This window comes from Chenopodium album, chromosome 18 (genome assembly GCF_948465745.1).
Source record: "Chenopodium album chromosome 18, dcCheAlbu1.1, whole genome shotgun sequence".
NCBI lineage: Eukaryota > Viridiplantae > Streptophyta > Magnoliopsida > Caryophyllales > Amaranthaceae > Chenopodium > Chenopodium album.
Genome location: NC_137851.1, coordinates 7992595 through 8136773, shown reverse-complemented (window position 1 = coordinate 8136773; position 144179 = coordinate 7992595). Strand labels below are relative to the sequence as shown.

Below are 144179 nucleotides of genomic sequence, written 5' to 3'. Positions count from 1 at the left end.
TCTGATGAATAATCTCTATAAAAATGCGTAATATCCACAGAATGTCTAAATCATAAAGTAGAAATTTTTCAAAACCATATCACTTGTATATTGTCCATATTTTGCTTAGTTTAGAATAGTTTTATGCCATATATCTTTCTGATGAATAATCTCTATAAAAACGAGTAATATTTACAGAACGTCTGAATCATAAGTTAGAAATTTTTCAAAACCCATCACTTGTATATTGTCCATGATAACATATAGTCAATTTAATGTACACATATATTTTCACAATACAAAACAACAAGCACAAGAGGATTGAGGAGTTGAAAGAGAGTATTCATATTGAATAACAAAATAAAATGATTAATATAAAATTTACTCCGTCGAGTAAACTTTGCATCAAAGGCATTCACCAAGTAATAGTCAAAATTCGATCCATGGAAACCAACCAAAACTACTAAAACATCTAAATGAGTATGTATTGTAAATTAATCTTAATATTAAACCATACATTACCTTAATTTTAATTGAAATGAGGGATAAATAAGATTTAAACTCGCGTGTTTTTTTTTTTTTTTTTTTTTGAAACCTCGTGTGTTTTTTTTATTCACACTAACTCTTGATATCATATTGCTAACTAAAAATTTAAGCTGATGGTGAAATTCAAGATTAATTAATTATACTCTTATCACCATTGAATGCCAACATCAAAGCAACAAAATCACTATAACACCCACTAGTAGCTAATAAAAGAGACAAAAATGGAACACTGAATTACAGGAATATCTCTATTGCATTTGTATTATTACTTTTTTAGGATATTTCCTAAGCGTTACCCACGAGGGTCACGCGCTCAATTTAATGGTAAACAAAACCATTTTTTATTTTTTTATTTTTTTTGGAGGAAAAAAAAAATCTATATTTTAATTTTTGTTTAATGTAAATTATATTATTATTTAAAAGAGGTGGTAAAGTATTTGGCTATTGACTCAAACACTATGAAAACATTAAATCAACTAGCGTGTACAGCTTTTCAAACTCCATATGTTATAAAAAGTCACACACTCCAAATAATTTGTCGCAAATTTCTCATTTCCTAGAAGATCAAATCATATTGTATACCACAAAAATACTTCAGTTCACTATATATAAATAGAGGATTTTACAAATGGCTTTAGAAGAAAGCAGTGTAGAATTGACAGAAGAGAAGATGGAAAAAATGGCGATTTTACCTGATAATCATAATTCAGATCAGCATGAAACTACTCCTAAGTCTAAGAAAAAGGGTGGTATAATTACCATGCCTTTTATTATTGGTAAGTACATTCTAATGATTTCGTTGCCTTTTCATGTTGATATCTGAGATTGATCGATCTTAGCTCATACCAAGTGCTAGACTTTTCTATTTTAATATCCGAGATTGGTCAATCTTAGTTCATAGCAAGTGCTAGCTAGACCTGCTAGTACGTTCATGTGTGTCAGATTGCTCAATCTTTATATTAACATATACTCATACTTATTGCTTGTATATTTTTAGTTGTCGAATGCCTTTAATGAGCATGAATTATTTAAAAACTAGTTGTTATATGATAAAATCCTTTGATTTAACTTGTGTTATTTCATTTGGTGGGCAGTGAATGAGGCATTTGAGAAAGTAGCAAGTTATGGTTTGTTGCCAAACATGATATTTTACTTGATGAATGTTTATCACTTGGAAGCAGCAAAAGGTGTTATTGTATTATCATTATGGTCTGGAATTTCGAATGCGTTGGCCATTGTTGGAGGTTTTCTCTCTGATTCTTACTTTGGTCGTTTTCGAGTCATTGCTTTCGGGACCTTCTGCAGTCTTCTTGTAAGTTAACTTTTAGATCGAGTATTTTTTTTGTTAGCTTAACTTACTACATGCTTGGATCGGAGGTAATAAGAGAAAATAAAAGAGGAGAAAATAAAAGAGAATTCTGTTTTATTTTCTCTTATTACCCTGATATGTCGCTAATCATACATTACCCCCAATCCAAGCATGCCGTATTTAATTCCTAACAGCACGTAATAATAATCATGATCATTTTTATCAGGGAACAAGTTTACTATGGTTGACTTCCGTAGTCCCAGCACTAAAACCAGCACCTTGTGCAAGGTCAAGTTCTGAGAGTTGTTCATCAGCTACACCGATCCAATTCCTTGTCTTGTTCGGCTCTTTTGGCTTGATCTCAATCGGAGCCGGTTGCGTGAGGCCGTGTTCGTTAGCCTTCGGAGCTGATCAAGTGAGCAACAAAGACAATCCCAACAATGAAAGAGTTCTAGATAGTTTCTTCAACTGGTATTATGCCTCAACAGGGTTGGCAACTATCATTGCATTGACAGTTATTGTGTTCATTCAAGATAAATTCGGGTGGCCGATCGGATTCGGTGTGCCTGTTTGTCTTATGATCCTTTCTCTTGTAGCCTTCTTTTTCGGGTCACCGTTGTATGTTCATGTCAAGGTTAAGGACAGCTTGTTTATTGGTATGTTTCAAGTTCCGGTTGCCGCCTTTCGGAAAAGGAATGTTAGTCTTCCTCCTATTGATGCTGAAGAGCTTTACTTTAGTGGAAATAATGGTTCTGAGAAAAAAGTTCCTAGTGACAGTTTAAGGTACTCTTCTAATACTCTCATATCTTCTTCAGAACTCGAAATCGATACATATCCAACCTTATTGCATGATACATGTTCGTGTTCATGACTTGATTGTTTAGTAAGTGATGATATTTACCTATGTTAAGGCTAATTTTAAGTGCTAATGTTCATGCTTAAGTTTCAATGAGGTCTTGACCTAGTGGTTAATTAAGACTGTGAGCCTGATTATATTAGGTCATTGACTCAAATCCCCTACTCCAATTTGTATTGCTCTTGTGGCTCATTCAGACCATTCACGTTAAAGTGGCTACTTACTAGCCACTATTCGACATAGTTGTTGATAAAGTATATTACATATTCCTAAACCTCAATCATCAGCTTAAGCTTTTGGTTGAGTTGATTGAGGTCTAAGAATATGTTTTATACTCTATCAGTTGTAATAGGCGAAATCAGGAGTCTATGTTCATACTCAACTAGTCAACTTTGTATAGATCAACAAGTCTACTAATGCATAATGTAGCTATGTGTAGTTGATTGTGTTAGTATCTTTTGCATTTTGTAGGTGTTTGAACAAAGCTTGTGTAATCGTGAATCCCGAAAATGACTTGAAACCAGACGGATCTGCTTCGAAGCCATGGAGTCTATGCACAGTAGAGCGAGTAGAAAATCTGAAATCAATTCTAAGAATCATGCCAATGTGGACTACTGGAATCATGATGCTGGTAGCCATGAACAACAGCTACACAACCCTTCAAGCGAAATCCATGAATCGACATATTACTCCAAAATTCGAAATCCCTGCTGGTTCTTTCACTGTCTTTTCAGTTGTAACCATCACATTTTGGGTAGCATTCTATGACCGCGCTGTTGTGCCTTTGATGTCCAAGTTCTGTGGCATGCCGCGAGGGCTAACACCTAAGGTTCGTATGGGACTCGGGTTATTATTATCATGTGTGGCACTGATAGTTGCTGCTATTGTTGAATCAGTTAGACGAAAAGCTGCAATCAACCACGGCCTGCAAGATAATCCTAGGGGAGTACTCGACATGTCGGCTATGTGGTTAGTCCCACAGCTTGTGCTGCTAGGACTTGCTGAGGGGTTAAACGCTGTAGGGCAGATAGAGTTTTATTATTCTCATCTTTCTAAGAGTATGTCAAGTATTGCTATGGCTATATTTACACTAGGAATGGCGGTATCTAGTATCGTGGGCACGCTCTTGGTTGAGCTTGTTGATACTATCACTAGCACTGGAGGAAAGATCAGTTGGTTATCAAGCAACCTTAATAAGGGTCATGTAGACTACTATTATTGGTTGGTTGCACTTATATGTTTTATAAATTTTGTGTATTTTCTTGTGTGTTGTCGATTATTCGGATCCTCTGGGAGTCACACAAGTCACAAGAAGTCTGATGATGACATTGTAGAGCACGAATCGGTTTGATCATTATATGTTCTCTTTCTAGTTCTTTCAATTTTTGTAGTTGTTTTTTATACACCTTATGTTATACTAATATAATCTTATTGTAACATTATAGAGATATTGATATTACAGTTATATATTTATTATTTCTTTCCTTACAACCTCTTCGGATCAACAACAAAATTTGTGCTTATTTGTTTAGTTGTGTCGCGCTTCCGTTATTTGTTTACTTTGATTGAGTACTGATAATTTCAGAATGCTCTCTTGAAGAGTTGGTTTTTTAGGACATGTTGCAAATGTTCATTCTGATTTATCAAGCTTGATCTAACATTAGTATAATCTGCAATTCTAACAGCAACTTATATTCGTAGAACAAACCAAACCATCCAATGTACTAAATAATTTAGTACACTTATGCTGATTAGCTAGTGACAAATTCTGATAGAATATGTATGCATCAGGAATAATCAGCACTTGTACAATACGAGTAACTCGATCTTGGTAGATGAGAGCGCGGTCTAAATGTTTAGCTTGACAGCTAGTGCTCTTAAGCATGCATATGATTTAAGAAATGGTGGAGGAAAGTATAACCCTAGAGTCTGGATTTAGAATAATATAAATTCTTATAGATAGATGGCAAATTTGTTAAAGAAATAACTTGTCAGAAACCATGTAATTAACATGATATAATACATATTGCATTAATTTAGTCAGACTCTTTAATAAACTAAAATTCTGATTCAGGAAAAGGGAATAATAGCTTATCTGTCACAGTGTTTTTTTTTTAAAACCTATTGTCTGGATCTAAGCTGTAATATCTATGTGGAGATGAAGCTGACTTCAACCCTATGACTTCATCGACAATACGACGTACATTATACCTTTCACATGGAATGCTGCAGGGGATTTACAGCTCTGAACAGCACCAGCAAACTGATGTGTTCGGTCTTTGTTGTTCCCAGCACAGCAGAGCGATGAAGTTGGGTTTAACAGAAGATGCGAACTGCTGGAACGTTCAGTTCTATACTTCTTTAACTTGGTGTTAGATATTAAGAGACAACCCTCTGCTTCTACTCTTGCTTTGCTTCCATTGTAGATTCGATTAAAAATGTATTGAGATTTTTAATTACAACAAACTAGCGAAAAACAATGAATGTGATAAAGAGACTGAAAGAGTTCACCATATAACCAAAATGTTGACACTGGTGTTTATATACTACTAATCAGTATTCAGTACATAGTTACATATGCTGTAGTCGTCAGTTTCATATTCATTGTCAAATTGATAGTGGTGTCTTAACTTGTACTGTGACAACTAAATCTTAATGAAATGTAACGCATGTTTGACAACCATAGATTGATGGATCATCATGCATGGTAACTTGATAAATTTATCAAAGAAGCATGACAAAGATGACAAAGATGAGATAGATGAATCTTTATGTATAAACTTTAGGCGATATTAACTTGATTAATTAGCTCACTACATAATTTCAATAAGAAATAATGTAACAAACAAGAGTAAAGAATTTACTCCAGATTCATTTCTTCCTTCACTCTAAACTTCAAAAGTGAACAAAAACATGATAGTTTTCAATAAAAAAAAAAAAAAAAAAAAAAAAATTAAAGGAACAACAAATTCACGGCAAAAGACAAGTGCATAACTAGGTTTCACGTATATGGTTCTTTACTATTATTGTCTCTCCTCCATTTTATTTATCATAACAAAGGAACCGCAAAGAATGCTAAGAGCTTTGTCACACATGAACTAACATCAGTTCATGGAGAAAAATTTTCCATAAAAGAACTTGGTTCATGGAAATATTGAATTAAAACTATAATTTGAATGGTTCATGAAAAATTCCTAGCATAAATTGATTCACTTGCTTAGAAGTAGGCCCACGAGTTAAAGTGATTGAACGAAATGTTTTGGCGGACCGTCGGCCCATCAGCAAAATAAAATATACTACTCGTATTTAAGTTAAAATCTACAAGTGCCACTAATAAATAAAGTTTTAATTTTATTTGCAATTCTATACAATTCAAGAACATTATATTTTTAAGAAAATTCAAGCACATTATATGAAACATACTTTATCTCTCTATTTTGAAATGTACAGAAGTTATACCTTCTAATTTTTTCTATACATAAAGTCATAAAATTTATAAAGAGCAATAATGTAGATTATTTTTTTCCAATTCTTTATTCTATATTTAAATTTCCTTTTCACAAATTTTCATATATGGCTTGCCACATGAGATTACTCGGTCATAGTTTACTCAATCTGGTTTTATTCAATCAGGTAGATATTACTCAGTCAATACTTTGATGTGCATCATCTTATCATACGATGTGACTAGCCACACCAAAAAAACGTTTTTTTCCCTCTTAATTTAATATATACAAAGTGCAAGATGTAAGTTCAATAAAATTGATTAAAAATTGTTGTAGACTTGTAGGCATAACACGACAATTGGTCTGGCGAGCATGTGGTCATAGTCATCTAATCTAATGAAGTAACAGGAATAGATTTAAAGTCCTCTCTCATAGATTAACATAAAATTATAATATAATCTAGTAATCAACTACTTTTAGCATAATGGCCTTGTTTGGCAATTGACTGTTGGTTGTTGGTTGTTGGTTGTTGGTTGCTGGCTGTTTAACTTGGCTTGTTTGACTGGCTATTAGTATTGGCTGTTTGTTGTGGCTGTTTGACCATTTGTTATATGTAAATATGTTTGATAAAATCAGTTGTTAGCTGTTAGCTGTAACTATACAAAATAACCTTAAAAGACATTATTATGTGTTCTTATTCATTTATTATTAGTATTCTTAATTACAAATTACTAGTTACTAATTTTTAAGTATTAATTACTGATACAAAATACTAACTACTATTAATTATTAATTAATTAATTAATTAATTATTAATTATTACTAACTATTAGTAATTAAGTACAAAAAACTAATTATTAATTATATAATACTAATTACTAATTGTTAATTACTAACTATTAATTATTAGGTACTAATAATTACTAATCACTAATGTAAATATTAATTATTAAGTACTAATTATATCTAATTATTAAATATAAAATATTAATTAATTATTGACTATTAATTATTAATTATTAATTACTACTGGTAATTACTAATTAACAATTAATAGTTACTAATCACTACTCACTAATTAATAATTAATAGTTAATAATTACTAATTACTATTTACTTAATTACTAATTATCTAATTATTAAATATAAAATATTAATTAATTATTGACTATTAATTATTAATTATTAATTACTACTGGTAATTACTAATTAACAATTAATAGTTACTAATCACTACTCACTAATTAATAATTAATAGTTAATAATTACTAATTACTATTTACTTAATTACTAATTATTAATTAATAATTAATAGTTACTAATCATTAATCACTAATTACTAATTAATAATTAATAGTTACTAATCACTAATTACTAATTAATAATTATTAATTAATAGTTATTAATCACTAATCATCAATCACTAACCACTAATCACTAATTATTAATTATTTATCAAGGATAAAAAAACAATTTGTTTAATGAAAAGCCAAAAGCTAAAACCAAAAAGCTAGTAAGACTGGCTTTTTATTTTTGGTGGAAAAGCCGGCTTTTCAGCTAACTTAAAAGCCATTTACCAAACATGTATTTTGGCTATTTGACCAAAAGAAAAAGCCAAAAACCAATAGAAAAGTCCGCCAAAAACCATTTACCAAACAAGGCTAATAAGATATCAAATCAACTAATTTGGATTTTCTGAGAATTATTTTAAGCTTTTGGCGTTACTGTGCGTCCTCTTGGCGTTAGTACGTCTATGTATCATGCAAATCAGGCCCCACAATTTAAATAAATATATACTCAAACTGTAATCATGCTAATAATTGCGATTGCTTTAACCTTTATTCGTATTTATATATTAATCAACGTGTTTCATGACTTATAACTTGTCCCTTTTACCAACGAACGATAATGTCTTTGCATGTCATCAAATACGATCTAAAATGTCTCGTGATCACTACCTAATTATACGAAGAAAAAAAAAAGATTAATATGACTGATTGACTGGTGGACCGTGGACGTGGTATGGTGGTAATAATTATACTTAGTGCTTGGTTCGTCATATTTTTGTTTATCTGAACTTATCTGATCTGATCTAGTCTGATTTGATCTGATCTGATCTGATGTGGTCTAGACTGAACTGATTTGGTCTGATCTGTTCACATCTAATCTAAATGTCAAATTTGACCAAACTTTGACCTTAAACATATGATAATCTATACGGAAAAAACATATCAAGTGGGGTCTTGTTAAATTCGTAATAATGTGTATTTTATTAATATGTGATTTTCACAATTATTTTTATTACGAAAATAAAAATATTTAGCGATAAAAAAACTGCACATAAAATGATGATCTGATTTGAACTTATTTTTTCTGATCTGATTTGATTTGTTTTTATTTTTTCCGATCTTATTTGATCTAAACTTATTTTTTCCAATAAGTAAAAATAAGGTGAACTAAACAAGGCCTTACACAAACTTTGATTTAAAGGCTTATTACTTCTTCTTCTTTAAAGAGAATACTCCCCCTTTCCTATTTTTTTGCCCCACTATTAACAGTTGGGTTAAATTTTGAAAACTTTGACCATGAATTTTCGTTATTATATAAGAGGTAATATACTTATGTGAGATCTTGTTTGATTCATTTTATTGTATATTTTATTAATATCAACTTTTTATATTATGTAATTTTTACGTGAATGAAAATAAAGATATATATAAACGTTTTAACACGTGTCTAGAAGACCGTAAAAAGTCAAACAGGGCAAAAAAAAGAAAGGAATATAGAGATCGAGTACTAGCTAAACACTTGGCCAAGTATCTATGATAAATTGATAGCTTGACAACATACTTCGTACAAGTCATGCATGCATGAAATTAATAATGAACTTGCATTAACATAGATATACATTGATCAAGGATAATACTCGTATTTTTTTTTTTTCACAAATTTACGTATAGATTTTGATATTTCTATTATCATCGCTCTTTACTAACTTATAAAAAGCAATTACCATTCTTTCTACTCCGTACCAAATTATACAACATCGGTGGTTGAACAAATTAAAGTTTACTGATGATATGATACAAACTTTATAGTATAAACCATGTGACTAGCACTGTCGGTTTTGGTTCGGTTTGAAATCGGTTCGGTATTTAATCGGGTTGGTTTGGAATCGGTTTAATTGTCTCACGGGTCGGTTTTGGTTCGGTTTAAATAGTTATCGGTTCGATTCGGTTTCGGTTTATTCTTAAGCGGTTTTAATCCGGTTCGGGTTGTAAACAGTCCGGGTAGTAAACGGTTCGGTGCAGACGGGTTGCGGTTTGTTAACGGTACGGTGTAAACGGTTTTTATCCCGGTTCAAACAGTTTCGGGTTAGAAACAGTTCGGTTTTTTTTTGGTTCAGTTTATAACCGGTTCGGTTCTTTTTCAGTTCAGTTTTTAACTGGCTCGGTTATTTTTCGGTTCAGTTTATAACTGGTTCGGTTCTTCGATGGTTTAACCACTTTAACGTCATTCATATCGGTTCCGTTTCAAGTTTACTAAATTACGGTTCGGGTCGGTTTTCGGTTTCAAAAAATAAATTGTTTATCGAGTTGTTTGGATTCGGGCAGTTAAATGGTTTTGGTTTGAAATTTGATAGTACTTGCTAACCTTTTGCGTTCACAAGTTTTATATAAAGTCGCGAATCATTTCATATTTAGGCATTATATTATAAACAAATTCTCATTGATTTTATAAATACATATTATGTTCAGTTTCAAGTTTAGTCATACTGATTACTAGTTATATTCCCGTCAAAAAAAAAAGTTTGTAAACGGTTCGATTTAATTATATTCCCGTCAAAAAAAAAATCCATTTAATTATATAAAAAAGTTTGTAAACGGTTCGATTTAGAAGCGGTTTGGTTCATAAATGGTTCGGTTTATAACCAGTTCGGTTTACAATCAGTTCAGTTTTTAAATGGTTCGGTGCAAACGGGTAGCAATTTGCTAACAGTTCGGTGTAAGCGGTTTTTTTTCCAGTTTAAACGGTTTCGGGTTGGAACCGGTTTCGGGTTAGATACGGTTCGGTTCTTTTTCGGTTCGGTTTTCTTTCAGTTCGGTTTATATTTGGTTCGGTTTGTTAACGGGTTCGGTTCTTATACGGTTTAACATTATTCGGGTCGATTCGATTTCGGGTTTACTAAAATACGGTTCGGATCGGTTTCCGGTTTCAAAAAAACGGTTTTTAGTCGGTTCGGTTCTCATTTGGGTCGGTCGGTTCGGGCAGTTAAACGGTTTCGGTTTGAAATTTGACAGCACTACATGTGACTGATTGTGACACAAACAATTATTTTTTGAAAGCAATGGAGGAAGATAGGTCCTTTTATTTTAAGGAGAAGATAAGTGGTTCTCTCGAAAAAAAATAAAAATAAAAATAAAAAATAAAAAACAAAAAACAAACTGTTGGGGTGATTACCATATTCAACCCTCATATAAATTTTTGGACATTTTGTGAAAAACTACATTATAAAGATTTTTTTTGTGAGAAACTACCAAATAAAAAAAATATTGTAAGAAACTACCTTATAAAAGGATAAATGTTGTAAGAGACTACCCTTGGTCGAAAAGTTATCATTGATTTTTATTTTCCGATGTTGATCATGTCACGTGCCAATTGAGAAAAAAGGAGGGAAATGGTGAATTAAAAGTCACGTGATTGGCACGTGATGTAGTCAGCGGTGACTTTCCGACCAATGGTAGTCTCTTACGACATTTACCCTTTTATAAGGTAGTTTCTTACAACATTTTTTTGATTAAGTATTTTCTCACAAAAAAAATGTTTTATAAGGTAGTTTTTCACAAAAATGTCCTAAATTTTTAGTAATATAATGTCTACATATTTAGACGCAATGATAATGCACATACATAAAATCCTTACTTCTAAGATTCTAATACATCACACTCTATACTTGTATTATATTCATTTCCTCTTAAAAGCTATAAATCTTTGAGAATATTACTTGGTAAAATTAAAATTCAAGTATCATAACAAGAGGTCTTGGATTTCAATATTGGATCCATGGATTAGATAATTCAATTCAAACGTAACCAGACACGTACCTATTTATTTTCCGAGTCACTATGGCACGGACAAATTACAAGTCAATCATTAACGTAACATGTAACTAATCAAGTTGTGGATCTTTTACCATAATGACTAATTTTATAAATAAAGTATTTATCAAAACGGCTAATTATTAAATTTTTAATTCCAAAACTAGCTATATTATTGTTGACTTAAAAGGATATTGTCTATTTCTTATTTTACTTTGAACCGGCTACTTTTTTTTTTTAAAAAAAAAAATTTTAAAAGCCTTGCGCAAACAGTCACTCATAATAAAATCTAATTTCATTATAAAAAAAAAATTTAAAAAAAATGAAACCTAAATTTTTGTTTAGAATTTATCACAAAAAGGATTTATGAGTAGTATTGTTCTATCAAAACAATAACCACAAATTATACGATGATAAGGGATTTAAAAATGAAGATATTGTTCATTTTTTCATGTCTGCTAATTGTATGCTTTTGCGGCTAACGTCGGCTAATTTTGAATATTGTTGAGTTTAATGTGCATAAAAGATCAGGCGTACTCATACATATATTATATGTGATATATAATGACAGACAATGAATATGTTCGAAGAACTATTCTCAATTGCTTGATCTTATTCTTGCTCCTCTAATGTGAATATGGATCATCTTAGCTTATCTCGGATATAGTGGCTAATGAGGTTCCAATGCTCAAATGAGATGATAAAAAATGTTGATGAGAATAATAATTTTGAAGTTCTTGAATCTGACTTAGAAATTGAATATGAAGAGCCCTCACTTTCAGATTTTATTGATCCTGTTCACTTTGAATATGATAATAAATAATAATTACGAATTTAATTCTTCTCTAGATATTAGCCTTGATTATCAATTACACAAGGGTCAAGAGTTTGGTGACAAAGATAAATTTATTGATTATGTCACAAGATATGCTATATATGTGAACTTGGTTCATGGCAAGCTGCCAAGTAGTCGTGAAAAGGCATGATTATCAATTACTGGCCTTCAAATTTTCCAACAAATAAAAAACCAAAAAAAAAATTAAAAATAAACCCAAACAGACAAATTAAAATAAAAAATAACCTAAAAAAGTGAACCAAACCGGATCAAAGAAAATAAGAAATAAATAGTTTTTCTTCCAAATCAATAATTTAGATAGTTTTGAAATTAAAATTTATAATTAGCCGTTTAGGTAAATACTTTTGTAGAATTAACCATTTTGATAAAAGATCCTCAAATTGTCCCTATCTTTATTGTATCACTGTATCACCGAGTACAACATTATAATTTATTAGGTGAGTAATATCTACATTCTCTAGACACAAAAATGCATCGAACATCAACTTTATTGTCCTTTTCTAATGTTTCTTAGTTTTCTTTAAGTTCATTTTCAAAATCAAATCAATGCACCCAACATCATCTTATTCATAATTCAAATTTATTCCATAAATCCACTTAAGTACAACATTCTTACTTAAGTTTCATGCATAATTCATTGGACGTACATTTCAAAAAGAAGCTTTTGAAAGTGACAACTGCTTAATAAATTCAACAAGAACAAGAACAGAATTAGTTGCAGCAACCGGTAAGAAAGTATCAGCCTCATTAGACTCAGCAGAACCACCACCGGCTAAATCGGAGAGAGCGCGAATGGTGATGTGGGGAACCCTTTGCTGGTGGCATACGAGTGCTACACCGGCACTTTCCATCTCGACCGGACTTAGCTTGAATTTGTCAAAGAGAAAGCTTCTATAAGCTGCATTGTCTACGTAAATACTTGCACTTGCTCCTCTTAATACTGTGGTCACTTTGGGTGTTGTATCTAAGCATGTGGTTGCATTCACACATTTCTCCAATTCTAAAGTCTGACAATGTAATATTCGTAGAATTGAATTTTCAACATTAGAAATATAATATAATACAAGTATTTATTTATTTTTTTAATTCATAAGTGTATGGGATGATATCTGAGTATGACCGATATCTTGTGAAAACACGTGACCAGGTTCCAATAATTATAAGAGGATGCTGATATGTTCCAGAAAGAAGACATGTCGGCTTGCCGGAATTCAACACGTGGCAACAGAAGCTCGACACTTGGCACAAAAGGCTCTGCATGGATGAGAGCCACCTGTCAAGGTAAACTATTATAAATAGTAGGTAAGACCTCATTAATGAGGATATTAATTACACTTTCTCTCTCTCTCTCTACTTTCTCTCTCTTATTTATCTTCTTCTCTCTTAAACACCTTCTGACTTTATCATCGGAGTGGTTATCCCCGGACCACCCCGGGGTTAGCTAACTTCTTCTCATTGTGTAGGTTCTCAGCTTGCCGATAGGAGTATCAGGATCTCAGGTCCGAATTCTTGGGGAAGTCAGGATCAGACAGAAACAATTTGGCGCTAGAAGGAGGGGATAGTTGATCACTTCTATCGCCTAAGAACCTCACACAAAAACATTCATATAACAACGATAACCATGGCCGGAAACAATGGAATACCAGTAGAACAACCCCAGGTGGAAATAGTAGATGAAACCCATACCCTAGAGGGTAATCAATTCCATATGCCGATAACTCCCCCTGCAGGAGGAGGAGAGACAGAGGATCCTATGGCGGCATTCACTCCAGATGAGTTGGAAACAGCCGCAAGGGTGATGAGTGCAATGAGTAGGAAGAGAAAGGAGGCTGAGGCGGCACGGGCTGAAAGAGAAGCTGCCCAGGCCGATAGAGGAACATCGCACCGTCACCAGGAGGAACAACACAATCAGTTGGAGAACTCGTCGAGGAGACCCCGACATGAGTCGCCGATAAGATCGCATACAACATCACGGCGGGTTGAACAATCCTCAAGTCACGTTGTGAGTACTGGAACTCAGCAGCAGAGAAGTTCACAAGTAGAGGGTCAAGCAGTGCGCACAGTGGTGCAGTTAAGGGCATCTCCATTTGCCCAGCACGTCTTGGATCAGCCAATGGAAAAGGTGAAAATGACGACTTGTCGGTATGATGGAAGAGGGGATCCGGCAAGATTCATAACGTCCTATGAGGGACACATGATGCTATACACTAACTCGGATGCAGTCTGGTGTAAAGTCTTTCCGACAACTCTGATTGGGGCTGCAGCCGATTGGTTTAACAACCTTGAAGTCGGGTCAGTAGATAGCTTTGAAAGATTGACTGAGATGTTTGTAGGTCAGTATGTCAGTAACAGTGTGAGGCAGAGAACCTCTGGAGAATTGATGGCTGTGGAGCAGAAACCGGATGAATCTTTGAGGGATTATATCAGGCGATTTAATAATGAGGCAAACACCATTCCGAAATTGCAACAGGAAATAGCTGTGATGGCTTTAATGAATGGATTGATTGATTCGGATTTTAAGAGGTATCTTACAAGGAAAAACCTGCCGACACTGGCAGCGGCATTCAGCAAAGCTCATGATTATATAAAGAGTGAGGAATTAATGAAGACAAGTAGCAGACATGTCACTACCGGAAAGGGGCAAAGTCAGTATGAAGGGACCTCGTCTGGAGGAAGCAGGCCGAGAGCTCCTGCCCCAGGAAGGGGAGGAGGAAGTCGGCAAGATTCCAGACCGACAAGGCTGCCAATGAGATATAGCACCTACACTCCCTTGAATACACCAAGGGCGGCAATCTACTCAGTAAACCAGAACAGAGAAGATTGGTCGAGGCCGATTCCCATGAAGGCAAGGCCAAGGGATGTAAAGAAGTATTGTATGTTCCATAGGGATGTGGGGCATTATACGGAGGAGTGTACACAATTGAAGGACAACATTGAGGAATTGATCAGGAAAGGGCACTTAACACAATACCGGTTGAATGCCGGCAGAAATCAGCAACCGGCACAAGCTGTTGAGAGGCAACAGATGGAAGCAAGACCTGAAAGAACTCAAGGAAGAATAGTCCGACAAGGGGACGCAGGAGTACCACCGTTATCTACTGGAAGAGTAGATGTAATAACGGGAGGACCGATTCATGGAGGGACAATTAGTGGGGCAAAGAAGCATTTGGCGGAACACCGACATCTAGTTTGTGCTTTGGACGTAGACAACCGTCCTCGGCCGGCGTCAATACCACAAGTTGTGTTTACAGAGGAAGATGCACGAGGTGTAGTATTCCCGCATGACGATCCGTTAGTCTTGATAACCAAGATAAATGGGGCTGACATCAAAAGAGTACTGGTAGATGGGGGTAGTTCAGCAAATGTGTTGTTTGTGCAAGCTTTTAATGAGATGAATATAGGAAGGCAATATTTGAAGCCGGTATCGTATCCAGTGATTGGGTTTAATGGGTCGACTGTAAGGCCAGAAGGGAGCATTGTGTTGCCCGTAAGGATGGGTGATGGACCACAGGCAAGAGATGTGATGGCAGAGTTTCTGGTGGTGAATGTCAAGTCGGCTTACAACGCAATTATCGGCAGACCGATAATTCACGACATGCAGGCCGTTGTGTCAACTTACCATCTAGCAATAGCCTATGTGTCGAATTTAGGTGCTGTGGAGAAGGTGTATGGGGGACAGGTTATGTCAAAAGCCTGTTATGTTACAGCTTTGAAGAACCCAGTTGGTAGTGTTACGATACCATGTAACCCAATAAGGGAAGGTGAGCCGGCAGTTCAGGATTTAACCATGAAAAACTTTGATGCAAGACTTGAGGAACACACCAAGGCCGTTCCCGGGGGGAGAAACCATCCAAGTTGAACTGCAACCAGGCGACCCGAGTAGGACAGTGAAGGTTGGGGCTGATATGGATGTGGACACTAGGTGTAACCTGATAAGCTTGCTGCGTGAAAATGCCGACGTCTTTGCGTTCTCGGCCAGTGAGATGCCGGGAATACATCCAGAAGTAATGGAGCATAAGTTGAACGTTGACAGAAAGTTCAGGCCGGTAAGGCAAAAGAAGCGCAATTTCTCAACTGAGAAGATAGAAGCAATACAGGCTGAAGGTAAATAAACTCTTAGCAGCAGGGTTCATTGAGCCTTGCACATATCCAGAGTGGCTGGCGAATGTAGTAATGGTGAGAAAGCCAACAGGGAAGTGGCGAATGTGCGTGGATTTCACAGATCTGAATAAGGCTTGCCCTAAGGATTGCTACCCACTACCCCGGATAGACAGATTAGTAGACTCAACCTCTGGTCATGCCATGCTTAGTTTTCTGGATGCATTTTCAGGATATCATCAAGTCAGCATGCATAAGGCTGACAGGAATAAAACGGCTTTTATAACAGATGTTGGTGTATATTGTTATAAGGCAATGTCGTTTGGGTTGAAAAATGCAGGGGCAACCTACCAGAAATTGGTAGACAAGATTTTTGAGAAGCAGAAGGGACGGAATGTTGAGGTGTATGTGGATGATACGATAGTGAAGAGCAAGGAAAAAGGAAACCATATAGCAGATTTGAGAGAAACATTTGAGACTTTAAGGAAATATCAGATGAAGTTAAATCCGGAGAAGTGTGTTTTTGGAGTTAGATCAGGGAAGTTTTTAGGCTTCATGGTCAGTGAACGGGGGATAGATGCGAATCCAGATAAGGTGAATGCGGTACTTCAAATGAAACAACCAAAAACCATTCGTGATATACAGAGGTTAACTGGCAGGATGGCAGGGTTAACCAGGTTTATCAGCAAGTCAGCTGATAAGGCACTTCCGTTCTTTATGGTACTAAGAAAGAACAAGGCATTCGAGTGGGGAAAAGAACAAAGTGATGCCCTAGAAGTAGTAAGGAATCATCTTAGGTCTCTTCCCACGATTGCCAGGCCCGAGAGGGGAGAAGTGTTGCAATTATACATTTCGACGTCGCCAAAAACGGTAGCAGCCGTTTTGTTAGTAGAAAGGAAGAAACAACAACAGCCGATATACTTTGTCAGTCATGTTTTGAATGCGGCAGAGCGTAGATATCCAGTGATAGAAAAAATGGCGTTAGCGGTAATAGTGGCAGCCAGGAAGTTGAGGCCTTACTTTGATGCACATCCAATAGAGGTGCTTACTAATCATCCCTTAGAGAAATCGTTGCGTAAAATGGATACATCTGGCAGATTACTGGCATGGACAGTCGAGTTGTCGGAATATGAGATAGGCTACAAGCCAAGAACATCAATTAAGGCTCAAGCGTTGTCTGATTTTATTGTTGAAACCACATACACCGATGAAGAGGAAGAATTGGGAACATGGCAGGTATCAGTTGATGGATCGGCTACGGCAACGGGGGCAGGGGCAGGAATTGTGATAACGGCTCCAGATGGGAGAATGTTTGAATATGCCATGAAGTTTAAGTTCAAGGCAACAAATAATGAAGCCGAGTACGAAGCCGCGGTGGCCGGAATGCAATTGTCAATAGCAGCAGAAGCAAAACGGCTAGTTTTGACAACTGATTCTCAGCTGGTATCAAGTCAATTTAGTGGCGAGTATGAAACTCGAGAGCTGGCAATGGTGAAATATTTGGAGAAGATGAAGCAGTTAGCAGCTCAGCTGCAGTACTTTGAGATCAAATTAGTTCCGAGATTGAAAAATGCTCAAGCAGATGCGCTGGCAAGATTGGCAAGTTCAAGTTTTAATGACTTAGAAAGGACAGTTATGGTAGAGGTTTTAAAGCAGAGAAGCATAGATGAGATGTCGGCAGAGGTATTATGTGTTGATGTGGGGGATCAATGGTACGATAAAATACTGGCATACATCGTTCATGGTGTAGGGCCAACAGATAAAGGACAGCTGAAAAGATTGCGGAAGGATAGTGTATGGTTCGTTATGTACCAAGGCCAGTTATACAAAAGGGGGTTTTCACTACCATTGCAAAGGTGCATAACGGATTTTGAGTCAGCAAGATTGATAGAAGAATTGCATGAGGGAAGTTGTGGTAACCATCTCGGAGCAAGAGCCTTGTCAAGAGAAGCAATGAGAAGAGGTTACTACTGGCCGACAATGAATGCAGACGCAGTGGCTTACATTAAAAAATGCGAGAAGTGTCAAAAGTTTGCCCCAGTTATCAACTTACCCCCAAATGATCTAACTCCGATATTGAGTCCAATCCCTTTTGCCCAGTGGGGAATGGATATAGTAGGCCCGTTCCCATCGGCCACGGGTGGAAGAAAATTTCTGATAGTGGGAATTGATTACTTCACGAAATGGATAGAAGCAGAGCCAGTAACGAAGATAACGGCATCGGAAGTAAAAAAGTTTATATGGAAAAACATCTTCACAAGGTTTGGGTTGCCGATGGCGATGGTTTTTGATCATGGAACCCAATTTGGCTGTAAGTCAGTCAAAGATCTCTTAATGATGTATAAGGTGAAATTTGCTTACGCAGCAGTATGCCATCCACAGTCTAACGGCCAGGCAGAAGCAGCAAATAAGCAGATCATAACAGCAATTAAGAAGAAGATCGAAGATGCAAAGGGTTTGTGGGTAGATTTGATACCAGAGATATTATGGGCAAACAGGACAACAGTAAGAGAAGCCACGGATGAATCACCTTATACTCTAGTTTTTGGAACAGAGGCAGTCATACCAGCAGAAGTCGGGTTGCCGACATTCCGGATTCAGCATTACTGTGAAGACCAAAATGATTTACTCCTACGACAACAGTTAGATTTTTTGCCAGAACTGAGAGAAAAAGCAGCAGTTAAGTCAGCTGCCTTTAAAGAAAGAATGTCAAGAGCCTACAACAAAAGAGTATCCCATAGGCCGTTAAGTGTAGGAGATCTTGTACTACGAAGAACAGAAGGGACCGGTAAGGGAAATGAAGATGGGAAGCTGACTGCAAATTGGGAGGGGCCTTATCGGATTAGGGATGTCATCATCCAAGGATCGTTTTACCTAGAAACTTTGGATGGGACACCTCTAAAAAATGTATGGAACTCAGCTGTATTGAAGAAATACTATGTGTAATGAACAATTTTTATGTGAAGCTGATATTAAGAAAGACATCAATGATGAATGAAGAAGCATTCAGACAACATGTGTTGGAATAGGCATCCTCCATTTAACAGAACATCGTTAAATGGGACGGACAGCTCAAAACCGCTTCCGTGAAGTTAATAGATATACAACCTGATCAGTTGTATACGTTAACTCACGAGGTTGCTGGTTCAAAATATAATACCGGCCAAATCAATTCGAGTATACGCCGATATGAGGCATAGCTCAGAATGTGATCGCCGAGAGGGTACCTAACTGGCTGAAACAATAAAGCAGTAGGTGACCAATGTTATAATCTGAACCATCAACGACCGGTTACGGCTCAGTATACATAGCTCTAACACGAACTATGTACACTGGGGGGAGTAAGGAGTGGTATGGTATTTGTGATATCCATAGTACGCTGGTAATTTTTAATGCATGGTATTTGTGATACCCATAGTACGCTGGTAATTTTTAGTGCAATTTTTCGAGATTAATTACAATTTTTCAAGTGAGGTAAAAATCTGATATCTTCCAAAGCCGAGGTTTTGAAGTCTGATATCTTCAAAGCTGGCGTTTTTTAAGAGGTTTCCAATTGGAAGTTGTCGGATTTCAGATAAACTATCAGCTAAACTTATTTTTTGCAAATTGTCTTTTATATATGCTGAAATTGGCAGGGCAATATAGTTATCATAACGTTGTAAAAAACAAGCAGATTAGGAAATGATAAGCAGAGAACAACACAGTTACGATAAAGTGTAAAAATTAATAGACAGTTAGCAGACAACGAAAACAAAAATAAGTTTGCATAACAGATAAAATTGACAATCGACAGGCATCACCACAAAAAAGGGGTATATGCCGATAAAACAGCATTGCCAAAATAGATGTTCACGCATACAAAGGACAATAAAAAGAGAGTTACAGCTGGTAAGGCCCAATAATACAAGACCCACAAGAAGATGTCGGTGATGACTGCCCGCCCCTTCAAGATTGTGCATTCTCAGGCACTGGGGAGTCCAAGATGCTGGGATCTTTGGGGCCGTCATCAGCACTTGGCGCCAGATTGTACAAGTCCTCTTCAGAGAACTGCTGCGCCTCGAAGCCGGAAGGGATCTTGTAGGCTTCCTCGTCGAAAGCCTTCTCAACCTTGACCCAATCATCTTTTTTCCAACCGGCGGCGTGGGCAACACATCTCTGAGCAGCAGTCCAACCTCCATCGAAACGGTCCTGGAGCTTGGAGCAGAACTCATCTGAAGTCAAGTAACGGCCCACGGCTCTCTGGCGAATCCCAGGCTTATCGGCTTCCATCCGCATAACCTTCTCTTCGAGGTTTTTTACTTTAGCCCTGGCATCGCCGAGATCTTTCTCAACTGAAGAAAGACGCTCAATGGCTTTATCTTTCTCAGCAATCTGAGTCTTCAGACTCTGCAATTCCAACTCCAAGCCAGCAACTTTTCCAGCCTTAACCTTCAACTCCGACATCTCCTTGTCGTCTTTTTCTTTTATCTTCCTCAGGTCATCCAGGGCCTTTTCAGCGTTGTTAATGATTTCTTGCATGGCACTTTGACTGGAGGAGGCTTGATGGTGCTTCTCTTGATAATAGCGGTACATCTCCACCAGCTCCGTACCAGACATAACAGCCTGTAAACAGGAAAGTACTTCCGAATAAGAATTAACAAAAACCATGAAACAAGCAATAAGAGTGCGTAAGCCATAACGTAATATAAGAAATAGGTTAAGGCAAAGAAGTAAAGTAAACATACCTTCATCATGTTGTGCATATGAGCAGCAGCGAGGGGACCGATTGGACCAGCAGGTCTGTCCATCGGAAGAGTAAGGTTACTAAGAAGCCGGTAACCAAGGGTCCCACCCTGCGTTGGATCGTCGGTAATCATTGATTCATTTCGGCCAACATCTATGTCGGGCTTCCAACGATCCCCAGAATGGCCGGCAGGAACAGCAAAGCCTTTCAGGACTTCATCTGGAAACCGGCCGGAAACTCTTTCTATCCACTGGTTGGACCGGTATGTTAAAGCCGGAATGATGGAATCTGACCCAACCGTAGTAGGAGCAATTGTGGTGGTCGCCTGAGGTTGACGAGGGGATTCGGCAGAAGTGAGATCTTCGATCTCAACACCCTGAATAACCTTCTTCACAATAGCCTCAGGGCTCTTAGCTTTGTTGATGGGTGGAGTCTTCTCAGACTCCGATTGGTCCTTCTTCTTCCCACCACGCCCTTCAGGTTGTCTAGGGCTGGAGGTCACAATTCCACCTCGCCGATTGGCCAGGGATGTCGTCTTTCTCTTTTTGGCATTGTCATCAGCCATGATCTCAGCTCTTCTCTTGGCACTGACAGTTGGAGTGCGGCCGCAAACGGTAGCAAGAGTGTCGTAGGGGCTTGAAGCTTTAGGGCAACGTCTGACAACTCTTTTCCCGTCGGAAGATAAGCCGAGTTGCTTATTGTCCAACTTGTCAATACCTGAGAATAAGGAATGTAAGTACAATCAATTAGGTACATATAAAAAAAAAGAGAAAGAAAGAAAAAGAAGGAAGAGAAATTCAATAAAATAAACAGTACCATAACTGTCAGTCCAACAGAGACCGACACGAGATAACGGCGCGTTGCCCAGAATGTAACTTACATTCGGCACCCACACATTAGGAACTATACGAACCTTGCCGTCACCTTCATCAAATTCTGAGACGTCAAAATGATTGACGGCTCTCTCTTCGTGCTTACCAAGATCCCTCTCGGGGATTGAATCAAAACGAGGATGAGGCTGGTAAAAGGTTCTTCTTAGAGGAAATTCCTCAGGAACCGACATGAAAAAGAACCTCACTTGCCAGCCCTTACAGCTTGTCAATTTGGGGTGGACGGTATATTTGCGAGGTTGGGTATACAAGGACCACCACCCATCTGAATGACCATCTCTCTTCAAAGTAATCAGTCGTCTAAAAACGTTAAGGGTTAGGGGATAGTTTCGATATAGCATGACCCAGATGGTGGCAATAACGGCCCGTATGGTAGGGGGAGTAACCTGAACTAAACAGACATTCCAGGCTTTTAGGATTTTTGCCACAAAGGGGTGTAGGGGAAAGCGAAGGCCGAAGTCTAAATGCTTCATATAAATGGCCACGGAACCTGCTGGGCAATCTAATACTGAGGCTCCAGAAGGGGGAACTGACAGCTCATACCCGTCAGGTAAGTTGAAGAATCTCTTAGCACGACGGCAGTAATCTTTTTCAATTGTCGTTTTCCTAAAATCATCACTTATTTTCGCCTTGGCCACTTTTCCATCTCTGGCAAGGGTAATAGGTTGTCGGAATTCAGCTCCGTCAGTCTCGGAGTTATAGCCCTCGTCCAGATTCTCTTCCTGGATAACCTCTGCCGTCAAGTCGACAATGTCATCCCTGCTCTCATTGTTGATACTGTCTTCTTGAGTCTCGTCATCTCCTAAAACTGAGTTGACGGCTGAATCATGAACTGGGGATGACGGACCCTCTTGAGGGTTCGCAGGGATATCAGCCACTGGTCCTTCTTCAGAAGAACTTACAACCTGACCTTGCCCAGGTCTTTTGCTGGATTCTGCTGCCTTAGCGGCCTCAGCTGCCTTAGCTGCTTTGGCGGCCTCAGCAGCTTCACGGGCAGCAGCACGAGGCTGATAACTGGTTATCTTTACCCTTGGCATGGTGTTTATACCTATATTGCCAACGTTAGTGCCGTATTGATTAAAATAGCGTTTCCCAGCAAAGCTGCGTAAGTGATAACGAACACTAACAGGCTCAACGTTAAGAATTTCGGTATCGGCAGGGATATCAGGATTAGTAGGGTGGAAAGCACTTTCACGGTGAGCAATGGTCCTATGTATCATAAAAGCGCGTTTCTCTTCTTCAGAAGATAACGTCTCAAATGGATAATCAATATTATCAGAAAGGGAAGATGAATTACCCTGGTTACTACCGGTTTCTTTGCCTAAGGATTGCCTAATTAAACGACGCCTAGCAGTACTAAGGTTAGGGAAATTCTCTTCGACACTATCTTCAGACATTTAGTTCAAAAATGAGAAAATAAAACAGACATGCAAAATTAAGGGATTAAGGAACAGCAATACCTTCGACAAAAGTCGCTGATACGATGAACTTAAACTGACAAGTGATGAAGAAGAAAAGCACTCCGAGTAAACTAAGAACCGTAGACCGAAATCGGGAAGAATCAGAAAAGTAGACTCTTTGTTGAAAAAACAATTGAGACGGAGAAAAAACTTTGGAAAGATGAAAAGTGAAATGAAAAATGGTGGAATTTTTGATCTAAAAGGAAAAACTGAAAAGTCAGTTGAGGTGAAAGGCGGTTCAGAAATCCAACGGCCCTCAATCGACAATCAATTTCAAAAAATGACGGTAGGATTTACAACACGTGTATTAATTTTCCCGCTTTTTTTAAAAAAAAAAAAAAAAAAAAAAAAAAAAAAAAAAAAAAAACGGTTACACTACCATAACGTGCTCATTAAAACAAGTTGACCTTGTACGCTATCGGCATACAAGGTCACTTGGGAAGAAAAACGGAGTTTTTCGCTCCCAGATATTTTATAACAAGTTGACCTTGTACGCTATCCGCATACAAGGTCACTTGGGGAGGAAAACGGAGTTTTTCGCTCCCAGATATTTTATAACAAGTTGACCTTGTACGCTATCGGCATACAAGGTCACTTGGGGAGGAAAACGGAGTTTTTCGCTCCCACGTATTTTATAACAAGCTGACCTTGTAACCTATCGGCATACAAGGTCACTTCGGAAGGAAAATGGAGTTTTTCGCTCCCAGATATTTTATAACAAGTTGACCTTGTACGCTATCGGCATACAAGGTCACTTGGGGAGGAGAACGGTTGAAACCTAAAAGCAAATGGATACAGTACGCGATTATGGTATAAAAACTGTCCTCTTGCTAACTTCTCAGCAAAAGAATATAGAGCTTAAAATATATAGACGTATCGAAGCAAATCTGTCTGAATACAAGACAAGCAAGTGAAACGAATTGCTACAACGGCAAAGTCAGTAATAAGGTTTTGTTAGTAAACAATGCTTGACAAAGTACAAGAAACGTTGTCACAATAAAATTTCCAGCACAAGGAAAAATCTGAAGAGTAAGATGTGGAACCCAAAGTTTGTTTAGTTAGGTTCAGCTTGTTACCCATGTTAACTGAGAACGATGACGAATGATCATGCGTCCTCACTTGGGGGGGCTAATTGTATGGGATGATATCTGAGTATGACCGATATCTTGTGAAAACACGTGACCAGGTTCCAATAATTATAAGAGGATGCTGATATGTTCCAGAAAGAAGACATGTCGGCTTGCCGGAATTCAACACGTGGCAACAGAAGCTCGACACTTGGCACAAAAGGCTCTGCATGGATGAGAGCCACCTGTCAAGGTAAACTATTATAAATAGTAGGTAAGACCTCATTAATGAGGATATTAATTACACTTTCTCTCTCTCTCTACTTTCTCTCTCTTATTTATCTTCTTCTCTCTTAAACACCTTCTGACTTTATCATCGGAGTGGTTATCCCCGGACCACCCCGGGGTTAGCTAACTTCTTCTCATTGTGTAGGTTCTCAGCTTGCCGATAGGAGTATCAGGATCTCAGGTCCGAATTCTTGGGGAAGTCAGGATCAGACAGAAACAATAAGAATGCTGAAAGATGATAATGGAGGTTTGCATATGTATATGTATGTATAAGTTGAATGACTTTTATATGGTATCTGATTCACACATTGATTATTGATATCTTTCATATTTTATTATTTTATTACTAAGAACTTTGCATGTGAAATTTTATTAGATTCGACTGGGTAGTAATTTTGAGTTTTAACTTATACCATGTAATAAATACCACGTATAGGTCTTATACATAATTGAAAGTATGACATCTTTCAGAATATGATCAACGTTTTCTTATTTAATTTTGTAATCTTGAATAAAAGGATGGAGGGGTGGTTAACATTAACAAGAAATCAGCTATTATTAGTTTGTCAAAAAAGTGACCTAATTGATGTTCTATCATGTATAAATAATCATTTTAATTATTTTTTAACCTTTTGGGTGAATTTGATGAATAATTAATTTATCAAGGATATAGCTAAGCTAGGTCATGATTTTTGATCATGACTAATGACGAATGGACACATTATTATAATGAATGAACGATGATGTATAGCTTAAAAATGACCATTATATGTATTAATTCTTGTGGTTAGCCTTGGTCTCCAATTATTATGTTGATTCGATAATTTATTTTGTAGAATAGGAATAAGTCCAGCCCATAATTAAATAATAGTATGGTGCTCCAATGAAGTACGTTATTGTTAATTGTAGTATATTTTTTTTAAATAAATCTTATTAGATTAGATCCTTAGAGAAATCAGTTTAATTGTACTGAATTATTGTAAATATAGGTTATGACTTATCAGTCATTGGATCCATACAGGTAGGGCTACATTCAAAGATTATATTCGATTTCAAGTCAAGTTGAGTATTCAAGTCGATCTATTAATTAATTAGCTATTACCATGTAACGTGACATGGCAACAATGATTTTTAGGTCGGATTTATTTCAATCCAGGATTTGTAATTAAGTTTTTACATACATATTACGTATACAAGGCCTACATTGACTATTGCGACGAATAGGTTTTGTTAGTTACCTGAAGGTTCTTGGCAACGGCGAAGTAATGAGGATCAACGGGAACCCAAAAGGCATGTTGTCTTTCCTCAGGAACTCCATCAATTGGGAAAATCTCTTCAGCTTGATACCAAATTCTGTTCAAGAGATTGTCAGCCTCAGTAACGTTTGCTGTGTAATCAGCAAATCTTAAATTGCCATATTCCCTTGAGTAATCTCCTGCTGCTTCTAGGGCTAATTCATCTTCTGGTCCATGTCCAAATCTCTACACCCATCAAAACATTATTTTATAATAAAGATTATATGTAATATAATTTGTGATGACATTATATTAATAGTGACAATATATAAATAATATAAACAAATTCATATTTTCCAATTCGTACTTCATATAACAAGCGTCAAGTCAAGCTAAGATCAATTGTTTACCTTGTAGAGATTTTTTACTACTTTTTAAATTGATGTTAGTTTTTTGTCTTTTTATGTTTTGTAGTGAATGTATGACATACAGAGTATTATATTAAGAAAATATATCTTACATATATATACGCGACCTTTCACATGAAAATGATGATATGCAAAGTAAGTTTTTATTCCTACTTTATCATTTTTTGTACATGATCATATTGCGTAATATATAGTCTAAGTAATTTCGTGCAAAACATGAAATACTTAACCTGCCAATTCAAAAGACCAAGGTGAGCCCAATATTGAGGAATAGCAACATCTCCAATATGAAGAGAAGGATCAGCATTTCCAGCTATACCATAGTGTACAACTCCTTCTACTCTAAATAAATTTAGCAACAATTGAGTTGTTGTAGCTGCATTTACCTGTAAAAAATTTCTTCCTTTAAACATATAGTTTTACTTTTCTCTTTGAAATTTAAGAAATAATAATTCAACTTTGTTCTACGTACTTTTCATTTTTATAAAAATTTATAAAAATCTAAAGGTAGAGAATAAGAGAAGATGACTTTTATTTGTTACGTACGTACCATGCCAAGTCCTGTCATGACCAAGATCACTTTCTTATCAGCTATGGTTCCGAATCGAAATCTCCTACCTTAATTAAGAGTCCATCGATCAAATATATATATATATATATATATATATATATATATATATAACAGATTTAGAAAGAAAAAACGCGTAGTTATATATATAAATAAATTTTTAAAAAAAGGATAATGAGTACGTGTAATAATTAATAATTGGTTAATTAATTGGTAATGGACTAATTTAATTATACGAATAGAATTGGAATATTTGTATATATGTACCTGAAAAATCAATGATAAACTTGCTAGCAGAGAAGCTAGGAGATTGAAGAAGAGGGTTGAGCTCAAATAAGTTTGGTATTACAACACCAATATAAGGGCCATTTTTATTGGCTACTTTAATATGATGCATGATGTTTTTGGGTATTTCACCTTGTGCTCCATTTTGAGCATAAATCACAAGGAGGAAAAAAATTATAGTTGTTAGAGAACCCATTTTTTCTCTTACAAGATATTGATGATATGGAGGGTGTAAGTTTTAGGGTTGGAGAACACACATATATATAGAACTTTGCTAGGACATTTTGATTGAAGGTTGTATGCGGTTAACCTAAACATCGTAGGATTGTACCCATTGTAATTATTATCTTACAAGAAACAATCTTGTCCATTCATATTTTAAACTAGTTGAATACCAATATAAAATAAAATGTTAATAAGTAAGTTGTTGGTTGATTTATATTTACATAATAATTATATTGATAGTCAAAGTTGAAAAAAAAAAAAAAAAAAAAAAAAAAAAAAAAAAAAAAAAAAAGAAGAAGAAAAAAGTCAAGTGTGTCAATAATTATAAAATGGAGAGAGTATAGAAGAGGGGTTATTGGGATAAATTTTAAGTTGCCCTTTTTGCCTGACCATCACTTAAATTTAGATCAGAATTACTAATAAAAAAATTCTTCAAGATATATGTTAAAAAAAAAAAAAAAAAAAAAAAAAAAATTGACTGACTACATCCCCAAGCTTTTCCAAAAAGATAAAATAAACCTTCTACAATTATTTTTTAATTTACCAATATTCATCTTTTTTTGAAAACCTTGACAACAATCTTTAAAAACCTTTAATTGAAGGTTTTATGTAAAATGCCCTGATTAATATATTTGATTAGGTCAATGAAACTTTTAGTTTGTCTTCTATTTTTTACAAGTAATATAATTGGAGTGACAAATTGGCCTGTCATAATCCGCTAATACTATTTCCATTGCTTTGCCAGCCAACTATTGAACTTGTTTAGAGTCAAAATCTTTTTTCTTTTTTTTTTTTTTATTATTCTTTTTTGTATCTTTTATTTTTTATTTTTAAATTTTGCTTTTGCATCAACCTTTTTATTTTGAAATTCTCAATAATGGCCTTGTATTTGTGCTAACGTAACGGAGGGTGAGGGTTTCGAGGCTAGTGGAGGTGAAGGTGGGTGTTTCAGGGCTGGTGGAGGGTTAGGATGGGGGTTTTGGGGCTGGTGGAAGTGGTGGTGGTGGGTGATGATATGTCATCTTTTTCTATCATTTTACCAACTATATGGCTTAATATTTAACCAAATTAGAGTCATCAAGGTCATTTATGGAAATAAATTTTTAATTAAAGTCATTTTGTATAATAAAAATAAGGGCTGCTATTTCAGTGTAACACAAATACAGGTTCATCATTGAGAGCTAATTTTTTTTTTAACAATTCATTGAAAAGATAAATTTGATTGGTTTATACTTTGAATATATATACTTCCTTCATTTTTCTTTAATTGCACCATAAGGACTTTTACACTATTTACATAATCTTCTTTGATCATCTTTTGTGAATTATCCATAATGAAAAACATAGTCATGTGGGATCTAGTTAGATTCATCTAGAAATCTACTTTTCAAATATCAATTTTTTTTAATAATTTTTACAAAAGTATAATTAAAGATATTAGTAGCCAAAGGAAAGCATTGGCAAGTGTGAAATCACTCATGGTGCAATAAAAAAAGAACGGAGGAAGTATAAAAAAAAAAATAATAAATAAATAGAATAGTATGAATGGATGCATTTCCATTTTGTACATAATGATAAACCAGTCCAAATACGGAAAATTGATACAATTTCATGCTTGAAAGATCAATTATACTCCATATAAGCTTATATAAGTAAGTTTATCAAAAACTGTGTTTTTGACAACTCCTAGCGCGTCCTACACTACTCTCGTACTGAGTATATGTGATTTTCTTTTTTGGTGTTTCAATATAAAATCGATCGATCATTTTCCTTTTTAGGTGTTCAATAATAAAATCAAATTTATCTCAATTGTCGATAGGGCTAGCTTGATTCCCTTGAGATCCATATAGGCCGATCTTAAAGATAGAAGGACCTAATTCGCTAGGTCCCCAACAATTTTCCAGTTCTTAGCTTAAACAACGAACTCATATTTTCATTGGCGACATAATAAGAAATTGGAGTATAAATTTAAAGTCATTATTGTAATGGTAGAATCATTTAAGATTATTTAGGACCATCCCTTATTCCTTTGCATTATCACGGAGTTGTGAACGTTAAATTTTTTTCTGAAATGAAGGTAATTGGCAATTCAGTGACACTACTTTCCCTAGCAAGTACCTTTTGGCAATTTTGGTAAAAAAAAACAAGTAGATAATAAAAACCTACAGTTTTTCCTTTAAAGATATGAAAACTCTTTGGTACACATAGCCCAATTAAAGCTAACATGCATGACGGTGGAAGATTATGCACAATAATTCTTGCATTGTATTGTGTATCCGTTGAATATCAAGCCTAAAACTAAATAATTAACATGAAAATTAACTTTTACGAACATAAGAGCTATAACTTAGATGATGTTGCTTGATGTGTTCATCGGATGCACGCACAAAGTGCCCTTAACACACATTTCCATCATCCAATCAATATATTATTATAAGACTTACTCGTATAACTTATATGACGTGATAGTAAACTGATATTTTGTTGAATAGGGCTCTTCTAGGTTTAGAATTTTGGATCCACCTCTGCTACTACTCAAAATCTCCAATCCTTTTAATTTTTATGTTGTTTTCAGTCATCGTCGCTACACAAATCTTGTAATAGGTGTTAATAAGTCAACAAAAATGTCTGATCAGCATGGTATTTGTGTAATAAAATTAACAAGCATGGATCCTTTGATAAACTTGGATTCTCTCGATTCTATACAAGGATGCTTAAATTTTAGCTCTAAGTCTTAAGACTTGAATGTGGCATCATTTTTGTGGTCCCCATTGAAAATGATATCATTAAATTCTTGTCAAGATTCACTAACACTTGTCCAAATTTATCACTTTAGCCTTAAAACTCAAATATATGACTTTTTTTTTTTTTTTTTTTAATCTCTTTATATGTAGAAAAGTGTAAAAAAAAAAAAAGGATGATAAAAATAAAATTGAGGTGGATCCCAATCTCAACTCTTAAGTTGAATCTTGAAATTTCAAGACTCAATTTGAGACTTGCTTGAGATTTAAGAAGAAAAATAGGGGAAGTCTTAAATATAAGTCTTAAGACTCAAGATGATGATATCACCCCAAGTCTTAAGACTTGGGACTAAACTTGCTCGGTAAAAAAATCTCCTAACCAATAAGGTAATATACATAAGATTTTTTTTCCCCCAATAGATTAATTTAAACAAAAGTTAAGAAAAACTTTACAAAACAAATGGATTGGAGTAAATAATTTTGAATGCATTTCACTTGTACATACAACTAATACAAGTTTAATTTGGCTATAGTAATTTTAATCCACATGTGCAAAAATGTTGCACATTTTTTTCATGCAAAAATGTTGCACATAATACGTAGTACTAGTAAATTAAATATATTTTGTACTACCATATCATTTTGTTATACGTAAGTGAAATGACTTTCCTCAAAATAAATAAATAAATAAATAATTTTAAAAAAATGTAAGTGAGGTGACTGTTATTATTTATTTATTTTTTTTTTTTTTTTTTTTTTTTTTTTTGAAAAGTGTCTCATTGATTTGAGTAAATGAAACTTGGTTGATTAAAATGCTATAAATTCCTCAAAAAAAAAAAAGAAAAAAAAATGCTATAAATTCCAAAGTTGTGCCCAATTTCCTAATTTAGTACTCCCATTAAAAGTTTAAAACTATACACTACAATAACTCAATAAGCCATGCATGTGTTTGACGTTTCTGTGTTTGCTTAACCCTTCTATCCTAGGAATATTCTCCTTACTATATTTGACTCATTGATCATATCTAAACTTGTTTAATTATTCAAACTCCTGACAAAAAATAAAAAAAAAATAAAAAAAATAATTGTTTACTTTTCTCTCATAGAACGATTTCATGTTTTTTAACTACTTAATAATTCAATGTCTCGTGAACGTATATTCTTTAAGGTCAGATTAAAATATCTAGAGAATTGGTTCATATATGAACCAAACAGAGAAAAAAAAGATTAGATTTCACCCCCAAGTATCAGTAACCAAATCACTCCTTCTTATGGCTCGATTAAGAAAACTATACTCTTTTTATCTCAAATTATTTTCATTATGATATTTTTACTCAATCCACACACCTTGCTTTACTTTCAAAATTAAAACTTGTACATTAACATGTATTTCCATTAAAGTGACGTGACTCACGTGAGTAATCTAAGAGTAGCGTTACTTTTTAATTTTTATTATCTTTATTTGGACCGTTGGACGGTTAATCTTACATAAACCTCTCATAGTCTCATACTCTCATGTTAAAATTGGTACAATTTAAAATGTGTTACTATTTCTAAAATTGATTGCCAACTATTTTTGTACCAGCTACGTAGATAATATTGCCGACAGACGTGAAACTGAAAACGAAGTATGAGATATATTAAGTTATTAATGTGATGTCAAATAATTGGGATTAAGAGTTTAATACCATCCCTTGCATTATCACGGGGTAATGGACATCTTCGAGTATATTTATTTGTTTATTTTTTATGATTTTTATGTGTCTGATTAGATTGTTGATGATTATGATTTATTGTAAGAAACTAGCAAATCATTGACCAATTATTGAGGCAATTGAATTACCTATTTAGTAAACCCTTTTTCTAAATAATTTTTTTAATTAACAAGTGGCCATTGGAAACAATACTGTATACGAGTAAGATATAAGATGAGTATTGAAAGTTATACTTGTAATATATTTTATATTTTTGTGTGTAAAATATTACATGTCTATTAGAAACAAAGATGAAATAACATTTGTTAACAATAACAACTGAAGTCTTAATCTCAAATATGGAGTCAACTATATATTCTAAAAAATCTACTCCTTATTCGATTTTTATTTGCTTGACACCATATGTGGCATGAGTTCACTTATATACTTAACGAAATTGAACTAGCTAGGTGACAATTGAATTTAGATGAAGTTTTTAAATTTTACAACATATGCTTACTATGGAAAGTTCACGGATTGACAAGCTTACTTGTGTAACTAGCCCTACCAACTAACAAAAGTTGGTTCAAGCAGTAAGCAATTTGATGTCATTTAAGAAAGGTCTCGGCTTCGAGTCTTACCATATGCAAAAATTATTGTTGGGAGACTCACCCACTATAAGCTAGGTGTGCAACCTGGGTCAGTTCCAGTTGTAGTTGGAGCTGGACTCCGAAGAACCATGTGGGCATCCTAAAAAAAAAAAAAAAACTAGCCCTACCAATAACATATGGTTGTGTAGTTATGGAATCATCAAATTCTTCTATTGATATAATATAACGCCTATATGTATGTGGGTCATAATTCTAGTTAATGTTTAAAGAATAATAAAGGCATGTTCACATTTATTGAATTAAGCTGAGCTGAACTGAACTGATTAGAGCTGATTGGAGCTCAGCTGAACTGAACTGAGCTGAGCTAAAATGAATATTTTATGAGAAAGGGAAATTAGGAGCTGAGCTGAACTGAATTGAATTGATTGGAGCTGAACTGAACTGAACTGATTGGAGTTGAACTGAACTGATTGGAGCTGAGCTGAGCTGAACTGAAATTAAGTAAATGTGAACAGACCCTAAATGAATTGAAAATGAACATTTCGAGCAAACCCATAGTCATCCGCAATTAGATGGGTTGAAATGAACATTTCTACTGTAGCAAACCCTTATTCATCCGCAATTTTTAGGGTACACTTTGTTAAGACATTTTGTTAGATAATATGTTTATATTATCTTGTTAATATTCTGTAAAATATATCTTTGTGTAATTTAGGTTATCTCATGATTAGGTTGTAAATCCTATATATATTCAATTAATGAGAAAGCCTCCGCTAAGGAGAATTACACTTTTCTACATGGTATCAGATACCCTGAATCCCTAAGAGGAATCTGATACCATGTAGAAAAGTGTAATTCTCCTTAGCGGAGGCTTTCTCATTAATTGAATATATATAGGATTTACAACCTAATCATGAGATAACCTAAATTACACAAAGATATATTTTACAGAATATTAACAAGATAATATAAACATATTATCTAACACATTTTACACGTGCTCCTGAATTCCAGAAATAAATAGGATGACGAAGCATAGAAAATAACATTACATAAAAACCACATGATTTTGAAAATAAAACGACAGTGGATGAAAATTAATGCAAGACGTTTTCCAAAAAAATTAACATTGGTTTGAAAATACTGCTACTAAAATGCTTTCAAGAACAAAGTTAGTAAATTGATATCGCCTTTCTCAAAAAAAAAAAAAAAAAAAAAAAAAAAAAAAAAAAAAAAAAAAAGAAGAAGTAAATTGATATCGCCTTTTTTTTCTTTCAAATCTCAATCTCGCCTTTATTTATTTATTTATTAGAGTTTAAAATTTGAAGAATAATAACAAAGGAGTTACCTTGTGTGTACCTATACAAAAAGTCGGAAATCATACACTAATTCTCAAGACATTGTATAGATCAGCCACTGCACTAGACAGAACTAATGTCCTGTAGCTTCAAAGGCCAGGAGGTTTCAAAAATGGAACCCAACCAAAAACTGACTCCATATCTATCGGAACCCTGAGAGCAGCGCTTAGGATCTCCGGGGTTGTCGTTCTTCCTTTCCATGCCTCAAACCATGGTCCACCACCTACCTCCACAGCCGCCATGTTACTGGTAACCTCCAAGATAACCTTGAGCAATTAACCATTTTAGCAAATCAGAATTTCGCAATAAAAGCCCTTGCCCCCAAAAAGAGTAACATTAATAGCCCCATAGCTCCCATTCTTCATCCTCCAAGCATTCTTCGGAAGGAGAAGGGAAAGGGGGAAAAGAAGCCATGTTAGATTAACATCAATCAGTATAACAAATACTTGTTTTGTGATTGGCCTTGCTCACTTTCAGCACACTAATAAAATTCCAATAGAATCAGTGTCAAATAATTTGATCAATGATAAACAATTTTCTTAAATCAGCAAAACTTAGTTTTAGCAAGTAAAAATCAATTCAGTAATGCTAATTTATTTTGTAAAAAATTAGGCAAATAGAGCATGGCCTTACTGTCATATATGGATATTTTATAGTTATTACTTTTAAGTAATTATTCTGCTTGAATCAGAAACTCGCCAGCCTAGGTATGCACTGATGATCAAAACAATATTGAGAAAATGAACAAACTAAAGTGCCAGAAAAATGAGAACCTTTCCCTTGCTACCATCAGATCTTCGTTCCCACAGTTGCAATTTCAGTTGACCAAAACAGGTGTCTCTGCATGCAACAGCAAGGCCATTTTCTGGGGTAGGAGCACGCAAGGGCGTTCCTGGATCCTCTGCTCTTGCCTCTAATTCCACCTACAACGTGGCGAGGAAAAATATAAGTAGGTGATTTCCCGAAAACAAAAGAGATTTTACAACTTTTTCTTTTGTGTGGAATTTGCGTAAGAAAGGAACTCATCTTGAATTAAGAAGTTTGTTTGTTCTTGGTTCAACTTGAGGTATTGTTAAGAATTTTCTCAAAAAGAATATATAGATATATCAACTCTGGCAAAACATATAAGAATAGGTAATTCTCAGATGCTGGTATCCTTACCAGGTATGATCCATTATCAGCCGAAATTTTCCAGAAGCCCCATGGTGCAATCTCCCACTCAACAAACCCATTCCATGGTACGAATTCATAGAAAACTCCAGCATGGTGCACTCCAACCTGTAAAAGACTCTTGGGGTATTAACGAATTCTTGATAATTATGAAGTTAAATTTTGCAACATGATCCACAGAACAAAAATACCACAATATATGTTAGCCAATACTCCCCACTTCACCCCCTGTCGAAACTCTAATTTATTCACCTCCGGTCACATGAGCTTTTGAGAGCCCGGTCTGGTGCAGTTTCCTCAAAAGATATATTTTCCCAGGGAACAAAGATGGAATTATTATTTTTGCGATCTTATGTTCATTAAATGCAGTTTGTTAATGTGTATCCATCATTTACATCTATTCCACCTAGCTACTTGATCTTCTAAAATGGTGCACTGTTTTTTTTTTTTGGTTAACATGCACTGTTTTTATCTCTACAACTTAATAATGCCTTAGGTACTTTATTCCAATGTTTCATTTGTTAACCAGTTAAGCTTAATCATTTGTTAACCACTTAGCTATTGATCAATTAATTGCATATCTATCAACTAAGAAACCCTAACATGGAAGCATAAAAAAATGACTTCAAAGAGAGAAATGAAGAGTAGAGATTACAGAAGATATAATTGGAAAATCATACCAAAGCCGCATTCTCAATTCTTCCACCAGGAAGCTCTCTCAACCCTCCTGCAGAAGTCAAAGCAACTTCTCCTTTAGCACCCTCAAAGACATTACACTGGACCTGGAAAAGAAAGTGAACATATTTAGTGTTCACAGATTAAACAAAAACATAACATTCTGCATTGAGACTCCACTACTCCAGTAGCTAGTCACTAGACACTGTCAACACAGATAGAAAAAGCCTCAATCCAGGAAGCACCTTGAACAGCAAGGACAAGGCAACAACAAAAGTTTAGAAATTCCTACAATGCTAAATCATACAGCAAAATAATAATTATCTAATGCATCTATTCATAAATTCATAGTTCGTGAAATGGTGGATATCTTCAACAGCCTACCCAAGCCAAGTTGATAAGTCATATGGCTCAACTAAATAAACCAATAGCCATCCATTTTATAAATTCAGAGAAAGAGGCAAAATAAAATGACAAGCAGAAGATAGGAACATATGCCCACACAAAGGCAAAATTATTTAGTAAACAGCATATAGGCGAAGATTACATTTGCAAAATCAAATTTACTTCAAAAATTGTTGCCTTCTTGAAGGATTTTATAATTATGAGAAAGATAACCCCACCAATCTGTTTATAAGGAAAAAAAAAAAAAAAAAAAAAAAGGAATTTTTTCAAGCAGAAGATCTTGTTTATCAAAATGCTATATTGACCTTAAGTCCTTAAATCTTGTGTGAGAGTTTTTTAAAGTCAAGGCAATATGTAAGCTTGAATTTGGAATAGAAATTGTAGGCAAAGAGTCTATTCATCCTTAGAATATAGAAGAAGCAACTTAGCATTGCCAACTATCCCAAGAGGCCAAGAACTGCATGACCATCATATTTAGCACCCAGGAAAATACAGCCAACTCAGTGTTTCACATATAGCATAAAATTTCCAATTTTGAGGTGATCATTCAACAATGTTTCTTCTTGAATATGTGTCTAAGAGCTTACAACAATAAAAATAATTACACAAATCAGAGATGGGGAGTATTGCATTTACCCAAAACCATCTTTTGGGGAAACCTGCACCCCAGTTCTTTTCCGAATATGAAGGAGCATTTTCAAACTCAAATCTTTCACCATCCCACTCTATCCACCCTGAAATGAAGATCGTGATCAGGTGTAAATACAACAGAATAGAGTAAACCCCCAGCAAGATACTTCAGCTCTAAATATTATGTTTAAGTTCATAAGGTACAGAACTGCCTCCAAGAAATAATTTATTGCCATGTTCACAACAATCAGACCAGTTTTGAAAGCATGAGAATATGTTTCAACTTCAAATGTACAACCGAGACACAATAAGACTACTGATAGTCTAGTGAGTATAGCTTCTCGTGTTTTTTTTATTAATACTCTTAATAACATCATATTAAAATTCGTTTCATACTTTTGCAATGAATTTGTAATGAGCACAGGATGTAAAACCTAGATTCATAAAAGAGTACAAAAGAGAATTAAAATTAGTATAACGGTAACAACATAGTAATAAAAGGAAGAAAAAGATATAATACAATTTCTCACTATAATACATCTCAAGACTATCAAAGAAACCCTTACCAACACATTTTACGTAGGCGACATTTCATGCCTTTCGACTACACAAGTAACAATGAAACACTCATTAAGCCAGAGATCTATTGAGAACATAGAAGTGTACCTGTTGACAGTCCCCCTGCCATGCATACTTGCCAGTGAGGTTCAAAAACAGGAAAAGCAGCAAGCCAGCCCGCAGTGGATTTTTGTTTTGAACTGACATTGCCCCAGCCATATACAGGACGAGTACTATACTCCCAGCGAGCTGTTTTCACTGTTTCAACATAGTCTGACCTGTCAGCAAAAGACATAATGTGTAATGTGAGTCAACAAAAAGTATAATACCAAGTCCAAGAACACTAACTTGCACAGAAATAATAAGTACATATTTGATTTGAAATAAAGTTAAAAATCTCCCAAGAAAGCAAGCAAGCTATTAATGAGGGAAATATTAAGCCAAAGAAAGATGCTCTGAGTAAGAGCTTCAAACAGAAGACCCATAATGTAACTAATAATTCTTTCCATGTTCACAGTATTTGCCCATTGAAATTGGAGAAGGGTGCTTGATATAAAAACAGAGGGGGGAGTCAAACTGCAGATAGGTGACTTGCTAAAAAAGCCTAATATTACACATACTTTAAATAACCAGAAACATCAATGATGCAAGAGTAACCCCAAAATAAAATAAAATTATGCATATTAGAAGCACACAAGCAATCCTGAACACCATTAATAATCAAAATCAGCTATTGTAATAGTTTGAGGTTTTTAAGTCTTGAGAAGAAATGTCATAGCAAACTAGCTCTGAGCCATATAGTAACACATGCACAGAAATAAGTCATATAGTAACACATGCAAATAAAAAAATCAGGAATATAATATAACAATTACATGACAAAAGAGCCTCCAGAGGGGGACAATACTGAGAAATTGGAAAAGATTTCACCTGCCATCGTCACAGATGAACCCTTGATGCCAAAGTGGGGTCACTTGGAAACCCTCAGACACACTCCTATTGAATTCCTATCAAAGATTACCGTCAAAAATATCAGCAGCAATGGTACTAAAAGTCTTCTATTAACAATTGTGAAAACTGAAAACTCCATAATCCATATAGTATTTTAATATAGGATTAAAAAAGAAATCACCAGACAAGAATTATATAAAAGGTCACTCCAGAAAATATATACTAATACAAAATCAAGCAAATGTCAAAACAAGTAGCTTGCTATTTATAAATGCAAAGATATAAAATTATAAATACAAAATATAGTTGAAGTATATGGCACCTCTGGAGGAACCTCTTTGGTGGGAGGCTGTGAACTTCCACTAGATTTGAATGTATGTCCCAACATTAGCTCATGCCTGTCTATATGTAAAAAAAGATTTAATTTAGTGTTGGGGCACAAGAACTACTTTAAACGGTAATGATAGATAGAAAATAATGGCTTAACGTTTTTGCAATTTTTTGTAGTAAACTATATGGGCACAACTTACTGTGTGCTATGATATTAGGCCAAAAAATATTATAGGCCTATCTTAGAAAAAAGATCTAAAAGTACAAAGCTCACAAAGGAAAAGCCAAAGGGCCTTTCTTACAGTAACATACAAGTCTTTTTCATTTTCCATTTTTTTCCAATGGATTGAAGAATAATATTTTAAAATAAAATAACTCTAGGATAATAAATTAACATACTGAAAAACATTCAAAGAAAAAGGCAGCACCAGTCACTTGAATAACATATGTAAATCCACTAATCTTACCAACTATAAGCTCATCTGCAATGACATTGCAAAGGACACATGTATAAAATGGCATGATCCAGTAACTTACCACCCCAGAATTTCTGTGATTCTTCCGAATACTGGCAAATGTACTTGTCATCAGCACCAAGAATCTGAGCTCCAACTCCAGTAAATCGACGACCATATTTTGCTTCTTCTACAGGGGTCAATTTCTTGCGGAATGCAGGATTCTCAACAGAATACATGAAGCAGAAGCTTTGCCTCTTTTCTGGAATAGAGACCTTGAAATACCAGCCCTCAAAAAATTGTCTAGGACTTCCATCGAAATGATACCTTCCAAAGTAGAAAACAGAATAGACATCATTTAAAATTCAGTAGTCACTCAAATACAAAGGACACAAAAGAAACTAAGAATAAAATTTTACATTTTACAAATGTGCAGTCTCAACAGCAAACAACACACAAAATATTAAATTGTAAGAAAGCACGCCACAGGCTCGAATAGATTGATAAATTCACTCTTTTAAACAAGATGGGAGCTATCCTATGTTTTCAGAAAAGGTAATAGCATGTGAAACAAAAAACTTTCTGCTGGTAAACATTAAAAGATGAAAACATAATAGCTACTGGTATTTCCTTGGACAAGGCTTAGCACATCACACCTATCAACAACATCGACAATGCTTCACTAACGCGTTTTTATTCCCACTAGGTGTTCACATAATTACTCTTGATCAAGATGGATCAACGATACAATGTCATCAAAAAGCCCAATTCTTCTCTAATTGAAACTATATCCCAATAAGATATTATTGAATGAGCCATGTCATTAGTCATCAATGATTTCAGGATATCCAAAGGGGCAGTACAAGCGAATATTACAGATTCCACCCAATTGTAAATAAATCTCTATAATATTTTGTTTGAACTCAAGAAACATGTGCACAAACACCACTACTTAGCCACTCCTAAAGGAAAGTCAAAGTTAGACTAGCTAATACTTAAGTCAAATTGGGTCACATAACTTTGGTTGGTGGGGTATAAAAAATTATGTTGAGTTAAAAGGTTTAATCAATTGATTTCGAGTGCATTGTATACATCAAACTCCGTCATCCCAAATCAGTCAATTTTTACAACGGAGTGGCACTTGTATGATTCGGGGTGACTAAATATGTTGTATATTATACCCTCGTTGTATACAAGACCTATTCGGATTTGCAGTATAATGGCATTAAACAACGGCAAAACACACAAACATGGAGTATATAGACCAAAAGAAAACTGAATTAATCAAATTAATTTCTTATACTAACAATCCAAATTAAACGCATGCAAATTGAAATTGAAACCCAAAACAAAAAATGAAGAAAATTACCCACTATGAGGAGGCCGAAGCTCACGATTTGGGGGAGTAGGAACATAAACAGGATTAATGGCAACATTTTCTCTCTCCTCCGCCATTACAGAAGATTCTGGAGAAACCCCACTTTCTGCCATTGAAGAATGAAGGATTAAACTCCTTTTACTAGTAGTTTGAAGCCTTAAATTTGAGGGTAGTTGAAAATTGGAAAAGGGTAAATTGTCAAATGGGTTGGAAATTTTGTGGGGTTTGATTGATTGTAAAGTGATTGAAGATGATGATAGTCCAAAAGAAAGATCAGTTGCTGAAAACCTCATTCTTTGTTTTTTTTTTTTTTTTTTTTTTTCTGTTTTATGATACTTGAAATAAATTAATTCAATGCAATTGTATTGAGTATTGACTATTGAGAAAAGAAAAGTGTATAATATGAAATGTAGAGAGTGAAATTGTGTCAAATATGCAGCCAAGTTTTAGGGTGATTATGTGGAGGAACTGGGTTTAGGAAAAATGTTGTTAATGAATTGTTCAATTTCGATGGAATAGGCAATTTTGTAACTAGTGAGGATTGAATGGCCTGATTAGAGGCCAACGGCCAACGGAGAGTAGAGACCAATGGATTGTTTGGATTGTATTTGGGATAATTTATGCATAGTACCGAGTGAGATTAGTAATGTACGGAGTAATTTCTAATTACGTATTTCTTACACGAGTAAGACTGTACGGAGTATCATTTTGAGTAGCAATTTGCGCCAATTTTTGGTGAGAAAGCCCATGTCCCGCTTTATCAATTTGTTTTTCGATCAAATGATAAAAGTGTAAATAAATCAACAAAATATCCGGTCATCATGACATTTTCGCAAATATATCAATTGTGGGGTCTATAGGTAATTAAAAAATTATTGATTTATTTGTCGTTTTACTTTTACCCACTTGATCTCAAGGTTAACTTGTAATCATCCATTTTGGTTAGTGTAATATTGAATTATGTGAATTCCAATAGAGTTTGAATTCAAGTCGTCATGTTAGGTATGTTATTGATTAGCTTCACAATATAAAAAAATTTTAGTCCATTTGAACAACTGATTTAGACATCACTTTTTTTCCTAACTATGATCCGATCGATTCGAGAATAGATTGCTTTAACATCTAGAACTGCTCAAGACATTATTAGATATAATCTTTCTCAAATCTTTATTGGACACCTGTTTCAATTTGATTAAGATTATGGGCCATATCCATTTTAATTGAATTTAACAAAAGAAAATATCTTTATAGATTTATAAATAGAAGTATTAGGTGGAGAAAGATTAGAATCAAATTTGACTTTAATTTTTTTTTTTTTACATGGATCGAGTTTACAATAATCTCATTGTACATCTATCTATAAGCCATAAGCCACTGAAGATACCAACAGACAAGATATTATGTGTGGGACAACCGATGGAAGCAGCCTACTTGGGCATTGCAGACTGGTAGGCCATCGTCGAGCCTACCAAAGATAAAGTCCTATCTTGGTCTCACTAGCTAATAGCAAGGGTAAGAAAGGGTCGAACCCAAGAAAGGCGTTAAATCAACCACCGAGATGCTACCGTTTAACCAAGCTAAATGAAGTCGAAATTGGTTTGGTTTTTATGTAACATGTACTAGTTCAATCAACTAATACTAAGGGGTGATTAACAATAATTAGAGAGTTCTAGGGCTCGGGATATACCACTCAATTTCGTCACAAATCACAAATAGCATGTAGCAAACAATGATAAATTAAGGGGATAATATAGGGGAAGTCATCTAAAGCACCCAACTACTCTCTCAAGCTAGAGGGATTACTTGAATCATGAATACAACCTACTCTCGTGGTTACAAAGCATAAAACAAGTGTTAAAGCATAATCACGATGACAAAAACATTCCCTTGACTGGAAATTCCTATTCTCATGGCATTTCAAGTCAATTAAGCATAAGGGAGCTAACTCAAGTTCATCTCTCGATCCTTCGTAGAGAAAGCTTGGATAATAGTTCTAGCAATGGCCATATACAAGAACTAAGAAATTAAACCACTTAGGCTCAACTAATTAACACCCAACAATTACCAAATTAACACATGCAACAAGTAATTAGTGACTACATTGAGGGTTTTACCCAAACCCTAGAAAATTAGACTACTCACAATCCATGGAGATTAAAGCAATTAAAGATTTCAAGTAACTCATGAACAAGATTTAGCTAAAGATTAAGCTAAATAACAATCTAAGCATACAAGAATTAAGCAAGATAATTAACAATCAAAACAATTAAAATGGAAGAGAAGAGTGAGAAAAATATTACTAGAAGCTTGAACTTGAATAACAATGGTGGAACTTGTCTTCTACAATGATTGAGAATGAAATTTCCAAGCTATTAATTACAATCTAACTAATGATTTGAGAATATTTGTGTTTCTACAATTACAAACTAAGAGGAAGCACTAAAAACTTGGCTCCGTCAAAATGAGCTCAAGGGGCTATTTATAAAGAACCCCAAATAAAAAAGACGGAGAAAACAAGAGTCGGGCACGGCTACAGGTCAGCACGGACGTGCTGAGGTTGGCACGGACGTTCAGCCAAATCTGCACGAACGTGCTGAGGTAGGCACGGACGTGCAGAGCCAGAGGAAGAGAACCAGATTGCTACTGTTTTGGCCAGGGGATCCTGCACAGACGTGCCAAATATGGCACGGACGTGTAGGCCTTGAACTTAAGAATCAGTTTTGAAACTGATTCGAGCTGGGGCAAACCGCACGGACGTGCTGGAATCGGCACGGACGTGCTGAGTAACTTGCACGGACGTGCCTAATTCTGCACGGACGTGCGGGATCTGGAAAATGCAAGCTGAAGTTCGTGGTTGGTCTGATGCACTCCTGCACGGACGTGCAAGGCATGGCACGCCCGTGCAGGCCCTCTTAGGCCCTTTTCTTCACTTTTTCTTCGATTTTGCTCCATTGTCTCGGCTTCTAAATTTGGTTTATCATCCATATGCTTCAAATGGTCGTCTTTGAACCTAAAAACTCAACAAAAACACTAACAACCCGTGAAGCAAGGGATACACAAAAGTTGAACAAAAATAGAGTAGAAGTGAACCAAAATGCCAATATACCAAGTAAACAAGGTTCGAAATCACTCTAAAATCATATCAAATAACAAGTTATCACAGACCCCCTGACCCACATTCTGGAGGTACAAATCGAGACATGGATGGAGCCGATACCGAAGCCACTGGAACTGGTATTCACCTTCGTCTACCCAATGAAGTTAATCGTTTATTTCAATTATTAAGAGATGCTTATGTGAGTTCACTCCCTTCTATTCATGTTTCTATGGATGATGCAACCCCAAATTTAGCACCAAATTTACTGCCTATCTCTTGCATGGTTTGGAACGTGCAAGGTGCAGGGAGTCGTACTTTTATAATAGCTCTTAAAGATATTGTTAGAACTAATAACCCTTATGTCATCACCCTTGTTGAAACCCATATGGGTGGACAACAAGCAGAACATATAGCCACTGTAATTGGTTATACTGGTCATACAAGAGTAGACGCCCTGGAATTTAGTGGTGGCATCTAGGTCTATTGGAAACCAGAACTAGTCACGGTTGAGCCTATTCACAAACATGGCCAATTCATTACTATGGATATCAAAAGGGTAGGATGCGAACCTTGGTACTTCACTGCCATTTATGCAAGCCCTGACCCCATGAAGAGAGTTGACCTCTGGCGCGAATTAAAAGATTTTGTAGCATCACATAATAAACCTTAGATGTTAGCAGGGGACTTCAATGACACAAGATTTTCTCATGAGCGTAGTTCAAGTTGTCCAAAGACTTCAAGGAGAACTGCTAGATTCAATGAGTGGGTCGAGGATATGAGTTTACTGGAAGTTGAGTTTAGTGGCCCATGTCACACTTGGTCTCGAGGGAATACTGTTGATACTTGGACAAGTGCTAGATTGGACCGTGCCTTATGCAATAGTGAATGGAGTTTACGTTTTGCAAATGCGGAGTCAAAAAAATCTTCCTGCAATACAGTCGGATCACTTCCCTGTGTGGATCTCCCCTAATGGTTTTGCTCCTATAGCATCGATTAATAGACCATTTAAATTTCAGGTGGCGTGGCTAACTCATGAGAAATTTCGTGAGTTTATTGAGAGTAAGTGGGATAGACAAGCTCCTTTGGTTCCTCTCCTTGAAAAACTATCACAGGATCTTCAAGACTGGAATCTAAATATTTTTCATAATATTTAAAAAAACAAAAAAAAAAGGAACCTTAAGGCCTGAATTGAAGGGGTGCAAAAGTGCTTAGCACAACAAAAATCTCGTGACTTAATTAAATTGGAGGCAAAATTGCGTCATGAGCTTGATGATGTGCTTGAACAAAAGTCAAGAGTTGAATGGATTCGAGATGGAGAAAGGAACACCTCCTTTTTTCATCTAAGCACTATAGTTAGACAATGGCGCAATAAAATTACAGCAATCAAGGAATCGGGTGATGGAGATTGGATTTATGACAAGGACAAAGTGCAAGATACCATTGTGAGCTATTTCAAAAACTTATTCATTGATGAAGAGGAGCAAACGGATGTTAGCATCCCTTTTGGTATCTTTCCAGGTTTCACAAATAGAGATTATGATGCTTTTTCTCGACCTTTTGCTAAGTGTGAAGTAGAAAGAGTAGTGAACAAGATGGGTGCCCTTAAAGCACCCGGACCAGATAACTATCAAGCGCTTTTCTACCAAAAACACTGGGATATGGTAGTAGATAATGTCTACAAGGTGGTTCTTGATGTCCTTGCTGGTAAAGGCATACCTGATCGGTTGAATGAAACCTTTATTGTTCTTATTCCCAAGTTGGATGCTCTAGAGCTTGCCTCTCATTTTCGACCAATAAGCCTCTGTAATGTCGCCTATAAAATTATAACTAAGGCTATAGTCAACATAATCAAACCCATGATGCCGCATCTTACCTCATGTACCCAGACGAGTTTTGTTCCCGGGAGACAAATTACTGACAATATAGTCATAGTGCAAGAAGTAATTCACACAATGAAGAACAAGCAAGGCAACAAGGGTATGATGGCGATTAAAATCGACTTCGAGAAAGCCTATGATAGATTGAAGTGGGACTTTATTCGAGATACACTTCTTGAATGTCGGTTTCCTTGTCTTCTTGTGGAGGTTATAATGGAATGTATTACCACAACCTCTATGCGTGTCCTCTGGAACGGTGAACCTACCCAAGCTTTTAATCCGGGGAGAGGTATACGGCAAGGGGATCCCTTCTCTCCGTATATTTTTTTGCTATGTATGGAGCAGCTTAATCATATTATTGAAGAATCAATTATTGGCAACAATTGGAAGCCAATTCATGCGAGTAGACATGGACCAAAGCTCTCAAATTTCTGCTTTCCTGACGACATTATTTTATTTGCAGAAGCTAATGTAGAGCAAGCCATGAACATTAAGAGTTGCCTTGATAGATTTTGTGGTGCCTCAGGTCAGAGAGTCAGCTTCCCAAAATCGAGAGTATATTTCTCAAAAAACATGAAGGATGATGTTGCGCAAGACGTTAGTGAAGCTCTGAATATTGAAATTATAGAGGATTTGGGTACTTACCTTGGTATGCCAACCTTCACCAACAGAGTAACAAGAAGCACTTTTTGCTTATCTTTGCGAAAAAATGGACATAAAGTTGGCTGGTGGAAAACTAAGCATCTATCTCTTGCTGGTAGAATAACGTTAGCAAAATCCACCCTTAACACTATGAGTTCCTACGCTATGCAGACTGCCAAGCTCCCAAGAACCGTTTGTGATGACTTAGATAAAAAAAAAACTCGGAGGTTCATATGGGGAGGGAATGAAGAACATAGGAAAATTCATCTACTGTCGTGGGACTGCCTCCAGCTACCCAAGGAACAAGGTGGGATTGGCATCCGAAGTGCGAGGCATACAAATGATGCTTTTTTGGCAAAATTAGGATGGCACATGATGTTGGGACCCAATGCTCTTTGGTCGAGGGTACTTCGAGCTAAGTATTGTAAAGGACGATGTGACTTAAACATGTTCGAAGGAAAGGCAAGCATGTCAAATGTGTGGAAAAGGATTTCTGAAGCTGCAAAATTCATACATCAAGGTGCTCAAATTGCTGTAAATGATGGGAGCTCCACCCGTTTTTAGGACCATCAATGGGTTACTTCTACCCGCGTGACCAAGCCATTGCAGCAATACCTGAGAGTATAAATGGAGCTAAGGTTGAAGAGTTGTGGGACCAAAATGAAGGGTGGAAGTGGGACCTTTTTGCGGATTTACTTCCTGCAGCCACCCTTAAATTAATTGATGCCTATGTGTTAAGAGCTAACCCGAATGTAGGTGACTTGGTGTATTGGGGAGGTGGTTCGAATGGCAAGTTCACCATCAAATCTATCTTTAAGATCATTCATAGAGATCAACCTGAATTGAAAGATGGCAGTTGGGAGCTTGTTTGGAAACTAAGAGTCTAGCAAAGAGTACGAGTTTTCTTGTGGCTTGTACTTCATGACAGGATTTTAACAAATGCTAATAGGGTGAAGCGTAGCATTGCATCTGATCCTTGGTACAAAACTTGCGGCCAGGAGGAGACCATTCTTCATGTCTTGCGTGACTACAGGGCAGCAAGGGATGTTTGGAGGCATGTAAGGGGTCCAGCAAGCACGAGCAACTTTAGGCAAGGGTCTCTCAAACAGTGGATTGTGTGCAATATAAAGGTACAAGTTCGAAATGATCTTTCCCTTGAAATTTGGCCTACATATTTTGCTATTGTTGTGTGGTGGATATGGAAGTGGAGGAATAGTGTTGTCTTTGGCAGTACCAATGATATTCCTATAGAAGTTGGCAAATTTCTCTTGGCAAGATTTGAAGAAACCTGGAGAGTCCTTGGCGAGGATACAAGTGCTGCTACACTGAATGTGAGTGCAAGAAAGGAAGTATACATAAAGTGGCAGGCTCCTCCTAATGGTTGGTTAGCTCTTAACACAAATGGAGCGGCAAAAGGCGCCCCTGGGCACAGCATTCATGGAAGAGCTTCGAGCTATGGAGTATGGGATAGAATTAGCAGATTGTATGGGAGTTGTGATGTTACGAGTGCAGCTAGATAATCAAGCAGTGGTATTGGCTATGAATAACACTGATGCTGCTAATGAAGGGGAAGGAGTTCACATCATCAGACGCTACAAGAAGCTCCTAGAAGACCCTAAATGAAGAGTTGAAGTCCATCATATATACAGAGAAGCGAATCGAGCTGCAGATTGGCTTGCCAATCAAGGTGTTTCCCAGAATAACAAAATAGAGTTGATTCAATTCCCTCCTATAGCTTTAGGACGTATTTTACATGATGATATAGTAGAGGGGGCTTTGCCACGTTTAGTTCCACCTTAGTTTTTTTATGTTTGTTTTTATTTCCCGGGGCTTGGCCTCTCGTTTGCATCAAAAAAAAAAAAAAAAGCCTTAAGCCACAAGTTGTTGATGTAATTAGTTTCACCCTCTCTGTCTTTGACATACATGCTTTAATACAAGTATATGATAAAAAGTTATCCTTAAGTAAGATGATTAGCCTAAAACAAGCATTTCTTCATTCCCATCCCTTTTGTAGCACCATTTTTATTTTTGTTTTTCACACTTTGAGTTTGTGAACGACTACAAGGATATAAAATGAGGAACTATAACTTCAAGATCACATCCCTATATCCCACTAATCATGTCTCTTATCAAGTTCACCAAATCATAAATTAAAAAGGTTACAAAATTCCGACCAGACAAACAAAAAGAAACAAAGAATTTTACATGCCTCATAAAAAGTTCAATTTAAAGGTTCAATCCAGCAAGTTATTATACTAATATCTCTTTGCAACATGCAAGTACAAATCAACAATATTAAATCAACAAGGGACAAACTTATCTTCAATCAATTGCTTTAATTTTATTCATTAATGATCAATATATTTACAAATACAATGTATGTGTAATACAATGAAAGCAATTATTAGAGGTAAATCAAATTCACAAATCAATCATTTTTTATTCAAAGAAAGTTTTATAATGGCTACTAAAATGTTTTTTTTTGAGAGAGCCACAATGGCAAATGATGTAGACGAGATTTAATCTCAAGTCTTGAGTACCACCCCTCAAAACTTTAATCAACTAAGTTAGCCGATCATCTACTAAAATACAAATAATTGTGACCTTGAACTCAATGTATTGATTAGCATACTTACTATCAATAGGGTTAAAATATTTATTGCAAAAATGGTTAAAATGAAGTTGTAACCATCATAAATAAATTTCCAAAAATAACCTTTCTGTATACAATGGGGGTCATTGTCACCACCAAAAATGTGCAAAGTCGCCCATCGATCATCAATAAATCTAGAGACGAGTACTGAACATACAAAGCAATGTGCATCAGAATGAATGACAGCCTTTGTGACGAACCAATTTACGCAGAAGAAATACGCGTTGAACCCATGGCTTGAAGGACAAAGCAACACAAACTGCATGATGTAGTGCAGTATACAGTGCCAAAATTACGCCCAACATGAAATCAGCTCTTAGTGTTTCGAAAGAGGAGGATAACAGCAGGAAGGTTTCATAAACGTCTACAAGGGCGAGCAAGAAGAGAGAAATTAGAAACGCGAGTAAGAGGCAAAGTACGATGGCAAAGACAGCTAGAAGAATAGTACAAGAAAAGAAGGTACCATAAAGGAATGCGAGGAGGATGAGATCGATCATGGGCAAGAATTCAGAGCTATGGAGGAAAGAAGGAAACAGAAGAGAGGGTGTGATACAATTTATGAAGCAAAGAAGAAAGATGGAGTGAAATGCACTCATACCATTTCAAATAATGTGGCCCCATCACCATCTTTTGGATGGTTTTTTTTTACTAGGATGAGAGCATAAAGGAATTGCAGGTGTTAAGTTATTCTTACCTGCAAATCATCACTAATCAGCCCTTGTTGATTAATTAATGATTGTGATAGCACTTTCAACAATAATTTACCAGATCCTAAAGCTCGATTAGAATCCGCCTAAAAATGGAGTTTTGAACATAATTTATCCGTCAGAAAGGCAAAACAAACCGAGATAAGTAATTGAAAAATGGTTCGACACAAAAGAAAACCGAGCTGTCCCTGGTAGCCCAAATTATGACCAACCTCACTGACTGATGAGATTAGTTTGATTGCAGTATTAACAAGTTAAACATAACCAAATCTGACTCTTCTGAACTTTTACATTGCTTGCTATTCTCTTCATTTTGCTTTATAGAAAGGAACAAGTGGACCATAAATATAATAAGCTTACACATTATTATACTGACCTTCCAAGTTTGCTGTTTATTCTCAAACACTTCAAAAAGGAACAAAGAATTTCAAGAAATTACAGAATAATTTCATATCTACGGTATATATGAAAGATATAACTGATAAGCATAAAGCTTGTAGGCGCAGAGATGTATCAATGAACCTCCTCACAACCAACAACATGAGTTACAATTTTTCACGAGCCTGAGACTAGCAAAGAATAAATGCAAAAATGGGCATCAACTCCCTCGATCACTCAATCTAGTTTGAACAATTTTACCATCCTAGCATTAAAATTTCAACGCATTTTTGCATCTTTACAAAGGCAAAAATCAATATAAGGTAAGCCAGCCAACTCGAAGGGCAGAACATAACTGAAGATCTGTACAAAAACAATGCCTAACCTTACGGGGGAAATTTTAAAATCCTAGATACACTCCCTCTTCTTCTTGTGGGGGGCGTTAATCTTAGTATAACCTGCAGTTGGTGTCTTGATTTCATGATCGCAGCACAAGAATCCTTGATTCTGCTGCCAAAGGTAGACTGTGCAGTTGTTATATGCTTATAGCTACTTTTCTTTCTGCATTTCAAATGAACAAGATAATCAGTATAAAAGGAAATTAGATAGAAGTCAAATCATCAGAGCATCACTAGCTTTACAGCTACTTAGAAGGGGGATTGTGCCCAACACATTGAACAAATGCTTAAGATGCCACAGAATTCACAAATTATCGATATTTCAATTATTACCTATTTAGAATTATAGTTGAGGGTGAAGCATAAAGCGGTAAATTGTTATTAGAAAAAAATATATATACACGAAAATGGATAAGGAGAAAAATTCTATGAGAGGGGGAAGACATATATATGAACTACTATATATTAGTATCTCAAAAAACTATTTCTCTAAATAACTAGTCCATAAAGACATCACTTTAACTGTCATTAACTCATAATAATAAGGCTTCACATGATTAGGAAGTTGGCTTTTTCAGGCATTCTGGAAGAATAGTCACTCATGGTCTTTGACTGGGTAGAGCAATTAAGCATAGGAGCCGAAATCCTTAGGGATCATATGGTTTATAATGATTGTAAGGTGAGAATTTTAAAAGGTTAGAGATACCATGATGGTGGTTAATGCTAATTTTGGAGAAAATTCCTTGTAAAGCCCGTGGTCATCGAGGTTTCAGGTAAAGCCCGAGTAGCTAAAACATTGGCAATCTAATTGAAATATATGAGTATGGCATAGTTACTTAGGTCAACCAGACAGCAACGCATTCAGAAAGCCAATGTTTTTTTTTTAGAGCATTGTTAAACTAATTTAAAAAATAAATTGATAAACAGAGGAATTCCTATACCTTCTCACTTTAGATCAATCAGACTATTTAGATGTTAATTGCTGCTCCACATTCCTGCTTATGACCCACTGGTGAGGGTAAGATGAGGAAGATGATTCAAGTGGAAGGCGCCACACCATGATGCTCAAGCAATTCCCTAGCAACCCTTCCATTTGGCTTTCATCTTCGACAACTTGCTCAACAAATGTGCTCACCTGTAAGGCATAATAAATGGAAAATGCATTAGCTCATTAACACCAATATGAAGAGAGCACACAAAATTCCAAATGCATCTGTCATACACCAATATAATTGGCAAAAATATAATCTCAAGTTTTGTTTCTATAAGATGCTCATTTAAAACCAAATATAGTAAGACTGAGAAGTAAGGGATACATGGACCACATTTCTGTAATAGTTTTCTTTTCAAAGATAATTCCATTTGAGCAGAGACATGGATTAACGAAAATGGAGTTTCATTATCATTGAGAACAATGTTAAGTATCCTTGCAAGCACAAAACTGCACATAATTTGATAACCTAATTCTTCCAGCCAGAAGGATAGAAATTGCACTTTGCCAAGACAATATTGCACAAAAATTTAAGAAACCAACTTGGAATTTTTCTTCGACCGTGTCAAGCTGCCGTATAGGCTCAAGGATAGGACGATGCCATCTCTTTGGATCCCATAGTATGGTACTATTGAAAGCAAATCCGGAATTATCCGCATGAAATCTTCGAGTCATTTCATCAGTCTTCCAACCAATAATTTGACTCCCATTACATACAGGACCATCATGAAAAGTTGCACCACGAATCACTGAAAGTTTGGCCAATTTCCAAGTCCCAAATCTCCTGGAATCATATGCAAGGGAACCAGAAAGCATTAGAGGAAAGGCAATAGATAGTGACTGACAAGTTATAGATATTAAAAAGTACTATCTATTACACTCCTATTCTGTCTTAAAGAACCCCTTGTTAATGTGGGATCAACTATAAAGGGCTCTGGCAAAAAAAATTAAGCGAACCACTTCCACCATAAAACTAGTTGGCATAAATCTAATTGACAGAGAAATGCTTTCCAAGAGGATTCTCCAAAAAGCTATAATCATTGCTCATTTAGTAAATTACTAGGCCACTGCCAGAAGACAGACATTCATATATACCCAGAAGGGTAAAAGTTCAGAAGCCCAATATCCCCACATTCTTATGCGCTTCTCAAGAGGAAAAAATGCAGAGTTGAATCCTATACCTCCAAAGAAACATCGAAATTCTCACCAAAACCCAATTACTTGAACCATATGGAAGCACGTCATAGGGTCAAGTGGTCAACCAACTGAAACTAGTTTATTATGGAAAATAAATAAATAACTATATCTATCTTTCCAGTGCAGTGAAGAACGCTTAGCAAGTTAGATAGTGTAATAGCTCTTCTATTGTGAAACCACCAGTGGCAAACAGCATTTTATTGTGCTCAAACTCAAAGAAACTGATCACAGCATGACCCAACAATACATATAGACTTAACATGAAGATGAATGCATGTTGAGATGGTAGACATCAACTCAGTGGCAGAGCCACTAAGGTGCATGGGGTGTCAGCCAAAAGAAAAACTTATATATCAATCTCCTAAAAATATACTTATATGGAGTAATTTATAGCAGTTTTGACCTCCAAGGCAGGTGCATCAACTAAAATAGGATGTGATAAACAATTTCTGCTGAAGACAAGTCAGTTGTTTTCCCTTTGTAAATTTGTTAAAGCTACATGACCCAGGACACAAACACACATAGTAATAAAATGGGAGCTAAGGATAATTATGGTTTTATAATGAAGCCGTCAACATTCTACTTGATTTGACCAAGATCTCAAAATGAGAATTTCCATGGAATATCAAGAGAAAACTAGAAAATGAGTGAAAATATAATAGCCTAATGGTCATAAGTACTTTTGCCTACATTTGACTAACTCAAAATTAAACAAAAGTTAAGAAGAAAGAAACAGATACAAATCCATACGATCAACTTTACACTCCTAATTGGATATAAGAAATTGAACAACAGCCACAAAATACAGTACCTTATCTGCCTCAACTCTGCAAAAAGATCTAGAGAGTAGACATTGACGTCATCTGCAAAATAGACAATTCCATCAAGACGATGCGTTTCAATGTGTGCCAAAGCCACATTTCTCTGGTGAACATATCTGTCCCTCACATCTGTTATGTTCTTATTGCAAACCAGATGTCTGTACATAAGTCCAGTCTTCCTCAAAATCTGTGTTGTTTCTGCAGATTGAGAGTTCATCTCAATGACAATCCATACCAAAGGTGGTGGGACAAGTTTCAATGTTTGTGCCAACCGATTGAGATAGTAAGCTTGGAATGGCCGAGGATATGTAGGGGTGACAACTATCAAGAGTTTACGAACTTCCAACGGTGGATTCTCAATTTCTGGTTTAACAGTAAGTGTTTCACTTGCCATCCTTTCCATCTGCACTTTTGACTCTTGATGTTGTTCTTGCAAAGTAGCATTCTCAATATCCTGTGTCCCACCTATGGATGTATAATTTTCCAGTCGGGTCTCATCTATAGAAGAAACATTTCTTGCACTTACAGAATGATATCTAACTGCAGAAGGGATCATGTCAAAGAAGAGAGTCTGATGCTGGGGCATAATTCTTCCCGGAAAATTTGACGTACCAAAAGGAGTCAATCCAATGAAGACACCAACCAAAAAGAAGACTGAGAAATGCAGGATAGCCCTCTTCCATACATGCCCTTTTGATTTCGATCTATCTAGGGAACGCGATGATCTATGTGAGAACAAACCAAGAACAAAATTATGCACCCTATACAATGCATACTCCAACGAGTTATAAGACGAATACGATAATCCACTAGGCTGTAGAGGGCTCTTCTCAGCTGAGGATGATTTGGACAACGGAGAAGCCACCGCGCAGGCTTCACCGTTTGATCTCGAACCTGGTCGTGGAACCGGAGAAAGTGTTCTTCTAATCGAAGCCATTTAAACTAATCTAGTCACCCTCAATACACAGGCAGATACTTGTATTTATCCCTAAAAATCCAATTTTAGTAACACTTGATTTTTCAAAGGAAGACAATCAGATTCTCACTCCAAAACTTCTTCAAACAATATCAGTAAAACTACAACCCCAATGCAGAAATCAATCCACAATTCACATCAAACACTAACTTCTCGCATACTTTTCGAAACCACAGCAGCATAAACCATGCCCAAACCCCATTTCCAAACTTTTGGGAGCACAAATTTCCAATTTAACACTTCAAATTTGCCCAACTCATCGAATATCATACCACGAAGATCTAACCCAGATTACATGAAAAACTAAGCAATAGATCGAAATCAGACAGGAAAAATCTAAAACCAAATCAGCAGAAATTCATATCTATCGAAACCCACCAAAAATTAAGCAATACCCAGAATCTCAAATGAGCAGAAAATTCAAAGATTTCAACTTGGGAATGAAATTAAAGCAGAAATATGAATCAGAATTACCACAAAATGTGCTTGAAATCAGCTGCTTTCCACCAAAATACAATGAGCAGTGAGTAACCCCTTTGTTTTTTACTTCATTCAAGCGGTTTGAAGATGATTTTTGGAGGGGAAATGATTGTAAGTGGAAAGGTGAAAGTGTTGAAGATCTCTATTACCCTGTAAAGAGGAGAGAGAAAGCAGGAAATAATATCACATTCATGTTCATATGCCCAGGGAATCTTTAGAAATGCAATTTTCCAGCGAGGTACTGTGGGAGTAAATGAAGCATACCAAAATAGAGTAATTCGTTTTGGGTTTTTTTTTCATTTTTTAGCGCGGATAGATGTGCGCAATGATATAATTGGAATTCAATTTTGGATTTTGGACGGTATTGTGGTTTTTTTTTTTTTTTTGAGGAGAAGTTAGTGCTTTATTATTCATCACATTTAAGGATAATCTGTCTAACAGCACATACGGAGAAATCTCACAAGAACAGTGGTTTTCCCAAACTTTCTACACCAAAAGGCACTAACTTAAAGCTAAGTAGTCATCAGGTTATCGATTATAAATGATACTCCGTACAATACTACATAAATGAACTTAAGTGATATTTAACTAACATAGTTATTTCTTCAAAATAAAAAAAATAACTAGAAAACTATAGTTAGGTAAAATTTTGTTATATCTATCTCATTATATTAAGTAAATATAGACATTACTAGTCAAAATTGTATGTAAAACTAAGTGTCATATTTGTTAGTTTTATTAGGAAATCCTTTTGTAAAGCAAGTGGGGGAAACCCAAAAAAAAAAATAAGGATAAGACTTTTAAGAACGAGATTTATCCTATAATAATTTTACTATTTTAGTGATTATCCAGGAAACAAAGGTTTAGATCAAAAAATTCCCATTAAATGAAAAAGGTTATGGGTTGGAATATGGTGGATTTAGAGCCGTTGATTGTGATTAAAGAATGAAGAAATAAAGACTTGTTTGTGGGTGTGATGACATAAAATGGTCAACACAGTTTTGAAGAGATGTGCATGTTTTTTTATTTTTTTCAATGCCATGATTTCATAAGTATCTCTTCTGATATTGATTTCTATTAGTTGTATACTTGTATAAGAATATTACTCATATACGAAGTATACTTAGGCCCTGTTCTCATTAGATTATTTTCAGTCAATTCAGCTCCTAATTTTCTTCTCTCATAAAATATTCAGTTCACTTCAGTTCAGCTCCTAATTTCTTTCTCTCATAAAATATTCAGTTCATCTCTAATAAGTTCAATTCAGTTCAGCTGAAGTATACTTAATACGAGTACTTTACTATTCTCCTTTTGTTGAATTCTGATGATTTGTGGTTTCCAAATCTCCTTTAGACCTGTCTAAGAAAAATGAAATTTAAGTGGATTTGATTTAGTCACCTTTTGTGTCATGCTAGCTTCGATATCATGTTAAAGGACCAACTCAACCAAAAACTTAAATTGATGGTTGAGGCCTAGAAATATGCTTTATACTCTATTAATTTAATTTTGATAGATGTGGATACATGTTTATCGAGTAGTCTTCCTATTTTGACTTTAACTGCAAAAGGAATATCAGTAAAAAGAATATATTATATTTAGGACATTTTGTGAAAAACTACCTAATAAAACACTTTTTTTGCGAGAAACTACCTAATCAAAAAAATATTGTAAGAAAGTACCTTATAAAAGGGTAAATATTGTAAGAAACTACCATTGGTCAAAAAGTTACCGTGGACTTTCATTTTCCGGCGTTGACCACATCACGTGCCAATCACGTGACTTTTAATTCACCCTTTCCCTCCTTTTTTCTTAATTGGCACGTGACATGATCAACGCCGGAAAATAAAAGTCAACGGTGACTTTTCGACCAAGGGTAGTCTCTTACAACATTTAGATCCACCATGCAAAAGAAATGAGTATCATACATTAATTTTGCGAAAACTCATTGAGGAATTTAGATAGATTAAGGAATGAAGAGTTTTATCTGCTAAGCTCCAAAACAAAAATGTGATAGACTCGAAAGATATGCTTGAACACAATTAGTTTTGTAGCTCAATATAACATGTACCAAAATTTCAATTTTCACCTTGACTCGCCAACTTATGCTACATTACTCGAAACAGAAGTCTAATCCACATGTTTCAAACAAGGGAAATATGTTGCATCATTGCTATTTCACTGTAAATTAAGTGTATATTGTTTTCCTCAAAGTTTTATATAGAGGAATTTTATAATGGGATATTCAATAGTAATTGAATAAATTTTAATGATATATTGAATAATTCAAATTCAAATGTATGGAAGAGTGGTCATTGGCCATCAAATTTACTTTGATTATATCTAAGCAAACACTTATTAGACAATAGTCTTATTTTATTGAACTTACTTAAAGTTCAGTTCGGCACATGTAAGCTCAATTTAATTCAATTTAGCTTACATAAGTTAATTATTCTACTTTAATTCAGTGCAACTCAATTCAATTTAAAAGAACATGACCAAATTAAATCTCTCTTCTCAAGCTAGTTTGTGCAGATCAATTTCATTGAACATCTACTTTAACATGACTTTCATTGAACATCTACTTTGACATCAACTCTCTCATATATAAAATAAACAATTATCGATTAATAACAACAAAACCTATAAAAAACTTAATCGGGGAACCATACCTATGGGCATATAGAGTCTTTGTTTTTGTAAATTTAAAGTAGAGACATGGCGAATACGAAAACTAAGAATAATGAAGGAAAAGGAAAAGTTAGTAGAATATAGAAAAATAAATTTAATACAAAGTACATAACGACATGGTATTAGAATTCGTATTTCCAATTATTATGAAATATGATATAGGAAAATAAATTTAACGTAAAATAGAGAATAACGAGGTTTATGGATCATGCCAACTAGCAGGGTACTTCGAACCGAAACTGGTAATTGATAGTTCAAAACTTCCAACTTTAATTTCGAATTTGGAACCAATCCAACTAATTTGAAGATCCCTGCCCTTTTTCTCGTAATTGAAAGAAAATATGACAACGGAGTTTTATGCCCACAACCTTCCACCACCTCCAACCTGCCTTATCCACCTTTTCTATCTAACAAACCTTTATTTGAAGAACATCGAATATTAAGAACTAAAGTACGAAATAGGTTGTCAAGATCGGGATCCTACTTTGGATCGGTGAGAGTAGTAGGATCGAATTGGTAAAATCGAATCGTAGAATCGTAAGATCCTGCAAAATTGATAAAAAGAGTAATGATAAAAGGAGTAATAAAAAAGTTGCTACATAACTAGATAACATTTATTAAGCAATAAAAATGGTAAAATTTATAGTTTTAGTAGTTGGATAGTAATTTACTTAGCTTAGAGAAAAGAATAATTGCTTAAGGCTCATTTTAATAAGTAAAAAGTAGGATCGTACGATATGATCTTGACCGATCCTGCACGATTCAGTCCGATCCTGACTGATCCTGAACAATCCAAAATAATTTAAGTGAAAAACAGGATCGTCCGATCCTACCCAATCTTGTACGATCCTACAACGATCCTGCTTGCTCTCTGATTCTGCATCTGATCCGAATCGTTTAGCTAAAATGGAATCATAGGATCCCACGTTCCTACGATCCGGATCGCGATTTTGACAACATAGAGTATGATAATAATAACTTTATACTTCTAAAACACAAAATATTGAGTAAGGCCCTGTTCTCTTCACCTTAAAAAAATAATATTAAGTAAAACTAATTTCAGTTAAGTAAAAATAATTTCAGTTCAATAAAAATAATTTCACTTCAGTAAAAATAAGTCCAGTTCAGTAAAATTCAGTTTTCTTAAAGAAGAATTATAATAGAAAATGAGTAAAAATAATTTCAGTTCAGCAAAAATAATTTCAGTTCAATAAAATTAATTTAAGTTCAGTAAAAATAATTTAAGTTCAGCAAATATAATTTTGTTTCAATAAAAATAATTTCACTTTAGCAAAAATAAGATGAAGAGAATGGGGCTTAAGTCGAACTTATTGTGAGTCAACCCACGGCTAAAAGCCTGTTTCACAAATGAATAACTTTTATATTCGAGATAGCTTGTCAAGTTAAACACAAGTATAATAGGATAATGCACCTTAATACTTGATGTATTGATGAATACTCATTACGTACTATACTATGTTAAATACTTCCTTTGTTTTTAAATACTTGTTCCACTTTTCTTTTTTGGTTGTTTTTAAATACTTGCTCCATTTTTTTATTTGGAAAACTTTTACAATATTTAATTCATTTCTCTCACCTAATGGAGCCAATATAAATCATACTTCCTCCGTTCTTTTTTACTTGACCGGTTTTGACTTTTACACTATTCACGCTCCCTCCTTTGACCGCCTTTTGTGAATAATATGTAGTGAAAAACATATTCATGTGAGATATTTTTGAATTCGTCCCAATAAGTACTATAATATATAACTTTTATAAATTTTACTTATGGAGAATTAAAGTTATTGATCGTTAAAGTTTTGTATTGACAAGCGTGATAAAAAAAACAGGTCAAGTAAAAAAGAACAGAGGAAGTATTTTATTAATTTCATATTATCTCTCCTCCAATTCTCTCAACTACTTTTGCTTTTTTTGTGTAAAAAAAAAAAAAAAAAAAAACCTACTTTTTCTTTTTACATTTTTTTATTCTTTTCCCCTATCCCACTACCTTTATATTTTATTACTCCCTCTATCTCTTTATTAGAGTTCCCTATTCCTTTTTTTTGGCAAATCAAAATTAAAGTCTCATTATAAGTATCTTTTCTTTTTTAGTAAGTGATTTTTTACAATTTTAACCTCATTCTCCTAATTTAATCCCCAAATTATCCTTAAATTTTTTTTTTTATGATTTTTTGTACCAAATGTTCCTGCCATTTATGACACACTATTTATTCTCTCTCTCTCTGTCTCTTTTTTTTTTCTTTTCTTCTCTCACTAGTTATTTAATGCAAGTAATGTATTTTAGTACTTGTTTAAGGAATCTACCAAAAACCTTAATTCCCGTGAAAAATGAGAAAGAGGACTCTAATAAAGAGACGGAGGGAGTACTTTCTCCAATTTTTTCTAAAATTTCGCATATAAAAAAATGGAGCAAATATTTAAAAACAGAGGGAGTAATTTATCAATTAATGCAGCTCGGGATAGCGGTCTCGACACTTTGGGAATCCGGCTCCTTTTTTTATCTCACGTGCATACGATAAAAATATCATAGTTTGATGCTCCGTATTAACCATACCAGCTGAAAAACAAGTCTCAAACATTTCTCCTTCAGAGTGTTGAACCCCAATCAGATCTCCACCTCTACTTTCTCTCTCCTTGAGAGCTTTCAACGCTCAGCTACTCGCCATGGCAATGGCGATTAGGGTTTCTCTTCTCTTCTTCCTCTTCCTTTCTTCTTCCTTCCTCGTTTTCTCTCTCTACGAAGATCAAGCAGGTCTCGCTGACTGGTAATTGTGATTTCTCTTTCCTATTTCAATTCATTCAACTCAGTTTTCATCTTGTTTCAATTTTGCTGAATTTCATGGTGTTTTTTTTGAATTGATCGCAGGCATCAGCAATACTTAGGGAAAGTTAAGCAAGCAGTTTTCCATACTCCGAAAGCGGGGAGGAAGAGGCTTGTGGTTTCCACTGAGGAGAGTGTTGTCGCATCTCTTGATCTTCGCCGCGGCGAGATTTGTAAGTTGTTTGATGGTTTGGAATTGATTGAATTGTGATTTTGTATTGAATGCTGGAAAATTAGATTTTGATTTTGATTGGTGATTTTGTGTAGTTTGGAGGCATGTGCTTGGGGAGAATGATCGAATTGATCACATTGATATTGCCCTTGGGAAATGTAAGTGTTTCGCCGTTGTATTCGATTTGGTTGAGCTTTTTTGTGATGCAATTTCTGGATTATTAGTTGTGGATAGGTTGATTGGAATTGCAATTCAATGGGAAAATTGTGCATTTTATGATTTTGACTATTGTATTTATAATATAGTATCTATGCATTGAGTTAACTAGAAGATATCTTAAATCCTGTAGTTGGTGGTTTTGTGATCGAACCATGAATTTATTGTGCTGTGGATGTTGACTTTGAACTTCCTGTCTTTTGGGCTGAATTTTAGGGTTTTATTATTTTAGAATCCTAGCTTGTTATTTGTAGTGGTCGGAATGTGCAATCTTTTTGATTATTCGAGAGATGATCGGCACATAGAGAGTAAACACAGAAGTCCACCTTTTATGGGTGCAAGAACTCTGGAAGGTGGACTCTCTCCATTCTCTGAAGTGGGTTGAGTGTTTACTATTTCTGGTGGGTGCCAGTGAATGTTCTTCTGGTAATACACTGTAAAAAATCAAAATACATAAAGCTAGGAAGATTGTATTATGTTGCTGATATCAAACAGGAACAACATTCGTTAACATATGTATTTCTGTTCCAGATGTGATTACACTCTCATCAAAGGGAAGTATCATTAGAGCATGGAATCTTCCCGATGGCCAGATGGTGTGGGAGTCATTCCTTGTTGGCAAGAAACCCTCAGAATCTTCATTGTTGACAGTGGTTGGTCATAACATTTCCTTATTAGATAATGTTGTAGATTTAACTTCTGCTGTCTGCTATAGCCACTGAATTGTGTCCATTGTGTTCTTGATTTCCTAGCTTAATGATCTTGGCTTAAATAAATATGAATTTCCGGTGTCATAGAAGTTTCTCCGTTTCGTGTAGCAATTCATTTGGTTTTGTTTATCTTAACTGCCCCAAACAATTTGGTATTTTTGTGCATGAACATATCATATAGCCATCTAATAGCATTTACTTGGTTCTGTCATGCAGACTGATTTGAAGGTGGAGCGTGATAATTTAATCCTTGTTTATAGTAATGATTGCCTTCATGCAATTTCAAGTGTAGATGGTGCAGCCCTCTGGAATATTGAACTTGAAAGGTTGAATTGTTTATCTAGTTTAGTTTCTATGCCTTAACTGTCCAAAAGCTTATGTCCTTAACTGTATATTTTATATGCCAATTTTTCTTGCCAGTGTGGAGCTTCAACAATTAATCAAGCCGGTTAGTGGTGATGTCATGTATGCTGTAGGAATTTCAGGCTCCTCTAAGCTACATGCCTATGGAATCAATATCAAGACTGGTGAGTTACTCAATCAAGATGTTGTAGACTTTCCTGGTGGACTCTCTGGTGAAATATCTCTCGTCTCTAGTGAAATCTTAGTAGCTCTGGATGCAAGTCGCACAGAACTGGTTCTAATAAGCTTAAAAGATGGGAAAATCAGTTTCCAGAAGACAAATATTCATGATCTTGTTCCTCAATTTTCTGGGGAAGCGGCTTTGTTACCCGTTAATCTGGAAGGGATATTTGCTGTAAAGTGCAATTCTTATATAGTATTCTTGAGAGTCAATGACCAAAGCAAGCTTGAGGTTGTGGACAAAATTGAGGATTCTTCTTCTGTTAGTGGTGCTCTTTCATTCAAAGAAGATCAGCTAGCTTTTGGAATTGTTCAACAAGGAGGTAGTCAAATTCATCTCACAGTGAAGCTTGGTAATGATTATAGTACCGATATTTTGAAAGAAAGCATCCAGATTGATCCTAATCGAGGGACTGTTCAGAAGGTTTTCATTAATAATTATATCCGTACCGACAGATCTTATGGGTTTAGGGCATTAGTTGTTATGGAAGATCACTCTGTATCATTATTGCAACAAGGTAATATTGTTTGGAGTAGGGAAGATGGGCTTGCTTCAATTGTAGATGTCACAACTTCAGAACTACCCCTAGAAAAGAAAGGTGTGTCAGTTGCCAAAGTCGAGCAGGGTCTTCTTGAGTGGCTGAAGGTATGCATTTCATTGTAGGTTTATTATTATAATTGAGAGCTAGGCGCAGCAGTAAATAAATAACTGTGTGATTTAATCTTGTAAATGTCATTGCATATAAAATCATTCCAGGGTTTAGTCTTTATTGCTTTTGCACTGCTGTTAATTCTGCAATACTACAAGTGTCTTGTGCTGCATGGTTGAATTACTTTGCTTTAAATGACTTATTTTTGACATTAATTCACTCAGTAATCAGATCACACTAGCTTTATTTCTGTTAGATGGTCTTCCTAATTCTTTTTTTTTTTTTTTTTTTTGGGGGGGGGGGGGGGGGTGTCTACATGAAAGGTGCTGGCTCTACAGACCTCTACTCTCGCTTTCTCTCTCTCTCTCTCTCTTTTTTCTTGGCACAGTTGTGGGATAAGGTTAAAAAAAAAACACAGGAACTCCCTTTTGTAATTCATAGGTATTTATTCAATGAAGCTATCCTATATAATTATGGGTTTAAGCCTTGTTCCTTGTTTGCCAGCTCTCTCTTACATGGTTCTAGTATCCACACCCTTGCCGACAATGACTCTCTTACATGGTTCTAGTATCCACACCCTTGCAGACAATGAAAGTGGGAAGGTTACAACTCTTCCATTTCAAAAAGTGACCCTCCCCTTATCTCCCCCTTCTTGGCAACCAAAAAACTGAATATATTATGAATAACGGTATTTTTGAGAAAATGATTGTCTGATATATCTTCTTCCTCTCCTAAAGAGAAGCCTTTGTGAATGAAAACCTTTTATCTTTGATTTGAAAGTGGACTTTAAGAAATAAGTATGCTATTTATTGGTTTCATCAACCAACTTGCCAGGAGACTACATTGGCTTTCTGTTGTTCCACAATTCTTGCGGCCGGCAAGTGTTATTTGGAATTTTCTACATTTGTGCTATTCAGCTGATTAACTTACATAACGCAGGGACACATGTTGAAGCTTAAAGGTACTCTGATGCTTGCAAGCCCTGAAGATATGGTTGCCATCCAGGCATTGAGGTTACAAAGTTCCGAGAAAAGCAAATTGACCCGAGATCATAATGGTTTCAGGAAGTTGCTTATAGTGCTAACTAAATCTGGGAAAGTTTATGCATTGCACACTGGAGATGGAAGAGTTGTTTGGTCTACTTTTCTGCCTAACATGCGCAAGTCTGATACATGTGAAAATCCTGTAGCACTTAATCTGTACCAGTGGCAGGTTCCTCATCATCATGCTATGGATGAGAATCCAGCTGTTCTTGTTGTTGGCCGCTGTGGGAATGGAATTGATGCACCGGGCATTCTTTCAATTGTTGATACCTACTCAGGGAAGGAGCTTAGCTCTTTGAGCTTGACTCATTCTGTTGTTGATGTCATTCCATTGCCATTTGCTGATTCAACAGAAAAGCGTCTTCATTTAATAGTAGATGTAGATAGAAATCTGCATTTATACCCTAAGACTCCTGAAGCTGCTGCCATATTTGAGCGTGAGTATATTAATGTGTACTGGTATTCTGTTGATGCTGAAAATAACATGTTGAGAGGACATGGATTAAAGAGCAAATGTATGAGCGAGATAGCTGATGAATTTTGCTTCAGCTCAAGGGATTTGTGGTCAATTGTATTCCCTTCGGACTCGGAAAAGATAATAGCTACCGTTGCTAGGAAAGCAAATGAGGTATGGTTTTCATATGCATATTATTATTATTTTTTTTCGATATGAAGGAGGGGGTTGAATGTTGGTTTGATTTTTGTAGGATTTTTTTTTTTTTTTTTTTTGGTAAATGTATAGTGTTGCTCGTCTGATATGGATTCTAAAAAATGTTTGCTCTTCTGTAGGCGGTACACACTCAAGCTAAAGTAATGGCAGATCGAAATGTGCTGTTCAAATATATTTCCAAAAATCTGTTATTTGTTGCTACTGTTGCACCCAAAGGTGCTGGTGAAATTGGATCAGTGACTCCAGATGAGTCATGGTTGGTTGTGTACCTTATAGATACCGTGACTGGGCGGATATTACACCGCGTGACGCATCATGGTTCACAGGGTCCTGTCCGTGCAGTAAGTTGTTTACATACCCCCCCCCCCCCCCCCCCCACATTAGTTCTCTTAGTAATTTTAAACCTCTGTTCTTATATGCCTTTTTTTTTGCTGTGTCCTCTTGAAGGTTTTTAGTGAGAACTGGGTTGTCTACCACTACTTTAATCTCAGGGCCAACCGATATGAAATGTCAGTGATTGAAATCTATGATCAATCCCGAGCGGTATTATTTCGAACTTTTTAAGTACTTATTTAATATGCAATTTCAATCGACTTATACGAGTGATACGACCCATTCATGTTTTCTGATATTCTTTGCATATTCAGGACATCAAGAATGTTTGGAAGCTCATTCTTGGGAAGCATAATCTTACCTCACCAGTTTCATCGTACTCTCGACCAGAAGTTATGACAAAATCGCAAACTTATTTTTTCACCCATTCTGTGAAGACAGTATCCGTAACATTGACTGCCAAAGGAATAACAGCAAAACAGCTTCTAATAGGAACTGTTGGCGATCAGGTTAGGCTCATTCTTATGTGTCATTAAGGCTTTGTCATCTGCTGTGTGGCTAATTATGTTAATTTTGTGCTATATCTTCAATAGGTTTTGGCTCTTGACAAGCGCTTTCTTGACCCTCGTCGATCTGTAAAACCAACCCCAACTGAATTGGAAGATGGAATTATACCTCTTACAGATGCGTTGCCAATCAATCCACAGGTATATCATAGGCAATTGGTTGATTGCTTTTTTTATTTTTGCATATAGTATATCACATTGATGAATGAAGCTCCAAATCCCCTATAGATGTGTGTTTGGATTGAGAATTTGGAGGGAAGGGGCTGGGGAAATAATGAAGGCAATAGACAAGGACTTCATTTTCCTTCTTTGGATACAGAAAAGGGGAAGAAAATTGAAGGGGGCCATATTCCTCCCATTTAATAAACCAAATACTCGAAAGATAATACAAGTCTATTCCTTCCCCTCCCTCACTTTGCTGATGCTCAAACTCGTATAACTATTAGGATTTAAATGCAGACATGCAGGACCTTTTGTACTGTATCTGTCCCATTTTTGCTAGTCATTTACTATGAAATATATATAGGGTTTTCTCATGTATTTTATAATGCTGTTTTGCAGTCTTATGTGACACATGCACTCAAAGTGGAAGGTCTTAGAGGCATAATTTCTGTACCTGCCAAGCTAGAGTCCACTACCCTCGTCTTTGCGTATGGAGCTGATTTGTATTTAACCCGACTTGCTCCCTCAAAAACTTACGACTCCCTGACAGACGAGTTCAGCTATGCATTACTTCTCTTAACCATAGTTGTGCTTGTGGCCGCAATCTTTGTTACCTGGATCATGTCTGAGCGAAAAGACTTGAGAGATAAGTGGAGGTGATTTACCCATGTCACACTTTTTACATTTTGCATTCTTTAAACAGCATTTTCTCTTGTAACTTTTAACAAATTTTGTAGCATTATCTTCTCGAGGTAGCCCATTGTCGTTGTAAATCTAGAAGCACTGGAGGGTATTTTCACATTATAAGATTTTACTCACACAGTTGAACCAAATTGTAGGTAGAATCACTATCTTGTTTTTGACATCAAAATTCATTAGTTGACACTAGCTAGAGATTATCCTATGTTTACAGTTTGCAATGATGAATGTGGAATGCTCTCGTTTTGGTTGCCATTATCTTGTTTGAGCAATTTGCTCAATAGCCGGCCAATCTTCTAGTTCAAGGCTGTCTAGTAATTATGATTCGGAGTACTTCGTACATGATTTTATTAGCTATTGAAGGATGACTTAATTGTGAATTTATTTGCTAATACAGAGTATATGATTTGTCCAGTCAATGTCATTCTATAAAATGTTTGTTTGGATTTGTTAATTGGCTGTAAAATGACATTTTATATTTTCATGACCTGATTTTTTGTGCGGAGTATCTTTATTTATTTTTGCAACTTTGACTAGTCTAATGCAAAGCTCCTATCAATTCCCAAAATTACCGCCCTTGGTAAAATTCCATACCATTTACCCAAAACTCTCCTCCATCACCATCTCAACCTTTGAACTGTCTGGCCCAGCGTCCCATCTCTCTTTATCAAGCACGAGCTTAGAATGTGACCTTATGAAAAGGGCAGGAAGATGTATGTCTTATTCAAAGGTGGTACATCTTCTGTGGCGATTTATGGTGTACAATTTCAATTAAGTGAACTAACCAAATACACTATAAGCATCATGCTAGAGTTGGTAAGATTTTACAAAATTCCCTGTCAGCACGAGTCTAGGAATCTGTTAAAATAGCTTATCGATCTCAATTCATTAGCTAGCAGTACAGTCGTATACATCGAAAATTCATGTCGAGCATGCACATGGAGGAGGACTAGTAGTATTGTACTATTGTGAACTAGCCACCCACATAATATGAGCAGAAAGAAAACTAGCAGTTTTTTTTGTTATGCAAGAGATAACCTTAATAAATTACAGAATTAGCTTCAGCAACTGTCTTGTCTTTCTACTGCTACTTTCTCCCTTTCCCTGTATAATTTTCACAGACCCTCCTATATAAAGACCCTCGCTTTTCCTACCCTTACAACTCAAAAGACCCTTAAATTTATGGGGTAGGTACCCTCCCATAATAAGGATTAATCCCCACCTTCCCAAATCTCTTTGATAGGAAACTGCTTCAAATATTACACCAATCCCAACTCACATTATTACAACAGACTGATACTGACATATCCTGCTAATCTCCACACTCCTTCCGTACTCTTTTTCCCCCTCTTTTACCTTTCTTTTCTTAGCTTTCTTGGAGTTAGGAATCTCATATTCTCTACCATTTCTAACTAAACATACTTCTCTCACTACTTTCTCTCTCTTCTCAATCTTCCAATATGAGAACTACTCATCCAAACCACCACCATAATCATAATCATCAAGCTTCTCAGAAGAGAAGCAGTGCTTCAATCTTTTCCTGCGCTTTCTTTCGTCATTGTACTGATTCCCCTCTTAGTCCTAATACCCCTCACTCTTCGCCGCCACACTTTTCGTCGTCTTTGCCGCTTCCTCCTCCTCTTCCGCCACCGCAGGTGACTAGCAGGATTCTTTCTTCTGCTACTCAATCTGCACCACCTCCTACTTTGCCTCACCACCCTGCTAAGCCTTCTGATTCCGAGTCCTCTTCCTCTTCTACTTCTCAGAGTTTTACTCAGTGGCGTTTTCCTTCTACTTTTCCTCATCCTCCACCTGAACACTCTTCTCCCATGCTGCCGTCACCGACGGCTGCAGGGAAACAAGGGTTTCAGTTTCCTGACCTTATTGAGCTATACCATATGGCAGAGCTCCATTTTGCTTCAGGGTCGGATTCGGATCGTCTTGCGGCTCTCCAGATGTTGGAGCAGTCTCTTGTCCCAAACCCGCCCTCGGATGCTGTCCCTGAGAGCGGGGCTTCAGTGGTGGTTCCGGCGGTGGTGGTGGATGAAGTGTTACAGCACATGAGCCAAAAGGTCTCGGCAAAGTCGGCTACAAAGGTCCTGCTGGCGCTCTGCCTGGCAGAGGGGAACCGGCGGGTGGCAGTGGAGTGTGGGGCCCCATTGCGAGTGGTGGACGCTCTGCCAGACCTTGAAGGGTCAGTGGCAGAGCGGGCATTGGCGGCACTTGAGCTCATGTGCACAATTCCCGAGGGAGCAGCCGAAGTGCGGGCCCATGCACTCGCGGTGCCAATGCTGGTGGCAACCATGGGGAGAATGGAGGGCCGAGGGCGGGAATATGCAATTAGTGTTCTCACAGCGGTGTATGGTGGTGGCGATGAGGATCACCAGGTATGGGAGGCGGCACCGCCCGAAGAGGTAGCACGGGCGGTGGTCTTGGCAATGCAGCAGGGGGACTGTAGTGCTCGGGGAAAGAGGAAAGGTTCTCAGCTTCTTAAGGTTCTTGAAGAAAATGGGAGGGTTGATTTAGCTCAGTAATTGTGATGCAAGAAAATGGGAGTATTATGATTATATAGTGTAAGGTTTGATTTATATGATTTGATGAGTATCGATTATGCACCCCTTATTCCCTAAAGGCCTGATTCACTCTGATAATTCTCTTTACAAGCAGAATCTTCATCGAATTTCGAAATTATTTTCTGGTTTAGTTCCTTATTATAGCAGTCCATGTTAATTTTCTTTTCATGATCTTTGTATAGTTAACTAAGCCTGCATGTAAGGAAAAATATAGATAAAGTATGCTTTGTTTTTGAATTTTTGATATATATATAAGGTGTTATATATCTTTATATTGCATGTATTGTTTATGAATTCGATAAAAGTAAAGTAATCCGTGGATTTCAAATAAAGGCTATGTTCTCATCATTTAATGTTGAGTTCTTTGCTTTATTATTGTACGGAGAATAAGTTTGGATAAATTCAGACCTAATAAGTATTTGAATTTACTTCAAACTTAATAAATTTAGGCCCTGTTCTTTTGAGCTTTTGAGCATAGCAGAGCAGATTAAATTTCACCATAGCAGAGCAGAGCAGATTTCAACATTATTATTAATACTATTATTAATGTTATTATTATTAATGTTGTTATTATTATTATTATTATTACTATTATTATTATTATTAATGTTATTATTATTAATGTTATTATTATTATTATTATTATTATTATTATTATTACTACTACTATTATTATTATCTCAAAAACAAAAGTCATACAATCTACAATAAATTAGTGGGAAGCCGAGATACAATCTGGGCCCCTACTCCTCTATCTACAATAATGTTATTATCTACTCCTCTATTATTAATGTTATTATTATTAATGTTGTTGTTATTACTATTACTATTACTAAGTGCATATAACATTGATTTATATGAGTGAAAACATAAATATATGTATACCATATTTAACATATGTTAATAGTAGAAAGATAAAAGACAACGGTTTACTTATATTTATTTCACAAAAATTTTAAAATAAAATGATTTAATGAGTAATAATGATTTTACTTATAAATTTGTCTTAATCATATATTTATACCCTAAATATAATAATGATATACAAAGTACTACTTGAAAACAACCTCTTTTTTTTAATTCTTAAATTGTATGGAAAGATTTGAAAAATAATTCAACTCAATGAACTAACAATCAATACCCACATACATATAATGTTTCTACACATTGTGATTCTAATATCAAATGTTTATAGAAGAAATTATTATTAATTGTTACTATTATTATTTATTTTTTTGAAAGAATTGTTATAATTATTAGAAATTATCAATTAATAATATTATTAAATATTAATTCTTAATAGTTTGAATTATTAAATATTAACTATTATTATTAATTATTATTATGATTAATAAATATTAATTATCATTAATATTAATAATTATTAAAATTATTTTATTAATAATTATTATAATTATTCAAAATAATAAATTATTATCATCAATACAATATTAATTATTATTATTGAATATTAATTATCATTATTGTTATTATTAATTATTATTTGAAAATAGAGTAGAACAGAGTATAGCAGAGCAGAGCAGAGCAGAGCAGATTTCTTTTGAGCAGAACAGAGCAGGTTTGATTTAAGCAGAGCAGAGCAGCTCTAAAGAACGGGGCCTTAGACAAGTCAAGTTTAGGTCCAATATGAGTTAGTATTAAGGATTATGATGGAAGAATGACAATAACATAAAGCTAGTAGAGGATAGATTTTTTGGGTATTGTAAATTTGTAACATGTCATTTGGGACCTAGTAATGAAGTGGACAGAGATGAATCCAAGTGAAATATGAACATTGGCTTCAAAAGAATCAATTATTAGAGCCATTATTGATTAATGGGAGATATATATATGATTTGTAATAAAGAAACAAATGGGATGAGAAGGGGGCACACGTCATAATTTACGAGTCATAAGTAATTTTGATTACGTCATTATTATCTATATTATTAAAAAGAAGTTTGGAATGCGAAATATTTGAATTATTATTTTTTTTTAAATCAAGTAGTTGTGATTATGAATTATGATGGCCATGATAGAGTAGTCATTTGTCGTTCTTTAAATCCCTACATCATTTTCTTAATAGTTCGTGTTTCATATTTAAGGTTGAGAATGGCATATGAATCGATAAATATCATGATAATCCTTTGTCATACAAAAATAAAATGGTACCCTACTTTTTTAATGAAACGATAGCAAATTGAAAATTGTCTTTGATGATGAATGCCAAAAGCTCCCAAAAAAAAAAAAAAATATCAAGCTACAGTTTTACAGTTTTGTTTGGAGCTACATGCGAAGTTGCAATCATCTAACTCTAATCCTAAAATAAGTAATTATATGTACAAGAAGTTTCCTCATGTTGTATAGATGAATGAGAGTAGTGTTTGACAAAATAACAGTCATGACAATTGAAGTTGGCCCCTATTTAAAAACTTATAGGTTGTGATTTGGCGACTTACGTATTAGATTATGCACAATAATACAAAAACTACTCGTCATATTGTTAAGTGTTTCACGCGCAACCAGTCTTATAAATTTTTGCGCAATTCTAATTCATACTGAAATCCACTGTATTGTTATTCATGTAATAATCCGAGAAATCGCTCGGGACTTAAAAAAAAAATCCCATCACAACAAACTCACCATCACTAGGATGAAGTCTCTTCATCAACAACCATTACATCAACATAACATTTACAATGAATGTTAGATATGAAATCACATGTGGTGGGACTGAGTTAGGGTTAATCACAGGAAAGATTATGTAGTGAGTCTGGACTACTGGCAGTACTGTAGTAGTGAGCATATGTCAGAATTAGGGTGACATAAAGCCAAAAAGATGACAATTACAGTTCAAAGCCCTACAAATTTATGAAAGCTCACACAAGATTCCTTCAGTACACAACTTTTTTGAAAGCTTAGAGTAAGCTCTGGACTACATTTGTCTCCCAATCTTCACATCTTTTGTTCCTATTTGCTAACTGGGAAATTGAATTTAATGCTCACTTCTTTTTGGGTAAATTTCTTAGAAATCACCTCCAACTCTTACAAAATACTTGCACTTTTTGTTTCATGCAAGGAAAGGGTGTTTGTCTAGCTAAGGTGGTCTATTTACCTTAAATCCACTTAATATCGCATAAAATATACCATATATGTTTAATGAGTTTAGATAGGAAAAAATTAGTACGAGTATAAAGGTTGATAAAAACTACTCGTACTCAACTAAATTTACGGCTACATAGTACATAAGTTCTACTTTGTAATATAAGTTCATACAAATAAATTCTATTATGTAATACAGATTCAAATAATTAATTTTAAATGTGTTTGATAAGTGAAATAATATGAATTGAACAGGTGGGTAGGAGTGTACATCGATCGATTATCTTCAATAATAACATGTTAATTACTAAGGGCCTGTTCATTTCAGCTTAATTTTAGTTTAGTTCAGTTTAGTTCAGTTTAGTTCCAATCAATTCAGTTTAGTTCAGCTCCTAATTTCCTTCTCTCATAAAATATTCATTTCAGCTCTATCAAGTTTAGTTTAGTTCAATTCAGCTCCAATCAGTTCAACTCAGTTCAGTTCAGTAAATGTGAACATGCTCTAAAATATTTTGCCATGTATTCATTCAAAATATAATAAAACTATCCAGAAGCTTGTTCAAATCCCTTTTTTCATACAACTGATTTACTTATTTAGTAATGAAGGGAGTAATATTCGTATCCAACATCTTATTAATAAAATCTTAAACAATTATATTTGAAAAACACGCATTGTTACGGATCAAATCAAATCTCTCAAGAGAAAATTTTGTTTTAAGAAGTACAAAGTATAATTTACTAGCTGGCGTGTTTTATGTGCGGTTGATTACACCGTATAACCCCTGTTGTACTGACAGAGTAACTCATATAATACTGACAGAATAATCCCTATGATGCCACATAGTAACCCCTTATTATACATTTTATACTTATTGGGTAACCTTGAATAACAAATTAACCCCTTATATTATTAAATAATTTATGCTAAATACAAAATACAACTCTCTATTCTCTCTAAATTGACATAATTCCTATAACCCTAACAAAGTAACCTCATGAATCATGAAGAGTGGCCAACCACATAACCCAAATCAGAGGTAAAACTTTGATAATTTGATAGTAAATGTGAAGAAGTTTATGTAAATGAATGAAGTACTTTGCAATTGAAGAGTAAATGACCGACATGGATGTCATTTCAGGCATTTATGAATGATGTTTATAAATACGGAAGAATAATTGGGCATCTGCTTTTTTTTAGCTCGTACGACTTAAGGCGGTAGGCCCAATTAATGTACGGTATGGATCTAAGTTTAATACCCTTTAATTAGGGGCCCAGCCCAAATACGGGATTGATATTAAAGTTACTATTATTTTTAAATTTTTTTTTTATTTTTATTTTGAATTAATTCATCTATACATCTCATCTTGCCGCACCATGTAGCCAGTTGTAAATGAATAAAATAACTCTTATAAAATTATAATATTGTTTGTGTAATTCCTGTAATACTAATCGAGTAACCCATATAACACTCGCCGAGTAACCCGTATAACACTGACAAGGTAAGTCTTGTAAAACAGATCAAGTAACCCTATAACAGTAACGAAGTAACCCTTATTATAATTGACCACACAATGTAGCCAACTACATAAAAGAATGTGTGAAATATAAGAATGTGTGGATAACTTTTTTTTTTTTTTTTTAAAGAAATGCATTTTTTTAATTTTAAATTTTGTTAATGTAATACAAGTCATTAATTAATACATTGATATATTTAGACTACAAATTTCAGTAATGATTAAGTGGGCCCATTGGCCACAAAAGCCCAACCAGACATGAAACCACTTAATGGGTAATGTTTTGGGCTTGCCAATTGAGCATGCTGAGATGACTGGTATTGTGGTGTATACAAAATGCTGGTTTAGTTGGAACCAAATAGAGGGGCAGTGAGCAATTTCTAATAATTGCCTATTCAACTTCTTATTTGGTTGGAATAAAATGGAGAAATTAAAAATTCATTCAAACTTGTCCCTCATTTACCTTTTCTATAGTAAGTCACAATTCTTTATTTTTTGAAAAACATAGTAAGTCACAATTCTCATATTAAGTAAAGGAAAAAAAGTTGAAAAAGGAAAAGTATTATGTAAAACGGACTCACGTGAGTCCGGTCATACAAACAGAAAAAATAAATAAAATTCTTAATTGTCAGAAATTAGATAATAATAGTCAGATATTAAGTTATAAATATCAGATATTAGATTAAAAGTGTCAGGATTTAGATAATAATGGTCAGATATTAGATTATAATTATCAAATATTAGATTATAAGTGTCAGATATTAGGCTTTAATTGTCAGATTTTAGATTATAATAGTCAGATATTAGATTATAATTATTAGATATTAGATTGTAATAGTCAGAAATTAGATTATAATTATCAGATATTAGATTAAAAGTGTCAGAAATTAGATTATTATAGTCAAATATTGGTTTATAAGTATCAAATATTAGACAATATTGATTAGATATTAGACAAAATTTCAATAACATTACATCAGTACCTTCTGAGCCTTTACTAGGCCATGTGAGACTCTTGCTTCCTTTGAGCGCAACAGCGTAAGCTACTTCTTCTTTAATTTCTTTAACGAATAATGGTTGCTGATTTTTCCGATTTTCGTGTTGTATCAATGGTGATATACGAGGTTGAAACTGTGCGCGGTGGGTGGTGGAGTAGCGACTAAGAGTTGTTCGATTGGTGCGTGCTATGTGCGATGGGTGGAGCAGCGAGTAGGGGTTTTGGCTGGGCGAGTGGTGGACAGTACTACGGGTAAGAAGTTGGGGATGGGAGGGGGAGGGTGGTCGTCGGCCGCCGACAAATGGCTAGGTAGTGGCAGTGGCAGTGGGTGGGGGATGGGTGTGTGCATTATAAATCGGACTCACGTGAAACGATTTCACGCAAAACCTTCTCTTTGAAAAATGATTTTTGAACATGAGGTATTAAATTTGAATAATCCAATGAGTCTACAGGTCATCGAGTGTACGTACCTAGCATATTGTGACCAACTTCGAAAGTAATTTTTATTCTAAATATAAATTTCTAATCTTATTATCCTTCACGTCTCTCACACCATTAGCTACTCACCTTCCACCACTAAAGCCCTGTTCTCATCAGATTATTTTCAGTTCAATTAAGTTCAGTTCTAATAAGTTCAGTTCTAATAAGTTCAGTTCAGTTCAGTTCAGTCAATGAGAAGAGGCTCTAAACCTAACCTTCCCAACTAAACCCAACCTCCCTCCCGCTTCTACTACCACCGGTAGACATCAACCCTTTAATGATGTGTATGTAAATATAAGTTAGGATCGAGATAAATAAAATAAAAATAAGGCCCTGTTTTCATCAGATTATTTTCAGTTCACTTCACTTCAGTTCAATTCAGCTCTAATAAGTTCAGTTCAGTTCAGTTCAGCTCTAATAAGTCCAGTCCATTTCAGTTCAGTTTAGTTCAGTTCAGTTTTGCTCTAATAAGTTCAGTTCAGCTCATTTCAGTCAATGAGAACAGACCCTAAAAACAGGGAGACTACAAAAACATTGAGCTTGAGGTGGAAAGGAATGTTTTTGAACGAAATTTAGTAAGAAAGTATTGAGATAAAAAAAAAAATGTCCAACACAAATGTCACCCTAGCTAGCCAAGTAGCTAATGTTAATTAAGTAGCTCAATTAGGGTACAGACGTACAGTACGGTAGAATTTGGAGACGACTACAATGTAGCTTACTAGCTTGGGGTGAAGATATCCAATAACGTATGGCGTGGGACTTAAATGGTTGTTAGAAATATGAGATCTTAGATATTAGGAAGGAAACTATAACTATGATAGGTATATTTTCCTAATATCTCATATCTTTACAATGATTTTAAACCCACAATTTTTTATTTTTTATTTTTTATTTTTTGAATAAATAAACCCACAAATTTTTATTTTGCTACCACTCTCAACCATCTTAATACGAATTTTTATTTTGCTACCACTCTCAACTACTAAATAAAATATAGAATTTCTTTCCTATCTCAATTTTTTTTTTTTTTTTTTTTTTTTTTGAGGAATCCTATTTCAATTTTAGAAGGTAGTGTGTTAATGGCAATTTTTCCTAACCAGTGAAAAAACTTTTTGTGTGCATCATGTTATAAGTACATCCGAGTATATTTTTTATTTAATTAATATACTAGCAATAATACATTAGAGAACGGTTGGTGCTAAATGGAGGATATTTTGAATAAAAATTGAAGCTAGAAGGAAGAGTAAAAAATTGATAGTTATTCCATATTTCACCTGCGTGATCGGTTAGCGTGAATATCAAATAGAACTTAGGTTAGTGGAAAGATTTGCATCTCAAATATGGTTGTGTTATTAAACCTTATTAGAGGTAATTTAGGGTGGAGATTCCCTCATCCTTCCCCTCTCTTCCAAGCCATCCCTTCACTCTTAATTAAAAAGCTAAGCTTAACCTACTAACCGGAATAAATAAAGTTAACTTGTGAGATATTTAGGCCTGGTAAAAGCCTTGTCCTTATCTACCAAAAAAAAAAAAAAAAAAAAAAAAAAAAGGTTAGCGTAGGTCAAATACATGGAAGAGACTTCATTTTTAAAAAATAGACTAAAATAGAAATGTGGTGGAGCATTGTTTTTGTGTAACCTTTCTCCTATGGCAATATATCCATTAAGCCAAAAGACAAATCAATCCATTTACAATCCCATATTTTAAGGGAAAATATTAAAAGATTCAAATTTCCAGTATCCTTACTTTCTAATTTAAGCAAATAACATGTGAAGACATTGTATTTGGACCCACCATAACAACAATAATTCAAATAACTGTATAAATTACAAATATCATCCATGACTCCAAGAAACAAAGTTTCTTCCACATTTTCAAGATCAAAATTCAGCTAGCTAAATGAAAATGGGAAGGAAAAAAATTATGTTAAACTTTCCTACCCTAATCACAACATATTTCTCCTTAATCATTATCTTATCATCTTTACCCCAAAATGTTAACGCCAAACCTCCACCAAACCCAGTCCAATGTAATGGTAAAGTATGCACACTCAAAAATGGTTATGGTGTTTGGGGTGATAGAAGAGATTGCACCTCTCCAAGCATAACCTATCCAACTACTGAAGAAGAGCTTCGATTAGCCATCGCGAATGCTAATCGTAATAAACTCAAGGTAATTTCACATCTATATCATTTGCTTTCGTATGTTATCTTAGGTTATTTAATTAGACTTGAAACAATGAAACTTTATATTTTCCGTATAATATGATTTTATGGCATTTTGATGTACTTCTTATTTTTACAGACTTAAAATTATTTAATCAAATTTTATTGATTTACTATTGTTCATTACGTTATATGTAGACATGGTTTTATTTTCATTAAAAATAAATAAAATGAAGTCAAAGGAAACATAATTCTTAATGCAAGGAATCATGAATTCATGATTTTGTCTAATCAACAAAGAAAATTCATGATTTTGTGATTTACTATCATTTATGACATTTTTACGTTTGACTTTTTAATCCACAGATATTATATGGTGGCTTTGACGTACAACATATTTGACATAGCTCACAATTTAATTTTACTGCATAATATTTCGAACTACGAATTATATATATTTTAAACTATATTATGAAGTTCTTTTTTTTTTTTTTTTTTGGAAAATTTGTTAAAAACCATCTTATAAAAATCAAATATTGTTGAAAACCATCTTATAATTTTTTTTTTTGTCAAAACACACCTGTTTTAAAATTTTTTTTATCAAAACACACCTGTTTTAAAAAAATTTTTGTCAAGGCACACCTGTTTTAAAATTTTTTTTGTTAAGTCCCACCATTTCTTCGGGTTTCGACTAATTACTTACATTTCTGGCGTTGACTAACATGTCCACCTCACGTGACCCACTTAACTCTACTTTTCTTTTATTTTTCCCCCCTTTCCCTCCATTCATTCCCCTCTTCGTCAATCCTCTTCATCATACTTTGGTTTTTATAGCCTTTTATATAATTGCACGGAAATGTAAGTGACGAAAGGAGAATGAATAAAGGGAAAAGGGGGGAAAATAATAGAAAAGTGGGGTTAAGTAGGTCATGTGAGGTGCACATGCTAATCAACGCCGGAAATGTCAATTGATAGTCGAAATCCGAAAAGTGGTGGGATTCAATTCAACAAAAAAATTTTTTTAAAACAGGTGTACCTTGACAAAAAAAATTTTATAAGATGGTTTTCAACAAAATTTGGTTTTTATAAGATGGTTTTCAACAAATTTTCCCTTTTTTTTTTTTTTTTTTTTTTTTTTTTTTTGTGATAAAATTGTGAGATTTTTTGTAACAGGTGAAAGTGGTGACTAAATTTTCACACACCATACCAAAATTAGCATGTCCTAGTAGCAAAACAAACAAGACAATGCTAATCAGCACAGAGCAATACAATTCCCATATCGAAATTGATACGAAAAACATGGTGGTAACAGTCGATGCAGGGGTGAGTCTAAGAGACTTGATCAACAAGGTGGAGGGTGCCGCGTTGAGTTTAGTCGCGGCACCCTACTGGGAAGGGGTGACCGTGGGTGGCCTAATAAGTACCGGAGCCCACGGGAGCTCGTGGTGGGGTAAGGGCGGAGCGGTCCACGACCATGTTGTGGGTGTTAGCCTAGTGGTTCCTGGGAAGGAGTCCGAAGGGTTTGCTAAAGTTCTTTGGTTGGAAGGCAATGACCCTCTTTTTAAGGCTGCTAAGGTTTCTTTGGGTGTTCTTGGGGTTATCTCTAAGGTAAGTCAACTTCTTTCACTTGTTTACTTGATTAATTTTTTTAATAATTAAAATCAACCACCTTTTTATTATATATATTGATCACATTTTAGGTATATTATGTTTGTCAACAAACAATTATTGCATATGTTTACAGTTAGGGCCAATTCATGACACATCCAAATAAAATAATGAATAAGTATCATTTTGTGATCAGTCCGTCTTGTGTGTGGTCAGGCACATCGTGTGACCACTTATAAAAGCTAAAGTAACCCATATAAAACCGACCAAGTAACCCCTACTGTAATACTAACTGAGTAACCCTTATAACACTAATCGAGCAACTTTATAGTACTGACGAAGTAACCCTTTTTACACTGACCAAGTAACCCCTATTACACTAACAAAGTAACCCCTGCCACACGGTGTGACCATCCACATATAAGACTTTGTGTTTCGTGATATATAGGTCATTTTGTGATATATAGGTCATCAAAACAATTATTAAATTAATTTCATGATAGTCTATTGACCGTCATGATAAGGTCATACAGCTAATACCTAAGAACATAAATCAAATTCCGTTTACATTGATACCATCTCTCACTAAAAAAATCATTTAACATGATAGCATGCATTAGACCCACCAACAACGAAAGATGAGAATGCCAGCTCATGCATAATGTTAGAAGTACTTTAAAGTTTCAACCTTTACAACAATAATAAATTAATAATAATAATAATCATAATGCAGTACTCGATCTCTACAACAATGATAATAAAGAAGGAGTAGCATAAATTTAAACAAAGTTTGTTTGATTGATGATTAATATAGGTGAAGTTATCATTGGAACCAGCTTTCAAGAGAAGTATAACCTATGATTTTACAAAAGATGATGACATCGAACAAATGTACGTAAACCACGCCAAGAAATTTGAACAAATGTACGTACGGGTAATTTTCTTAGTTTTTCGTATTAATTATACTTAAGTGGATGTTTAGTTGATTTAAGAATTTGCCATTTTAAAGACATTAGAATTTTCATGAAGTATCACGACCTTTCTTGAACAACATTTGTTTTATAGGATGGTACTTTTTTTTTTTTTTGACAAGAACTTATTACCCTTAATTACGCTATAAATAAGGATTTTCATGAAGTGTTAAACGTTTGACTAGTAGACTATTTAAAATTTGACTTTTTATGAGAAGTTTTAGGTACATATTAGAGCTTTCATGCTATTCGATCTTATGTTTTGTCCTAAAATAAAACTCAGTAATCCATGTTTGATTTTATGCAAATCAAATAACCACATAATAATTTAGATGTTAACTTTGTGGAGCCATTTTAACATTTGGAGTAACAAGTTGTACTTGTAGTTGTAGGGGTTTCACCTCGCAACCTAATTGGGTTCAGGGGTTCGACCTTTATCACTTGTATGTGGTTCTTGGAACGGAAATTTTATTTATCCTTCTCCTTAACACAAGGGTCTAACATACATAGTTGAATTGTTCTATGTGCAAGGCATTTCATGTAATTGTATCAGTTCACGTCTTACGTTACTTGTACATTATTATACATATGCTAATATATGTTTTTTTTTCGAATTTCTTGATTTATGTAGAGAAAGCATTTGAAAACAACAAAGATGCGAAAGGCAAGTGTACAATGGCAACAACGTTTATGGCATACAAGAAAACCATAGCAAATGGATTAAAGAACAACAAATTATTCTTCACAAATTATCCAGTTATAGGCACTCAAGCCAACATACAAGCATCCGGTTCGTGTTTATACTCTTCTCCTCTAAGACTAGACCTTACTTGTGGTTGGGACCCTACAATCAAAGGTCTCTCCTTCTATGAAACCACCGCGATTTTCCCTGCTACAAAGTTTGGAGACTTCATTAAGGATGTCAAGAAACTAAGAGACCTAATCACTCCACAAAAACTTTGTGGCATGGACATATACAACGGCTTCTTAGTTCGTTACATTAAGGCCTCGGATGCATACCTAGGGCAACATGAGGACTCCATCGTTGTTGATTTCAATTATTATCGCGGTGATGATCCTAAAGTCCCTAGACTAAACCAAGACATTCTTGAAGAGATTGAACAAATCGCGTTCTTCAAGTATGGAGCTAAGCCACATTGGGCTAAAAATAGAAAGTTGGCATTCTTAGGTGTGCCGAAAAAATTCCTGAATTGGAATAAGTTTGTTGAGGTAAAGAAACAAGTTGATCCTCAAGGTATGTTTTCTAGTGAATGGTCAGATGAAATACTGTATGGAGAAAATAGAGAAAATGGGGATGGTTGTGCTTTGGAAGGGTTGTGTATTTGTTCAGAAGATAGACATTGTAGTCCATCTAAAGGTTATTTTTGTAAACCTGGTTTTTTGTATTCTAATGCTAGAGTTTGTAGGTTTTCACATGGTGAAATTCTGAGTTCAAACCTAGATTTAGGAGTTATATCATGATTTATGAAATGTGTAAATTATTCTTAGTTTTAATTTATTACTTCATAAGATGATACTGTATGATATTGTCAATGCTACACTTTATTCAAACAATGCATGATTTGTTGCATTATTCTTCTATCCGGAATTTTTTATTTTTATGTTAAGCGGTATTTATTTGTTCTATGAGATTTAATTTCTTTTTTAGGGAATTACAATGAATTTCTGTAGACATGACTTAATCTCATATATTGAGAAATATTCTAAATTTTCAACTATTGAAATGTCGATCTCTCTCTTGCTCGTCGCCGTCTAGCAAATTTCATGTCCAATACTAAAGCAATCCATGATAATGAGTGGAGATAAGATTTATGGGTATAACTTTCATCTATTAAAATTGTATTTTTGGTTTACATTGTTCTCATTTTTTTGGGAACCAGCAATGTACTTGATACAATTTTTATTTCCCCATCATCTTATTACTGTATACCATGTGAACATTTAAACTATTTGACTACAGTAAATTTTAAGGTACATTCTAAAGCTAGGGTTTAACATCGTAAATTCTAATTATGTCTTCCAAAAAAAAAAAAAAAGCGATTCAAGCCACTAACTATTGTAAAGTGGGTAGAATATACCGTCAAAAAAAAAGTGGGTAGAATATAAATGCCTCGATTTATAAATAATGTCATTTTGTGTGACTACAAATATCATGTTATATCAGTCATGTTTTTTACTATGATAGATTATGAAAGGGAAATATGATGGTCCTAGACTATTTAATTTATGGTATTGAATTTGTAGATTGCGACACTTCCTTATTTTCCGTAATGTTGAATATTTAACTGTAATGTGGTAACACTAACAATTTGTGCATGGATTGTTTAGATACCAAGTCGGATTTGGTTTGGCCGTTGTATCGTACAATCAAGGATGAACCCTAATCGAGTTAGGAAATTAAGCCTATATGTATACAATCTAACCACAAGACAAATTCTGTTAAATAAAAGTTGAATATTAAATTATTATGAGAAAAAAAAAAAAAAAGATTAATAGAACTACGAGCATATTATTGAAGGTTTGACATATTTTCATATTAGCTGCGTCGGGTTTAAAGCGAACTACTAGTCAACTTTAATAATTTAGCCAAATTTCTTTTATAACCTAAATTATTTAAGGTTTTCACCATTTTTAGTCCTGTAAAATGGTCCTCATTTATTTACCCTTGTGTTTCGACATTAATTAACTTACAATATATTAACAATACTATATATACATTGTCTAACTATTATCGTATCATTACTATCATATTGGTTTGTCTTTAAACATAGTTAATTACATCTAGCTAAACGTACATTTATACTTCGTACTTTCTAACTCTTTTCCCAATATACGTAGTACATTTTTTTTCTTACTTGTCTTGAACACTATGAATGGTCCTCATACCTGAAATAATACATTGGTGATAGATAGCTGGCAAGAAAGGGAAAGAAGATTTTGAAAGCCAAGAGTACAATTGTACAAACATTATTGTAGGAGTGCTTAAAGAGTTGTTCCGTGGTGTATTTCATGTAGAGAACTAGAAATCTTACACAGACAAATATCATAAAATGTAACCATATCGTTTACATCATTATTGTTGTGACTTTATTATAATTTCCGAGTACCATAAAATAAGCGAAAAAGGAACACGTAAAATTCGGATGCTTAGGGCACCCTTTCACTTTTAATTTATTTTAGTAGTTGTACAACATATTTATATGGTGCAAAGCGAATATAACGATAAAGTTTTGGGATACTCAAAAAACAAGGAGAGAGAAGATGCTTACTTCTATTTTGGTGATGTGCACATGAACAGAATTGTGAATCATTCGAAAGTGAAAATATTATTTACTATGTTTTGTAAATTTGCATATTTTTAGCACCACCACCCAATATTAAAAGAAGACGACTTAGGTTGTTGGTTTTTTTTTTTTTTTTTTTCTAATTTAATCGTACTAATGGAGTATTAAGCCCTTTTTTCCTTTGTCCTTTATAGTGTAGATCGATTGCATTGGACATGGACATCTTTCAGAGTAATAATTATCTAGCTACGGAGTACTTAATTATTCTCATTTTATGATATTTATTTTAATTTATACGTATTGTCGTGATGTATACGTGAATACATCTATAATTTTACACTGAAACAATATTTTTACCTCTATTCATAAATGTTCTTTTCCCTTTTGATCAATTCCATTTTAATTTGGCAAGGAATACATGCCCAAATTATTCTTATCCAACTCTTCATTCTTGTTAACATTATTGCAATACTTCAGTAGATGATATAATATAACTCACTTGCATTATTGGTATTCATACTTGTTTGGGGCAGAACATAGGGTTTGTATGGAAGCTTCTGACAAAATTCCAAATTTTTGAAAAATTTTATATTCAGGGTAAAAATGTGTAAAAGTTATTTGGACATAGGGTAACTTTTTACCTTGTTTAAAATAAAGGGTAATTTTTTTACCTAGTCTCCCCAAAAAGTCGATCTAATCAAAATCTTGGTCTCCTAACACAAATTTTCTGACTTTCGCCCTTAATTATTGGACAATTAATACTCATATTCACCTTTTTCTTTGTTGCCCTACTTTTATACTTTCTCCCTTTGAGTAAATTCTCGTGCAATTTGTGCAAATAGTAAGTGTCAAAATTCTAAAATTATTTTTGCAAATAATAAGTGTCAAAATTCTCAATAAGAACATTACAGAATGAATGATATACAAAAAAATATACTATCATCACTATAAATTTTCTATCCGCTAATTATTTGTAGAAATAATCCTTGCTAATGAAAACCAACTAAGTGTTGGCTCACTTGATAAGGTTCTTATCTCAGATTCTAGAAGTATGAAGTTTGAATCCTACCAAGTAAGGGTAATTAGGGATAGGGATTCCCTTAATCTCCCCTCTACTTCTAAGTACTTGGCCCGTAAATACAGGACCAAAAAAACCGTAAAGGTTGAGGTCTGGTCAAAGTCCTCCTTACCATAAAAAATATAATAAAAAAAAATCCTTGCTAATGAGAAAAAAATCCAGAACACAGTCCAAAATTCCAAATATGGCCAGTAAATTGACAGGACCATTTCAATTACCATTGGAAAACAGCCAATTGAAGGTTCCAATTTAAGCTTTACAGACCTTTGATACATGAATAAAACCTATATTTGTAAATTACATCACCATTGTTACAAAAGTAAAGTTTCTATACTTCTGTTACATAAAGTTACTACATTTTCAGGTTTTATTCAAAAGGTTCAACAAAACATTTTAACTGATTAAACAGAGTCATTTAAATTTAAATCCAACCCACTCTTTTTCTCTAAAAGGGTTGCTGTCCTACAAATAGCCTCACACTAATTTATCCAACAAAAACAACTTTATGCTAATTCTTCTCCTTGCTGAAATGCAACTATCTTGATGGAACTGCTTGACTAATTTATTTATAATCAGAAGGCCTTAAGCTCCATCCACTGTCCTCCAAAATGCGCCGATAGTCAGAGTTTCCTCTGCCTTTCGCGCTCTTTGCCAGAAGGGTTATGCCTGTTCTGCAGAATGACTTGCCTCTTGGCGTCTCCTCTAGGCTTGGCTGGTCTTTCACGATGCTTTCCCCTTGGCCTCAGCTCACTTGGCCCGATCATATAATCATTCATCACCTCCGCACTTAGCTCGCTTGGGTTCTGGTTCAATCTGCAAACTAATGTCTCAGGGACGGGAGCAACAGCCCTCTCTTCACGCCTGACATTCTCTTCACGCCTGACATTACCTCTTCTCAGAAAATTAGGTGTAGCATCCGGCATACCTTGCAAAGGGTTGACATAGGAGGGGCGGGAAATGACAGAGATATCCCTCCCATTCTGCAGGGGAGAACCCATTTGTTGTCTTTGAGGTCGGTGGTCTCCACTTTGAAGGGCAAAATGGGAGCTCTCCATGTTCCGCTGCCCTCGCAATGTCAATGGAATGTGCCCTGCAAAGCCTGCATTATTATTCCTGCTAATGCTGGACCCATCACTCTGAAATGATGGTGAAAAAGGACGGCCTGTGGGGATGGCAGCAGGATAACAGGGATGGCGAGAGTTGTCTTGCACACCTGGAGTTCTACCATTCTCCATGAAGGGCTGCCTCGAGCTTGCAGGCCGCACCATGTTTTGAGGGCCCAAGGACAAGGTTGCATTTTTCGTTGTATGCATTTTTGCTGCATTTTGCATTAGGGTCAGTAAATGCATTGCAGAAACAGCATCACTTGTATACTTATCAGTTGACCCACCAGAACTCTCTCCAACGCTATAGCCATTTGAGAAATTAAGGCTCTGCTGTTTTCCGCGGCTAGCAGCAGCAGAGGCATTGAAATTCAAAATGCTGCCAGATGTCTGATGATGGAGTTTCCCTTTATTTAGAGCATTGGAGCCTTGGGGGATCATCTGCGGGTTTGCACTTCCTAAAGGCATGCTTCTTGTCACCACAGAAGGCCATACACTGGAGGCATCAGTAGTATTCTGTCTCGGTGCACTCAGTCCAAGTCTATATGACTCCACTGCTTGGAGAAAACTCGAAGGGTACCTTTGTGTTGTTCCCACATTGATAGTCCCATTCCAATTGTTTAGAGTCAGATCATAGCTAGGGTAAGGGGGACCGTGCTCTCGGCCCTGAGAAAGGGAAAGAAACCTAGCAGAAACTGGGTTTTCTCTGGGAAGACTGCTTGGAACACACTGAGAATTCCTGTTTAAGTCTGGAATATGACCTGCATTTCCATTAACCAAGCTGTTTCTAGCATCAGTAGCTAGTGGCGTTTGCATGCTGAGAAAATGGGGTTGTCCGAACTTTTGCCTGCTTTCTCCATATGAACCATTGGTTCCGCTATCCCTAATGCATCTTCCAGAACTACCAGAAGGTGATGGATTACGTTGCTCCTCTTTACGGTCATCCAGCTTTCCCAGTTCTCTCTCGTGTTGATTCTGAGCCAACAGCAAAACAATATCCATGGGTATTTCATCAGTATCACCTTGTTCTGTTACTTTGTCATCTGTTGGGATACTATTGATATCAATATCATGTACGCGCCCTCGAACTTCATTGGTCGGTGCCCTCTGATTAACATCTGAGCTAGTCACCTAAAGATACATAAACAAAATATCATCATTGACAGACTAATGAGAGTGCAGAGATGCTAGTCATCAATTTCATTGAAATCAACCAACAAATAGGAATGAATCTGGAACACACAAAACTTTGAGCTGGCAACCTCTAAGGGCTCTAACCCGATCCAAAGTTATTGAGAGTAACCCAAACCCAATACAATACAAACATGCACTATCTGATTTTTCCCATTTGTACTTATATTATAATATTTTGTAGTTAGTATATAATGGTTTGCATAATTTTAAAAATATATAAAGCTTGACCCGAAACCCAAATATAAACCTGAACCCAATCCATGTACCTAAATTACCAGCTCTACTTACAATTATAGTAAAGTGATATACAGAATCTACAACAGAGGGGATATCTGTAGGAAAGTTAACTGTGAAAATTGAGCTAGGATATCAACTGATTATCAACTCATTTCTTTTCAACAAATATAAATCATATGATAAGTTCAAAAAACAACAGATTTAAAGCAGCAAATGTACTAACTGTATTTCATGCCATAGATAAATTACACATCAAAAGTCACTGCAGTTATTATGCAGCATAGATTCCAGACATGATTAATTATTTAATTGAGCTTACAACAGCCAACAAAGAAATAGCATAACAAAAATGCAGAAGATTTATTTTAAAAAAAGTAAGTGGTAAAGAAGAAGGCACACAAACCTGCAAATGCATATCCCGTGCCAGAGAATTGCCCTCTTCGGCTTCAGAGGTCATGGCTTGCTTCCCCTTCAAATTCGCCTTTGTACCAGTGCTTCTCTCACCGTTTCCATCAAATGGAGTTCCTGAATCAGGATTGCGGCCAACAGCAGTAGTCCTAGAATCTACACTAGCCTCCCCAACATTATTTCTGTTATCTTGATGTTTCCTCACACTGCTGCCGTCAACAAGCATAGGTTCTGCCTGAGATGACGAAAGAGACCCATTTTCCCCTGGAAGATCACGCACCTGACTGTTCCTCTTAATAGGATAGTTTCTGGAGAGGGGGTAAACATGTTCAGAAGAAATTTGATCCTTCTGGGCAGAGATTTTCTCTGCATCAACATTTTTTTGGGTGGCTGCAGAGTCTTTGGTATTCCTGTTGTTGCAGGGAATAACAGAACCTGCCTCCTTTCTTGGATGATGGAGTTTGCCTCTCTTCTTGGTCACAACTGAACTTCTCTCAACTAGCTTGTCAGAAACATCACTTTTTTGAGGCAGAATCTCAGTAGATTTTCCTTTTTCATTACCTGCTGATCTGGACATGGTCTTTTGCCGAGATAATGAAGAAGAACCATCATGGTCGATTTTACTCTTCTTGTTCATCTTCTCCTGCAAAGGAATTCTAGACTTGCTCTGCCTTTTTCCCAAAGCCTTCGAGATTGTCTCCATTGATACATCATCCGAATCAGATATTTCAGTAGTTTCAGTCACCTTCTTGGTTCCATTATTCAAAACCCTGATGTCTATAGATTTTGATCCCTCATCCTGAGAACCCACCTTCATTCTTTTACCATTCTCATCCAGAGAACTAGTCAGAGAAGGGTTTTTCTTTCTCCCCATGGGAGAGGTTTGGGTTTTATTTAAACCCAATAATTCGACCAGAAGTCGTACCTTGGGATTTTTACGGCGCTCAGCCCCCAAATAATCGTCATCATCTTCACACAACACATCACCATTACTATTAGTAATCATGGGCTCGATATTTTCATCATTTGGAGGTTCTCCACCACTATTAGTAACCATGGGCTCGATATTTTCATCATGTAGAGGTTCTCCACCACTATTTGTAATCATGGGCTCAATATTTTCATCATATAGAGGCTCTCCACTACACTCGTTTAAATCTGGCAAGTTCACTACACGAACTCTTCTGTCATTACTAGGTCCGTTAGCTAAACCAGCTGCCTGTACTCCCATATCATTGGTTGGTAATTCTGCACGCCTGTCCTCTGAAGAAGCCTGTGGTTTTACTTGACAGTTTTCAATGGCACACTTTCCATTGTGGTTCGCATATCCTTGAGAAGGTCCAGCTTCAAATCCCTCCACTCTATTGTCCTTCTGAAGATCATTGATGACTGCATCTCCATTGCATCTTGGTCCAAGTTCAACTGCTACAAAAGACAATATTATCATCATTATTACCAGCAACCAAAGAACAAAGAGACAAATAGATACAACTAACAGCCGCATACAAATCCTCAAAGAATACGTAATTACGTAATGTGTACTACCTTTACTACTGGTAGCTAGCCTAACTTCAAATTCACCATTAGTTCTCCGCAAAATCTCTTGGCTTGAATCCTTGAGAAAGCCATTTTTCCAGGCTGAGAAAAAAAAATAGCATACAATCTATTTTAAATTCCCTTTCTTGTAATAGCAAGGTGTAATAATTAAGAGTTACTGAATTTTGGAAACTTTCCTTTCACAGTCTGCCTTTCATTTTTATATACAATTGGACTATATAAATTAACCGCTATAACACAATGGTATGGTACAGGGTGTGTATTTTGAGAATATATAGATTGCTTGTAAAAATATTAAAGAAAGGAAGAGTTGAGCATTCAGGAAACCTGAGGGGAATGTAGGCTCGTCTTCAACATGAGCTTTGCCTTTTCCTTTTGGATCAGCACACACATTGAATGGAGAATAATTTCTGTTGTCGTTTGAATTAATAGAGGTATTAGCTTCAGCATTTCGTAAGCTAGAAGCATTGACCTTTGAGAATTGCCCTACTAGAGACACTGAAGCATCAGCATTTTCTTCAGTCACATGAGCTTTTTTATTAGCAACACGAGTTTCTGGGACACAACTCACACACTTCCACCACTTAAACTTGGGAACTACCATAGGTGGCAACTCCATAGACAGTGGTTCGGTGGAGTCCTTCGGAGAAAATGGATAGCAAAGTTTTGGATCCCTTTTGCGAACTTCTGATACATATCCACTGCAGAAAACAATATAAGAAACTTTAGACCAGTAATATTTTTAAAACAAAATGCAGCCAACTAAAACTATAAATGTAAACGAGCTGGCGTGTGCTAGAAGACACATACAATCTTTAAATAATAATGACTAACAGAAAATTGAGTAGAACAAATATGTAGCTTGTTATCATTAGTTTCGTCGGTTTTTCAGTAGGCATCAGTTACATGCAGACAAGGCACCAGAAAACATGCTGATTTCATGCTGCAAAGCAATAAATAACCTAATCTGAAACTTATGCAACCTTCTGCAATATAATAGTACTCGAATTTTATTTGGAAGAACAAAAGAAATATAATAGATCATAAAGTCATCACTGAAGAAAACTACAGTTGAAGGCCAAAAGATAACTAGAAGCCTGAACTGCCTGAATCTTACCGTATGGAAAAATGGCTGCACTTTGCTGTAACCTCGTCATTTTTCTCAGCAGTAGGGCTATTTAGAGGTAACACATTCATTCGAGCAGGCGGTCTTGTGGATTTGGTAGCAAGACTAGAGTCACTTAGCTGATTTAACTCCCCGACAGCACTAGCCATGTCAAATTGTCCAAACTTACATAAGCTGAACCTTCAGAAGTTTCCTGATGAGATTCCTATAACCAAGTAAGAAAACAAATAAAGCCTTAGATATTGAAGATTCACCAGGAAATTACTAAACATTAAGTTTACTATGACTCCATTGTCATGAACTCATGAAGAAAGAAGTATGTCGAAGAGGTTATTTGCACCCAGAAACATACACAAGTTTTTTATTGTATCATAAAGATACAACAATTGTTTGGTAATCCAAGATATCAAAGGATTTCATTGGTATTAATTGAGTTTGAATTATTAGTCTCTAAGTCAATAATGTAGTCAAAGGGTTTAACAATAATTGGACATTAATTGAAGAAGATCACATAATCAAACAAATATGGTAGAAAATAATTACTTCCTTTTCTCTCTTATATGGAAATTAAAATAACATCTTGGGCCATTATTTGATTACATGTGAGCTTGAATCTTACTGGACTGTGATACATGACTCGTAAACTACAAAATCATACACTTCGGTAAATAGGATTAATTTTTACATTCGCGAAAATAATGGTTATCAATCAAAGACATTCTCTATGATCAAATTCGATATCAATCAAGGATATCAAAGAAATCCCCACATGAAATCATAGATATAATCATATATAACTCGAAAAATTAAAAGGAAAAAGGCCCTATCCTAGAAAAGTAAATTAAAATCAAAAGCTAACACGATGTGAATGTTGAAAAATCATACAAAAGAGCCATAAACATTACAAGTTTGAAAATGAAATAAAATGTGTGGCCCGACCCCCCCTCAATTAGTGGCTTGACCTATGAATAGCACATATGATATGACAGCGGAGCGCGACGCTAACTAATAGAGCCTTCAATTGAGGGACTCAATCAAGTTTTATAGATTTAAAGCAATTAAAAGAAGCTAAAAACTATATGATGAACCCAATCAAATGAATTCAACATTGAAAAGTACAAACCCTAGATCTCAAATGATAGGCAAAATTGTTACCAACCACCACAAAATCCAACAAATTCTCCGATGATTATCAAATTAATGTAAGTGACTAATCAAGCAACCAACAAGTGAAATGAATTGAAAATCTTATCGATTTCGATTCGATAAGGTAATTAGGGTTTTATTGAAATGAAAAAGGAACCATTTTGCACATAAAATATAAAAACCATTGAATTATCCAAAATTGAGAACACCCCAAAAACCCAGTTCACACAACAAAGTTTTAGCCTCATTAGTCAGAGAAAGGTGTCAACTTTAATACTAGATTATCAAAAACTTAGGGTTATAACCCAATTACCCAGAAAATATAATAAAATCTAGGGTTTCCCACAAAAAAAATGTTGGTCCAAAATAATAATTATTTTTATCATCATCAATAAATTTACTGAATTAACATTTTCAATAGGAAAAATAAAAGTTTAATAGCAAAGAAAAATAGTACAAACTACCAAACAAAATAAAATTAGTAAAGTTACAATCTTTAATCCCAAAAAAACATGAAAAAAAATATATATAAAAAAATGAGTTTAGCTGAATTAACAAAATTGATAATCAAATGAATAAAAACCCAAAAGAGGAGAGAGAAAATCTGACCTGGGTCAGCTGAGAAATGAGGCAAATCAATCGGGTCGGGTTGTCGGGCTTGACTTGGATCTGAAACGGCGCCGTTTAGAGTTCTTCCATCATCTACTGACTCAAAGGTGAGAGCTTTAATTAATTAAGATGAGATGAGATTATTACAAGGTGTTTTATGAATTTGAGAGAGAAATTATTGCTAAAAACCCTAACTTTTTTATGGGTTTAATTTTATTTTTGTTGGGTTTTAATTTAGAGATGAGGTTTCGATTCTCCAAAGAGGAGAGAGAAAATGAGAAAGAGAGAGAGAAAGTGTAGTGAGAGAAAATGGAGAGACTGAAAATGAGATAAAGAGAGAGAAAATGGGGGTAAGAGAGAGAAATTAAACAAAAGAAAGAAAGAGGCTTCTATCCTTTTTTATTTTTATTTTTTATTTTTTAAGTCTAGTTGATGTTGTTTGTCCTTGAAAGGTGGTTTTGTTGTATTGAACTACACACATCTCTATGTCCCCATCTAACCCTCCTTTTACCATTTATTTATACTCGAAAATTTATTACGGAGTCGGATATTATTGAAGTCCGTCTCACCTACGAATTACGGTTTCTGGCTATATATATATACCCTTTGTGTGGCACAAACTAATTTTTTTTTTTCCCTCAAAAATGACTAAAAATAAAAATGATGTATCATCATTTAATAAATCAAGGGGTAAGTAATAAAAAAAAATGTTATGTTTTGATGTATTTTTTTATTATTAAAAATTTGATAGGACATGTCATGTTTAATGGATCATACCATACATGTTTTTAAGAGAGAGAAAGAGAAAAGAGAAGAAAAGGAAAAAGAAAAGAAAAGGTGTCAACTATTCAATTTTCTCTCTCTATCTGGCTACTACTGTGCTACCCTTAGCTAGTGCGTTCTTATCACAATCCATTTAATTTTAATTTTTAAAAATAAAAAATATAATTTATTTATTTAAAAAGTAAATTTAATTGAGCGAAGAAATGAGGAAAAAAAACCCTAGAAAGTGCATTTCACGCGCCATCTTGTCAGAGTTTTGGCATTAGATGCCACACATCCCCACAAATCAGGTACATGATTGGAGCGTGAAGGGCACGTGCTTTTGGGGGAGAAGAATAAGGGTGTGAGAAACAAAAGTTGGGTTGGCTTGTCCCACCAACCCTATATATTTAAGGTAAAAAAAACCCTAAATTTGTGGCAAGTGAAATCTAACCCTAAAACCTGGGGCCTTTAAATAGGGTAGATGTTAATTTTTTACTGTTGAATTTATTGGGGTAAAAAAAATTACTTGTAGATTTTTAAAAAGGTGGTAAATATATTTTGGGTGTGGGTGAAAAAATATTTTTGAAAAACAAAAAAGTGGGGAGAAGTATAAGGTAAGGTCGGCCAACTATATATTTGCATGTGCTAAGTGCATAGTAATTTGGAACTCTTAATTACAAATGCGGTAATGATGTACGTATGTGGGTTTCTTTTTGTGCATTGTTATTATTGTATTCTTATAAGGTTTTCAATTTAGGTGGAGAACTAGTTACATGTACAATATATGCTAGTCTATGATCATTTTATGAGATATGAGAACTTGGTCATATACTTGTATATGGTCATTTTTATGTGAACTTGTTATAAACAAGGTTAATAGAGATATTTTGGGTGGACATGAACTTTGGATGGGTACATTGATATGAGTAAGAAAATTAAATAAAAAGGTATGTACTATCGTGATGCACGCATCCAGTTTATTTTTTTGAATTGGATAGAAACTTCTAGATGCTGTAACAGATAGGGGATAAGATCACGAGATAATCACCTATCCATACAGATACAAATCATCTGTATTATGATATGACAGCCAATATTTATGCGGTAATATTTAATTATTGCAGATTTCATTATAAGTTGTATTTGACACACAATTATGACGTGTTTTTTGTTTTTGGAAGCTTTAACATAATCACAATTGATATGATTCGGAATCCCAGAAAATAAATTATGTATGGTAATATATCAAGAAGATGAGAAATAAATCAAATACAATTAAATCTCTATTAATTTGAGCTGTAAATTATAATTATTGTATATCAACAGCTCAGCACACATTATTGTAGGGTAATTAAACTCTGGCCCCACCATCTGGTCAACATACACTGCATGTTAAGCCATATCTCTGCCCCTTCCAAGTTAGCATAGCATACATTGCATGATAACCCCCGCTCCCAAATCAGGTATATACACTGCATGAAAAACCATGTACTGGCCCACCACAAGTCAACATATATATATTGTATGCTAACCCCACCCTGCTCTTCCAAGTCAGCATGGCATAAACTGCATGCATGGTAACCACCTTCCCCAAAATCAGCAAATATTGCATGGTAACCCCTGTTGTGCCCCCACCTCATCCTAACAAAAATATTGCTTTTACTATACCATCCATCCTTGATTTGAATTGCAAGATAGTTACACAAAAGTTAAGATCAATCTAGATACTAATATAATATTTTTCATAAAAAAGAAAAAGAAAAAAGAAAGCACTACTAACCTATACGTTTAATGCATGCAATAATTTGAGTTTTATACAACCTAGTAAAATGAAATGTAGATTTTGTTAACTTGTTTTTAATCACAATTTTAATAAAGGTCATCTATACACTATAGTTAGTCTCGTAATTACAACGTAACTCTTTTACGTGTTAAGTTGTACACAAACTTTACAAAATACTTCCATGCATATATAAATGAATAATACATAGATTAACAATAGATATCTTAATTGATAGATTATATAATAATAAAACACGCACGATGATCTTTATCACCGGCTTGAGGCTTCATATATATATATATATGGTAGGATCGTAGATCTAGCTAGCATTATTATGTTATGTAATTATTAATAATGTATGTTTTACTTTAATATCATCATAAATATTCCTTCTTCGCAACTATAGCATTAACCCAGCAGATCAGCCTAAGTTCTATGAGTTTAAATATGAACTAAGACTGATAATAATGGACGTACGATTTTATAATTCTTAGAAGCAAGTTCATTATTCAGGGTTGTACGTATATTGTGACAAACATTTAATCATACATCCTCGTATCCGCCTTGCCTCACACGAACTGTTCTCTTTAGATTTGTTCTTTTAGTAAATTAAACATTACACGAAAATTATGAAGTCTAAGGTATAAAAGTAGACCGATGAATAAGTGCGGATCCCAACTTTAAAGAAAAATTCTGTATCCAAAAAAAAAAAAAAAAAAAAAAAAAAAAAATTCGTTTTTGTGAATTGAGGTACTATTTTATATCGTGGTCTTGTTATAGAGAAGTCAACCGTAACTATTCTTTTCTTTCTTTTTCTTATTATTACTACTGAATGAAAGAAAATGTAATTGGTTAAGATTGATAAAGTTTATAAGATGAACCAAATCTGAAGGCACGTAATATACTCCGAAATTGTCGTTAAATATAAGTGAAGTGTATTCCAATTACGAACGAACTACGGAGTACAACTCAGTCGTGCATGCAAAACTAAACTAAATTGCTACTTGCTACTGTAGCTACTTTAATTAATTCATTTGCATCATATATTCATATGTACGCTAGTTTACTTTGTTCATTGACATTGACAATGTAAATTTTAAATCAAACTAGTAACACATCAACTAAATTCAACCATGAATATTACCACGCGATAAATTTTTATTAATAATAATAAGAAGGCTATGAATGTTAGTTTATTACATGCATATTACATTGTTCGATATGCTTCTTAGATTTTGTATCGCTAATAAGTTCCTGTAATCTAGTCAGAAATTACCTAATTTGCTAACTAACTGAAACGAATTAAAGTAGGATCATAAATCCAACATAGAAATAAAAGAAAATTTCATAAACAGTTGGACCACAATATATAGACTAAATATATACAAGTATATATATAACTTATTTGTGTCCCCATATATTGATTGGTATACGGTGATCTAAGTGATGTATTCAAAAAAAAAGTGATTTAGGTTAGAGGTATAGATAGAAATTAAAATATGAACCTTAGCTTCTGTAATTATGGAAGGTAGTCTACTTAATTTATTTTTGCAAAATATAACTCGATATTTGTGTAGAGAATCAAGTGAATATTGATCTAAGGATGAGATTGGTTGTGGATTTGTGGGCGATTTTGAAAAATAAATAAATAAATAAAAATTAGTGGAGTCGTCAATTTACAATTGAAATATTTTTGTTGATGTTTTATAGTTAATTTTACGCTCGCTCGTGTATAATTTTGAATAATTTAAAGGGATTTAAATAATAAACAAACAAAATAAATAAAAAATTGAATGGGGTCAATTAACCCTACAAATCCTAATGATCCTACATTCCTACATATTACCCTGATTGTGTAGTAAAATTAAATGTCTTGCTCGGATTATTCCGTAATACTTGAATAATTTTCTCATAGTCTCTGTCTCGTGTTTGTAGACCTTTCTCTTGACACCCTAAAAAAGACAATACTATAGCATAAGCATTTATATACCTTTTATTTTATTTTCTTACTAGTATGTCACAATCTATATGAATTTCAATTGATTTATTTGAGTATCAATTTGAGATCCAAAACATGTTGCATTATATAAGCTTGTGCATCATCAATCATCGTAACTCTATCAAAAGTAACATCATTATTGGTGAGACTGTATTTAGGTCTCCAAACCGGCCAATTCTTTATATAATTATAACTATAATAAGACACACATTAATATTTGTAAAAAAAAATTAAAAATAATAATAAAAAAAAAAATCAATTCGAGAGTCAAAACTACGATGGTGATACCCTAGAACAATTTTTTTATTGGGGGGGGGGGGGTAAAACTTAAATAAACCCCTTATTGTTTACTATCTCAATGACATACTATGTGTTCATGAAAGTTGACCAAATAAACTAATTTGACATAAAATACCAGTTAATCAATTTAATAAACAAAATTTGTTTATCAAATGGCAAAATTGTAAATAAATCAACAAATTAGTATTAAATATGGGTCCCACTATTGTTGACATATTTACAAAAATGTCATGATAACTAGACATATATGTTGTTTTATTTACCATATTGTCATTTGAGAACAAATTTTGTTTATCAAATTGATTAACAGGGACTACCTCCGATCCCTAATTTGACCTAATACTAATAAATTGGATTGAGATTTTCAACTTGTTTAATTAAATGGATCAATTTGACCACAAGCCTCTTTAATTAAAGGGGTTTGGTTATGTTTGAATTTCAAATTGAAAGTAACTCGTCTAACTCACTGATATAATTAGAGGTTGCGTTTATGTACTTAACTCGTTTATATTTTTTTGCAAGTTAAAAATTTAGCTAAATAATAATAATAATAATAATAATTATCCATTTGCAATTTCTGGCTTAAATATACAAATCAAAACAAAAAGATTAAAAGTTTCCATCAAATTTTAACCTATATAAAGCATGACCGAGTTGAAATTTTCAATTAATTTAGATTAACTAACAAGTTTTTTGCTTTCTTGTTTTTGCTTTTCTTGGACTTGTTCCTCTCTTGGATCAAAAAAAAAAGTTGGTTCTAATTGAGACCTATCAATGCCTTTTTATTTATTTATTTTTTTTTTTTAATGAAAATAGATTCTAAAAACATAACCTGAAGCTGCCTCAACCCGACCCATGATTTACTCTAATCCAAAATTACATCAACTCAACCCATAACTTACTCTAAACCGTTAGTGAAAAAAAAATAAATAACTATAACGTTATTGATGGACCACACACGCTCACTTCTTAATTATGTGCCCTTGAGATTGATCCCATATTTGCCAACCTATTTCCTTTTTAGCAACATCTCCAAAGAGAGGCTCCAATTTCAACATTCTTTCTCTTTTCTTGAGACTCATTGAATATTCATTGGAGTAACAAATAAAAAGTCACTTTAAATTGTACTCTTATGTTGATTGAACCATAAATATTTTTGGTAGAAATACTCCCTTACATACAACTATATATAACTAGTACTTCCTCGATTTTTATTAAATGCATCACTTTGACTTTTGCACTATTCACATACCATGGTTGACTTAGTTTTGTCACCTCTATATAAATAATAAATGTTATTATATAATATATCACAGGATTAATCATAATGTTTATAGTTTCATAATATAATTTTGTTACAATTTTTACTAATAGTCAATTAAAGATATTAATAGTCAAACATGTATTTCGACAAATATACCGATCAAACTAATGCAATTTAAAAAAACAGAGGGAGTATTAAAAATTATTGTAACATTTGTGTCGGATATGGGTTTATTATTATATACTCGAACTCCTTAGATAAGCTTCATGTGTTATTTTTCATTATGCGATTGTCATTCTAGCTACTCATTTCTCTCTTAAAACATATTTCGTTCTTTACAATGAACAAAATTATCAAGCATATATTCATATATAAAGCATTAAAGCATTTCTATAAAGGTATAACTTTTTAACTCGCATATATATAAGACGGATTTACTTTAAAGATTCGATGTTTTTAATTTCTAGTTTAAGTAGTACATATAACTTGATCAACAACGTACCACTACAACTATTCCCTTCTCGGTTCCAGAAAATTCTGAAATCGATTCTTATCCCGCCCTTGTGGCTCTCTAAACATTAAAAAAAAAATATTCATATACTTGAATCGATCCATATAATGTTCCGACTTGGATCCAGTTATACAGTACTTCATATACCCATGAGTTTACTTTGCCCAAGACCGAGTCGATCAGTTGTGCCGAGTCCGTAACTTTGACCCGATCTTGACCCACCCACCAACCTTTACTCACTGCTAATTGCTAAATCGTAGATTCTACGGTACATTAGCTAGTTAACTGAAATGGGTCCGGCTTGACTCGGACTCGGGTTTAGACTGGGGCAATTCGGATCAGATTAACCAAGTTAATAAATTAAAGAAGTCGTTTAGTAGGGTAGTAAAAATTATATTCCGTAATGACTTTCACTAAAATCACATGAAAAAATAAAAAATAAAAAATAAAATAAAAAAAATGACTCCGTAAAATGACAACAGTGCAGTGGATTCTGTAACAGTGGTCTCACAGTAAATCTGTCGCACATAATAAAAGTCACGCTGTCATCCTTAAAATTTTGGGGGCCCCTCTTTTGTCAGTCCTTTTCTCCAATTGGACACTTGGCATCTGCATAAATCCTTCCATTTATTTTTTCTTATTTTAATTTTTAATCTTTATGGACTATGTAGTATCATTACTCCGTATTGTATTAGTGTATTTTCTGTGTAGCTGGTGTTGCCGAAATTATTTATTTTGTAATTACTTATTCAAAGATTACTATCAGTTAATACATATTTATTTTGAGATTACTCAATCGATTAGTGCATTTTTGTATGACTGGACACATTATCTGATCGGTTAACACGCACCAAAACACTTAACAGGTATTTCCTTATCGATTGAGTAACCCCTGATTAAGTAACCTTGACCTATTAAGTAACCCCTGACTGAGTAACCCCTGACTTAGCGTGTATCCCTTTAATATGAAACCCCTAAATAAATAAACTCTAATTAAGTAACTCTGATTACACGGTGTGTGGTCAACCACATATAAATATTTGTATTATTGTAAATTAATTATTATTATTATTATTATTATTATTATTATTATGGAAAAGCGAATTAGATTTAGGATTTAAGGGTGAGGTAGTTCAGTAATAGGTTGTCAGAAAGTAAAGGGCATCCGCTACTAATTAGAGAAAGTGAATGTCAAGTATCAAAAGTCCGTCAGAAAATTGGCAAAGTAGTAGAGTAGGTCAGTTATGTATATAGAAATACATAACATGGCATTCTTGTAAATAATATGTAACTTTAATTGTAACGAGAATGGATTTTGGAGGGAAAATATAATTGTATAGTAAAACATGTAACGGGGTGGGGACACTAGCTGGAATAAACAAATATTGTTAGTGAACCCCACCAAAACTTGGCATTATCTTCACAGAAATTCTCGAATTACTCGTTACTCGTCGTTCCCCGTTGCGCAACTAGAGGCAAGGTTCCTCAATTTCGGGGAACCTGCCATTATTTCCGGTCGACGACGATCTTCATATAATTTACAGAATTGGAAGAGGTAGCAATTGTCTTATGGAGTATCTGGAAACAACAGAGGATCTTGAAAAGTACCATGGTGGTGAGTTTGGAGTTAGGGTTGATGATGAGGTTGTAGAATATGCCGCAGTTGTTGATGATCAGGACGGTGATTCTTGCGCTGCAGCTTTGGACGCCTTGTTAAATCAGGTATTCGAGATAATTGTTTGAAAAAAGGGTTTTGTAATTGTTAGGGTGAATTCAGTAACAAATTTAATTTCAATTTTTCCCTAGTAGATGATTCTAATTATGTGAAATGGTTTATTTGAATGAAATTATATGAATTGGGTGTAAGATATGAAGGTGTGTAATGTAATTTTTGTAGGAGTTTATAGGTACTACGCAGCGGAAATAACATACATGAATCATATTCAATAAAGTACCTAATCCCAAGAATCGCATGCATAACACACAAGACACATAATCATACCTTTGAAGCGTGAATTCCACGAAGCTATTCGACAGGCAAATCAGGGAGAGAATAGAGCCCCAAGTGTTGCTCCTCTACTTAGTCCACGAGATTCGAACGAGCCGTCCACCAATACTAGATTGGTCGAGTGATTGAGGAAAACCGCGATCACCACCTTTTCGGACAACCGACCACCGCACGAACCACCACCACCACGAGACACCACCGTGCGCCGGGAGGAGGAGAGAGCCGTGAGAGAGGGAGTATGAGAGGGGTTGGTTTCGTGTTTGCTAATTAGGGTTTGATCTAATTGATCAGTCAATTCCTTGCATGCAAACCTAGGCACCTAGTCTATTTATAATCTCATTATAATTAGACTAGGGCACGAAGCCCAATAGCCTCTCAAAGCCCCTACATGGCCGGCCACCTAGAGAGATGAGGCCCATGATGGGCCTCGTCCTCTAATGCTCGATCTAGCCCCTTTGTGTGACCTTATAGGATCCGTCCAATCGGGCTTTGGCCTATTTTACTAGTCCAAAGATCGTAAGTACCTCTAGCTATGGCAAAACGACGACCCAAATGTCCGGACTTAATTATCTCCATAATTTGATCCAATTATATATCTAGTAATTGCACACGACGAAGACATAACTCCTTCAATCTCCCACTTGTCTGAGACAGGGGTGCAATATTCAAATTCCTTAAGTCAATGTATATGTCGATTTGATAATATGATTGCATCACATGTCGAGATCATATTAATCCACAAATCGTTTCTTGAAATCTGAGTTAGAATTACAAAACCAAATGATTACTGAGTAATGCATTTGAACGCGGCCACGTATTTTCTGAATTCTCCCTCTTCAAGCGGCCATGACACATTTCCTAATTTAATAGGTAGACTCTATCCAATCTTGTGGCAACAAGCCTCCCACTCAACTTCTGAAATAACCGGGAAACATCCTTTATAATCTCCAGTTACGGGTAGACGTTTGAATGTACCACAGTTATAACATCCATTGAATGAAATCAATGTTCCACTCATGTCAAAGGAATCCACTAATATATACGGAAGCTCTATACTTGAACTTCAAAGTAGGTCAATAGTTCGATCATGCATCATTCATGCATATCCAAGTGATTGACCGAGCATCACTATGCCCCTATAGCCCATGAAACCGAGCTATCCAATCAATCTTACATGCTAGTCCATTTATTGAAATCATTTATGTCCACTTTAATGATTTCGAACTAGGAACTTAAATAATATGTGGATTTTGTTCACCTGTGGGGTTTCATACCCCAGGTCTCTATCTGATAGATAACCTGATGAGCCCATCAATCCATAATTATTTTGGACATTTTATTTAATCTCAAAACCATAATTAAATAAGAGAAAAGATAATTTCTATTTTAAACATAATTCTGCAAATTGATGTATTTTCTCATGTAATATGTTTCCACAAACATACACAACTTAAAATTACATAATTTGCTTCAATCCAAGACTTTAATGTGACTTTCATACCTTTGTCTATGGAAGGGGTTTAGTGATTTCTCACTCATAATAGAACTTCGCAGAACGTGACCTTCCGCCGGTCAATGATCTCATAACTGAGGCGATATTTTATATCCATTTGTTTGGATTTGTAATGTGACCCTGGCTCCTTTGTTCTTGGGCAAAAGTAACCCTTTAGTCATATGACATTTTAATCCGAACTTCCTCTAAAACTATCCGACTATAGTTTAATACACATATTCTAACATTGAGCATGCAATAGTGCTCTGCTTTGAACTCTTCAAGCTCACTGTACTTCTCCATACTGACAAAATTGTGCGTCTAGATCAAAATCTAGAGTCATCTTGCCTGTTTGGAGAGAACTTGCATTCGTAAAACTCTTGACAACTTGTTTACCTTTAACACCATAAACTAGACAAATTCCTTTAGTGCTTCTCAAGTGCTCAAGGATTTGTTCTTGGTAACTTTCCGTATGCTTATTCTGTATTTGCTTGAAACTTGCTACACATGCACAAGTCATATGTAACAACTTGCTTTGTACATTTCATGGTACATGTAATGGTCCCTTTTGCAAAAGCATTAGGTCCACTGCCTTTACAACTCAACTCAATTAGCTTTTAAGGCACTGAGTTTTACTGAGTGTAAAACCATGAAACATGGGAAGAGATCCTCTCTTAGAATCTTGCATCTTGAACTCGTCAAGAACCTTATCAACATAAGTCTCTTGATTTGGTCCAGTCATCCTTCAAGATTCACTTTGTGGATTTTGATTCCCAATATGTACTCAACATCTCCTAAGTCTCCCATATAGAAACAATCTTTCTAACCATTGCTTGACTTATTCAAGCATTGATATATCGTTTCATATGAACTGTATGTCAACTACATACTAGACTAAGAAGACCAATTGCTCCCACTAAACTTCTTGTTTCTACAAGATTTCTTTTCATTCTTCCAAGGTAATCAAACTGTTTGATTTCCTAATGAATATTTCAACTCCTTAATGCTTACTTCAATCCATAAATGAATTTCTGAAGTTTGCAAAACTTTCTAGGACTTTCTGGAATTCAAAAACTTAAGTTGTATCATATACATCCCATCCATCAAGAACATTTCATGAAGGTGATTTTGATTTCCATGACTAGAAATAATCCGAATAGGCTTACATGACTAATAGGTTTAACCCTATTTGTAAGACTATCATGGACTAGCACATCTTTACAGACATGGAGTCCATTCTGGATTTCTTGGCTTTAAGCCACTTCCTGAGTTGGCACTTGTCCAAAGCTTGCTTGTAGGTATGGATTCCAACCATTCCAATAGGAAAATTTTAGAATCCACCTTTTACTAGAATTCCAACAAACTGTTTGTTTCGATCCTACGTAACCTACGATAGGTGTGAGCGACAATAGAATTATTCTCTTCAACTCTTTGAAGCCTTTCATTCTAGTAGGACGATAGAAGTCTCGCTAGTTGAATTAGCTTGCTTCGACACACGTTTTATCAAATTAGCTGATTTCATGGGCATTCGTCTCTGATGTAGTGTTATCTACATCCCTTTGTTGCTCGTCTCGAATCTCATCGAGATCTAACTTTACTCCCACTTGGCTTTGTAGGAAGACATTTCTTTCTATAAAGACACTATCGCAAGCAACAAACATTTTGTTTTTACGCGATTGTAGGAATAATACCTCTGATTAAGGGTTTATTATGTCATCTTTGTAAACATTTTACATAGATTTCATATTCCCTCAATCCTGTTTAGAAAAGATTACTTTGGAACATTTCCAGTCTTTCTACTGCTTTGGTGAAGTTTCTGTTTAGTATATTTGCAATTGTTGTTGTTCTAATGCATATCCTCAAAACGATATTTGTAAATCATTAAATCTTGGATCGAACCATGACAAGCAAAATTTGATTCCTACTTTATACATACATTTTAATTGTAATGTTCCTGGATTGTGAACTAATTCAACAATTCCTTTAGATGATCATTTGTTTTGAGTTAAATATTTATCACAACAATCATATTGTGGTGCTAAATTGTTTATCTCAAACTTGATTTTACATTTCATTTTTGGAATTTTGAACATTTCAATGATTCCAACTTTTATTTCATTAAGTAATTATCGACATATTTACTTAAATCGTTAATAAGAGCAATGAAATAGTTAAATCCTTTTGCTATATCTTGAACTTATGGTACACACACATCATATGTTTGTGTTCCAAAAGGTCATTTTAGCTCTTTTACCCTTTCAACTAAAAGGTAACTTGGTCATTATATCTTATCAAGCATGACTTCTAATTCTTAAGTGATTCATAATCATATAAGAGTAAAAGTCCATCCATAACTTTGGATGTGCAAATGGTTTATGTGACCTAACTTTACTTTGTTATAAGTATGTTTGCTTTGAATCATCTAAATTTACTTTTGTGATCTACATATATCAATGTCATAAATAAAATTAACTCATATCTAGCAAAATGAAAACAATTTATTACCTTGGTCATGGATCAACATTTGTCCAAGCCAAGTAAAAACAAATCAGTATTCAAAACAAGAAAACTGAAATATTGTTTCATCAAACACTGGAAATAGTTCTAAATGTCATGATAAACTAATCAGAAATTAAAACTATGAAGCTATCTCTGGCCACTCAAATACTTCTAGTGCACCTTCAAGCTCCATCTCCATGCTAGCTTCACTTGTTTGCAGTTCCTGTGCAACATCATAATGTTAAGCACTGCAACTTGGTATCACATACCTTAGTGAAGGTTAAAATGTTTATAACATAATACCTGAGGTTGATGCTCCATTCTTCTTCTTGAGGAAATCAAGGTATTTCTGGCAATTGCGTTTCCAATGCCCCTTCTTCTTGCAGTAAAAGCATTCACTTTCACTTGCAACTTTGGGTTTTGGATTCGCCTTAGGCTTTTCAGGAGCCTTGGCAACTTGCTTGCCTTTGCTCTTGGCACTAGCCTTTTGCCCCTTCTTCTTGAACCCCTTTTCCTTTTGGATCATAAGAACTTTCTTCTTAGGTTCCTTAGGGATTTGTTTCTCAGCACTCACCAGCATTGCATGCAATTGACTCATAGTCTTTGCAATCGCAGTCATGTTAAAGTTCATGATAAACTGGTTGAAACTTTCTGGAAGTGAATGGAGAATGATGTCTGTTGCCAAATCATCACTAATTGGGTACCCCAGTTTCTCCATACTTTGAATTAGGCCGATCATTTTGAAAACATGATCATGAACTGTGGCACCCTTCTCCATTCTACAATCCATAATCTCACGATGAAGCTCATACCTTTCAACTCTAGCTTGTTTCTTAAACAAAACTTTGAGCTCTTCCATGATTGAATAGGCATCCAGGTCCTCAAAACGCTTTTGAAGACTAGGTTCCATGGTAGCAATCATTAAGCAAGTGATAGGCATAGCTCTATCATGAGCTTCCTTGTGCTTCTTGATATCTGCCGCAGTTGGATTTTCTGGCAGAGGTCCTGGTAATGGGGTATCAATGATATCCTCCTTGCCCTCAGATTTCAGAACAAGCCTTAGCATTCTTTCCCAGTTGGAAAAGTTTTCCCCTGTCAACCTATCCTTCTCAAGGAATGGTCGCAAATTGTAAACGCTGTTGTCACTGTTATTACGGCTACTCATCTATGTCAAAATAAGGCAAAGTTTAATAATTATGTTTAATAAATTAAAGTACCATAAAACATATTCATTTGGTAACTTTAAAACACTTTATTCAATAATTAAATGATCCCAATTGAATTTTAAGTGATTCCAAGATCCTTTATTTGTGCAATAATTAACCAGAGTGATTCCCCGCATCAACCATTACATTTTCAAGGTGAGTAAACTCTTTACTGATTACAACTCTTGTAATTCTTGGTTGAATAATTAACCATCGCATGTTTAATTATTACTCTTAGCTTCAAGGTTCTAAACGATTTAGGTAACCTTGTTGAATATAACCAATTAAAAGTGTAGTTATGCAGTTCTACCCCCACTTCCCCAAGATATATTATGATGCTCTGCTGAGAGCTGACCCATCACAAACGATCAAGGTTTTCGTCGGGTTTTTAATTGGAAAAGTTGCATCAATATTGCTGGGATCTAGATTTATTATGCTGTGATTATATAGTGAACTCTAGCGCATCATCAAACAACATAAATAAACCTAAACATGCATAATCTACTAATGCAATAAAATATGACATAGTATGGCCCCTTAGTCCTAAGAAAACTAGAAATAAAATGCTCCCACTTGAATCATCATGGATCTTCATCCACCTTGCTTCTTTGGGCCTTCACTTCATGGGCTTCTTTTGGGCTAACACCATTTAAATAACTATTCTATTTACATTAAATAAAAGTTATGAAAATACTCAACGGTACGCAGACCGTATTTAGATTACAAAAATACATCACGATACGCAGATCGTATTTAAGAATCTATGGGCCATACTAGTCTATATATAGCAACATAATATCATATATTATAAAAGTGCCATATAATAAATCACTCAACATGCTTGTCTAAACTATAACATCTGATGATCATAATAAAGACAACGCATTTCCTAAAATATCTTATATATTTTAATCATAATTAGATAATATCATATATTATTCATGACGGTTTATAAAATATCATATATTTAATTTAGTCATGAGATAGAATCAAATCATATTTTAATCTAGAAAGATAAAATCATATTTAATCTTCCATGATTATCCTAATTTAGGAGATTCTATCCTAATTACTAGCCAATCAAATAATTTTAAAATCAATTACATCCTAATCTAATTATGGGATAATCACATTATTTAAATCAATTATTATCCTTTTGGAATATGCTCAGAATATCCTCATCAATCTTATCCTTAATTAACCACTTTAATTTAGGATAATTATCAAAATAACAAACTAAATATGGATAATATCAAATATAACAACTTTTGAATATTTGATTTTATCCTAAAACAAAAAGATTTTATCCTAATAAAACCAACTTTATCTTTTAAATTAAAAGATCATATTTTGAAAATATTTGAACTTATCCAAAATAAAACCAATTTTATCCCAAAATAATTCGTAATTATCCTGAAATAAATTTTTAAAACAGAATTTTTTTTTTTTTTTTTTTTGAAATTATCGCAACCACCAACGCCGGCCACCGTGGTTGGCTAGCCGAAGCTAGCCACGGTGGCTGGCTGCCGTGACAGCAGCCACTGCCACAAAGGGCAGCAGCGTGGAGCTGCTTTGCTGGGGCTGCAGGCCACCGTGTGTGGCCAGCCGAGGCTAGCCACGGTGGCTGGCTGCCTTGCAGCAGCCACTGCCGCGCAAGGCAGCAGCAGCACCCAGCTGCAGCCGTGGCAGCAGCCGTGCAACGGTTGCACGCTGCTGCCCACAGCCACCCTAGACCGCCGCCCTCCCTTCCCTCCCTCTTGGACACCACCTGGTCGGCAGCCGCCGTGGCTGCGCCACCCAGCCGCGGTTGCCGGCCAAAATAAATTAATTTTTTTTTTTTTGTGTTTTAATTTAATTAAAATAACATTTATCCTAATTAAATTAAATTAGTCCATAAGATTAAAATTAAATCATATTCAATTTTAAAATAGGGTTCATCATAAAATTAATCCCAATTTAATTTTAACGTTTAAAATTAAATCTATGATCATACATAAAACATTTTTATGCATGAATCAAACCAATTAAAATTATGAAACATAAAACAAATCGAATTAAAACAAAAGTCAAGCACAAAAATCATATTTTAGGGCTTGGAATTTTCGAAATTTAGGGTTAGGGTTTTCGAAATTTTCGAAAATATTAGGGCATAATTCGGTCCTCTTTATGGCTATTTGAGCATGATTAAATCATATTTAATCGATTCCAAAAGTTTAATCACGTTAAAATAATAATCGAACCATAATTAAATTAATTTCTCCCTCTTAATTGATTATAAAATTAACGTGGACATCAAATAATCGTATTATTATGATCTAGCGCGTTAATGCAAGAGGCTAACTGATACCACTGTAGGAGTTTATAGGTACTACGCAGCGGAAATAACATACATGAATCATATTCAATAAAGTACCTAATCCCAAGAATCGCATGCATAACACACAAGACACATAATCATACCTTTGAAGCGTGAATTCCACGAAGCTATTCGACAGGCAAATCAGGGAGAGAATAGAGCCCCAAGTGTTGCTCCTCTACTTAGTCCACGAGATTCGAACGAGCCGTCCACCAATACTAGATTGGTCGAGTGATTGAGGAAAACCGCGATCACCACCTTTTCGGACAACCGACCACCGCACGAACCACCACCACCACGAGACACCACCGTGCGCCGGGAGGAGGAGAGAGCCGTGAGAGAGGGAGTATGAGAGGGTTTGGTTTCGTGTTTGCTAATTAGGGTTTGATCTAATTGATCAGTCAATTCCTTGCATGCAAACCTAGGCACCTAGTCTATTTATAATCTCATTATAATTAGACTAGGGCACGAAGCCCAATAGCCTCTCAAAGCCCCTACATGGCCGGCCACCTAGAGAGATGAGGCCCATGATGGGCCTCGTCCTCTAATGCTCGATCTAGCCCCTTTGTGTGACCTTATAGGATCCGTCCAATCGGGCTTTGGCCTATTTTACTAGTCCAAAGATCGTAAGTACCTCTAGCTATGGCAAAACGACGACCCAAATGTCCGGACTTAATTATCTCCATAATTTGATCCAATTATATATCTAGTAATTGCACACGACGAAGACATAACTCCTTCAATTTTTGCGTAGTAATTGACTGAAATTCTGCAAAATGGGTAATGGGTGTAAGGAATAAATCTTGAAATATGAATGTTTGCCATTCAGTTGTTCGAAATTATGTAATTTGGCTCTTTTTGAATGATTTCTATGTATTTGTTGTTTGACAGTGTTGTATATAGTATCCAGGTGATTTCTATGTATTTAAAGGGGTTGTTAATTTTGTTTCTGTAACTGTAGTGATAAAAACAATTCAAAAATTGGTTATTTGGGCATACATGTATGATTTGATATTGGGTGTGAATTGTTTGGTGTAGGTTGTTGTTGGTGAGGAGTCTTTTAGGACTCCAAAGAAAGGTAAGAGCAATGTGTTACTTGGTGTTGAAATTGAAGAGCCTGTGGAATTGGAGGTGGAGGTACCTCTCCCGCCTCCTTCTGTAGGAATGGTGTTTGGTTCAATGCTAGAGGTGGATGAGTACTTTCGTAATTATGGCCAGCAGCAAGGGTTTGGTGTTGTAAGGGCTAGTGGGGCTAAGTCTGGCAAAGGTGATAAGCGTAATTGTAGGTGGACCTGTGAATGCTATGGTAGGCCTGTGAGAAAGAGGAAAAAGCCTAAACCCAGGCTGGTATCTGATGCTCATATCAGTGAAGACGAAGACATGTGTCCTAAACGCAAGTCAAAGAAATGTGATTGTACGGTAACTTTATATGCTAAGGTGAATAAGGCAGGGCAGTGGGTTATTGATAAGGCGCATCTCACACATGTTGGGCATAATCCAACTCCTGGGAAATCAAAAAACATAAGCAGGTTTCGGAAGAAATTTTTGGTGGATAACCCTCACCTTGTGCGGCAGCTGTTTGTTGAACGGAAGGCAGGGGTTCCTGTGGCTAATATATATAGAAGTATGGCAAGGCAGAGGAATGGGTTGGAGGATATGCCGTTTGAGCAGAAGGACTTACATAATGAAGTTGCAAAACAGAAGAAAGTTGTTTTTGAACAAGGTGATGCAAAAGTTATGTTTGACTATTTTAAGAAGATGGTGGAGGACAATGATAAGTTCTTTCACACGTATCGAATTTATGATGAAGGGCGCTTGAAAGATGTGCTATGGGTAGATGCTAGGAGTAGAGCGGCGTACGAGGAGTTTGGTGACGTTGTTGTGTTTGACTCTACCTATTTGACTAATGAATACAAGCTCCCTTTTTGTAACTTTGTGGGTGTCAACCATCATGGGCAGACCGTTCTGCTTGGTTGTGCTCTTGTTAGTCGTGAAACAGTGGAGACTTTTGAATGGGTATTTTCAAGTTGGCTTAGATTTATGGGTGACAAAGCTCCTATTGGGATTCTGACGGACCAAGACCCGGCAATGCGGAAGGCTTTGAAGGCGGTTATGAAGGGTACGACGCATAGATGGTGTATTTGGCACATTCTAACCAAGTTTTCTCAGAAGTTAGGCAAGCGCATCTACTATCCTCAGTTGAAGGAGGGACTGCACCAAGCTGTATATAACAGCCTTGACTGTGAGGAATTTGAACAGCGTTGGCCAGAGGTTATTAAGAAGTATGAAGCTGATGATGATGAGTGGCTGGCAGGTATGGTGTTTAGCAAATCTTGTTTCTGTTTTTTGTTGTAGTTTATTTATCTTGTTCATTGTTGTCTGTTCTGCTTTGTTGCTGTGTTATGTATTGGTAGTTGCTGGTGACATCTTTTCTGGTGATATATGTAGTACTGTAAAAAGTGACTTATGCTGATCATGTTCCATCTTTATTTATGAGTGGATGTGTGGCTACCTTGTTAGGCTTGTATGAAGAAAGGGCTATGTGGGTTCCGGCATATCTGAAACACTTGTTTTGGGCCGGGATGAAAACCACGCAGAGGGTCGAAAGTATTCATAAATTTTTTTATGGCTATTGAGCAAACACACGTTGTTACATGAATTTGTGGAGAGGTATGAAGAAGCCCTCTCTGTTAGAGCAAAAACAGAACAGAAGACTGACGACAACAATGCTAGGTATGTGAGGAAGACCTGCACCGATTTCCCTGCTGAGCTTTTCTTCCAGAAGATTTACACGGATGCCAAATTCAAAGAAGTTTAGCGTGAATGCACTTGTATGATGTATGTCAGCGTAATAGAAAGAAGACAGGTTTCTGATCATGTTCTTGAGCATGTAATCGAGGATAGAGTTTGGTATAAGCCCCAAAACTCTAAGAAAGAGATACCCTCGAAGCGTAAGCGGAGGTATGTGGTTTCATTTGACATTGGTAGTAAGGATGCTTGGTGTGAGTGTAAGTATTTTGAATGTCATGGAATTATATGTCGTCACATAATTAAGGTGTACAAGCTGCATGATCACGTCCATATTCCGGATAAGTTCATCTTGAAGCGTTAGAGGAAAGACGTGATACGGCCTTATACCCGTGTGAAGGTTGGTTATCATGATCCGAGTAAGACAGAGGAGGTTTGTAGGTTTGACAAGATGATGGTGAAGTTTTGTTCTGTTTGCTCTAAGTCGTCCTTCTGTAAAGAAACAACAAAACTTGTTCTTGATACTATACAGTTACTTGAGATTCAAGTGGAGGAGATGTTGTCCATGATTAACAAAAAGGGTGAAGAGAATGGGTCTTTGGAAAAAGAAAAAGGAACACCAATTACTCCATCCACGCAGAGGCAAGGAAGTTGTTCTGAGATACCCAAGGATCCACCTATTCCCAAAAAGCCACCTCACCGCACAACAGATAAGAGATTCCCATCCTGTATTGAGAAAGCAAAGAAGGGTAAAACTAATAGAAAGAGTTGTAGCCAAAAAAAGGGTCAAAAGCAGCAACGCAGCACTCCCTCAAGCAACCAGGTACTCAGTTTCCCATTTCGTTTGGTTATTTTAAATTATGTATTGTGTTTATTATACTTATTTGATCCATATATCTAACTTGTTTTGCAGGGTTATTTCTTCCCCTACATCCCCCAATCTGTCGGCGGGATACAGATGGTTGATGGTGATGGCTCTATCGGGTACTTCACTGGTGTTTCTGGAGGCTCTGAGAGTGATATGCTGGCAATGTATAAGGCTGGTTGGATTCCTTATCAGTACACACAGTACAGGCGAATGTTCCCATATGGTGTTTTGGCAGGATCTCCTCATTCCCCGCACACTCCTCGTTCCACAGCGTGTTCCCTAGCTGGAGAGAGGCCTATGTTCAGACCAATTGCTCCTAAACCTCCGTTGTCCACCCATGGTAATATACAGCACACAACTCCACCTCGTGCCTCGGTACATGCTGGTACTCAGCAGCAGCAGTAGCTGGGAAACACTGCACCTTTTGAGGACTAATAGAAAAGTTCTTTTTGGAAGCTTAACTGAACTAACATCATAATTCCTGACTTTGAATCTTTAGGACCCAGGTAATTTAACCGTGTCAACATGGTATATTTTTTGGTAAAGAAAACATATCACTCTAATGTCGTTAGTACCGGTGAATTTATGGTCATAACATCGTATATTTTTTGTAAAGAATACATGTACTGCAAGTCTGTTAATCTTTTGCAAGAGGTTACATGTCCTACTTGCTGTGGGAATATTTGTAAAAAAGATCAAGACACTATTCAACAATGTAGCCAATAAATTTACTTTGACTCGTATGATATGTTGTTCAATCCACTATTGTATAAGTGACACAGAAAATTGAGACACTAAGATACCGCTAAGTATTCATTTCCTCACACTGACACGCCCTAGGGTCCGACTAAGGTTATTTGGTAACAATTCTGTCTAAGTTTGACTGACAATATATTTTTTAAGCTGGGATTTAATAACATTACACTAGGATATTACAATGGTGCACTTTACCAATTTGAAAACACTAACTGATTAAGTGAAGGGTTCGACTTCAAACTCTTAGGCTATAACTAACATGTAGCGAGTAACCAAATAATGTGTTTGGGTAAGTAGCATAATCCGTGTTAAGTGAGCCATAGTGCACATAATAGTTAGGCCATAGACGGTTCTATTCAAAAACCGTGTTGTATCGAATGTTATTGCAGTGTGTCATATATATGTTGGGGTCATTAGCATTTGTTGTACAACCAACTCGTACTTCATAATTTTTAGATATCTGAATACCGGTGATGTGGTGCATGACCCCATATTGAAATTCTAATCCATTAGGTAATGTGGTAACTATTCTGTCTAACTTTGACTGACAATAAATATAATTTACTGGGGTTTAATGAAATTGAACTGGGATATTACAATGGTTGACTAATCAATATTGTGAAAAGAATAATTGATTATGTGAAGGGTTAGACTTGAAACTCCTAGGGTTCGACTAAGGTATTGTGGTAACTATTCTGTCTAACTTTGACTGACAATAAATATAATTTACTGGGGTTCAATGACATTGAACTGGGATATTACAATGATTGACTAATCAATATTGTGAAAAGACTAACTGATTATGTGAAGGGTTCGACTACAAACTCCTAGGGTTTACCTAACAAGTAGAGAGTCACAAAATAGTGTGTTTGGTAAGTAAAATAATTCAATGTATACGTTTTAAATCGTATAATTTGGTAATACAATTGTACTTTTACTTCCAAACTACTCCTACAATGACTTTCATGACATACCGTGTCAAGTCAACCAAAATGCCCATAATACATTCGCCATATACTGTTTCATTTTATACCTTGTGGTATCGATTGTTATAGCGGCGTGCCATATGTATGTTTGGGTCATAAGTAATTGTTGTATAACGAACTCGGACTTCATAATTTTTGGATGTATGACTACCGGGGATGTGTTGCATCACCCCATAATGAAATTCTAATCCATTTTTTTAATCCAAGATCATTAATCACGTTCGGTTTATAACTCGGATTTATAATTGTTCTACTAATAGTTTCGTTGTAACACTGGAAGTGATAAGGGTTGCGCTGTATCGCTATACAATGACAGCCATTAAGCAAGTACTGATTGAAAGATATTATAGTGTTACTGAAAGTAATATAGTAACACTGGATGGAATATAGGTTGCGCTTCAATGCTTTTTAATGACAATCGTTTCGCAGGTACTGTTTTTTATGATATTAGTTATATGGTGAAGGTGTGGACATGTACATCGTTTATGTGAGATATGAACCAATTTGCATGACATATGATTTATGTATCTTACTGACAGTCATTAGGGTTCGATTAAATGTTTCTAGGGTTGGACTGAAGTTCAATTTTTATCCACTGAGGTTCTCAATAATTTCTTTTCTAAGTAAAAACAACTCTCTTTACCCATTGAGAGTGTTACTGAAATACTTTAGGGTTGGGTTTTAACCTCCTAGGGTTTCACTAAGAACAGTACAGTATTGGAAGAGGGTTTGTTCTATTAGTACTTGATGAGAGTTTAGGAAAAGTAGTCTACCACGTGGTGAAGACATTACGTACTCAATTAAAAACTATTTATTAACTTACTTGAACACCTAAACCGTCACATTTGCGTAGTTGCACAAGATAAGTATGTCGAACGTCATACAAAGTCCTGTTTTGATCTATGCTCAAGTGTCCTATTCCTTTACTGATCGGACGAGTAATTGATTTACGGACCACCAATACTCATTACTTGTTACCTTTTTTGACTAATATTCAATAATTGCATGATCTATAAGTAGGCTTTAGCAAATAGTGTTACTAACTTGGCATTAAACAAAAACTTGTCATTGAAGTACACTCAACCCACTTGCTTCAATACATGTAACTGGGAATAAAAATAGTACTACTGGAAGATTAGTTCTCCAACTGCAGTTTAGTAGGGTTGGACTGTTGTGTTCAACAAGATCTTTCATTGTAGACATTATAACTGGGATTCATAATAGTAATACTGGGAGTATAGTAACCCGACTGAGTAACAGAACGGTAGGGTTGCTGTGTTGAACAAGCTAATTTAATCCATAACATTATAACAGGGGTACATAACTGGGAAACCTAATGGTAGAACTGGATAAACAAATGGTAGTGTTAAGAAATCTGATTTTATTTGGTTACCTTTGGCGGGAAAATTTCAGCATTTTGCCGCCTAGTGAGATCTATAAAAGGGTCCACAAGTGCCCTCTTCATATGACTATTCTACTTCTTAAACATGTCTTTCAATTCAACTGCTTCGACTTCCAATAGGCCTCGGTATTTTTCAACCCCAACATCAAATGTTCTTTGGATAGCTGCTAAGAATTGTAACTGCGGAGGACAGTCTCTAGCGGAGTTTCGAATTTCGATGTCTGCGGCGAACCCTCACATGCCATACTATAAGTGCCGCTACTGCAATTTTTGGCAATGGGAAAGTGAAGTGGATTTCATCCACCACGGGAACGGATCTGCTATGGGTGTTCTGAGTCAGAGAGTAGACAATTTGGAGCGTATTGCGTGGAAGCTTGTCAAGCTTGTTGTTGTTGTTTCCATTATCACCATTATCGTAAAATTTAAATGAATTATCCAATAACCATAACCCTAATACGGATATCATCCTCTCTTAGTGTGTGGCATGAATTGTTATTTTGGCTGTACTAAATATTTAAATGCTTCACCATCTTTTATGTACTCGAAATGTAAAATAATATTCCCCTAATAGTTGTAGTATTCAAGTTTAAATAATTTGTGTTCAAGTAATTCCGTTTGTTTTATTTTGTGTAAATATTTCAGCAAGCAACTAAACCTATTTTCCTTAATTATGTTGATAATACTATCTATTAGGCTTTAGCATTAGCACAACAGCTCCAGCAAAAAGAATGGCAATAATTTTAAAACACAAACATGATACTAATTTCATATAATAACAACGCCTCTATGTGTATCTCCACATCAAGGCTTAACATACGACAGAGTTTCCAAAATGAAACATGAACTAAAGTCTACACATTTGAAACAGAGTTGTTGAAACTAGCTCCATCAACATAACAACAGACAGAGCAAAACATGCATCCCCTGGAATTAAAGACAACTACCCTAGTTCTTAATAGCCTAATAGCTTAATAGCCTAAACAAAAGAACCATAGACAAAAAGAAGCAACCCAGCATCTTAAAGGCGTGAGGTGGTCATTCCAGTCATGAATTGAGGGGTCATCTTGGCCTACTCCTGTGTAATCACCACTGCTTCAAGAGGAGGCCGGCTTCGATGATGGGGTAAGGTGATCATTCAAGTCATGGATTGTGGGATCATCAGTGGGATCACCTCCAGAATATGGCGAATACGGCGATGCTGGTGCGGGGACCTCCCTCCTCCCTGTATAATTGACTACATTACACCGCCAACATTGTTAGGTAATACTTTCACATATTCAGGACTAATGACCCAACATAAGTTCCTCCCACAAACATACTAATAAAAACATATTAGAAAATTACAATTAATATATAAGATCATAAGTTAAATATTTTCCGTTTAATTACGATTTACCAATGTACTTATATTTAGAGTTATATATATCAAATTTAACAATGACATTATAACTACATGTTGCGGTTTGAACTTGTTCTCCAAGTAGGACTAATTACCTCAATCTCCACACCAAGTTGATGCCCAAAGTAGGAATCTCCTCTCTTAGTGACCCTTGGTTTCAATTCTTTCGCGTCCCAAATGAGCAGGACCTCAGTATACCCATTCTCACCTCCAAAACCTAAGATGTTGTACACACTCCGGAGCTGAAAAATCAGGTAATCTACTGTTGACTGGTCAAACCGAGCCTCAGTGACCACCACAAGAACAGGAGCGTAAAAAGAGAACAGCTCGCAGAAAGTATCAACAAAAGACGGCCTGTGGACATTCCTTGCATTCCATACAATGACATTGGACCCAGGAGGTAAGTAATGTTGGGTTGATTCACCTTCAGTTGGAGAGCCATGTAGTGAAACGCGAGAATACTTCACCTTCTTCTTCAATGTAATACAGCTATGCACATCCAAATGTATTGATTTGAGATTGTTGTGTACCTCCATAACGTGGACAGCAGCGGTGGATGCACCAATGAAGACGTGCCTTGGTTGGAGAGGGAATGTGTAGATCAGGAGCTGATCGGGCTGAATTAAAGGCTTCAAATCAAAGATTGGAACGATATCCTTAGGGATGAACTCATTATCTCTACTAACACAGTTTTCACACATCCATTTTGCGAAAGGCCCAACCCCCTTGTGGAGATAACCTTGCAAATCTGACAAGTCCGGATAGTAAGCAGGTCGCAGTTTTCGCTCTGCCACTTCCATCAAGCTGTGAGGAATGTAGGTTGTGGTATTCAGGTCAAGGGAATAGATCAGCTGCTCTCTTAGGTACTTAGGATGAATTCTGAGACCATCCACAAAGGATTCGTGATCTTCAAAATACGGTGTGGAGTTAAACTCAAGTTCGGGGGTGTTTGTGGTGAGGAAGGGCTTGAAGTACATCACTAGCTCGGTAGGGTGTTCAAGTAGATACCTCCCCCAAGCTCCCATTACATAAGTGGGATCATTTGGAGGGCTGGCCATGTCTGAGGGTTATGAGTTGGAGTTTTTTTCCTACCAAGGAGTACAGGGAGGTTTGAAGAGAGAAGGAAGAGGTTATAGGAGTGTAACTGCAAATTGAATGGGGAAGGTAAAAAGACTTTCACTAAGAGCATTAAAAGTAACTGTGGGAAAGGGAAAGGAAGGTAAAAAGACTTTCACTAAGAGCACATAAAATACATTTGACCAAATCCCAGGAAATCCGAACAACAGAGTAGTAGAGTACAGTGCAGGGTTTCTTTCTTTTTCGAGGGCAACTGTCAACTGGTAAGTTCAACTGGCAAGCAAAAAATATTGACAAGACAATACATGCTCAGTTGTACTACAATTTAGTTTTGGGGCTCAAGGCATTGCCTAATATTAGACACAAATTGATTGTAATATATTTTAGATTTATCCCCATTAAAATTTATCAAAAGCTGGGTCAGTTTTCATATTTATGTTGGGCCTTAAGTAATATATTTTAGGGCCTAACATTATTGCTTTATTGTTGGGCACTTTGAAGTCCTGAGCTCAGTTCAAACGAGAGAACCATAATATCAAACACTAAATTTTAACTGAAAATGCATGTCTAAGTATGAAATACGATGTTTCAAGGTATGTATCTGTACTACTTTAATTACATAACCGAATTATTCCAGAAATTCCAAATGCAAATTAATTACAAGTACCATAGATATGTTAGTGTCCATAAAAAAATTTGGAGGTCAGACAAAAAATTAACATCCCCCCAATTAGCACAACCATGAACTGCACCATTTATGATCAGACTCATGATCAGTTAGATTGAACTTAGAGACCCAGCTCTTCTGGGGCCGCGGCGTTCCTTCGGCAAGATGTTCTCCAGCTTTGCCCTGATCTGGTTGAAATCACTGTTCACATCTTCAAGAAACAAGTTCTTGCGCACCTTCCCAATCGAGTCCTGCGTAATTTCACAGTAAAATTACCAAACTGTATTTCTAATACAAATTTTATCAAACACACCACGAAAGGTACTTGAAGGGACTATAAGAGAGGTCACTCACCAGGTGCAACTCCGCCTCAAAGCTTTGAGCACAATGTTTAACAGTGGCAAGCATAAGGGCACCACACGAACACCTAATCAACAATACCAAATAATATGTTTACAACACATTGACTCAGGGGATTTCATAAGCACACTACACACAAAAGCATTTTGAAACAAGTGTGACTTACGTGTCCGATTGTCGAACCGGATAAACACTCCTTACCCAGTTCTCCACAGTTCCCAACTTCCATAGTGGGTTGCTAATGTGGAGCAACTCCTCCAAAGCATTCAACTTAAACACCCAGCAAAATTCAGTACACAATCAGCACCCAAATATGTGAATTTAATAATACTGATGCTGCTACAACTAGGAACTTACCAACATGTCAACGATTGCCTCATGCCTCGAGAATGGATCCTCGTACATGGAGTCAATCATCCAAATCTTGTGGGATTTTAATTCTAAAGCGACACAAAACCAATGTCCTTCATTCTTCTCCGGCAACAACACAGGGACAAAAACCTTATATCAAAAGAACACAAAACACACATTCGTTACCAACACCGCATTTTAGGAAATAAATTTACACAACAAATATCTAAGTTCCAGGACATACAGTGTGAATTTGATCTACAGGGTGACTAAGGACACTCTTGCAATATTTTTTACCAAGACTTTTGTACTCGTCTTTCCCTAGCATAACAAAATGCTAGAAAACATTTTCATAACATTAGCTACATTTACAAAATGCTACACCAGCAAGAAACAATATTTTTCGTAGGCAAACAACACTCACCGCATATGAAGGATCTAACATAATCCTTTTCATAGAATGCTGGGTGACCATATGTTGGTATAGAGTACTGATGCCATCCTAACGTATTGATCACCAACCCTTGCCCTAGGCGAAACCACACGATAACAATCCCGTTGCGTAGCATCAATTCCATCACATTCAATGAGTGAGGGGCCAGGCCTACAAAATAAACCACTTTAATTAAAAAGCAAACATAATAATACATAAGTATTTATTGGGGTTGCATGCACAATTGGAATGCACTTACGCATTTTCGTTCTTCAAATCTTTCCAGGCTTTCACAAACCCCAAAAGCCTCTTCTCTAGGAAACCATCCAGCTTCCCGACAACAACCATGGGTATATCGCCAACAAAATAATTTGCTGAAGCTTCTGGATCAGTCCCTCCACTCCCACTGTGTGCATTCCCATTAGGATTCCGGTTGTTTGGATTCGCACTGTGATCTTTGGTGTGGTCCTTCCCTCCTCCATTATCCTTCCCACCATTACTACCAGTAGTCATGTTCCCAACAAAATCATCAAGCTTATGACCCTTACTCATGCCAGTCATTTTAGACACATAACTGCTAAATGTTTTCTCAATAACATTTTCCAGAAGGGTCTCAAGCTTCGGGATCAACTGTTTACTCATCTGCAAGGACAATGCTTTACAATCATCATGACACAGTTTTACATACAAAACCAGCACACATAATTTAACACAGTTTTACCTGGTCAACCACATCAGTCACCATCGCATTCACCTGCTCAGTATCAGTCCGGTAAGAACCATCCCTTGCCAGACAATCAGCATCCCTTTTTACAAGTGGATGCTCCTCACCATATGCTATATCATAAGCCTTCAGAGAAAGAAAAGCAAACACTGTAAGCAACAAAAACAACAAATCACACAAATAAAACTTACACAACACAACTGCCCTTACCAACAACTTCCCATACTCATCACGAGTAACCTTGTCCTCCGCAAGGGCTGCCCTAATCTCGACAGAACTCCATACTGTCACCCTAGGGAACACTCCCCATTTTAAAGGTTTCCGGTGCAAGTGATTTAGATAAAAAATCTGGCAGGACACATAATCAAACTCAATTAGTTCAATAAATCACACAACGATAGTCAACAAAAAAAAAATAGGAATACTCACCATCACAAACAAAAAGCTACCACCACAACCAGACCTGTACCCATCCCTCATAAACTTTGTCTGGAAACGCCGGGCAGTGTCACACAGCCAGTCTATGGTGAAAGTACACCAATCATACTCCGAAGCATGGCTGGCCATAGTTACACAAGGAATTAGGGAGGAAGCCAGATTCGAGGAATTGGTTGTGGTGCATAGTAGTTTGCCAAGAACAACAATCAAAAAAGCCACCATGAACTCCTCCTCATCATTCTCTGTAACCAATGGGACAGGCTGCATATCAGTCCCCAAAGGACACATCACACGAGAAGCAGCTTTCAAAGAAATCGTCTCCTTCTTCGGTCCGGTCCCATATGCATCATACATAGACTTCCCTAGCATAATCTTGTCTTCATCTTCACCAATATCCATTGGCACGGGTTTCGAACCCATAGGAATGCCAAGTACACACCTCACCTGCTTCGGACCCATCGGCAGAATTTCACCTTCACCAAATACCATAGTAGCATCTTCACGAACCCTAGCCATCAGCCAATAGCAGAACTGCCTTGGTATATTCTTCATATCCAACTCCAAGAGAGCACCAAACCCCATTCTCCTTACCAAATCTTTCCGCTTCGAATCAAACGCGGAAACTGAAAGGCAAAATGACTCAACACGGCAAACAATATTCGGATACTGCCACATTTAGTGCACAAAAACAATTAATTTCCATCAGAAAAACAAAGACAGGAACTCTAATAAAAAAACACATATGCTCAACAATTACCTGCCCTACATTCTCGTGATGAGTCTTCAGAACCTCTCCTTTACTTAGAACCTTGTTCCCTTCAAGTGTTGGAACCTAAATCAAGTACACAGCAACTTAGGTTAAATGCTACAACAAAACACTAGGAACCTACTGCTATCATCATGTAAACACAACTGATGTTAACAGATTACCTTACTACGCCGCTTATGACTTCCCTCCCCATTGTGTTTCCTCTTCCGATACTTCCTTTTCATGTAGTCCTTCAAAAAAGTTTCCACAAAAGAACGGCTTGAATCTGACTCCCCTTCACCTTCGCCATCACCACTATTCGTATCTTCGCCGTCATCATCATACACATCTGTTTCCTGATAATCCTCATCAATCTTTGCCTTTGATGCTACCTTCTTGTCAGGCCCCTTGCTTTTTCGAAGGGGATGACCCTTCGACGGAACCCCATCCTTCTTTCCCTGCCCCTTCGAACCTTTACAATTAGAAGGACCGGCCTTGTACAAACAACAATCACTTAGGACATCACAAGATAGAATTTAAACAAAATATACAAATAAAACTCACCAATCCCTTCTTCCAGTTCGTCGAACGCACCATTGTCTTCCGCATCGCCCTACCCAATAACCATTTACATCAATAACAAACCACAACATAAACCCTAATTGAATGACTACTTCAAGAACTAGGTAGAACAAATACCCTTACTTAAACAGTACCTCAACAACTAAGCACAACAAATACCCAATTACATAAACAAATACATAAAAAACACTAATTTCAAGAGTTCAACAACAGGTAATCACAGCATACCCTATCAAGTAAATATAATAATCACACAAACAAGAATACCCTACTTCAATCATTAAAATTGGCTCTAATGTGTTATAAAATTCGCAATTCAATAAACGCACAAACAACAATCCCTAGTTCTACTTTATAAATTGAGCAAATTGAATAATCACAAAAAAAGCAATCCCTAGTTCGACATAAAAAAATGCGCAAATGAACAATCAAACTGAAACCATAATATAATGCGCAATTGAATAATCAAATAAACTCCACTACAACAATTAAAAATGCTCCTTCACTAACACTACCACCAACCCCTATTTTCACCATTAAAGTTAAAGACAAACAAATATCCCTTTCACATGGAAGACAACGAACAAATTCTAAACCAGATACACAACATAAGGAAGACATGCAATGGGAGTATCAACTTCAAATTCAACAACACATGACATAATCCATCAACCCCCTTTCAGTAAAAAATAACCCTAATTCGTAGACTAAGGTAACAATTTAATTCTACACACCCAATTAATAGCATCACAGATAAAAGCAACCCTTTCACTTAGCATAGCATAAACACTAATTCAAAGAATAATAGAATTTTCTATAACATTTAGGTCAAATTTACAAAACAGGTATGTACATTTAAATACACAAACCTTAAACCGCAACAAATTCAGCCACCAACTCGCCAATTCAACTCCACAACACCCACAGCAAGCCGACGCCCCGCGCAACTGCTTCGCCCAACAAAGATGGAGGATTTAAATTCCCAGATAATTACTCCGAAATCAAATACACAAACGAGAGAGGGAGAGAGGGAGACAAACAGACAGAGAAGAAAATAGAGAAAGAGCACTGAGTTCAGGAGAGAGAAGCATAAGAATTAAAAAAACAAGATTCAAATGGGGCTCTTTAACCAAGGAGATTATAATACTATTTTTGCTTCAAGTATAGAAACGGGGGGTGTCAAATAGTAGAACGGAGATGCTACTTAGGAATTTTCAAAATTCACGTGAAAAGACAGCCTTGCCCATCGTTATGTATTTCCTAGTACATAACTAACCTCCCTTTGGAAGGACTGCAGAAAATTATTACTCTTATTTTGTCACCTCATTTTTGTGTTACTTATTTCTTCTTTTGTACTTAATTTTTATTTCTTTAATTTTCTTTATTTTTCGGTAATTTGATATGACATTTGAGGTTAAGTGATGTTTGTAAGAAAACAGAATGACATAATTAGAAGTGAGTAGAGAGAAAAAATTGTTGGGATGAATTGAGTAAAGAAGATCCTTATGGGATAATTTTAAAAGAGTCATCTATAACTTAAAATGGAAACCAAAATTTCATTTTGAGAATTTAATCAATTTTATTAGAATGTGTGTAAATTATTTGGGACAAAGAAAATATCAAAATGACATAGCACATTTATAAGGCTCATGTTGAACCACTAGGATGGTCTAAACAATGCAACCTTCATGGATCACGCTACGAGTCTACAACTTATAAAGTGCCATATGGTTGATCACAAAGCTTCATATGAAGTGATCGATGGTGAAAACTATTTACCTAAACATCACTAACATAAACGTATTAAAACTTAATTAAAGTTACTTGAGCTTATAAAGCTTTTTTTTTTTCTTTTGAGAGATGAGCTTATAAAACTTATTAGTTGTAAACTGAACTTGGATTACTCATAGTAATTCATGTCAAACCTTTTTCTCTCCGAAAAACAAATTGAAAATTATGAAAGCAGAATAGAGCGTGTATCTCTTTACTATCAAAAATTATACATAGTAAATGTGTGTTATTTTCACCTGATTTTTACTTAACTAGTACTTATTTACACCTTATTAGAAGTTATTTAATTTTTAATTGACTTTGATGGTTAGTTTTAAAAACTTTGACTACATAAACTCATTGTTATGAATATAAAAACCATATTACGTGGGATCTTGCTATATTGAACTTGAAATATGTATTCAAAATATAAAGTTTTTAGCATTTCTCATTCAACCTTATTGAATATAATACCTTCGTTAATTTTAGCTGCAACAAAGAAATTTTTTGTGTCTCACAAATAATATCTCTTTAATTTGTTACAACTAAAAATTACCCCGTAATGAAGGTACTAGGTTAAACCCCGTGGAATAGATGCTCGATTGTCAAACATTACAATTATAAAAGTGGGAGAATATCATCTAATTAAGAAGTTCTTAGTTCTGTTTAGAGGATAGATAATAGATTGCATCATTATGATTTATGTCTTAAATATAAAACAATTCATGTTTTTGGAGAGTTTTTGCTATCAATGTCAATTTTCAATTTTTGTTTTTAATTTGTGCTAGTCATATGGTATACATTATGCAGAATACATACATAACAATTATTCGTACTTATACTAGTGTTTTGCAATATCAAAATAACGTCAAATGTAATTAATTTTGGTTTAATTTCATTCATACTCAATTCTAGCTTTCATCAAAAATCATTAAAATAAAAACAAGTAAGAAGGGTCATTCTTATTCATCGTTATTTTAATTTGAATGTTGAATGTGAGAATACTTATGTAGGCATATATAATCAATACGAAGCAATACAAACTCGATCCAACATGAACATAACTTGTAAACACAAGAACATTGAGTAAACGTTAATTAATTGATTTAATTCTCATTAGGGTTGGACATAAATTATAAATTTTGAACAAGCTAAGTTAGGACAACATAATTACGAGGAAGGACTTCATCACATTTCAATAACCTCCTAAAACTTGACCAAACTATATAAAGGCGAACAATAATAATAGCTCTCACTAGGGTTGGACGAAAATCTAAACAATTGAACATGACGATGGATTAGCATAATACACTTTTTAAGACTACTTTATTTTAAATCTAACTAATTAACTATGGTTGTATCACTAAATGGATTGATAATTAGTTGATATATTATATTAGAAAGCATCATTAAGTAGTTTGGTTCTTTTTTTTCTTAGCTGATTATACCGTTGTATTTGGTCTTAGGAGCATGAAAATCTACAATAATCTACCCTACTTTTAGATTACGAGGAAAGTTTTTTTCATCATCATCAACACTTTTTTCTGCGGCTTATCAATGTAGTTTCTCTTACAAATAATGTAGTTTCTCTTACAAATGAGATTTTGTATTTCATCTCATTTGATATTCTTAGATTTTAATTTTTGTAATTTATAATTCTAACTTGAATATTTACATGGACAAAAATTATCAAAGATCAACTAATGAAAAAGGAAAAGAAGAAACAAATCACGAAATGTAAATAAAAAAATAAATAATAAATCAATAAAAAAAAATAAAATAAATCAAGCTAAGTATGAATAATTTAATTTCTTACAATTAAAAAAAAAAAAAAAAAAAATTGAGCATGAAAAATGAGATCTGAAATGGGTGATACCCAAATCTCACCAATATTGTTCTAAATCTGTAGTAGCTTCTACAATTTTGTTATGATGAATTAAAAATCATATTGAAAACGACATTTCTTCAAACAAAATTAAAAAAAAAAAAAATATATTGAAAACGACATCCCAAATATCACCAATACCATCCTCCAACAATAAACACATACTGTAAATGCTAGAAATTTTAACATTATTAATCAATAAAATATCCTCCTAACTTTCAAATAATCACAAATTAAGGATTAATTTGGTCCAACCAAACACATTAATCTGACTTTTTATTTTTTGGGGAAAAAATCTGAGATCTTTCTTCAATTTTCAAGACAACACCTGACCACCGTCAACCACCAGTTCTCGTCTAATACAAATATTACAAAAAATAAAATGTCAAAAAAATTAGATTTTTAATTTTATTATTTAATTACTTTTATATAATATAAGGTCCCTTTTTCATGATTAGAAATTATAATTATATTTTGGGGTGAAGGAAAAGAATTGTGGTGAAGATTTGAAGGTGTGGTGTGAATGTGTGACTGAGGACAGAGAGTGAAACAGGAACGGTGGGAAATAATTTAATAAAGATAATTATCCTTATTTAATTATTACAAAGTATTTCGTAATTAATTATTTTGTGTCAAATAAATTATACGAGTACTCCATAATTAATTACCATCTAGTACAGATTATAAAAATAAAATATATGGAATAGGTTACGGAGTAAAAAAAAAATGTACGTAATAATTAAATAAATAATGAAGTAAAGGTTAAAAGTTAAGTTGTAATTTGACGCAGAGAACTGGTAGTCCTGATTTCACTTTAATTAACTTTATAATCTTGAATTAATTAATTTTTAAAAATAAATTGGTTCATCCAAGTGCGCATCCCTAAGTAAAGAACTACTTTCTCCCACTTCTCAGTGGGCCCAGTTTTTTCAGGTAAGGTGAAAAAAAACATTCCCATGGTTAAATCTTGTTTGAATCACTTTTGTTAACCAATTATAGTAAAATTCCATTTTCAAAGTTAAATCTGTTCTTTAGAGTTGCTCTTCTCTAATAAGTTTAGTTTAGTTCTTAATTTCCTTCTCTCGTAAAATATTCAGCTCAATTCAGTTTAGTTCAACTTCAATAAGTTTAGTTCAATTCAGGGAATCAGAACAGACCCTTAGTGATGATGTTTTTAAACTATGAATATATACTTATGGATGTAGCATGGGTCTTCTCTAGTCCTCTTACCTACTCAATGGTCAATGCTAAATATATACTTCGTACTTGTATTCCATTTGAAATGAAGAGCAAATGATATTTCAACCCATTACTCTCTTACCATGCTGACTCATGATATCATATTATAAATCAACTCAACTAATGTTTAAGGTGATGATATATTTATAATAAGATTGGATAGTTTTTATTGGCCAAATTAAGAGTATGTTTTAAACGTTGGTTTAATTGGCTAGCTAGCTAGCACTTGAGGTCGGTGTTGCCTCAACTAGTCAATTGGTATAGTTCTTTTTCTCCTTGGGGCTTTAATTTGGGAATAAGACACGCACCCTCCTAAAAACACTTGAGGGCGAGGTTCACCATAAGTAAAAGTTTGTTGGTTCAAGTATTGTACAGATTTTTGAAAATAATTATTCTAGAATTAGTGGTTTAATACAAGTGACACGTGTCAAAATAAATAATATAACGTACTATAGATACCTCCCACATTCATCCCCTCATCAAAACTCTTGAAGACTCAAATTTTCCAACCTCAATGAACCATGCATCTCGACCCGCCCTTCCCCATTTGTCATTTCCTTCTCCGGTTTTTCACTTTTTTCCCTCACCCTGAAAACGCTTATACATCCTCATCTCCACACGGCCACAACGACTGCGTAAACATTAATGACAATAACTTCACAATTCATAAAAGTAAGAAGTATTATTAAGTGTGCTCGCTAAAAGGTCATAAATCTAACCAGGAGGATATACATTTCAAACATCAATCATTTCAAACTACTCTGAATCATTCTTTATTGGTGTGTTCTATTCACCTAATTTTTTTACTTATTTGAACTTACTTGAACTTTTTAAAACTTATTTTAGTTATAATTTGTAATTAAATATCCTTATTAGAACTTGTTTTTGCTAAACTGAACTTATTTGAACTTAACTGAACTTATTTGAACTTAACTAAACTGATTTGAACTTATTACACTTGAAATAAGTGAAAATAAGGTGAATAGACCCTAAACACACATCGATTAAGGATTTGCTAAAATTTTCATGTTTTGTAAAAATTTGACAATTCTTAGTCAATCAAATTTCAAAAATTGACCTAACATAGAATTGATCGTGAACTAGTGAGTAGGCCGCGCGTTGCCCCAGGATACTACTTTTATAGTTGTGCAACTGCTAATTTTTAAGAGCATTTAATAATATGTTTTATGTATTTTTAATACTTTTATAGTATAATATTATTTAGAGTGCAACACTAAAGCATAATTGGCTATTAGCCGAGATGGTTAGACAATAACGTTGCTACCAAGAGGTCAAGTGTTCAAACCCTTTCATCCATATTTTTTTTTAAACATAGCTGAGACAGAAACGCCTTTTAATATATTAGTTTAGATTCGTGGTCGACAATTCCAAAGAATTTTTTTTTGACAAACAAAAGAATATTAAATAGTCATACAATATCTATATTAATAATAAAAATTAACCAGAGATATAGAGAAAATAACATAATTTAACTCCGTGGAATTTAATTTCACACTTTACGTGGAAATTTCTATTACTATTTTGATTTGTTTGGAGTTAATAAATTCTCCGATTTTGTTTTTCCCACAATACTTGAAAATCGAAATGAAGGGAAAAAATTGGAATCAAATCCACTGTTTATGATATCCTATAGTGCAAAAATAGTAAAAGACACATGGCAGCGGTGTAGGTCAGCAAGTAGCCAAGTAGGACACATTTGTTTATTTGTTGCCGTTGACAATAAAAAATAAAATAAAAGCATTAACAATTTCGTTATATTGTATGTTTACATAATACTCCCTCTATCCTCATTTTTTTTTGCCCCAATTAACTTTATACAGTCTACAAGATACATATTAAAATGTTAATATTTTTATTTTCCAACATGTAAATATTATAAAAAGTTAATATTACGGAGTAATAAAATATATAATGAGACAAATCAAACAAAATCTCATATGATTATATTATATCTTGTAGAATAATGAGAACTCATGATCAAAGTTTTCAAATATCTTTTGGCAATGAAGCAAAAAAAAAAAAAAAAAAAAAAAAAAAAAAAAAAAAAAAAAAAAAAAGGAACAGATTAATAGTATATCTCATAAAAACAATATACTTTGTACTCTCTCTATTTTTATTTAAATGTCCTATAGTGACATGACACATATAATGGTGTAAAATTTATTTTGACTAATAATATCTCTAATTATCTATAATTAAAAATTACACTTAACAATTGAATGTTAATACTCGTTGAGACGATTTCAACAAGTACGTACTCACAAAAATACTCGTATATTTTTTCTCATATATAATTTGTAACTATTGGTCAAAGAAGGTTTAATAAATAGTGTCAAAACTATCAATAAAACGCTTAAAAAAGCAAAGAGAGTTATTTTAAAAATTAGTATTCCGTATTATTTTATATATTTATATACTATATCTATGTAATTCTTCCGTTTAAGAATTGGCTACTCTTAGAATCTTATGATGCCTTGTTTTTGGAGCTTTTTCCATAGAAGAGCGTACGTTTTGTTATAGAAGTTGTAATAAATAATACTTTTACGTTGTAGTTAGCAATCTCTATCCTATGTACTTTTGATATATCAAGCCATACAACTTTCCACTATGCTTTTCGATGGGTCTTGTTTAGTTTATTAGTGATACGTACACGAATATAGTTGTACTATGCTTTAAGATTTCTATTTTTGCTTTCGTAATTGACTATGACAACTTCTACTATCCTATAAGTTTTGTGAGATGCCCAAAAGTATCAACAACCTTCTTTAATAATTCGTAAAGAATCTCAACTCCGGCCCTCTCACAATAAACCCTCTCCTAAAACATGTAATTTGATCATAAAAAGTTTACTTTGCAAACTTATAGTAACTTTAAATTTTCATACAAAGTTATTAAGAGACGTAGTACATATAATAATTCATATATACAATATTATTCTACAATCAGTTTTCAACTTTGGATAGAATACTTGCTACATTACCTATACCTTTAACTATTCAACATGTCTAGTCAGTTTGTAATAACTAATAAGTGGATGGTCTTTTCCTTTTATAATTTATAGCTTATTTTCAAATGTAAATTGGAGAGGTACACACTTTAATAATTTGAGCCATACATGTATGTTTGGTTTAGTTTGACAATAAATTGCTAATAATGTGATGTGTTCGGTCCTTTCCTACCATCTCATTTTAGAGTTTAAATTTGATTTGGATTGAATAATAATTTAATATAGTTATCAAATTAATTACTTTTAAGGAAAAAGTAAAGGATATAATAAGTTATAAGTAATTTAATTAAAAAAATAAAAATGAATGGTTTATTTTTGCTTGTATTAATCAAGCAATTCTATTTATTGCAATATCTCAATCAAAAGGCAAAGGAAAACATTACCTGTATTTTAAGTTAAGAAAAAAAGCCCAGAGAAGAAATAGATCGTAAAGATTTCTCTATTGAGATCACATTATATCAATTGTGAAATCCATATGGACTGTGACACTAAATTGTAAATCCAGAACAATAATGTACTACTTACTACTTAGGATGTTATAATCAGTAATTATACTACGTAAAACAAAAACATAAGTGGATTCATCTAAAAAATTTCAATTGCATGCATATATTTCTTATAATTAATCTAAAACATCATACTACGTACATTGTAATGATTGTACAAGTACCTGCCGACATCTATACATGCCAATATTTTGAGTAGGATTGATGTGTTCATTCAATCTAGCCAAACGGATTTCGAAATGATGATTTTGATTTTCGAGAAATTTATCAAAATTTTATTGATAGTTTACCAATACTCTTTTCTACAAAGTATGTATTTTAGGGCTTGGATTTCTTTTAATTTTAAAATGTGTTGGGTTAATGATATTTCTAGATTTCCAATATAGTAGTTTAATTAAGGTGTTTAAGTTACGTAATCAAGTAAAACACATTAAGGCTTAAGTAGTTCAACTTTGTAAAATGGTTTGTTCTTATTCATTTTATTCTTTCGAAGGACACAGATCAAGATCGGTAAAAATGTTGTTTACTCATATGAATAATGACGTACAATTTTGTAACAACTTTAAGTAAATTAATAAATTACGGAAAGGTTGGCATTGGGTTAGTAAAAAGGAGTAACCCAATTTCTTTGTGGACCGGGTGAATCTTGATTCTTACCACTTCGACATATCCTATATAAATTAATATAATTAATTCAACATGGTACAAGTATAGTTAAAAGACACACCATAATTCATACCATATACAGATATACTCAATCCATTTCGGTTTAATGATTACATATATTTTTCAAAAGAACCAATATAATGATTGGAAGGCAAGAGAAAAAAGTTGAATGTTATAAGGAAGAATAATGCGAACGAGTAAAGTAATATAAATTGAGGAATGTTTAAAGTAATAGAAATTGTGGAATAAATGTTTTGAAAAGAATGATGAGAAAAGAATGAAGTAATGTTGTAAAAAATATTAATAAAATAAGGTAAGTGGGGCAAAAATGATGAGAAAAGAATGAAGTAATAAAATAACGTGGGTCATGTGTCAAAAATGGTACTAAAAAAATGAACTTTTAATTTCTATCATATTTATTTTAAAAAATTTATAGCACTTTTAGTATGTACTTGTAGTTTTAAAAAAACATGTAAATACTCTATAAAGGCCTATTCATATTTACTGAATTGAAGTGAAATGATTGGAGCTGAACTGAATTGAACTAAACTGAATATTTTATGAAAGAAGGAAATTAGAATCTGGATTGAAATAAACTGATTGTAGCTGAACTGAACTGAATTGAAATTAAGATGAAGTGAACAGACCCTTAAAGTTAAGAGTATATTTTTTGTGTCAAAAAAAAAATAAAAAAAAAATTAATGAGTATATTTTTCATTGTTTGTGGGAGTTAGATAACAAAAACTTGGTGTAAATTGAAAGAGATTAGTAAAAATAGAGAAACAATAATGATAGAACTATGGTCCCATATTAAAATATGTTTTGTTTCAGTTATCCATTTAAACTACTTGTAAAAAACGAGGCTTGCAATCAATTTTTTTGACACACAGTTTAACATATATAGAGATTAAAAGAGAGAAATAAATGAACACATTAACTATAAATAAGTTTATACTAATCGTACCCAATAAACTCTTCTTATCAGTGCTAAATTTATCTAGACTAATTATATACTCCATATTCGTTTACCATTTTAAATCTCATTCTCAAAATGCTGGCTGAAGAGCTGATTTACAAATATTTTAAACGAAAAGTTTTTAAAAATAAAGGTTGTCTAATTTGAGTACGATGATTTAGGATACCCTAGCATTATAATTCAGCAATGGGACAAAAGAAGGGGGTTACTAAATGTCACAATACAATTACTTATGCTGCGGTATTAAATGACCCATCTACCCTTATAAATTCAATGTTTGACCTCATTTAATTTTTCTCACCAACCATATAAATTATTTTGTTGGCAAATTTGTTATTTTTTTTAAGCCCGTAAATTTTCTAATTTTTTTTAAGCTATAAATTTTAAGTGTATTTTGTTATTTTTAATAGTTATTAAAAATTAATTAATATAAATTAAACGGTTTGCTTAAAAAAAATTAAACGGTACCCGGTCGCATGCTATATGCGACTACACCACGGTATAGTCGCATGTATGTTACATGCGACTATACCGTGGTGTAGTCGCATATAGCATGCGACCGGGTACAACGGAAATTGAAAAAAAAGTCTGACATATACCTGACTCGACGGCGTCGAAGGTTCGTCGTCCCCACCAAGTGCCTCCAATACGAACGCAGACCGTCGTCAACTCATTTTATTGGACGGAAAGTACAATGTTAGTAGTCCACTGTTGTGGAATCGGTCAAGTTTGTTGTTAAGGTGGAGTCGTGGTGGTGGACAGTCAAGGTGAGTGGTGGTATGGGTGGTGGAGCTGATGGTCAACGTGGAGCTAAGGCTTGAGTATGGTCAAGGTAGGACAAAGTTAGTAGTTAGTAGTTAGTAATGGTTGGATTGTTATGTTATTTTTAAAATTATAAGGGGCAAGAAAGTCTTTTAATACTATAATTAAAGTAATTTCATTGTGCCAAATAGCAATTCACCAAGAGAACCCTAACAAATAAAGACACTATTTTATTTATTTATTATTATTTATTTTTTTTGAAAAACAAAAATAAAAAAAAAAAGTGGGCAATAGCAAGAAGAAAGTGAAGCATGTCCGTACCTGCAAAAATATAGAGTATGGTGCGGGGCAGGGGCACCATTTGGAAAAGAAAAGGCCCCACTCTCTTCCTGTCAATTACTCCTGTCCGTTTATGTTGTCATCACACAGCTAGCTGCCCTCATCATACTATCTTTTTCAAATATATACACCTTATCCTAAAAATATGAATTTTACCCTTGTCAATATATTATTTCCGATCTTTTTCAAATATACACCTTATCGTAAAAATATATGAATTTTACCCTTGTTAATGTATTATTTCCGTTTTAATTTAAGTTATCAAATATTATAAATAATTTAAAATAGATTTAAATTATCAAATCACTACAAATAATTTAAAATAGATTTATGGTCTATTTTGATTTATTAAACCGAGTTGGATTAAATTAAACTGAACTGATTGGAGTTGAAATAAACTGATTGGAACTAAACTGAATAGAGCTGAACTGAAATAAATTTAACTGAACTGAAATTAAGCTGAACAGATAAGTCCTTTAATACATTTTACGAGTATAACTTTACTTCCTTAATATCTTAATTGTATTTTTATAAAATTATAAAGAATAGATATTTTAAAATTATTTTTTACTTATGATTATCAATTTATCATCTCCTAATTAAACACATTATAATCATAAGTCATAATAACAAGTCAATGACTATATATTCATATATAGCTAAGTTCGGGTGTTAATTTTTACCCTTTAGGCCATTAGCCCATTACTCCGTACTATGTATTTTCTGTATTGAAGAAACAAAAGATGTAAGAAGGTGTAAAATTGCTTTGACTGTATTGGTTTACTTCGTAGTATGAAAAAGGCCCTACGGGCTCAAAATCTCTCTCATTTTCTCCAGATTTGGGTTAACGGGTTAACACTTTGAAATCGGGGGGAGGGTAAGGGAATTCCAACCCTAAAGCGCCTCTAATGGGATTTGATCCGGCTATAACCTCGAGATTGAAGATGTAAACCTTACCACTAAATTATGTCTATTCTTTATCACATTATTTTATTCATATGAAATATAGTGACATTATGACATAAACAATCAAATACTTGTAGTTCCGACCTTAGTTTTTATTTTTTGTAATGAGAGGTAAATAAAATCACATCTTTTGTTCGATAAAGATTGTCTCAACTTTTTATAACATTGACCTAATCAGATTCTAGTCATTGTAATTTTAGGCATGGTGTGTTTGGCATGATCTAAAATATAGGGTTTGGGTCCATTAAAATCTACCTAACTTTAGGTCAATTATCATTAAAAGTTTGATTTATTATTGTTACGGAGTACTATGCAATGATTTATCAAAAGAAAAAAAAAATTAAAACTTAGTTAACAAAGACATACCCCATTTACTTGGGTTAGATTGTAAAAGAAGTCAAGATTCTTATCCATATCTTTTAAGTGGTAATTATTCAATTATACGTCCTCTGTCTTTTTTTTTCCTTGCAATTGGTTGATTATTATGCAATTCACTTTGATAACTTACGATGATTTTATAGTAACAAGACATATAATCACATGAGATCTTGTTTAATTTTAGTCGATTCATACTTTTATATTATCTAAAATTGTTACCTATTAATAATAAAGAAAATATTAGTATTTGAATTGATATATCGACAAGCATGAGAAATAAAAATTGTTGCAAGTAAAAGGGCAAAAGAACTATTGTATATAATTCGAAATATGTTGGATTCTAATTTGCATGTAATTGTATTTTCATACTGGTATTTTTTATTAATTACTGCATTATGCATGTTATACATAAATAAAGGTCAGGGATGATGCTATCCACAAATTATATTTGGAAAATTGGAAGGAGAAAAACTACGGCCAAGTAATTTTTTTTTATATAAAATGAACTTTTCTCATTTTAATTTATACACTACGGCCAAGGTTTTTTCTTTTTTCTTTTTTTTTTTTAATCTTATCTTATCTTATACTTCGTATAAATTATTTAGATATGAAATTTTTTAGTGTCTAATTATCTAATCAGGTCGGGTATGAATCATAATCTTTATAACTACCAGTTTGGTTTGTTTATTTATTTTAATTTTTTTTTAGAAATGGTCTGTTTAAACTTTATTGGTTGATATAATTTTTTTTTTTTTTTTTTTTTTTTTTTTTTTTTTGTAATAATCTAGTATGACATGGGTTGATTATTGGGCCTAATTAGTTTTAATTTGGAGTGAGTAATATCTTAAATTCCCAATTTTTATCATAGCCTAATCAGGCAATATTAACACTTACTTTTATATAGAAAAGTATAAAACAAAACAATGTAATCAGCTAAATTGTGTCTTTCCAATGGCATACAACATGCTCTAAGTGTACTTATTAATGTAGTATTTAAAACAATGTAATACTTCAATACCACATACCACAAATTAAATTACTTTGTCAAGCTAGGAATTAAAAATGACACTCCATATATAATAAGGAATCACAAGTGAAAATATTCATTTAAATTATCAAATACTTAGTTACACAAAATGGCGCATGGTCTTTATCGTACAGTACATGATAAACTTAATACTCCATAAGTATCAATATACTGTAGAAAATGTATTAATTTAAATATTTATATGCAGCCTAAGGACAACTTATATTAAATCACCACCAAATTATTAATAATTAAAAAAAAAAACATAATTCTTAAATGACTTTTACTTTAATTTGAATAGTTCTAAACTTATTTTCTATAATCTAATCTGATCTCCAAATTCATTTTTTAAATTTTGATTTAAAATTAAAAAAAAAAAGTGAACTAAACATGGTTTAACTATCTAAGTATTTCTTATTATTAGTAAATAAATATCTACTCCGTATCTTCCTATTTAGAGATTACCTTTTGTTTACAAAGCACCTTATATAAAAAGAACGTTAAAATAAAATTCTATCTTTCATTGCATAATAATCCTTTATGGGAGGGTCATGGAGTAAAGGGACGGTTTGTCCCTCCATCTCCTTAGTGTAATCTGGGTTCGATCCTCACCCTACCCATCCTCGTATCTTATCATGTAACAAAAAAAAAATACTCGTATAAATAAATAAAATCTTGTATGGTTTGTCTCCAATGTCTTTTTCCACTAGGGATTGGGGCACTCACATTTAAATGATAATCTATTGCTTTTAAATAAACACGCATTATTTATACTACAGTAATTTATTTGTTTAGGGAACAACACAGAATATTCTTTTACTTCAGCTAGATTCAGGAATCCATAGCTTGACTCCAGTTTTTTAATAAGAAAATATATTGGACCAAATTGGAATTCTTTTTTACTACTCGTACTACGATATAAGCTGTAGATAAAAATATTTGGGGGTAACTAATATACTTGTAGTAAAAAATTCTGACACAAATCTTTTTATGAATTAGGAAAGATATATGTAGCTCACTAACATCCAATAATTACGAGTAAATGTAAATAAGAATAATCCCCACGAGTCCACAACACATTCTGCTTTCTATACCGACTAAAGGTTGGTCTACTTAAGGTAAAGATAGTCTAGCCTTGAAAACAAGGGTTTAATCCTCGTCAAGGACCTTTATGAGCTTGCTAGCTAGCGCGCTCTCAAACTAGCTTATCCAATCTACTACTACGTAACTCAAGATCGATAGATTGGATAAGACAATTTTTCTTATTTACTAAAAAATAAAGAGAAATTTGTGAAAAAGAACCTTTTAATTAAGTGGTCAACTTTTTATAAAATAACAAGTGAAAAATTGTAAAAAAAAGGATTTTCTAATTATCTACATGATGGACTCCATTTACCTATAAAATCTAAAATTTTCTAATCAGATCTAGTTATTTTTGATTTTCTAATTTAACTAAACATTAACATTTTTTTGTACTATAATTTCAAATTTTCAAGGGAAAAAAAAATACCAGATGAGATTTTAGCTAGATTTGTATTAATATAAACTTATCAAATTAAAATTTTATACTCATAAATTTCTAAATTTCTTATTATAGCATTAAAATATCATCAATAACCAAACACAGTACAACGCAATTAAAATAATGTGATTTGGTCTGATCTGATCTAATTATATACACGGGTACACCTCCTTCTTCCTGAATAGGCTGTTTATACATCTGCTTCAGATTCAAAATTTGAGTAAATCTTTTTTCTTTTCATTCTTTAACGGGCCTGTTTAGACAGCTCAAACAAGTGCTAAAGCTCAACAAATTAGTTAAAGTGCTTTTCTTCTTAATATCCACTGTACTTAATTACTAATAAACTTCAATTCAATATCAATACCAATATCAATGAAGTCTTCATTCGGGATTTATTTTTAATGTTTTTTAAAGGGCAAAAGGTAAGTTACTAACAGTGGCTAAAGTCAACCTTTTTATGAGTAACTTTCAGAGGCAATGGACTAATTTATTTTGTAGTGTTGTTGTGTATATGTCGAATTCGATCTCATGTGCTTTTATTCTTAAAAATCCATTGATATACAACTATCATCGTTGAAGGAAGCGCGGGTTTGAATAACTAAAAATGTGATTTAAGGCAAAAACTCGTATTTTGCCAAATCCAATTGATTTGAAAAACTAGTACGAATGTAGTTTAATTTCAAGTGGAGTTGTTTAATTTTTCTTTTAAAAAATGGCTGCGAATCTATGATCAAGATAAGTTTGTGTATTTCAATGCAAGTTTCAGCACTATCCATCTTGATTCTTGAAGTTGCAACGGAAGATCAACGTCCTAAAAAATCTCAAACCTTAACTTGTATTTATAGTTCTATATTTAAACTAATTGTATTTTGCAACATGTAGTGAAGTTTGGTGTGTACTCATGCACTTCTATAATCTATTTGACCACCTTTAATGTACGATAGTCATGTAAAATTTTGTTGAATTCGTCTCAATATATATAATCATAATATCAACTTTTTTTTATAGTATAATTTTAACCATCTATAATTAGAGATATATGAAACGTTTAATTTTACATCGACAACCGTAAAGGTAAAAAGTGTTGCAATAATAAGTGAAGGGGGAAAGTGGAGTACTAGATGTATATCAATCAATATTGTTAGAGCTAGTTTCTTTTTATTTTACTATATTTACTTATATATGATTTAAAATAGTGTATTGATGAACATCAAAGTTAAATTGAAAAAAGTAATTGATGAAACTGAGAGTGATAATAAAAGCAATAATTGTCTAATCTTTTTTTTTTTAATTTGATTGATGAAAATAAATATTTGGTTTTTGAATCTTTATATTATAAAAATTTATAATTTATACCGAAGTAATATATATGTAAAAAAAAGCCCTTTATAATTTATTATTATATATAGACCGTTATTGTGTTGGTGTTTGGTTGTAGAGGGCTAGCTTTATTATTGTCTTACATCTATTATCGTGCATAATTATATTTATTAATCAATAGTTAAGATGGTAAGACCTTACAAAAATGAGATGGTAATAAGGCATCTAAATCATTCTTGGTGATCTTGAGTTTGAAATTTATGAGAAACATTTTTATTGTTCTAGTTTAAAGATAATTAAGAAGATGATGTGGCAAGATTTAGTATATAACACAATAGGTCGAGCCAAGTGGTTGCGTTGGTGGTAGGGATTTGCCAACGACCCATGAACTAACCAAACTATAGGGCTTTCTCGATGGGCCATCAGGCTGGGTTGGGGTCACTTTAAGCGGACGAGAAGGTTGAGAGTTCAATCCACACATAGCACGACCCGATAAGGCCATAAGCAACTCTATCTATTCCTTAATTGGGCCTGAACTGATAGGCTCATTACTATAGACAGTGCATGTTAGTTGGGCAGGAGGCCTTGGGTTAACCCGGCCCATTAGCCACCATAGCATAAATAAACGAGATCAAACATTCAAACATAAATGCCATCTCATTAATGCATTTATTTTACATAATTACATAGTACGGAGTATCTTAAATTTTTGTAAAGAGTATGGACCATCACTACAACATACTCCGTAAATAATATCAAAGCATATGATATATGCATGCTATTTTACATACATAACACTAGACATACATATGTATGTTCATTGACGTACATACTTTATGTTAATATGTCACATATTAAATGGAGCATATCCCCACAAATAATAATAGGGCCTACCTTTTTAGCCACTTTTTCTGTATGCAATTAAGAAAGTTAAATGTTCATTTGAAAATAAAAATAAAAAACATAAAAGAGTAGACCCCAGTAAGAGTAATATTCCCTACCTTGAAACATTACATCTTTATCGTACACCCCACATTGTTATATTTTTGCAGCATAAATAGTTACAATAGCTTTAGGTTTAGTTTATAGGTTACATTGTAACTGCTAGTCCGGTACCACTTGGCACTAGTTTGCTAAGAGTAAGTACAACAATATTTCCTTCGTCCCTTAAATGATGTTCCAAATTAACACCCGACAATGCAAGTATATGAAAGTATAATTACTTTTTGTATTGGTAGATAAGATGAGAAAGAAAATGGGGTGAGACTGTGAGACTAAAGATACATATCGAATATATGCAAATAAAGTAGTACGAGTACTTAACTACTTATAGCATCTATTTTGTGACTATCTACTACGTATAATACTGAGTAAGAGATAAACTTAAAGAAACAAACTAAATTACTCCGTATTGTTAAATTAGGGCATGCAAGATTTGAGAGTCCGAGGAAGTATTATTATTATTTTTATTATATTTTTATTTTGTATTTATTTTAATATGTTGATGTCCTAAATTAGGTGGCCTAGCCCCACATTATGAAGCATCCCACGTTCTTTGTCTCTTTTGTTTAGGGTTTAAAAAAACAATAGGAAATTGACTGTTCTTATAACTTAATTACCATGGATTTTGTACCAGTAGAGAAAATGAGAGATATAGAATGTGTAAAATGTTGGGCAGCCAATAATATTTCCATGATTGATATGCTAAAATTATTATTTTTTTTATAAAGGAAAGCTATAAGAAGTTAGGCTAGTCTTCTCTCAAAACTGTAACCCAACCTATCTAAAGTAATAAAAAAAAAAAAAAATTACTATCTTATGTAATGTCCCGTGCTTCTTATTTTTATTGTGCATTTCATTGACATGTTTATGTATCCGTATTACTACTTTTTCGGTCCAAAATACAGTAATTATGTACTACGTATATCACATTTTGCAATAGTATTGCTATATAACCTCTGAACCTCACAAAAAGATTTATACGTACTAATAGCACGAACTTATTAATCGAATTTTAGTATTTTAATATATTTTTTTGCATCTTTTTATTGATATTAGTAGCAGCATATTGTAAATTCTAATTATATACTTTAAATCCATATTGCAAATATAAATGTAAAGTATATATTTTTTTTTCCAGACATCCTAAAAACAGTTCATGAAACCTTTAATTTTGGACCGATCAGAGAAGGAAAATGTATGTGCATATATGCAGAAATGGTTGCATTATTGTAAGTTTTAATTTGCAATTTGCAGAAATAATAATATAGTTTTAGCCTAAATAATAATACAGTTTTAACCTAAATTGCCCCTTTACCAACTTATAGATAAAAATAAAAATAATCCCTACCAATTTGTCCAATCTTAAAAAAAGAATGAAAAGGTCTGTTAAATTATTAGCTGACATTTCACCTTGGTATCATTTTGTAGCTTGTTTGGGATGATTTATAAAAGCAAAATTAATAGGCTTGCTAATTTAATTAAGTATGATAATTTCCAGATTATATACAATTAGTTTAATGTTAAAGACAACAAATATTGAAGGTGATAATAATTTAACCAACACCAACTTTGTACTAACTCAATTGCTGATGAACTAGATGCAATACGTTATGCATAAATGAAAGTGCTAATTCAATATGAGCTATAATTAGCTTGTGGTATAACTCCATATTGAATTGAAGATGTATGTGTCCGAACGGCAATTCGTGTAAGTACGAGTATTAGATATGTCACCATGTTGGCACAAATAAACTCGGGGTATGAGATCAAGTATCGTCTATTAATTTTCAACAAAATAAAAAAAAAATAAAAAATAAAAAAATAAAAATCTTCTATAGTTCTATTCATGGTAGTCCATCGACCGTCTCCCTGTGCACAAAAAAAAAAGATTCAAGCAAATTAGAAAGCAAGCGTTATTTTATATTTTTTAATTTTGGAATTATTGACTAGAAAAAATTAAATATAATTCGCATTAAAAAAGAAGGGTCAACAGTGATCAATCTGGGAAATATTATTGATGTACCAAACCAATAAAGTCAATATAATGTTCGGAAAAACGATCATTGCATATTTTTATGGTCTTAGATCTCTTTATGCTCCCTTTTCTAACAATTAACAAATCAGTCGTCCCTAATACTTTGCAGTTTACAGACACTTCCTTTAATCCAGAAATTAGCGTAGCACAACCTCACATGCTTAATTAATGTTGTAAAATGATTTTGTAAGACTATATATTTTAATAGTTTAGCCAATTTTATTGACAATTTAATACATGTATATACTACTCCGTATGTAATACATATGAAGTAATTTAAATACCCGAGTTTAATTATTATACACTCAATACTTAAATTTGGATATTTTCTAAGCTAAGAGTGCTTCAATATACATATGGTTCGATCATGCAAGAATTAAAATGAATGTGTATGTATTGGGTTCAACTTGCTAACTTGCAGATACGCTTAAGTCAATAGTATATAATGGAAATTGATTTTGGCACACCCCTATTAGAAAAGAGTATCGAAAACTGTGCTATCACATAGAGATGTGCCAAAATCATTTCATGTATATAATGGGTACTTCAAGTATCAAAGACAAAGTACTTTATTTATCTATATTAGTCACATCAAACACTTCAATCATGAACTTTGTTTTTAGGGGATAGGGAGTATAAAAAAAATTAGAGTCTGTTCACATTTACTGAATTTAACTGAATTGATTGGACCTGAACTGAATTAAAATAAATATTTTATGAGAAAAAGAAGGAACTGAACTGATTGGAGCTGAATTGAACTGAATGTAACTAAAATTAAGCTGAGGTGAACAGGCCCTTAGATACTACGGATTAAAAAAAAAAAAGTTGTGTTTGTAGTTTGTAACTTTGTATTACAAAAAACAAGTTTATCGAAAATAATGGTATGATACCTTTAATTTATGGCTAATCCTGTTTCATAATAATTGTCATATTAAAATATATCACATGACAATATATAGTTATTTGCCCCTGAATATATTATATAGTATTATATAAGTTCGTATACTTGTATATAACAATATTATACAATTTACATGATACAGAATATCATTTATTTTTAATATATTAATAAAAAGATGAAAAAATAACGTATAAAGATGAAATAAAGAGTCAATATACATGGTGACTATCAAAATGAAACGGAGAGTGTATAGTTTTAGACAAACAAAGTAATAAGTATTCATTGCAAAAGGCGAAAGTATAGTTTATTTGGTTAATTAATTGGTTGCATTGTGAGCCATACAAATACTCGATCCTTATTGTTTAATTAAATTTGTTAATAGATTGATAGCAACAAGTTTCGACCTAGATTCCCCTCTCCCAAAAAACAATAAAATAAAAAAGGATACAGATGGTCCAGGTTATACATGCTTAATGTCGTTGGTTGGATTGCCTTAAAAAGTTGACGCTCAACTAACACTGTTCACTCTAGCCTATCTACTGTTGTACATAAAATCATACGTAAATGCATGTTGTACATTTAGATTGATAATTTAGAGTCTTTCTCAGATGTTACGAGAGGCTAGGCTTTAAATTACACAATGACTTACAATTATTTAATCAACAACATTTAGATTAATAGTCCTAATTAACTTGATTATGGCATATTTTTTTTTCTTCCGCCTAGATGATACCAAATACTTTGTAATTCTTTGTTACATTATAGAAATATTCGTATAAAAAAAAAGCATTTACATAGTACAATATATTATCTATAACAATTACTTTTGTCCACATTAATCATGATTTATTATCATTTTAAAAATTAAATAATCAGTAAAAATGCAGATAAATTTCTCAAAGTTTTCTTCTAACATATTAACAAATGAATTTCTTTAAGTTTGAGAGTTTTTATTTTTTTTGATTATTTAAAAAAATTATACGAGTACTCCGTAAAATGTATAGATTGCATACTAAATAGTAATTACAGAAAAAGTTGTAAAACGAGTACAAAAACATAATGTTCTGCCCTCTCCTTTGCCAAACGAGTATTTATAACATGCTTTATCCAATACGGAGTACGAAATAGTCAAAATGTTAAAGATACCATAAAAGTTTTTTTTTTTTTAATTTATTGACAAAACTCATACCATGCATAAACTTAGGGCCTGTTCAATTCAGTTTCAATCAGTTCAGTTCAGCTCATAATTTACTTCTCTTATAAAATACTCATTTAAGCTCTATTATGTTCAGTTCAGTTCAGCTCCAATCAGTTCGGTTCAGTTCAGTAAATGTGAACAGGCCCTTACATTTCAACAAACATTTCAAAATGCCTCATAAATAAAAAATAAAAAAGGAAAAAGAAAAGAAAAAAAAGGAAATTTGTGAAAAACTACCTATTATAGTCCAGAATTTGCGAGAAACTACCTATTAAAAAAAATGTTGTAATTGACTACCTAATTTTTGAAAAATGTTGTAATTTACTACCTTAGGCTGGAATATGAAGTTATACCAAAATTCTCTGGTGTTGACTTGGTCATGTGACCATCACGTGACACTTAATGACCCCTTTCTTTCCCAAATCAACGTGATCAGGTCAACGCCGGACAATTTTGGTCAAACTTCATATTCCGGCCTAAGGTAGTAAATTACAACATTTTTCAAAAATTAGGTAGTCAATTACAACATTTTTTTTAATAGGTAATTTCTCGCAAATTTTGGACTATAATAGGTAGTTTTTCACAATATTTCAATAAAAGAAAAAAACGTTTCAAAAGGTGATCCATTAGCTTAAACTAAGACTTAATCTTATATAGCTTAGCTTGGATCGGAACACCAATTTGCACATAAGCAAAAATCCTCTAAACATTAACAAATATATTATAGATAGGCTTTTTTAATTAGTTTAATTAATTTTCTTAATTTGAGCTAGATAGAAAATTATTTTTTTTAATCGTTACTGTTATTAAATGACCTAGATATATAGAAAGTTATTTATCGTAGCAAGTCAATTCAAACGTTGTACAGTACTTCGTATTAAAAAATCAAAGTTTGTAATAAAACAGTAAGTACGTTGCTATTGCTCGCAGGCGGACTCACTGTTACGTTGGCGATAATCTTCAAATCATAAGAACCAAAATTTGAGAACTCAAACCCCCGGAGAAGCAGTAGTTTTTATAACCCCCATTTAAAGGTAAAGAGGGTTTAATTTTAAGATCCTCAAACCTTCATATTTTTGACTTACGGGCCAAATATTCTTAATTAAATCATAAATTAAGACGATCCTCACCTTTAAATAAATACTCTCACAGTACAATCTCACTTAGAAATATTCAAACTCTAAACACCTATGAAATTTAAGGTAAATTTTTTTAATCAAGTAAGTCAAATACGGGCCTGTTCTGATTGATTGAACTAAACTGAACTGAACTTATTGGAGCTGAACTGAATTGAATAGAACTGAATATTTTTATGATGAGAGAAGGAAATCAGGAACTGAACTGAACTGAAAATAATCTGAAGAGAACAGGCCCTACTTATTACTTGGTCGGAGAAACAGTGAATTGAAGGGATCAAATTTATGAGATTTTGATGTACTCCGTATGATACAAATTGAAAAACTTGTATGCAACGTACAGAGTACTCTCTCTGTGTTTTTTTTTTTTTTTTTTTTTAATGCATCAGTTTGACCGACATATTTGTCAATTCGTAACTTTGACCATTAATATCTTTAATTGTGTATTAGTAAAAATTGTAACAAAATTATATTATGAAGCTATGAAAGTATACATTATGACGAATTTAATGATATATTTTATAATAACATTTATTTATATTATAATAACAAAAAATTCAGTCAAACATGGCATGTGAATAGTGCAAAAGTTAAATTGATGCATAAAAAAAACAAAGGGAGTATTATTTAGTTCATTGATCCATTCTTTTTTAATAAAGCTAAGCAGCAAACTAGCTCATTCTTTTTCATTTGAGGGTAGCATTTTAAGAGTGGCTACTCCGTATTAAGAAAAAAAAAGTGTTTAACACGTTAACGATTCAAGTA

The 144179-nt window shown here is 34.3% G+C and overlaps 9 protein-coding genes across 10 annotated transcripts; 5 read left to right on the top strand and 4 right to left on the bottom strand.

Annotated features, from left to right (window-relative positions):
- The first annotated feature begins 1104 nt into the window (after positions 1-1104).
- Positions 1105-4058, top strand: LOC145592960 (protein NRT1/ PTR FAMILY 1.1-like). The gene is made up of 4 exons (XM_081649479.1): positions 1105-1301; positions 1620-1837; positions 2061-2617; positions 3162-4058. Exons 1-4 carry the CDS (start codon positions 1154-1156, stop codon positions 4039-4041), a joined length of 1803 nt encoding a protein of 600 aa, XP_081505605.1. The 5' UTR covers positions 1105-1153; the 3' UTR covers positions 4042-4058.
- Positions 4059-12700: 8642 nt separating this feature from the next.
- LOC145592959 (bark storage protein A-like) lies at positions 12701-27346 on the bottom strand. The gene is made up of 5 exons (XM_081649478.1): positions 27116-27346; positions 26831-26898; positions 26511-26666; positions 25856-26098; positions 12701-13098 (listed from the first exon to the last, which is right to left on the bottom strand). The coding sequence occupies exons 1-5, from the start codon at positions 27327-27329 to the stop codon at positions 12742-12744; spliced, it is 1038 nt and encodes a 345-aa protein (XP_081505604.1). The 5' UTR covers positions 27330-27346; the 3' UTR covers positions 12701-12741.
- Positions 27347-33671: 6325 nt separating this feature from the next.
- Positions 33672-40851, bottom strand: LOC145591394 (tocopherol cyclase, chloroplastic-like). The gene is made up of 10 exons (XM_081647833.1): positions 40305-40851; positions 39018-39262; positions 38473-38552; positions 38130-38206; positions 37308-37477; positions 36648-36745; positions 35612-35713; positions 34923-35039; positions 34535-34684; positions 33672-34027 (listed from the first exon to the last, which is right to left on the bottom strand). Exons 1-10 carry the CDS (start codon positions 40604-40606, stop codon positions 33851-33853), a joined length of 1518 nt encoding a protein of 505 aa, XP_081503959.1. The 5' UTR covers positions 40607-40851; the 3' UTR covers positions 33672-33850.
- A 10155-nt stretch (positions 40852-51006) lies between these two features.
- LOC145592958 (putative beta-1,4-xylosyltransferase IRX9H) lies at positions 51007-54711 on the bottom strand. The gene is made up of 3 exons (XM_081649476.1): positions 53065-54711; positions 51600-51840; positions 51007-51200 (listed from the first exon to the last, which is right to left on the bottom strand). The coding sequence occupies exons 1-3, from the start codon at positions 54009-54011 to the stop codon at positions 51030-51032; spliced, it is 1359 nt and encodes a 452-aa protein (XP_081505602.1). The 5' UTR covers positions 54012-54711; the 3' UTR covers positions 51007-51029.
- Positions 54712-59795: 5084 nt separating this feature from the next.
- On the top strand, positions 59796-66118 carry LOC145591393 (uncharacterized). Its single transcript, XM_081647832.1, has 12 exons — positions 59796-60004; positions 60106-60233; positions 60328-60390; positions 60980-61101; positions 61375-61484; positions 61579-62386; positions 63330-64061; positions 64223-64444; positions 64551-64646; positions 64751-64945; positions 65030-65143; positions 65564-66118. The coding sequence occupies exons 1-12, from the start codon at positions 59904-59906 to the stop codon at positions 65822-65824; spliced, it is 2952 nt and encodes a 983-aa protein (XP_081503958.1). The 5' UTR covers positions 59796-59903; the 3' UTR covers positions 65825-66118.
- An 843-nt stretch (positions 66119-66961) lies between these two features.
- On the top strand, positions 66962-68728 carry LOC145592957 (uncharacterized). Its single transcript, XM_081649475.1, has one exon. The coding sequence runs from the start codon at positions 67324-67326 to the stop codon at positions 68395-68397; it is 1074 nt and encodes a 357-aa protein (XP_081505601.1). The 5' UTR covers positions 66962-67323; the 3' UTR covers positions 68398-68728.
- Positions 68729-76417: 7689 nt separating this feature from the next.
- Positions 76418-80805, top strand: LOC145591715 (L-gulonolactone oxidase 3-like). The gene is made up of 4 exons (XM_081648220.1): positions 76418-76702; positions 77869-78303; positions 79369-79372; positions 79906-80805. Exons 1-4 carry the CDS (start codon positions 76430-76432, stop codon positions 80754-80756), a joined length of 1563 nt encoding a protein of 520 aa, XP_081504346.1. The 5' UTR covers positions 76418-76429; the 3' UTR covers positions 80757-80805.
- Positions 80806-83778: 2973 nt separating this feature from the next.
- Positions 83779-91377, bottom strand: LOC145591392 (uncharacterized). 2 transcript variants are annotated; one of them, XM_081647830.1, is made up of 6 exons: positions 91038-91377; positions 89274-89487; positions 88484-88857; positions 88145-88237; positions 86595-88024; positions 83779-85891 (listed from the first exon to the last, which is right to left on the bottom strand). In XM_081647830.1, the coding sequence occupies exons 2-6, from the start codon at positions 89429-89431 to the stop codon at positions 84278-84280; spliced, it is 3669 nt and encodes a 1222-aa protein (XP_081503956.1). In that variant the 5' UTR covers positions 89432-89487; positions 91038-91377; the 3' UTR covers positions 83779-84277. The 2 variants fall into 2 exon arrangements, with proteins under 2 accessions (XP_081503956.1, XP_081503957.1); XM_081647831.1 differs by having other exon boundaries at positions 86595-88021.
- Positions 91378-99228: 7851 nt separating this feature from the next.
- On the top strand, positions 99229-110331 carry LOC145591714 (protein FAR1-RELATED SEQUENCE 5-like). The gene is made up of 5 exons (XM_081648219.1): positions 99229-99381; positions 108258-109533; positions 109634-109671; positions 109888-109952; positions 110067-110331. The coding sequence occupies exons 1-5, from the start codon at positions 99229-99231 to the stop codon at positions 110329-110331; spliced, it is 1797 nt and encodes a 598-aa protein (XP_081504345.1).
- Positions 110332-144179: the final 33848 nt, after the last annotated feature.

Excerpts from the sequence above, each read along its gene's own strand:
- LOC145591714 (XM_081648219.1), top strand. The coding sequence starts at position 99,229 with ATGGAGTATCTGGAAACAACAGAGGATCTTGAAAAGTACCATGGTGGT. Across the intron at positions 99,382-108,257 it reads TGGACGCCTTGTTAAATCAG|GTTGTTGTTGGTGAGGAGTC; the intron begins GTATTCGAGATA and ends TGTTTGGTGTAG. Across the intron at positions 109,534-109,633 it reads TGATGATGAGTGGCTGGCAG|TTGCTGGTGACATCTTTTCT; the intron begins GTATGGTGTTTA and ends ATGTATTGGTAG.
- LOC145591394 (XM_081647833.1), bottom strand. The coding sequence starts at position 40,606 with ATGAGGTTTTCAGCAACTGATCTTTCTTTTGGACTATCATCATCTTCA. Across the intron at positions 38,207-38,472 it reads CCAAAGAGGTTCCTCCAGAG|GAATTCAATAGGAGTGTGTC; the intron begins GTGCCATATACT and ends AATCTTTGATAG. Across the intron at positions 37,478-38,129 it reads TTCATCTGTGACGATGGCAG|GTCAGACTATGTTGAAACAG; the intron begins GTGAAATCTTTT and ends TTTTGCTGACAG.
- LOC145592959 (XM_081649478.1), bottom strand. The coding sequence starts at position 27,329 with ATGGGTTCTCTAACAACTATAATTTTTTTCCTCCTTGTGATTTATGCT. Across the intron at positions 26,099-26,510 it reads TTGGTCTTTTGAATTGGCAG|AGATTTGGACATGGACCAGA; the intron begins GTTAAGTATTTC and ends TGATGGGTGTAG. Across the intron at positions 13,099-25,855 it reads CCGTTGCCAAGAACCTTCAG|ACTTTAGAATTGGAGAAATG; the intron begins GTAACTAACAAA and ends TTACATTGTCAG.
- LOC145591393 (XM_081647832.1), top strand. The coding sequence starts at position 59,904 with ATGGCAATGGCGATTAGGGTTTCTCTTCTCTTCTTCCTCTTCCTTTCT. Across the intron at positions 62,387-63,329 it reads GTCTTCTTGAGTGGCTGAAG|GGACACATGTTGAAGCTTAA; the intron begins GTATGCATTTCA and ends TACATAACGCAG. Across the intron at positions 64,445-64,550 it reads CACAGGGTCCTGTCCGTGCA|GTTTTTAGTGAGAACTGGGT; the intron begins GTAAGTTGTTTA and ends GTCCTCTTGAAG.
- LOC145592958 (XM_081649476.1), bottom strand. The coding sequence starts at position 54,011 with ATGGCTTCGATTAGAAGAACACTTTCTCCGGTTCCACGACCAGGTTCG. Across the intron at positions 51,841-53,064 it reads GCAGAGTTGAGGCAGATAAG|GAGATTTGGGACTTGGAAAT; the intron begins GTACTGTATTTT and ends ATATGATTCCAG. Across the intron at positions 51,201-51,599 it reads CGGTCGAAGAAAAATTCCAA|GTGAGCACATTTGTTGAGCA; the intron begins GTTGGTTTCTTA and ends TATGCCTTACAG.
- LOC145592957 (XM_081649475.1), top strand. The coding sequence starts at position 67,324 with ATGAGAACTACTCATCCAAACCACCACCATAATCATAATCATCAAGCT.
- LOC145591392 (XM_081647830.1), bottom strand. The coding sequence starts at position 89,431 with ATGGCTAGTGCTGTCGGGGAGTTAAATCAGCTAAGTGACTCTAGTCTT. Across the intron at positions 88,858-89,273 it reads TGCAGCCATTTTTCCATACG|TGGATATGTATCAGAAGTTC; the intron begins GTAAGATTCAGG and ends TGTTTTCTGCAG. Across the intron at positions 85,892-86,594 it reads CACGGGATATGCATTTGCAG|GTGACTAGCTCAGATGTTAA; the intron begins GTTTGTGTGCCT and ends ATGTATCTTTAG.
- LOC145592960 (XM_081649479.1), top strand. The coding sequence starts at position 1,154 with ATGGCTTTAGAAGAAAGCAGTGTAGAATTGACAGAAGAGAAGATGGAA. Across the intron at positions 1,302-1,619 it reads TACCATGCCTTTTATTATTG|TGAATGAGGCATTTGAGAAA; the intron begins GTAAGTACATTC and ends TTTGGTGGGCAG. Across the intron at positions 2,618-3,161 it reads GTTCCTAGTGACAGTTTAAG|GTGTTTGAACAAAGCTTGTG; the intron begins GTACTCTTCTAA and ends TGCATTTTGTAG.
- LOC145591715 (XM_081648220.1), top strand. The coding sequence starts at position 76,430 with ATGAAAATGGGAAGGAAAAAAATTATGTTAAACTTTCCTACCCTAATC. Across the intron at positions 76,703-77,868 it reads CTAATCGTAATAAACTCAAG|GTGAAAGTGGTGACTAAATT; the intron begins GTAATTTCACAT and ends TTTTTGTAACAG.